This window comes from Phacochoerus africanus, chromosome 1 (assembly GCF_016906955.1).
Source record: "Phacochoerus africanus isolate WHEZ1 chromosome 1, ROS_Pafr_v1, whole genome shotgun sequence".
Lineage (NCBI taxonomy): Eukaryota > Metazoa > Chordata > Mammalia > Artiodactyla > Suidae > Phacochoerus > Phacochoerus africanus.
This window is the reverse complement of record NC_062544.1, coordinates 199604488-199748666: the sequence shown is the minus strand read 5'-3', so window position 1 is coordinate 199748666 and position 144179 is coordinate 199604488.

Sequence of the window (144179 nt, the reverse complement as noted above, 5' to 3'; positions counted from 1 at the left end):
AACTCCAAGCCTAGCCATTTTTAAGGCAAATAAGCAAGCAAACAAAAATGTCATTTTGAATGTTCTATGTCTCAGTCCATTTGGACCAGAAAAGAAATTTTAATTGAAAAAAATAAAAAATAGAATATTAGTTGTTCCTGTTGTGGGGTAGCAGAAATGAATCTGACCAGGAACCATGAGGTTATGGGTTCGATTCCTGGCCTCCGTCAGTGGGTTAAAGATCTGGTGTTGCTGTGAGTTGTGGTGTAGGTTGCAGATGCGGCTCAGATCCCGCATTGCTGTGGCTGTGGCGTAGGGTGGCAGCTGTAGCTCCGATTAGACCCCTAGTCTGGGAACCTCCATATGCCATGAGTGTAGCCTTAAAAAGAAAAGAAACAGAAAAAAAGAGAAAGAAAGAAAGAAAGAAGAAAGAAAGAAAGAAAGAAAGAAAGAAAGAAAGAAAGAAAGAAGAAGGAAGGAAGGAAGGAAGGAAGGAAGGAAGGAAGGAAGGAAGGAAGGAAGGAAGGAAGGAAGGAAGGAAGGAAGGAAGGAAAGAAGGAAGAAAGGAAGGAAGGAAGGAAGGAAGGAAGGAAAAATAGAGAAAAAAAGAAAACTTAAACTCCCCAAGAGAAATAATGATGTTCCCTCCCACAAGGGAGTTTATCAGCATAAATATATTGATGAGGCCTAAGTCACAACTTGTAAGATTTTTCCACTTTGTTATGCAGGTATCATCAGTAACTGGCAATATTTACTATCTAGAGTTGTGATCCTGTTGACATACAGAGTCAAATTATACATCTATCAAACCTCTAATCACCAGTGCATTCCCAGCATATATAATCCAAATGATTAAAGAAGGTAATGATTTCTCTAAAATAACCACAAGAGGCCCATAGGATGTAATTCACTCTATCTCAGTACCTCTTGCTATTCTAATTATTACCGCTTTTGGAGTTAAGTTTCCTATAATTTTCTTTTAGAATTACAAATGGTATACTTTGCTTTCTTATCATGTCATAGAACTCTGTTATTTATCACATTTTGGAAAAAACCTGCAGAAGATTTAATAAGAAATTTTAAAGCCTCAGTGGGTTTTCCACCACTACAAACTCCCTGCATCACTTAAATAAGGCAGGCCATAATTGATTAATAAGAAGCTAAGTAATTTTGGTATTAATATGATCCCCTGGGAGGCCCCCATAATCACAACTAGTAGGCCAGTCACAGTATTGCTCAGTTACATATCCAGGTAAATAATCTGGAAATCCACAAACCCTATAAGGGGATTTTCAGCATTGCCAATTTGTTAATCCATGATAAATGCCTCTCAGAGGTTGGACAAAGCCCAGGCCCTTTTATATTTTGAGACTCCTAGTTTGTTAAAATTCTTTAGAGAGAGTTACCAAAAGTGTTCTATACTTAAAACATAGCATTTGAAATGCTATATTTATAACACTAGCACCTAACAAATGACTGCTATAAGCAAACACACACGCAAAATATGATGCTATATGACCGTCTATATAAAAAGTCTATTTATAAAACTATCAATTTGCAGTGCACCCCAGGTGGCATGATCTCATACCAGGGCACTATGGCTCCCTTCTCTCTGACCTGTCTGGATAGCTCTGTGATGAAACATGTTAGTCCACAGGAGGCCTTTGGTCAGCATGAGGCCTGGCCCAAGGGCTCACTAGCCTTCCTCAACCCAATTGGGCTCAGGCATAGCCAGCCACTTCTGGCATAAAATAAAAGACCCTGTCTCTCTTCCCTGTTCTAGTTGCTTTTGCTAAAAAAATTTCCAAGAACAGATGCGGTATAATTACTTAGAGGAACCCAACTCAGTGCTTAAATCATTCATCCTCTTCAAAAGTGTTCTTTTCTAAACCACATTTTTCTTCCTGCTCAACCTGACCTTGATTCTGCCTTGTTGCATTTTGAAAGTGTATTGTCACCCTCCCAACCCCCCTTTTTTTTTTCTGTTAAGTAGCTCTAATTCTAAATTCTTCTATTAGACTTAGGCTATTTTTATCCACTGAAACATTGAAATTATCACATTCAGTTCTTGAAGCGAAAGACAGTAAAGAGAAATAATGTGATTAGCACATTATTTTAACCTAAGGAATACATGTGATTGATTCACTCACAGGCATAATACAAAGTTCTCCTGTAAAGAAATATCACCATTTGCCTGTCTCTTTATTAGATTATTGTAGAAGATACAAATAGAATAGGCCTTCATATAGTATTCTTTACTAAAAAAATTGAAGTATAACTGACATATAACATTATATTAGTTTCAGGTTTATAACATAGTTCTTCCATGTTCCCATGAAATGATCACAGGTAGGTTACTCTCTGTCACTGCACAAAATTACAAAATAAGCAATATAATATTATAGACTATATAATGTCTATAGACTATAGTCGCCATGCTATATATAATATCCCCATGATTTTTTAATTTTATGAATGAAAGATAGTACCTCTTGACCTCTGTTACCTACGTTTCCCACCCTCCTGTCCCCAACTGTCTTCTCTTCTGGCAACCACCATTTTGTTCCATCAAGTTTTCTTTTATTTTCATTTTCCATATGTAAGTAATATCACACTATTTGCCTTACTCTGCCTGATTTATTTCACTAAGCATAACACACTCAAGGTCCAATCATATTGTCACAAATGCAAGATCTCATTCTTTTTTTATGGCTGAGTGGTATTTCATTGTGTGTGTGTGTGTGTGTGTGTGTGTGTGTGTGTGTACACATCTTTGGGACACAAGTTGTTTTCATACCTTGGTTATTGTGAATAATGCTGCAATGAACATAGGGGTGAAAATGTTTTTTTTTTTTTTTTCCCATAAGTATCAAGGGCTTAAGTCTGGTTCTTCTATTTGAAACTTAACTCAATGGTTAAAGCCAACGGCATCCTCTATTAGAAGAGGCCTAGAAAGGATACAAAGGAGCCCTTGTCCTGGCACCCCTCCCCACCAAAAAAATTCCCCAACCAGCCCCACTCGTCACACTGCTTGAAGCTGTGCAAAAAGGTAACATGTATACATAGCATAACAACCAGGGGTTTAAATGACCTCTACCAGAGTGTAGTCTTGAAATGAAGAGTTTCATTTCAAAACTCTTCTAAATGTGGCTTGTCAAAAGAGAGTGAAAATGCCTTTTTGAAATGGTTTTTGTACTCTTGGATAAATACCCAGAAATGAAATAGTTAGATTATACAGTAATTCAATTTTTAGTCTTTTGAGGAACTTCTAAAATGTTTTCCATAGAGCTATACCAATTTACAATCCCACCAACAGTGTACAATGGTCCTCTTTTTTCCATATCTTCACCAATACTTACTATTTCTTGTTTTTTTTAATAATGATTTTTATTTTTTCCATTATAGCTGGTTTACAGTGTTCTGTCAATTTTCTATTGTACAGCAAGGTGACCCAGTCACACACACGTGTACATTCTTTTTTCTCACATTATCATGCTCCATCATAAGTGGCTAGATATAGTTCCCAGTGCTATACAGCAGGATCTCATTGCTTATCCATTCCAAAGGCAATAATTTGTGTCTATTAATCCCAAATTCCCAATCCATCCCACTCCCTCCCCCTCCCCCTTGGAAACCACAAGTCTGTTCTCCAAGTCCATGATTTTCTTTTCTTTTCTTTCTGTTCATTTGTGCTGTATATTAGATTCCAGATATAAGTGATATCATATGGTATTTGTCTCTCTCTTTCTGACTTTACCACCCATGTTGCTGCAAATGGCATTCTTTTGTTCTTTTTTATGGCTGAGTAGTATTCCATTGTGTATATATACCACATATTCTTAATCCAGTCATCTGCCCATGGACATTTAGGTAATTTCCATGTCTTGGCTATTGTGAATAGTGCTGCAATGAACATGCGGTGCATGTGTCTTTTTCAAGGAAAGTTTTGTCTGGATATATGCCCAGGAGTGGGATTGCTGGATTATATGGTAGTTCTATGTTTAGTTTTCTGAGGTACCTCCATCCTGTTTTTCATCCCACGTTCACAAGGATGGTTCAATATACACAAATCAATCAATGTCATATACCACATTAACAAAAGAAAAGTCAAAAACCACATGATCATCTCAATGGATGCAGAAAAGGCATCTGACAAAGTCCAATATCTATTCATGATAGAAACTCTCACCAAAGTGGGTACAGAAGGAACATACCTTAACATAATCAAAGCCATTTATGACAAACCCACAGCAAATATAATACTCAAAGGAGAGAAGCTGAAAGTCTTCCTGCTAAAATCTGGAACAAGACAAGGATGGCCACTCTCACAACTTTTATTCAACATAGAGTTAATAGTCCTAGCCACAGCAATCAGACAAACAAAAGAAATAAAAGGTATCCAAATTGGAAGAGAATAGGTAAAACTGTCACTGTAGGCAGATGACACAATACTATATATAGAAAACCCTAAGGACTCCATCCAAAAACTACTTGAACTGATTAACAAATTCAGCAAACTAGCAGGATACAAGATTAACATTCAGAAATTGGTGGCATTTTTGTATACTAACAATGAAATATTAGAAAACGAATATAAAAATATAATACCTTTTAAAATCACTCACCCCCCAAAATTAAATACCTAGGAATAAACCTGACTAAGGAGATGAAAGACTTATATGCTGAGAATTATAAAACATTAATCAAGGAAATTAGAGGATTCACAGAAATGGAAAGATATTCCATGTTCCCGAGTTAGAAGAATTAATATTGTAAAAACGTCCATACTACCCAAAGCAATCTACAGATTCAATGCAATCCTTATCAAATTACACATGACATTTTTCACAGAACTACAACAATCCAAAAATTTATATGGAACCATAAAAGACCCAGAATTGCCAAAGCAACACTGAGGAACAAAAACCAAGCAGGAGGCATAACTCTCCCAGACTTCAGGCAATATTACAAAGCTACAGTCATCAAGACAGTGTGGTACTGGTACCAAAACAGACATATAAACCAATGGAACAGAACAGAGAATCCAGAAATAAACCCAGATACCTATGGCCAACTAACCTTCGACAAAGGAGGCAAGAATATAAAATGTGAAAAAGACAAGTCTTCTCTGCCCATTTTTAACTTGGATTATTTGGTTTGTTTTTTGTTGTTGTTACTCAGTTGTATGAGTTCTTTGTCTGTTTTGGATATTAACCCCTTATGGGATATATGATTTGCAAATATCCTCTTCTATCCTCTTCCATTCAGTAGGTTGCTGTTTCATTTGGTTGACAGTTTCCTTCCCACTGTAGAAGTTTTTTAGTTTGATATAGTCCTACTTGTTTATTTTATTGTCTGTTACCCTTTCTTGCAGAGTCAGATCCAAAAAATTATCACAAATACTGAAGTCAGAATTTAAGGTCAGTGTTTTCTTCTAAGAAAGTTATGGTTTCAGGACTTAAAGTCTTTACTCCATTTTGAGTTAGTTTTTGTGCTTAGTGTAAGACAGTAGTCTCTTCTTCTGTATGCAGCTGTCCAATTTACTAAAACCACTTATTGAAAAGATTGTCCTTTTCCCATTGTACATTATTGCTTCCTTTGTAGTAAATAATTGACCATATATGCGTGGCTCTATTTCTGGGCTATCAATTCTGTACCATTGAACTATGTGTTTTTTTAATGTCAATACCATACCACTTTGATTACCATAGCTTTGTAATATAGTTTGAAGTCAGGGAGCATGGAGTCTCTAGCTTCTTTCTCAAGATTGCCTTGGCTAGTCAAGATCTTTTGTGGTTCCATGAAAATTTTAGAATTATTTCTTTCAGTTCTGTGAAAAAAAGGCCAATTTGGATAGGGATTGCACTGAATATGTAGATTGCTTTGTGTAGTATGGACATTTTAACAAAATTAATTCTTAAATACATGAGTATAGAATATGTTTTCATCTTTTTGTATTATCTCCAATTTCTTCCACCATGTTTTACAGTTTTCAGAGTACAGCTCTTTCACCTCCTTGGCTAAATTTATTACCAGGAATTTCATTATTTTTGATGCAATTATAAATGAGATTGTTTTATTAATTTCTCTTTTGATAGTGCATTATGATACAGAAATTCAACAGATTTTTGTATATTAATTTTGTATTTTGCAAATCTACTTAATTCATTTATTAGTTCCAATAGTTTTTTGGCGGAATCTTTAGGGTTTCCTATATCATCATGTCATGTATCATGCCAACCTCAAATAGTGATGGCTTTACTTCTTCCTTTCTAATTTTAATGACTTTTATTTCTTTTTCTTATCTATGATTGCTATGGCTAGGACTTCTAATAATATCTTGAATAAAAGTGATAAGATGGGCATCCCTGTCTTGCTCCTGATCTTAGAGAAAATGCTTTCAGATTTTAATCATTAAATATGATGTTAGCTATGAATTCATCATAAATGGCATCTAGTATGTTGAGGTATTTTATGTATTTTCCTTCTAAACCCACTTTCTTGAAAGTTTTTTCTTTTATTACGAATAGATGTTGAACTTTATCATTTTTTTTGTCTTTCTAGGGCCACACTCATGACATGTGGAAGTTCCCAGGCTAGGAGTCGAATTGGAGCCACTGCCACCGGCCTACACCACAGCCAGAGCCATGCTAGATCTGAGCTGCATCTGTGACCTGCTTCACAGCTCGGGGCAATGCCTTACCCCACTGAGAGAGAGGCCAGGGATCAAACCTGCGTCCTCATGGATACTAGTCAGGTTTTTAACCCACTGAGCCACAACAAGAACAGCTATTAGATGTTTTTCTGCATCTATTGATATATTGTAATTTTTTTCCTTTGCTTTGTTAATGTTGTGTATCACAAAGATTTATTTGTGGATCGTGAACCATACTTGCACCCATGGAATAAATCCCACTTGATCATGATGTATGACTTTTTTTTTGTCATTTTTGTCCTTCTTTTAGGGCCTCACCCATGGCATATGGAGGTTCCCAGGCTAGGAGTCCAACTGGAGCTGGAGCTGTGATTATGTTTGAGATTTTTCTTATTTCTTGAGTTAGGTCTGTATCAATAAAAACTTTCCTCTTAGAACTGCTTTTGCTGTGTTCCAGGGATTTTGGAAAGCCGTGTTTCTATTTCATTTGTCTCAAGGTATTTTCTCATTTCCCCTTTTATTTTTTTCATTAATTCACTGTTTTTTGTTTTTTTCTGTAGCATGTTGTTTAGTCTCCACATGTGCACACATGTGTGTTTTTCCATTTTTTCTTCCTGTAATTGATTTCTAGTTTCACACCACTGTGGTGAGAAATGATGCTTGATATAATTCAATCTTCTTAAATTCATTGACTTGTTTGACTAGCATTTAATCTACACTAGATAAAGTTCCATGTGCATGTGAAAATGATATGTAATCTGCTGTTATTGGATGGAATGTTTTATAGATATCTTAAATCCATCAAGTTGAATGTGCCATATAAGACCACCATTTTCTTACTGATTTTCTGTCTTGATCTACTCATTGATTTAAGTGGAATATTATTATTGTATTACTGTCAATTTCTCCCTTATGTCTGTTAATATTTGCTTCATATATTGAGATGCTCTTACACTGCATGCATATGTTTCTCAAATGTTATCTCCTCTTCTTGGATTGATCCCTTCATCATTATATAATGACCTTTGTCTTTTGATATAGTCTTTATTTTAAATTCTATTTTGTCTGAAAAAAGTATTGCTATCCTAACTCTTTTTTCCACTTCATTTACACAAACTGTCTTTTTTCATCCCTCAGTCTGTGGGTGTTTTTAACTCTGAAATAAGTCTTGAGGTGGGCAGCATATAGACGAACTTTTTTTAAATCCATATAGCCATCATTTTTTTTCTTGATTTAGGCATTTTTTCCACTTATGTTTATAGGGCTTTTTGATAGGTATGTATTTAGTTCCATTTTTCTACTTGTTTTTTGTTTTTGTGTGTGTTGGGTGGGTTGTGGGTATTCTGCTCTTTTCTTCTTTTAGTCTTTTTCTTTGAAGTTTGATGTTTTCTTTAGTATTTTTCTTGATTTCTTTCTCTCTTTTCCTTCCTTTCTTTTTTTTTTTTCATCTTTTTATGGCTGCAACCGCAGCATGTGGCAGTTTCCAGGCTAGGGGCTGAATCAGAGCTGTAGCGACTGAGACCTACACCGCAGCTCATGCAATGCTAGATTCTTAACCCACTGAGCGAGGCCAGAGATTGAACCCATGTCCTCAAGGATACTAGTTGGGTTCATTAACCACTGAGCCATGATGGGAACTCCTCTTTTCTCTCTTTTCTTATCTATCTAGCATAGGCTATTGGTTTGTGGTTATCATGAGTTTCATATATATCAACCTATATATATATATATCTATTTGTTATAAAGTGATTGTCATTTAAGTTCAAATGCATAAAAGCTCTACTTTTTTACTCCTCCACATTTATGTTTTTGATGTCGTATTTCACATATTTTTGTGTATCCTCAACAACTTACTGTAGTTATGATTTTATGACTTTTGTCTCAACATTTGTACTAGTTTTTAAGTGGCTGATTTACTACTGAGTTTTTTTCTCATACATTTTATTATTTGTTGTTATTTATTTATTAAAAAGGCTCTTTAATATTTCTTGTAAGGCTGGCTTAGTGGTGATGAGTTCTTTTAGTTTTTATGTAGGAAACCCCCAATTTCTTCTACAATGTGAATAAAAGCTTTGCTGGGTAGAGTATCCTTGATTGTAAGCTTTTTCCTTTCAGCAGTTTAAATATATCATGCCATTCCCTTCTGGCCAGCAGCACTTCTGCAGAAAAAAAAATCATTTGATAACCTTATGAGGGTTTCATTATATGTGACCCTTTGTTTTTTTCTTGATGCCTTTAGCATTATCACTTTAACTTTTGGCACTCTAACTATGGTATGTCTTAGTGTGGATCTCTTTGGGTTCATCTTGTTTGGGACTCTCTTTCATTCCTGTACCTAGATATCTGTTTCCTTCTTCAGGTTAGGGAAGTTTTCAGCCATAATTTCATCAAGTATATTTTCTGGTCCTTTCTCTCTTCTCCTTCTGGGACCTCTTTAATTTCAATGTTAGTATGTGTGATGTTGCCCCAGAGGTCCCTTAAACTGTGCTCATTTTTTTAAACTGTTCTGATTGGGTGATTTCCAGTATTTTGTCTTACTTATGCAGTCTTCCATGTTACCTAATCTCCTGTTAATTACTTCTAGTATGTGTTTCACTTCAGTTATTATATGCTTCAGTTATGATTGGTTATCTTTAATATTTTCTAGTTTTTTGTTAAAGTTCTCACTGTGCTCCTGTATTCTCCCAGGGTGTGCTGGTGGCTGCAATTTTGATGGAGGAAAGGACAGGAGTCAAAGGGCTAGAACTGGAGCCTGGTGTAAGCCAGGGTTTCTCCCAGGCAAGATGATAGTTGCTACCCTGTTGAGAGTGAGTATTGAATGGAGGGGCTGGAGTAGAAGCCCTTAGGGAGTTGGGGTTCTTCCCAGAGCAATGGTGATCTTTATGTTGGTTGGGGGGTGGGGCCAGGTCCCAAGGGGCTGGAGCCACAGTTCTGAGCTAGATTTGTTTCTCCCTGGTATAGTATTCTCCACTATGACCAGGACTAGGGTAGAGCAAAAGAGGCTGTAGTAGGAGCCCAGTGAGGGCTGAGGGGGTGGATGCTGGGGTGGTCCTGGCAGCTGGCTAGGGCACCAGGCAGTTTTCAACCTGTTTTATTAAACATTTCAACACAATGTTTAATAACAATGTCAAGAGCGGGCATCCTGATTTATTCCTAATCTTAGAGGAAAAGGTTTCAGCTTTTCACAATTATATTATCTATGAGCCTGTCATATATGGCCTTTATTATGTTGAGGTATGTTCCCTGTATACCTACTTTGTTGAGAATTTTTATAATAAATGGATGCTGAATTTTGTCAAATGCTTTTCTGCATCTATTGAAATAATCATATAATTTTTATTCATTATGTTAATGTGGCATATTATGTTGATTGATTTGTGAATGTTGAACCATACTTTCATCCCTGAGCATGATATATGGTTCTTTTAATGTATTGAATTTGGTAAGCTAATATTTTTGTGAGGATTTTTGCATCTATGTTCATTAAGGATATTGGCCTAGTGGTCTCCTTGTAAAATAAGTTTGGCAGTGTTCCTTCCTCTCCAAACTTTTGGAACAGTTTTTGAAGGATAGGTAGTAAATCTTAGAATGTTTGGTAGAATTTACCAGTGAAACTGATCCTGGACTTTTGGTTGTTGAGAAGTTTTTGATTACTGATTCAATCTTTTTTTTTTTTTTATTAGTAATCAGTCTGTCCTGTTTATATTCTTATCTCATTTACTTTTATTTATTTACTATGGGTTTTTGCTTTGTGGTTACCACAAGGTTCACCTATAATTTCCTACATATGGGCTGCTTTTTTTTTTTTCTTTTTTTTCCCATCCCACAGCCTATGGGGTTTCTGGGCCAGGGATCAGATCCGAGCTGCAGCTGGGACCTATGCTGCAGCTGTGGCAATGCCAGATCCTTTAACCCACTGTGCCAGGCTAGGGATAAAACTTGTATCTTGGCACTGCAGAGCCATTGTCAATCCTTCTGCACCACAGTAAGAACTCCATGGTCTTTTTTTTTTAACTTTTTAATATATATATTTTTAGGGCCTTAGCCCCAGCATATGGAGGTTCCCTGGCTAGGGGTCGAATCAGAGCTGTAGCCACTGGCCTACACCACAGCAACAGCACCTCAGGATCTGAGCTGCTTTGACAACCTACACCACAGCTCACAGCAATGCCAGATACTTAACCTACTAGCATCCATGAGGACTGAATCTGAGTCCTGAACCATGATGGGAACTCCTCCATGGTCTGTTTTAAATGATAGAAACTTGTATCTAAATACAATATTAGATTTTTACCTCCCCCCCTTTATGGTTCTGATGTCTCATTTTATATCTTTTTATTTTATGCATCCCTTAACTACTATAATTTTAGTTCATTTTACTATTTTTATATTTTAATCTTCATACTGGCTTTATAAATGTTTAACCCACTGGTTTTATTATAGATTTATCTTTTCCTTTGTAATTTTTCTTTCACATTTCCTTGTTTAGCTTCATTTCTTTTTAGCTTAAAGAAGTCTCTTTAACATTTCTTATAAGGCTTGTTTAGTGACAGTTTTTGCTTATCTGGAGAATTCATCTCTACCTCAGTTCTGAATGAGAGCCTGCCAGGTAGAGTATTCTTCATTAGAATTTTTCCTCTTAGCTCTTGGAATATGTCGTACCACTCTCTTCTGGCCAGAAATGGTTCTGTTGAAAAACCTGCTGACAGCTTTATGTGGGTTCCCTTGTAGGAGAGAAGTTATTTTACTCTTGTTGCTTTTAAGAATTTCTTTTTATCTTTAACTTTTACGATCTTAATTATAATGTGTCTTGGTGGGGATCTCATTGGATTCATTTTATTTGGAATTATTTGATTTTCCTGGAGCTGGATATCCCTTTCCTTTCCCAGATCAGGAAGGTTTTCAGCCATTATTCATTAAATAAATTTTCTGGCCCTTTCTTTCTTTTCCTTTTGGGGCCACTAAAAAATAAATGTTATTCTGTTTGATGTTGTTCCAGAGATCCCTTAAGGAATATTCATCTAAAAAAATGTCAAGAAATATATCTTCAATTGTTTTAGTCCAGTGGGTCCCAAAACATAAGCCCCTGGCCACAGTGGCAGGCATTCAAGGGAAATCCCCTTTATGGACTCCATGCCCATCAACTTTGGCAGGCCCTGAGGGGAGATGTGCCTGGCCAAGGCAAGCCTGCCTGCCAGCTTGAGTTGGGCCATGGAGGGGGTCATAATATGTTTAATATAAAAAGAGTTCTTATAAATCAATGAGCAACAGACCAACTGTGGAAAAAAATGAACAAGTGCAAGAATAGGAAATTTCTAAAAGAATAATTATAAGTAAGTGCTCAATTATCATGTAAAAAAGATCATCTTAAAAAACTTCATTTTCTGTAGTAGTCAGTGAAATGTATATTCAAACAACAATGAGATACTAATTTTTCATCTATCAATTTGGCATTTAAAAATGACACTAGTGATTGCGAGGGTACTGGGAAATCAGTTCTCTGTACCACTAGTGGGAGTACAAATTGATAGTTCCTTTCTCGAGAGCAATTATACAATATGAATTAAAAGCCTTAAGATCTCATACTATTTTTTTTTCTTTTTAGGGCCACACCCAAGGCACATGGAGGTTCCCAGGCTAGGGATCCAATTGGAGCTGTAGCCGTCAGCCTACGCCACAGCAACAGTAGCACCAGATCCGAGCTGCATCTGCAACCTATACCACAGCTCATGGCAATGCCAGATCCTTAACCCCACTGAGCAAGGCCAGGGATCAAACCTGAGTCCTCATGAATACTAGTTTGGTTCGTTAACCACTGAGCCACAATGGGAACTCCAAGATATACTTTTAACATAGTAATTCCACTCCTTGAAATTAATTCTAAGGAAACAATCATAGATGCGTAGAAATACAGGGATTTTTACGACAACCCTGTTCTATAATAGTAGGAATAGGAGACAATTTCAATGTCTGAAAAAAAGATATTAAATATGGTATAAAATACTGAAAAGAAAGAAGTCATGTCTTAATTAAAAATGATGTAGGAGTTCCCGTCGTGGCTCAGTGGCTAACGAATCCGACTAGGAACCATGAGGTTGCGGGTTCGATCCCTGGCCTTGCTTAGTGGGTTAAGGATCCGGTGTTGCTGTGAGCTGTGATGTAGGTCGCAGATGCGGCTTGGATCTGGCGTTGCTGTGGCTGTGGCGTAGGCCGGTGGCTACAGCTCCAATTAGACCCCTAGCCTGGGAATCTCCATATGCCACAGATGTGGCCCTAGAAAAGGCAAAAAAAAAAAAAGATTAAAAAAAAATGATGTAAAGAATATTTAATGATGCAGGAATATTTTTTAAATGTGTTGTAAAGTTAAATTCAAATATAGGTTTAGATTATTTCTTAAGTAGTATATAAATGTGTATAGAAAAAAGTCTGAACAGATATATTCTGTAATATTTACAGTACTATATCTGGGTGGAGGGAATGCCAATAACTTATTTTTTAACCTATGTTTATCTATATTTCCTAAATTGCTTAAAGAAGCAGATACCACTTTTTATAATTAGAAAAATAAAATTTATAAAGAAATGTACTTTGATCTCAAGGAGTTTATAATTCCATAGCTTATGATAGCAAAAACTAATTTTAAATAATCATAAGTTTTTTTGGTGAAAGTGACAATTTTGAATTTAAAGGTATTCAATAAACATAGATCTAAATGTGATTTAACTTTTAATTTTTATAAGACTTTCCACTTAAGTTCACAGGGTTTTGAAGAAAAATCCTTTATTATTCCCCTTCTAATTCAAAATATTATGATTATACAGAATCCTATATAGTTAACCCGTACATGATTTAAGCACAGCTTGGGAGGTTATATGTTTCCAAGAGATAAGGACAAACACTCTTATCTGGCTAATGGACAATAATAATGGGTATAGGACTTTCACTGATGTTGATCAATAGAGTCATCATTGTACTTTTCTTTAAATCAGTATGCTTTTGACTCCAGGTGCCCATCTGAGGCTGCTATCCTTTGGTATGTGGGCTGGGTTTCCCAGGCTTCTTGTTATCTGCATGCTTTGGTGACCAGTACTTTCCTCTCAGGCCTGAGAGAGATCACCAAGTCCAATGGGGTACAGGACTGCTCTAATTCTTGCTTCTCCTACCTTATGCCTGATTCTCTTCCTTACTAAACACTAAACATGGCCTCAGCAATCTAAGGTGCTGATCAGCAATTAAATTTTTGTTTTATTAATATTTATGTTTGTATAGCATATTTGTTGATATTCACTGTAGAATATTTGTATATATGAAAGATACAAAAGACAGCAGAAATCATTCATTTTTTTGCACCTAAGGATACTTAAAAATTTTTTCTCTTCTGAACTGCCCAGAAATTTTGACATCAAAAAATTGAATCCATTTTTTAATCAACCAACCATTGAATGTGAATGGTTAATGTGGACTTGAAGCATTAAGAAATTTTAAGTTGAAGAGAAATTTAGATGTACAACCTTACTGAAGTAAAAATATTTTTTCATCTAGGATGATTGCTTAGAAAAACTGTACAGCTCTCAACAGTAAGCTAATTTCCTCTGTCAACATATCAAATGTTGGGGTTATTTGGACTAAATACCAGATGAAAAATTGATGTGCTACTTAAAGACCAAACATTAAGTACCTCTTGGTAATCTTGATACAAAGATAATAATTTTGATTACAATTCTATCAATGTAAATCCCAGGAAACCCAACTAACAGAAGGGAAGCAGAGGAGGAAAGCGGAGGTAGTCCAACTCAGAGTGGTTCTTTTTTACTTATGTAATAAAGAGAACACCCAATATGGATAGAAGACCTGTCTGAGTTTGAATTCCACATCCTCACATAATATTTGTGAGACTTTAGGTAAGTAACTTTAGTTTTCTGTGCCTCAGTTTCCTTTTTTGTAAAATAAGGATTAAAAAAAAAAAAAAACCTCTAGTAGAATTATTGAGATCAGAGTACTTTTAGTATTGGAAAGCTCTATACCAGCGGTTCTCAAGTGAAGGAATTTTGCCCCCAGAAGATATGTGGCAAAGTTTGGAGACAGTTTTCAGTTGTCACAATGGGGATAGGGTGGACTAGTATCTATTGGGTAGAGAGCAGGGATGCTGTGAACATCCCATAATGCACAGATCAGCCCCTCACAACCAAGAATTATACAAAAGAAGTCAATAGTCCTGAGGCTGATAAATCCTGCCCTACATTTTTCCATAATTATTACTTACTTTTATGTAGTGAGCTATCAGTGCCTCTGACTTCACTGCTGTATTCTCTGTCAACAGTTCAGGGTCTTACTAAGAGGTTTCTTCTTCAATCAAACTCCAAGTAATGTAATACAATAATTGCCTCTTTAAGTACATGGTTTTATCTAGTTTATCACTCTTCTCTAACCAACATGCGCCAATGACATGTCCATAGAGAAAGATTAGCAACCTATGACTTGAACATGCTAAACCTTAGATACCTGACTTCTTTATCGTTAAAAAGCTCTACTTCCCATGAAATGGTGAAGAACTGTGGGTACCAATAGAAAGACAGGAGCCTGGCATTCAAGCAATAACTTGCAAAAGTAACTGTTGGATTAGGTTGAATACCTGAGCAGCTAGCTCTGTGAGCAGTCATTAACCAGGTCAGAGAACACTTTAGAAACTCACAGAAGCTACTCAGCTAAGCTTTTTGACTTATTGGTATAGTTTTGAATTTTTCAATGTCTTAATTTCTCCCTCTGAAAAGTGAGACTTGGGAAGGGGGAATCACAATCATGAATGAAGATGGAAGCTCTTTGATAGCAGCTCTCATCAATGCTGTTGCTACTGAGGGGGCAGGACAGCATGTCATCCTTTCCTATCCAGGTGAAGAACCATGAAAAAAAATGAAAATACATGGTTCCTTCATATATTCTGGATATATGGTTTCATTGTACATGCTCATTAATAAAACAGAAAATATACCATCTCCAAATTACCACTGAAAAGTACAGTAAGTTTAGTCAACTCTGTTAAAAGAATGGAACAGTTAATTCAATGGTTTGAAAAAAAAATAAAACCTATTCACACTAGCTGTTTGACTCAGACTGTATCTGAACATATAAACTGATCTAACTGGTTAAATCAGTCAATGGTTCATGAAGCTGGTGAATAGAGATCATTTGAAGAGATGATGCTTTTTTAGTCTCACAGAGATATAACTTTAACCTGACTCAAAGTGAATCACAAAATTATGTATCTCTAAAATTACACAGGCAATTATGAATACCTAATTAATAAAAAGAGAAATGCCTTTATTTGCTCAGTGGACAGGGATATGAAAAACAAGGAAAAGTGCACATGCTTTTCAATAGACATATGATTAAATCTAAATGAATCAGTCAGAAATCCTATTCAAAGAAAAAGCTGTTTATCCTAACAAAATCATCCTTTGTGTTTGGTTGATGCAGAAGGTGCCTTAATTTCTCTGGCATATAAAGGAGGTAGATCTTGATGTCCAAGTATGCTATACAGGATGCAGGCATTTTTACATATTGTTGTCAGATAAGGAATTGGAGCACACTTTTAAAGACTCTTTGCAGGCCACTGAACTTGGATCATTCTTAGCTAACTTATCTAAAACACTTCAAATACTTTAAAATAAAACTAATCCCTGCACTGGTGGGTTGAAAACTTTTCCTATCCCCAGGGCACTAAAATAATACCCTTTTGAACAGTAGGTAAAGTATTTTTAGGCAGCAGCTCTCTAGTTATAACAAGGCAAGTCAATTTTTAGGAATTAGGGATGCTAATCACAGTGTCTCAAGATGTGCATTGCTGGGGAGTGAAATATAAGACCACAAACTGACATGACTGCAATGTGCTATGCTCCCTCGAAGGAGATGTAAATGGGAGGGAGACTCAGCTTCCTGGTCCCTCCACGGCTTGATCCATCATAAAGGTCAAGATAATTGGCCACATACAGCAAAATCAACACCACTCACTCTCCCTTAGCCTAGCAGATAAGCGTAGAAACTCAGCTTCCTGCAGGGCTAAGTGGTGGCTAGCCCAGGCAAAGGAGGAGAAGGTCTGAAAATATGCATGTAAGAACACGAGGCACTGTAATGATGCCATCAAATTTAGCATTAAATTTATTTTACAATCAATTGAGATACCGTAGGTTGCCCCCAAACACGCATGAAATACTTCCAGGGTTTTACCAGACTGAATATTCTTTCATGTTTACGCCTTTCTAGTGTTTTTGGACTTTAAAAGCTCTCAATACTATAAATGTACTTGTGTTAACAAGTGAAACTGCGATAAATGCAATTTCTGGTTTAATGCCATCATTAAAGTATGATTATTTGAAAATTCACTTCCCTGAAATGTCCCAATTAACCTTACAACCCAAAGCTAAAGTAGGCATTGACTAAAATAAAGGGTGTCAGAAACTTCACTTAAAAGTAAAATAACTGAGTTACTAAAAGTTGCCAAATAGATTAAGAGTTTCATATCTAATAGGAACCTATTACAGGGATTATCAAAGGCACATATTTATTTTAAGATGTGAAGTCCATGATTAAGAGGTAAAGTGAATAAGACCATCAATTTGTGTCACCATACAATGCTTGCATATAGGACCTCGTGGGTGTATGACCTGTGCAGTTACATAGGACACTGGTTCAGGAAGGTTCCACATTTGGTTTAATGTGATGCTGTTCTTGTCTTGAAATTCTGAATGACTTTTTTTATAAATAGAGATCCTTGCATTTTCATTTTTACTGGGACTCTTATATTATGGAGCTAGCTAGTCCTGACAATATGAATAATTTAATCCCCACAGACGTGGTCCCTATCTTACACTTTCTGGTAAAGATTCTCCATAAGAAATATCACCCTCAAAGGATAACCTAAGTGGAACAGGAGGTAGAGTCAATGAGAAAGGAAAGCATTTTGGGAAGCTGAAAATGTAAAGACAAAAAATAATTATGAATTTTGAAGAAATGATTGAATCTTTCTACTCCCAGGAAGCTGAGTTAAAATCACAATGTAGAAAAGCAGCTCTTTGATTGCTAACCAGAAGTCACTACGGGGAAAAAGAAACCCAACGTTTGAACCATAGGACATTGAGAAGCAAATTAATTTGAGTTCTTTTCTGAAGTTCATTTAAAAGGACTAACTGGAATGGTTTCAAAAAGAACAGTTAAAGGGCTGCTGACGTCTGCTCAAGTTGGTCTTAATTAGCACTGGGAGTAAGTTTGTCACAGTGTTCTGTAGAGTAAGTAGAAGCATAAAACTACACTTAAGTATTAGAAGCGATTAAAAGTATGCCAGTGGGTGGGAGTGGGTAAGATTATTTACTTTATAAAATGGAAGAACTATGGAGAAAGAGCTTGTAAGAGAAAAAAATGGGCACTTTTGAGGGAAGTGTATGGGGAAAATAACTGAAAACCGTATGAAAAGAGTATTATAGCATACAAAATGCTCAAAAGAGTCAGTGAGGACTTACTACGTGGGCACTAATGAGCACTAATAAGTTCTCCAGGATTTGAGGCCTAAGGCTATTAGTGTATTAAAAGTTCTCACACTTGTTCATAATAGGTTACATCCAGGCAATCCTCCCTCCAGGAAGATAAATTGTACTCAGATGCAGGATAATAACTAATGTATGTATAGTGCATCATAATTTACATACATGATCTTTCATATAAAAGATTTTTTTACACTTATAATATCCCTGTAAAGTGCATAGTATAATACCACTTGATAGATGAGATAATGAGGCTCAGAAAAGGAAAATGAATTTCCTAAGAAGACAGGTCAGAAGGTAATAGTCATCTTATTCCAAAACCTGTGCTTTTCCTACCATAAATGTAGTGAATGGCATAGAATATGTTCTAAAGTTAAAATAGTAACAACTACAGGGCCTCTTCAGAGGCCCTACCTTCCTTCTTTCCTTCCTTCCTTCTTCTTGCCATCCATCCACCCATTCTACACATAAACTCCTGTGTGAATCCTAGTTTTAAAAAGATGATCAGTGCACCTCAAAATTTTTTTCTAGATCAGCCATCATTACACAGTGTTTTTTGGGGTTGACCATTGTAATGTATCTATTCATTAGACTGATACTTTCAAAACTTATGTTGTTCAGATGAGGGTGATGGGTGTAACTGAGTATGTGAGAAAAACAGCTCTCATGTGACTCTCAATGAGTATGACAGGTATCGCAGAGAGGCTGGAAGGCAACCAACACTAAACAAAAATTGTGAGGCAAACAGAAGTCAGGTTTGGCAGCTATTTGCTTTTGCCCTTGCCCCTTTCCTCCTCATTCTCTATTCCATCTCACAATCACTCTAATGAAACTTAACTTTTTTTTTTTTTGTCTTTTTGCTACTTCTAGGGCCACTCTCGTGTGGCATATGGAGGTTCCCAGGCTAGGGGTCCAATCGGAGCTGTAGCTGCCGGCCTACGCCAGAGCCACAGCAACGCGGGATCCGAGCCGCGTCTGCAACCTACACCACAGCTCATGGCAACGCCGGATCATTAACCACTGAGCAAGGGCAGGGACCGAACCCACAACCTCAGGGTTCCTAGTTGGATTCGTTAACCACTGCGCCACGACGGGAACTCCGAAACTTAACTTTTTAAATTGAGTTGCTAAGAACTCTCAAAGACCTTGCATTTTAACAGGTTGTTTTGTAAAGGAAAAACAAATGGAGAGCAAAAAGGGGGAAGGAAGATATGTGAGAAGAGGGGGAATTTCCTGCTGATCAATTCTACTCTCCATTCCTAGTCTGGGATTTCCAAGAACCAAGATTACTCCCAATCTTTGCATCTCTCTACTTCCAGTTTGTGCATAAAAGAATGACTAAACAAAGGCTTGACACCTCTACCTCAGAGAGATTGCTAACATTGCTCTAGGCTGTTAGTACTTATTTGAAGTCAGGAATGTGACACTGCAAGTTGCTCTGCCATGTGCCTAAGAAACAATAGCCTCCTTTTCTAAACTGCATTGGTCATAAATTACAATGAGAAATTTAGGTAAAAAGCCATAGAATGCAACTTTCCTCACACCCTAATTTCTCATCAGCCCACCACACCTCTGAAATTGACCTCACCAAGGTCACCAAAAACCTCATAACTTCAGGAATACTTAGCCACTCCTTTGTTTTTGAAATACTATCCTTTTACTTTCTTGACCCTCTGTGTTCTTAATATCCACCTACCTATTTCAATACCCATTTCTTTTTTTTTAATTATTTTTTTTACTTTTTTTAATTACTCAAATGAATTTATCACATCTGTAGTTGTATAATGATCATACCCATTTCTTTTGCATAGTTTGTTTCCTCTGTCAGTCCCATTAAGGTTGGCATTCCATAGGGATTTATCCTGGCCTTTGATGTCTTCCTTCTCTATACAGTCTTTACATGTTTCAGTTGCTTTCTACAGGCTAATTCTGAGAATACCATCTCAGTCTGATTTTTCACGTGAGCTTTAAACCTGCAGCTATACCTGACAACTGAAAATTACTGTAGTCTATCCCAAAGATAACTTGATTTCACATGCCTAAATCTGAACTGCTATTCCTGAATCATTCAATCTTTTTTTTCCTTGACTCAGTGACTGGAAATACTATAAAGTCAGAAACTTGGGCATAGTTCTTGACCCTGCTGTTCAGTCCCTTCATTTATTAATGACTCTTGTACCCTCTACCTCAAAATTTCTCTCCAGTTCATTCACTTCTCTCCATCCCCACTGCAAAAGCTCAGGTTCAGGCTAGCCTCATCTCTTACTTACATTACCATGTGATGGTATCTAACTAAGCCCCTTGTCTTGTCTTGTTCACATCATCTTCCGCATCACAGCCAGAGTGATGGTTCTTAAATGTAAATTTGATCATGTTATTCTCCAATTCTCCATGTGCTCACAGGGCTCTGGATAACCTGACTACTGCTAACCTCCCCAGCCTAATCTCTCTGACTTACCCCTGGTCCTGTGATTTCAGTCACACTGATTTTCCTTGCCCATTCCTCTCTTTGCCTTTTCCCCAGGCCCTCCCACATTCTATTCCTTTTTTTTCCCCTGACATTTCTTCCCTGAATAATTCTTCATCATTCTTCCTCTTTCCAGTTCGACATCATTTCTTCCCCGTAGTCTTTTCTAACTCCTTCTCTCAATGCTTCAGGCTTAGTCCCCTCCCCTCTTTGCTCCTATAGTCCCTCTGCTGCTATTATTGCCAAGATGTGTTACTTTGAGATGCAGCTATCCATTTCCTAACCCATGATCTCACCAGATACTGCTATAGGAAGACATAGGCTTGTGTATTGCATTTCACTATTGTGTTTTCAGTACCTAACAGAGAGCCTGCAATGAAGTAGGTACTTACTAAGTAGTCACTGCAGGAAAATGTGAACTTCATGATAAATTTATTTTTTAAAGCTTTATACTGTAAATCAGATTTTTTTTTTTTAGTGAAACATAGACAATAAAAATAAATCAACAAATAAGCTATCTGATTCAGGGAACTTCAGTTCTGAGGAAGATATAACCTCAAAGCTAAATATTTATATTTATTGGCCACTGAAATAAAGAACTGTGCTGATATGGTTTGTGATACCTGCCTGAGAGTTCTAGCCATAGGTCAACAGGCCCATTAAAAACCAGAAAAGGTAGATAGTGCAGACAAGGACACAGAGGGTCCAAGACGTCTGCAGGGTCATGAACAACCAAAGTTTCTATATCTATGGTTATCCTTTGGGTCCCTTATCCCCCTAACCACCAACCCCATCATTGTTTTTTCTCTGTTACAGCAGCTTTGGAATGTCACATGGACTCAGCCTCTTTGTTCTTTTTGTCTTACCTTGCTCCCAACACTGGAACTAAAATAATAAATATTTTAAAAATAATCAGGATAATTGATTTGTTGCCCACAAAAATGCCAAGAAGTCTTAACTTTCCTGTGGTAGAAGTGGAATTCATTTTCTAGAGTCAATTCATCAGAAAAATATTTTACACTAACATGCATTGAGTATGCTGCTATGTATACCTTTGAATGTACTTTTATTCACTCATTCGTGTATTCTTCAGTTATTAAATGAGTGTCAACATTCCAAGAATTGGCTGTGAAATAGATACAAGAACGCACAGTGTAAAAAGAGAGTACGTACCTGGAGAAAATAGCACCAGAGTTAGTGTATATGGGGGTTTATATATGCCCAAACTCCCTGTGAATTATGGCTTTTAAAATTTGTATTTGTATGACCCAAAATATACGTTTTTAGGTGTCAATTGAAGGCATTTAAAAATTGGCATAACAGAAGATTCAAAACTTGATCTCAGCTGTTATAAAAACAGTGCAGCTGCTGAGGAAAACAGATGCCAGGAAGAACCATGCTGAGGATAAAGGAAGGACATTGTGGGAAGCACAACTTTATAATAACTTGAGGCATCCCATCTAATGACATTATAATTTGGCTCTCACTTATCGGGTAAGGCACAAGACAGCTTCAACTATCATTTGTCTAACATCCATTAAGTATTGTCTTCCTTATAATAGTTAGCTTTGTGTGTTGGACAATGAATGAGGTGGGGGAAACCATTGAAGGCATATAAGAAATAAACCTTAATGACAACAAACAATTTGTCAGACATTCTTCTTCTTCAGCTTTAACATTTGGGTGCCATATAGTGAATTAAATGATCTAACCCATCTCATTCATCATCCAAACCACTGTACAAATTGTTATAGTCAAGCTTCTCTAGAAGATTACCTGACAGGTGATATATGAATCCATGAAGGGATTTTATTATGAAGGAATATTAAAGATGACAAGTGATATGTCAGCCACCTAGGCCAGTTGCTTTCATTGCATGACAGGAACACACATTTCTGGCTAAAGAGTGGGGGCTGACAACTAAGTTGGATTTTACATAGTCTGTAGGCTTAAGGGAAGCTATAGGGGACCACAGCACCAATACATGGAAACTAAGTATTGCTGTCAGTTTTTGAGACATTTATTCATTCAACAAACATTTACTAAGCATTTTCGGTCAGCACTATTGAAGCTCCAGAGTTTTCTTTTGGGAGCTCAGGTAGGTCCTATTTAGGATCACCAAGCTAATAAGCAGAAGACCAAGGGTTGAAGCAGAAATCTTCTGACTGTAAATCCAGCAATCTGAATGGTGTCATGTGCTATCTCAGCACCTAGTTATAAATGGTTTGACTCCTGCTTCATTTAAGTTCCAGGGTCCTTCCAGTCACAGCAAGGTCTGTTCCATCACTACAGGACCTGGCTGAATTTTTCAACTAGACTAGAGAATTTGATATACATTAATCTACATCTGAGCTATAAACTTGACCTTTAATTCTCTTTTAATTTGAGAAAAGAACAGAGGAGGTGGACTAACTAAATGGATAAATTGTTTTAAGCATTTTCAGAAGTAACGATTCCAAACTTTAATTTTCAAGATTTGATGCTGCAGATCAAACTAGTTGGTTTTACTATTAGACTTGGATTGCTATTCTCTTTAAATACTTGCTTCCAAATTTTGGGATACACAAAGAACCTGTGTGGTACAAAGAAATTAATATCTTCTTAGAAAGAAGCAAAACTCAAGACCTAAGCGGACAAAGCAGACAAAGAAAAGATAGAAAAACATTTCCTGAATACTTACGATGTTTTAAATTCTGTGCTAGTCCCTTTTACATATATTATTTTATCTAAATAAAAATCCTACAGGGCATTATCTTCATCTTACTAAAGAAGCTGATATTTAATAACTTTATCTAATATGTCCCAAGTTGCTAGCTAGTTAGTGGTAGAGCTGAAGGTAAAGCCTATATCTATTTAATACCAAAGCTCTCTCCACATGGCATGCTGCCTCATGTCTACAATTTGTTTCTAAGTTTGCCGCTTCATCAATTACTTTGCTGGTGGATGGAAACAGAGCTTCTTATCTCATACTTAAATTCTTCTCTTGCTCAGTCTCTTTATCAGAATGAGACTGTGCCTACTGGTCTTTTAAGCTAACATTTTGGAATAATGCTTAACTCTTTACATCCTTCAATAGCTAAGATTTCACAGTCCTTCCCTTATGCTTCCCTTCATATGGAGAAAACGTCCCTTTCCCTAGATTGGTTTTAGGGTAAACAAATGGGATTAATTCTAATGTTTTAAAAGATTATTAATAAGCTGCTTTATAAATATATATTATCAATTTTCAAAGGACTACTACACACTAAAGTTTACTCAATTCCATAATTACACTGAGCACCATGTAATCTTTCATATCTTTATGTCAAACTATCAGCCTCTATTTAAGGCTACATTACCTGCCATCTCTTTTGAAAGGTTTTTTTTTTTTTTTCTCTAATTTTGTTATAGAACTTGAGCTCTTCCCCTCTTTTATGGCACATACCATTTTTGTTCATATTTGCAGAGCATGCACTATATGGCAGCCATACCATGGTGAATGTACAAATTTTGACCTTGCCCTCATGGGGCTTAAACTATAGATAGCAAAGCAACTCCATAGCCATATAACTAGTAAAGGCATAATTATATTTATCATAAGTACTGTGATAGAAAACTCTTTGATACTATATATTGTGTGGAGAAAAATAAAAATGCAATAACTGATGATCCCTACTTTTTTTCATTTCCACACAATTTTAGGTAATGAACTTTCCTCTCTAAACTAAAACAGGTCTCATACTTACTAGGATGTACAAAGAACCCAACTTGCAAAAAGAAACCTCATCTTTCTCAAAAAGCTTACAATGAACAAAATATATGCAAATCTACATGAGGAAAACCATACAACCCTGATGAATGAAATCAAAGGAGAACTAAATAAATGGAGAGATATTCCATGTTCATAGACAAGAAGACTCAATAGTATCAAAATGTCAGTTCTTCCCAAATTGATCTATAGATTCAATGCAATCTCAGTGAAAATCTCAGTAAGTTACCTTATGGATATTGACCAACTGACTCTAAAGTTTATATGGAGAGGCAAAAGAAACAGAATGCCCAATACAATATTGAAGGAGAAAAACAAAGTTGGAGGACTGATATTGCCCAACTTCAGAACTTACTATTAAGCTAAAGTAATTGAAACAGTGTAGTATAGGTGAAGGAAGAGACAGATCACTAGAACAGAACAGAGAGCCCTGGAATAGATCTCCAGAAAAAGAGTCAATTGATCTTTGACAAAAATGCAAAGGTGATACAAATGGAGCAAGTTAGTTTCTTTAGTAACTTGTACTGGAACAACTGGACATCTACATGTGAAAAAAAAAAAAGCATCTAAATACAGACCTTGCACTCCTCATAAAAATTTACTCAGAATGGTTCATAGACATAAATATGTAATGTAAAACTATAAAATTCCTAGCAAATAACAGCAGGAAATAGATGACTGGTTATTCTGATGCCTTTTTAGATATAACACCAATGGCATTATCCGTGAAGGAAATAATTGATAAATTGGACTTAATCAAAATCACGACAATGCCAGATCCTTAACCCACTGAGCAAGGCCAAGGACTGAATCTGCGTCCTCATGGATCCTAGTCAGATTTGTTTCCGCTGAGCCACGACAGGAACTCCTAGCATTTACAATTTTTAAGGAGAAAAATGGAGGGTTGCCAACCTTTTATTTTGCCAAGTAAAGAAGTCACATAAAATTTACCATCTATTTATCTGCGATCCCATAAATGAATAGGAATTTGGAAACAAAAGAAGAGCAGCATTATCTAAGTATAAAGGACAGACTCTCTAAGCAAGGACAAGTACAACTTTATAGCAATATAAAGAGAGATACAAATATATAGATTAAATTTTATAGTTACATAAAATTTTTCTTTATTTTTCTCATTTCATTTTAGAATGATCAAAACTGGAGTTTAGGAAACTCTGATTTCCTCCAAGCTCTTCAGAGGAGCAATGACTGATCAGTGTTGTAAGTTAGTGGCTACTGGGACTGGAACCAGTACTGATGACCCTGGAGCCCACTTCAGTGTTTCTTCTTCTTCTTCTTCTTTTTTTTTTTGCTTTTTAGGGCCACACCCAAGGCATATGGAGGTTCCCAGGCCAGGGGTCCAATTGGCGCTACATCTGTCAGCCTATACCACAGCCACAGCAACATCAGATCTGAGCCATGTCTATGACCTACACCACAGCTCATGGCAATGCCATATCCTTAACCCATGCAGCAAGGCCAGGGGTTGAACCAGCATCCTCATGGTTCCTAATCAGATTCGTTTCTGCTGTGCCACAATGGGAATTCCCAGTGTTTCTTCTAATCACCATTTGCTTGGACTTCAGGAGCAGAAAAAAGGGCCCAAGATGGAAGTTGAAGTGAATCCCTGCCCTACATACAGGTTTTGGGGCAACCCTGGGATCAGGAAGATATGTCAAGAAAAAAGAATAAAAGTGGGAGAAACATTTTTTTTTTTTGTCTTTTTGCTATTTCTTTGAGCCGCTCCTGTGGCATATGGAGGTTCCCAGGCTAGGGGTTGAATCGGAGCTGTAGCCACCTGCCTACACCAGAGCCACAGCAACGCGGGATCCGAGCCGCGTCTGCGACCTACACCACAGCTCACGGCAACGCCGGATCGTTAACCCACTGAGCAAGGGCAGGGACCGAACCCGCAACCTCATGGTTCCTAGTTGGATTCGTTAACCACTGCACCACGACGGGAACTCCAGGGAGAAACATTTTGAGAACAGGAAATGAATGTATTTTTAGTTCCTAAGAACATTCTCCTCTTTCCATAGTATTCCCCTCTTTATGGGGGTAGATTATTAAAACAGTTAAGTCCACAGTTAGGGTCATTTGTTAGGACCTAATATGTTCTCAAAACTGAATGAGGTGCTTTTAATCCTCATGCTTCCAAAGAAATAGCTCTTCCCAGATGAAGAGACTGAAGTTCAACGAGACGTAATCTGCCTAAAATCAGCAGCTGGAATTGACATCTAATAGATACCCATTAACTATATGCCATACTGTCTCATATACTGCTACCAGATGAGAGAAAGTAATATATTTGCTGAGCTTCTACAGTGTACCAGGCCCTGGGTTTAGTGTTTTTCATGTAATCCTGACCTCAATTCTATCTTCTTCATTTCACAGATAAGGAAACTGAGGCATGAAGATCACATAGCCAACAAGTGTATGAGCCAGAAATCAAAAGCAACAGAATGATTTCCTTTTTTTCTTTTTTTGGCCACACTAACACCATGTGGAAGTTCCCGGTCCAGAAGTCAAACCCACGCTGCAGCTGCCACCCACGCTACAGCTGCAGAAATACCGGATCCTTAACCCGCTGTACCACAAGGGAACTTTTAGCAACAGAATGATTTCTATTGTCCCCTGAAATGGACATGCATCAGGAAGCTAAAAATAGTATATTTTTGTATCAAATTCAAATATATATAATAGCAAATCAATAAGCCATACTCCAGTTACATTAGGATATTTTCATAAATTGATAGGTTGAATAATTCAAAATGGACATTGTTTAAATCAAAAGTGGTTGAATATTTTGATTGTATATGGTTTGATCTAATATATATCATTATTAAGTTTTACTAATCCAGAGTTCTCTGTCTCTACCTAACCTTTACAGTAAGTTAAGAACTAGCAAGCTACTAAGAATGCTGATAATGATAGTAAGAAAATGTTAATAGCAACATTATCAACTATTTCATTTTAAAAAACTACTACTATATATATTTTATTGTTGTAAAAATACATAACATAAAATTTACCTCTTAACCATTTTAAAGTGCACAGTTCAGTTGCTTTAACTGTATTTACAATGTTGTAAAACAGTTCTCCAGTACTTTTTCATTTTGCAAAACTGAAACTCTATACCCATTAAACGATGAGAGACCCCAGGAGAGATCACATGGCTGGTGGTGTCAGAATAAAGGACTTTTCCAAAAGAAGTTAACCTGGAACTTTGTGTGACATTTTTAAGTTAAAATGTTGGCTTAAAAAAAAAAGGGAGTTCCCATCGTGGCTTAACAGTAATGAACCTGACTAGTATCCATGAGGATGCAGGTTTGATCCTTGGCCTTGCTCAGTGGGTTAAGGATCTGGCATTGCCATGAGCTCTGCTGTAGGTAGCTGATGTGGCTGGGATCTGGTATCCCTGTACCTTTGGTGTAGGGTGCCAGCTATACCTCTGTTTTGACCCCTAGCCTGGGAACTTCCATATGCAGTGAGATTGGCCCTAAAAAGATTAAAAAAAAAAAAGTTGGCTTATATCTCAGCTTCGTTGAAATATAATTCAAATACCATAAATTTACCCACTTAAAGTGTGAAACATAATGGTTTTCAGTAGACTCCATATTGTGTAGCCATCATCTCTATCTTTTTCCAAAACATTTTCATTACCACCAAAGAAGATCTTGTATCTATTACTCAGCCACTTTCCATTTCCATTTTCCTCTCCCCAACTCCAGTAATCACCATTCTACTTCCTGTTTCTATGAATTTCACTATTTTGGACACCTCATTTTTGAGTGTATAAAGTCTGCAAGATGCCTCATATACTTCATTTATAGAGTAGGAAATTAAAAAGGCAAGGTGACTATAAAGTGATGCCTGAAACTAACCCATGATTACATGTGTTCAACTCTGTTATATCTAATTTAATAAGAATAATTTCTATCATAGAGAAGATTTCCATATTTTTTTACTATTCAGAGGTGGTAGTGGTAATGGTGTCATGAATTTCCCAATATCCAAATAATGGAGCTCAATAAATACTTGGTTAATGACTAAGTGAGTGATGTGCCAGAATCACTCCTTAATTAAAAACAATATGAAAGAGTGAGAAGAACTTTGAGGTTAAACAGGTAAAAGCTCATGGAACATTATCCATGTAGATAATGTTTTTGGCTGATTTTTCTAAAACAGCAAAAAACTATAGAGACCACATACTATGAGCTATCCCACACTAAAAAAAAAAAATGGATAGATTTCTTGTATAAACATAAGATATCTAAATAAAAATGGGGAAAAAGGACTTAATTGCAAGAATAAAACAATATTTTATTCTGGAATATCATCGACAAATTTAATTGAACTCTGGAAGGAATGGGATGTTTTAAAATGGGTTAAATGTTAAATCAAATATTATTTAGTGTGTTACTTAGAGTTAGTACATAAACAAGTGAGAGAAACTGAGTGTGGAAGAATAAATAAAGCCCTTATGTTTGTAGCACTTAAAAGAATGAACAATAGTCGGTTAGAAGGAAACAGAAACTTTGTGTTCACACTTCGTTTTTTTTCAACAGGAAGACAAAATTGGAGAAAACAGTTATATTAGAGACTGTCTTTCATAAAACAAATGAAACTGAATTGGAAGAGAAAGTGTCAAAATATCTGCATGAAGGAGCATCTTCATTTTTATATTATTGAAATGGGATTTACTTACAAACTGAGGTCACATTTTTAAGAAAGACTTTTTTAAAATTTTAAATATCAATTCCACAATAAATAATTCTCCATTAAATAAATTAATAAAATTAATGAATTTATTAAAATAGGTATATATTTCTACACAAGTTTATATTCCTAAACTAATAAAAATGACTTTAGATTTACAGAGAATATTAAAAATTACATGTATTTTCACCTTTATTTTGACTATTCTTATGAATAAACACCTTTGTGGCTAGTTTTTTTCCCATCAAAACTCTCTCGACAAAAACTTCTCTTTTAATGCATGAAACTTTTCAGAAACTTACTATCTCTACACCTCATATACTTAAAATTTTCTTCATATATTTCACTTAAACAATCAAAATTTTGCTCTGTAAATTCTGTGGAAATGCTAATGTCCAAATCTGATTTCAATGAGCTTTGACCCGAGATTTGTCAACTACCCAGATGTTAAATCTTTCTTTTTCCTTTTCAAGAAAGAAATTTATTCAACTCAATTCAATGCAAATCATTCTGTCATTATTCAAGGATAAGAGACTGAATGAATTATAGGTCTTAATTTTTACCTACAAGCCTCTAAAATAATGTTTAAGAAGATTTGATGAATTATAGAATTTCAGCACTGGGTAGATCTTTCAAGATAATCAAATCCATTCCCTTAATTTTACAGAGAAAAAAGCTGAAGTGGCTTCTCAGATATGAAAAAATTAGGGTTGTAGGCAAAAATCCAAACACAGTTTTCTAATAACCACCTAAGGCAAGGCCCAAACTGTTACCTTCTTCATGCTCTTGTCCAGATCCTAGATAATATAAGGTTCCATTTGAATAAATTAAATGCTACTATTTTTTGAGGAAGAAAACTCCAGTCTATTGAAGTGAAATAACAGTGATTCCTGTGCCCTAAGACATCACTATACGTAAAGGGGAACTGCCAGTGTCTCAGAGCTGGCACAGTGGCAAGAGCGCTGAAGTGTTCCATCCCAAACTTGCCGTGGGAAGCTGGCTGGATCACTTAATTGCTCTGCATCTCAGTCTGCAGAATGGGAATAATATTCCTTCCATATAGCACAGAGGATGGGATGTAAAAGGACTCTAAGGCTCCACACCACACAGCACAGGCCCAGCCATGATTTATGCACAGACCTGTTTCAGTAGGCATGTCCTACTTACAGCAACAATAAAGGGCCTTGAGATACAAATTAAGGGGCCATCTAACAAAAACCCAAGAAAACTCAGAAAAAATAAAAAAGACAAATCCACTATGAGGCATGGAATAAAAGGAAGAAACACACCCTGGTGTATTTGATGCTAGGAAGAAAAAAAATGTCATTTTGAAATTACAGGTAGATGTGTTCCCCTTTTCCCCACCCCCTCACACTCTTTTCTAGCACATTTTGGGGAGCTAAGGAAAATGAATAGAAGAGACAAAAAAGTACTTTGCCCGGCAGGAATACAAAATTGTAAAAGCACAGACAGCACTACAGAGGCGCGCTGCCATTCACTCACAAAGAATTTTGTGCATGTAGATGGCTGATTAATTGCCGGCCTGCCTAGACGAAGCTGCAACAAGCCAGATACTGTCAGCATGCCATCGGTTACCATGGAAATGCACAAGGTTCCTGTTTCTGACAAACCCTTGAATACTGGATAGATTGTGCCATATGTAAATAAGGCAAATTAGTTTTCCTATATCTTCCAGACAAGGTTAGACGAAAAGAAAATATATCTGTTTAAACATACTCTCTAACCTCTTAGATGTGATGAATGAGAAAGAGGGGCTTCTTTCTTAGGAAACTGAACTCAGATTGTTAAAACTGAAAGGCACTTGGGGAAAATGACCCCAAAATGAAAAATGCATTGCCCATTTATAAGGAAGGACTTCAAAGTCAGCCATGTCAAGGTATATTTATTAGACTTTGGTTTTGTAAGCAGAAGTTGTATTTTTTGTCATGTTCTTTACAAAATTATAAAATGTCAATAGTTATTTTGATGGTATAGATTAGAAATTTTATGATTTTGTCATAAAATTTTTACTTATTGCACAATCCCTAGATTGCATAGGCTGAATACTGAGTCACAAACTAGCATAATATTAAATATTTAATTCCACTAGTAGGAACAGTTACTTTTGCATTACATTGGTTGGGTTTTCTTCTTAAAACAAAAAGATAAAAAAACAACAGTTTTTGCCAGCACTATGAGACTCTATAACTTCTTTCCATGTTGTAATAATAATTTGTAATTACTTAAATCTGATGTGATTTCAAAAAATCTTATAATTATCATTAGGATTTTTAAAATACATAATGACTCAGATTCCTTGTATATTTCATGACACAGGACTACTCTGATAGCTATGTATAATTATATATTTTAAAATTTTAATCTGTTTACTTAAATAGTAAAATGCCAAAAGGTGCTAGGGTACTTTTCATAACATAGAATCTCTAAATAGTTTTAAAATGTGCATTTTTCAAAATAAAATGTTATATCACCTCTACTATTTTCTCAATTTAAAATACATACTTTTTTCTTTAAAAAATTTACATATTTAAACCCAAATATTCATATGCTATTCAAGTAAGCCACAAGATATGAACACCAAAGATATCTATAATTATCCAAATTAACACTTCCCTAAATTTGAATTAATGCTCTCTCCATTTTCTGGGTAAAGGTTAAAAAATTTATTTCCCATAAAGTGATTCATGTATTAGGTATTCCCAGAATTCCAATTTGATTATAATATACTATATGCTATTTCTATAATTGAATATTATCCAAGAAAAATAAAAAGGCATTATCTACATATTTTCATTTTTATATAAATATTATACTACATGAAACTATCAAAAATATTGAATTTTAGTATTGCCCTATTTAACATATTTTTTCCTTGCAAAGAATATTCTTTAAACTCTTTAGTAAAAATGCATGTACGGAGTGAATGGTTTTCATTAAAATTTCTAAACAAATTTTAATAGCGTGTTATGTTTTACAACAGTAAAGAAGAAATCAAAGAAAATTCTGAATAATTCTGGGTGGAACAACTGCCTATGCATGAAGATAACATGATTTTTCTTTCTGTTCTTTATTTTGTTTTACATATGGGGACCCAAACAGGTTGTAACATGTTTAGGTTGTTCCAGTCCTTACGCAATGAAATACATGACCTAGAGTTAACATTTTATTTTGTTCTTTTTTCCCTTTTTAAACCAGACAAATTATAATTAAAAGCATTAGGATTTCTTGCATAGTCATATGACAATGTCCACTTTTCTTACTGGTAATCTTCCCAAGTTCTTTAATTGTGAGCATGTGTATTTGAGGATTTAAATATCTATATCCTGGGAGCCAAAAATTTCACATGCAAAGTGGCCAAATTTCTCTTTTTCAAGTGTTACTGTATGAAAAAAAAAACCCCAACCATCTTCCTAGTTACAAGACACATGTATTGTATGTGATAGGAATTATGTTAGAAACAATGAGATCGGCTCTGTCCATGTTTTTAACTCCATACTTTAGAATTCATAATTTGCAAACTGTATACTTTAAGCTGAAAGATAATATGCGAATATTTGACTTTGTCACTTACATGTGGTAAAGTAGGAATGTTATACTCTAGCATATCACCAGAATAGTATTAAGCACAGGATAGTCTATCAGAATAGACCTTGTAATCATTGTGAGGAGGATAAATGCTTTCTAAGAGGAATATAAATGTCCACTACTTTTAGAAGGCAGCATTATAGTGTGGAAAGAACATTCAATTATTCATTCATTGAGTATTACATGCCAAAAACTTTATCAGTCATGGTAAAATCCCTGCCTTCATGGAGCTTATACTCTAGTAGAGGTAGAAATAAACCAGGAAAAAAGAATATCTGACTTCTAAACTTTGCTTTTTCTCTCAAATCCTGAGAGAAAAAGGATCCTTTTACTTGTATCACCCTTATAATATAAATCATATTCTCAGGAGTTCCCGTCGTGGCGCAGTGGTTAACGAATTCGACTAGGAACCATGAGGTTGCGGGTTCGGTCCCTGCCCTTGCTCAGTGGGTTAACGATCCGGCGTTGCCCTGAGCTGTGCTGTAGGTTGCAGACGCGGCCCGGATCCCGCGTTGCTGTGGCTCTGGCGTAGGCTGGCGGCTACAGCTCCGATTAGACCCCTAGCCTGGGAACCTCCATATGCCCCAGGAGCGGCCCAAGAAATAGCAACAGCAACAACAACAACAACTACAACAACAAAAAAGACAAAAAAAGACCAAAAAAAAAAAATTCATATTCTCAGAGTTCACATCATGGCTCAGTGGTAACGAATCCTACCAGCATCCATGAGGACGCGGGTTTGATCCCTGGCCTTGCTCAGTGGGTTAAAGGATCTGGCCTTGCTGTGAGCTGTGGTGTAGATTATAGACGCAGCTCAGATCCTGCTTTGCTGTGGTGCAGGCTGGCAGCTACAGGCCTGATTTGACCCCAAGCCTAGGAAACTTCATGTGCCACAGGTGTGGCCCTAAAAAGACAAAAGACAAAAAATATACGTAGGAGTTCCCATCGTGGCTTAGTGATTAATGAATCCGACTAGGAACCATGAGGTTGTGGGTTCAGTCCCTGGCCTCACTCAGTGGGTTAAGGATCTGGCGTTGCCCTGAGCTGTGGTGTACGTTGCAGACCCGGCTTGGATCCTGGATTGCTGTGGCTCTGGTGTAGGCCAGCGGCTATGGCTCTGATAGACCCCTAGCTGGGGAACCTCCATATGCCGTGGGTACAGCTCCAGAAAAGACAAAAAGACTATATATATATAGCCTCTTCACAGCTTGGTTATTTCTGCACGCCTTTCTATGCTACTAGCCTATAAATCTCTTACAAGTTATCAAATATGGTCTGGACATTTTTCTTCTTTGGATTTTCTTCTTCCCTGGATCTTCCACCATATTCAACATATAGTAGGTTCTCCATTGATATTTATTGATCAAGTGAATATATAACTCTCCTGGTCACTTGTAGTATAATTTTAGGCAAGGAACCTAACACTAGGAGTTTCAGGGTTTTTTTGCCTACAAATAGCGGTATTAAAATAAATCATCTTGGAGTTTCCATTGTGGCGCAGAGGAAATGAATGTGACTAGCATCCATGAGGATGCAGGTTCCATCGTGGTCTCGCTAAGTGGGTTGGGGATCTGGCATTGCCATGAGCTATGATGTAGGTTGCAGACATGGCTCAGATCCCCGGTTGCTGTTGCTGTGGCTGTGGCTGTGGCTTAGGCTGGCAGCTGTAGCTCTGATTTGACCCCTAGCCTGGGAACTTCCATATGCAGTGGATGTGGGCCTAAAAAGCCAAAAAAAAAAAAATCATCTTTAAGGTTAAACTTTGTAATTCTATAATATCACTTACTGCTATATGTCAGTAAACAAATTTACTATTTTACTGGCTTGGAACATTTTAATCCTCAAAATTTTATTAATCTAAAAACCGGTTTTTATTCTTTTGGCTATCACTTTTCAAGGAGGGCTTTTAAAATATAATCTTTTTTCATAGAAAATCATGCCCAGATCTGATATTAAATCCTAATTCAAGATGCTGCTTGTTATTTTGTTGATGTACAAAATAGGCAGGAAAATAATACACAGGAGGGAAAAAGTTAGTTTTTGAAGTGTTAAATCAAGTGAATGAAGTAAGATAGAAGCAATAGGTTCAGCAACAAAAGATAAGAACTTCCTTCCTCTAAATCCCACACACATATGTCTGTTCCAAGCTCATGGGTAATTTACGAACAGTGGGTGATGTGCTAAAAAGAAAATGACTCAATGGCCCCTCCGTAATTTAAATATCTGACAAAATGTTTAAATGTTTCAAACCATGGTAAACACTGGAGACTTAACAGTTTAAAAGCAAGACTGGAACTTTTTTTCCTAGTTTATTGGCTTCATTTTGCACCAGCCCAGACATCCAGCATTTGATTCTTCCTGAGACACAGTATGTAATCTTCTACTGGATATTTATTGGAAAATAAGGAGGAGGGTATCCGTTTTTGAGAATAGCCTGGCCAACGTCTATGGACCAAATGCTAATGTATATAATTGAAAAAATCATAAATTCAAGGTCTTACTCAAGATTTTCATCTACCATGGGAAATACTTCATTCATTTTCTTATCAGCACAATGACAGCCCCAATCTCCATACATCAACATTTTGAAATGAAACTTCATATTATTTTCATGTTGACATTTATGTAACCTATATCTTTGTAGACACAAAGCGAAGAGCTTTTAGTGCACAATGGTTATAAATAAGGCCCAATCTCCAGTTAAACACCTATAATTTGACTGATTCCTTCAAAACACAAGCAAAAAAGAACATACGAATGTTAGCTGCTTTTCTATTTGCTCAAAACAAAAACTGACAGGTGAAAAAATGCATTCAGTTAACTGTTGAGTTTATATAACCTCAACCAGGCAAGGCAGATTTTGGAGGGAGGCTGAGATTGATCACTAACTAACAGAATCTAAAGAAAACTATTTAATCAAAGTGAAAGAGAAAACAATAACTAAAACAAGGACCTAAGGTATAATAACAAGAAAATAAAATTCTACATAAAAATCAGTGCTATTTATTCTATTATAAAGAGAAACTCATTTCCAAATACACATGCTTACCTCAAATAAATGAAATGTTTGGTGGCTATGTTTAGTTGGATTTTGCAGACTGCTTCAGAGTGAAATGTATGTTGAAACCTAAAACTGATTTGTTCCATGTAAATCGCATTTAAAACTTTTTCAGCTAAAGATATTGCGAATAAGGCTATTAACTTGAGGATGAGCTCTTTCTTTAGACCTCTGAACCTGTTAAATCTCTGATAACATTAGGAGATTTTTTTCTTTCTCTTTATGTAAAATATAAACAGCAAGGAACCATTTTTTCCATTTGAAAGGGATGCAAACACAATTCAAAAATTTGTGATTATTATTATCAGTCTGAACTTAAATGAACTGTCTTCTCTTTCTCGGCTTGCCCTGGAGCCATGTTTCAGGAGCAGCTGACTGGACAGACTGATTTTATCCAAGAGTTCCTCAACTGGGCATGTTCTCTATATTCTAAATATATTTGGCGATATTTAATGGCAAAAGAACTTAGTGATGTGTCAAACACTTAGCCCTAAAAATATTTTGATAGTGCTAATTTCACATAAGAGCCAAATGGTTTGCCTCCTTTCTTTTATTACTATGTGGAATATATATAACACTGTATCCTAAAGTTAATCCACAAAGTTAGCTTGGTTTAGTTGATTACATAAATATTTTTACTTAATTACTGACATGACATTTGGACTAACAGAATCTGTAATCTGTATCATTATCCCCAACCCTCTTATATTTCTGGGAAATTTAAAACCCATTTCATTTAAAAAAAACCCTTTTTATTGGCAGGCCAATTGCCCTGAGTGTTCTCATCACTTTGAGCCCACTCACTCCAGCTGGGCTCTCCATTTAGCATATGATATTTGTTTGGAAACTTGAAAACCATACTGGAGAAAAATTCTTTTTTTGCTCAGAATATAATATAAATATATAATTAGTAGGACTTCTATTTTGATATATATTGAAAACACTTCAGCATTTCCACAATATTCACACTCTAGTGTTCTTTCCAAATTCTTCATCAGTGATGTCTGCAAAACCAAAAATAACATTTGGACATGATCAATTCTGTCAATAAGTGAAGTATGCAATATTTAAATATTCTGATTCAATGGAGAATAGTTTGCTTTACAAGCAAATTATAGTTATAAACACACTGGGGAGGAGGGGAATCCATTCAACCAAAATTCGTTGTAACGAAGGGAAATGGGTAGGCATTTCAATATTTTTCTTATCCATATCCAAAGATCTTTGATAAAGTCTCAATTTATGAACTCCGTCTGAAGACAGAGATATGCTGCCGGGTACATAGCTTGGGTCACTCCCTCATGGCAAGGGGCAAATTTGCAGAAGGCACTTCATAATCATTGATTTATTTACCTTCCAAGACATTTCTAAGAGGTAATTACAAATTACTCTAGCCCATGAAGACTCATTAAATCTATAAACATTATAAAATTTCACTATATGGAATCAGGAAATAACTGTACTCTCCATAGTTAAAGGTCCATGCAGACATTTCTATATACAGTATAGTACACAGGATATTTGTTATTCATGAGTTAGATAAAAAGAGGTTTTAAAGCAAAAAAAAAAATCACAATAAACCTTGCAGCCTCATTTTTAAGACCAATATATGTATTATTTCAACAGTTTTAATAGAAGCTTCCTAATATTTTCAAGGGCTATTATCCCCTATTCTAGTTTCGTTTCAACCTATGACATGCTTCCAAAGGCTATACTGGTGATGATGCTCTCCTGTAAACTGCTTAGTCCCCATTAGTTGAGACTGACTTGGATGACAATTTTCATTTTCTGTGATATAGTTTCTCTTTTTTGAACAAAGGTGTCGTGTAGTCTGGAAGGCATGCAAGTGAGTCACAAAACATAAAAACATCTTACAAGTCAATATTCACCAAATTGGTACTAAATGAACTGGACCCCTATATATATATTTTTAATTTTCTCTCTACTTTCTTCTCTCCCCCCACATCCCTCTGTTACTGAGCAAACTGCTCTATCACAAAGGCCATCAGCATGAGCATCTTTAACGACGAAGAGTAATCATAATAACCCTCCATCCTGCCCACACCTACACCCACACTCCACACTTTCTGGAGTCATCAGAAGATATTCAAATCCAGATTCTACAACTCTGCTGCTGTGTGACTTTAGACAAACTACATCCTTGAATCTTTTGGGTCTCAGTATTCTCATTCACAGGACAAACCTAATAATAATATTTGTCCCATCTACATCGCAGAATTGTTAAAGAAGTGTTGAGAGAAAAAATATATGAAAGCTTGTTTTGAAAAGTACAACTGCACAATTAGTTATGATATAGACATGATAAAACAAAAGTTACTCTGAAGTTGAAATATGCAGAATAACATTTAGGGCCATATTACATTTCAGAAAAATTACGTTTCATAAAATATTTTATTAATAAAAGTCCAACTATGTATGATTTCACTCCATCTTAATATATATAAGTATTTGTATGTATACTGATTTAATTGATATTTGTTTGTTGGTTAAATAATAACTTTACTTGATCATATAAAACATTTATAGTTTTTAATTGGATAAATTAGAAAACTGAATGAAATGTATCCAGAATCTGCTGAGTCATTATTATGGAATTCTTTATTTCTTCAGTATAAAATTATACCAATTGTATATGATTCTCAGGAAAGGAGATTCATTAACTGTACTCTCAGTTTTCCTATATTCTCTCAGAATATTAATTTGAGTGTTGATACAATTTATTAATAACCTAGTATTTAACCATATATTGAATATACCCACTAAAATGATACAGATGTTTTTTATTCATCCTAGCTGTATATTTGAGATTTTAAAATAGGTCTTTACTTCCATTTTCAAATTATTGGCCACTTCAGCCCATCTTGCCTATTAGGAGCAATCTAATATTAACTTAAATGATAACCTGAATGCTTCATCCATGATTTCACTTCTCTCCTTGACAATCTTGACTTCAGCTGACCCCATACTCAGACAACAGTGGTACCTTTATTTATTATTAGCAATTTCCTATCCATAACAGTCCACTTAATTACCAATCTGATACTCAGAACACTTCTACCTAACTACAATGAAGTGCTCTGAAACAACTAGAAGTAAAGGAATGAGTGCAGCTTTCAACAAACACAGGAAATTTTAGATAATTTCAGGTACTTGACCCTTTCCACACTACCTAGGTATCTGTGCATGTGTGTACATGTGTGTGCATATTACACGAAGTGTGCACTGCAAAATATAGATTCCAAGACCGTATATGGGAGAAGCACTACCATGATCCCCTCAAAGGAAAGCACAGAAGTTGACACATGGATCAATTACCAGATAAAGAAAACTCTACATTATCTAATAGAATGGCAACTACCTTTTAAAAATATGTAGATTCCTTTTTTTTTACATAACCATGTTGTATACTTATTGCAAGCCTTCATTTCTTTGTTAAAACTAATAATTAACTCATGAGAACACATCCCATCATTTAGCCACTATTCCTGTGAGCTCAAAATTTAAAAAATAGCCCATAATAAAAAACCTTACATTCCAAGCTTTAACTAAAAGAAAAATCTATCCAACCATTTTCTATCTTTTGCTTATATTCCACTATGCTCAATATTTTTCTTTTAAGAATCAATGATCTAGTCAAGTCTTGATTTCAACTTAAGGCCATCCATTAGAGAAAGTTAAGAGCCTGAAAAGGGTCAGCCTTTTCTGTCTCTATTAGTCTAGGTAGCTTTTGTCTCTAATGGAATCCTTTCAATAATTATTTCATACTTCTGGCAAATCTTGATGGACTCCATTCACCTCAATGCTACCTCTGCAGATCATTCAAAAGCTTCTATTAGGACATCTTAGAGAAATCTCCTTTTTGCTTTATACTCAAATAAAGGAAGTAAAAAACTAAACTTCAAGAGGGGCTATGCTTTTCAATATAATCACAATACTTTCCAGTCTGAACAAGAGGCATCAGCTATTTTTTTCTCTTGAAAGCATTTTGACCAGGTGGAAGGATTTTAAACATATACATGGTACACACATATCTTGATTTCATTCAAAACTATAGGAAATATTTTCATACTTATATGCATGTGGCTTTTTTCACTCAAAGTTTAGGGAATATGAGTTCTCTCGCTCTCAATGACAGCTCTTTTCTATGGGAAAAAAGAAATATCTGACCAATAACTGTAACAATATGTTACTGTTAACTGCTAAGATTGAACAAAAAAATTAGGTTACAATCTGGGACACTTACTTATTTTTGAAATGCATCATATACTTCCTTTAAAATACAGATTTCTGGGAGTTCCCATCATGGCTCAGCGGTCAGGAAACCTGACTAGCATCCATGAGGACACGGGTTCAATCCCTGGCCTTGCTCAGTGGGATAAGTAAGGATCTGGCATTGCCATGAGCTGTGGTTTAGGTCGCAGTTGCAGCTCAGATCCTGAGTTGCTGTGGCTCTGGTATAGGCTGTTGGTTATAGCTCGAATTGAACACCTAGCCTGGGAACCTCCATATGCTGTGGGTGCGGCCCTAAAAGGACAAAATATATATATATATATATATATATATATATATATATATATATATATATATACACACACACACACACACACAGATTTCCTTCCTGATTGTTATTTTGCTCAGTTACTTACAAACATCAACTTTAATTCTCTAAGCAGAAGACAGCTAGATGACAGGAGAAGGTGGTTGAGGATTAAGAATTTGTTGTGAGCTTTACATAGAGCCCCTAACAATCACTTGAGGAATCAAGTACTGAATGTATTAGGTGATTCTGGCTGCCACTTCTTTACTAGACCTACTCTAAATGGAACTCCAGGTCTACTTAGAGCAGGGTGGGCTCTCATAAGCCCAGGAAGACCTGTCTGCTGCAGAGGGACAGAAGGAGGGAGGGAGGGAGGGAGGGGCTTTTTTTGGTCTCTGATTGTGGCAGAGGGAAAAGGAACCAGCCAAATGTATTCAGTGCCTTCTACCTAACACCTTTCAGAAAGTAGTGAAGGTGGCTCCAAACAAAAATACAATGTGAGTGATACAACATTTACCAGGGAAAGGTAAAACAAAAGGAAAATGAAGATTGAACAACAGTAAGACCGAGGGTGAGATGAACCCACAGAAATGCATAACCCATTTTACTCAAGTCACCAGGGGTGCTGCCCCAGGCCACAAGAAAAGGGGGAAGCATGGTCAGGTACAAGAACCACAATATCCATAAAGGGAAAGAGGGTTACCCCTTTAATGAAGTGCAAACTCTGTACAAATACTTTTATATGGGCAGGTATTTTTATTTTTGTTTCACAGAAAAGGAAACAGGTGCTGTGCAGCTGAGTGACCTTTACTCAGGGAAATAAGGCTGGCTGGTAAGAGTCTGAGATACGATTCAAACCTGGTTCTGATACCAAACTCATGCTCATTTTGTTTCAGGAAGAGGGCAGGGGACAAGACACCCTTCGCAAAACTGTAATATATTCTTACTGGAAAAGGGTAGAAAAGGCATCTTTCTTAGTTCTGAGAAAATTCAGTGGATATGTTTTTAAGTCAATATAAAATATAGAATAGTTCAAATAAACATTTTACCTAATCTGCTATACATCATATTTAAATTGTATTATATTGTTTTGTTTCCTGCTTTTTATTACCATCATTTTCCTATGTTAATCTAGAGTTTAACATGAGATTTGGGTATTGAGAACATAAAATGGGAATGTTCTAGGGCTTTTTAAAATATTAATATTCTACTTATTAAAGTCACACTCTTATAAACCCAATTTTTCCTTAGGCTTTTAAGTGTGACTTCAAATCTTGATTTTTCATTGTTACATATTTATCACTTTAAAAAGCATTTAATGATTTAATTTAAACAAAATTTTCCTAAGCTTTATATCATTTATAAATTTATGTTATACATTGAAGGTGGAATTAATATTTTAAGTATTTCAACTGTTTAACAAATCATCCCTGGGAGTTCTCATCATAGCTCAGCGGTAACAAACTGACTAGTATACATGAAGTTGTGGGTTTGATTCCTTGCCTTGCTCATTGGGTTAAGGATCTAGCATTGCCATGAGCGGTGGTGTAGGTTGCAGATGTGGCTCGGATCTGGCGTTGCTGTGGCTGTGGCATAGGCTGGCAGCTGTAGCTCTGATTTGCCCCCTAGCCTGGGAACTTCCATATGCTGAGGTGCAGCCCTAAAAAGCAAAAATAAAATAAAATAAAATAAAATAAAACAAATAAATAAATAAAAATTTTCCTTAATGGTTAACTTTTATAAATCTGTTATATTAAACCTTTAAATATGATGAAACTTAAGTTTTCTTAAACTTCCAATAATATTTATAATCTTAATAAATTCTTTTACTTTCAACTCAAAACTAACATTTTAAATCATTTAATATATTTGAAATAGAAACACAAGTTAATCTGTTGGATACACTGAAGCAGTCAATAAACTTCTAATATTTAAAATAAACTACATATTATATAAAGGTGAACTATCAAATATTTATAGCTGATTTTCAAATTTATAGAAAAACACTAACACTGTGGGTTACATTTATGTTACATTAAAATTATCTTTATATTTAATAAAATTTAAATCTAAATCCTGATTAATTTTAGTCAAGTCTAAATCTAAATTAAAAGATGCTATGCCCCTGGCACACAACGGTATCCCAGATGATTTTGGTATTTCCTTGTTAACTTTTATGTTAATTAGCCATTATAATTAATACTTGAAATTTCATGTTGTAGATAGCAATTTTAAATTACATATGTGGTTGTATTATACATATTGTTTTGCAGACTTTTAAAATTTTGAAATAATTAAAATTTATAGGAAGTTGCAAAAACAGTACAAGAAATCTGGTGTATCCTTCATCCAGCTTCCCCCAATGTGTACATCTTACATAAATGTAGTATGATATCTAAAGCAGGAAACTGACATTTGTACAATATTGTTAACTATATTCTGCCTTGTTCATAATTCACAGTTTTACCTGAACATACACCCACACACTCGTGTGTACTTCCATGCAATCTGATCTCATGTATAGATTTGTGTAACCACCACCATATTAAAAAACTAATCTATTCACAAAACTCCCCTGTGGAAATCCTTTACAATCTACCCCTTCATTATTACCTTCCTCTTCCTTATCCCTTGGCAGCTACTAATTTGTTTCCTATCTATCTGCTATTGTGAAAATTATACACAGTTGATTTATGTTATTCATGGTAGTTATGTTTTAAAAAGTCACTGCAAACACTAAATTGGAGAATACTAAATCATTTCTCTTAAGGGGAGTTTAGGGTTTAAGTTCCTGTGAGCACCTGCTGGTATTTCATGAACCAACCAAAACACAGCCTTCTATAAATGGAATTATGCAGTATGTAACTGAGATGGGATTTTTTTTTTCATTCAGTATAACACCTTTGAGATCCATACAAGTTATCACATGTAACAAAATAGTTTTATTCTTTATTTTAAAATAATTATAGATTCATAGAATGTTACAAAAATAGTACACAGAGGTATTATGTATGTTTCATCTGGTTTTGCCCAATGGTAACATGTTGGATACAGTACAATATCAAAACCGGGAAATTAACATTGGTAAAATCCACAGGTGTTATTTGGATTTCACTAATCTTACATGTACTCATTTGTACTCTTGTGTTTGTACATGTGTGTGGTTCTAGGGAAATATAACACGTGTAGATTCATGTAATCAATACCACAATCAAGATTCAGAAATATCCCATCTCCGTAAAGATACCTGTGTTAACCCTTTCAGTAACATCCATTCTCCTTCCCTCTTCCACCTGTGCTCTGGAACCCCTGGAAGCCATTAATCTCTTCTTCATCTCTATAATTCTGTCATTTTGCAAATGTTAAATGGAATCATACACATGTAACATCTTGAGATTGGCTTTTATCATTCAGCATAATTCCCTTGAGATTCATCCAAATGGTTGCATGTATCAATACTTCATTTCTTTATATAGCTGAGTAGTATTCCAATATATATGTATCACAACTTGATTCAATATTCATCCCTTAAAGAATATTCGTGTTGTTTTCAGTGTTTGACTATTGTAAATAAAGCTGCTATGAACAATCATGTACAGGTTTTGGTGTGGACATAAGTTTTCACTTCTTTGTGATAAATGCCCAGAAATGTGATTACCGGGTTGTACAGTAAGTACATGTTTAGTTTTTATTTATTTTTTATTATTTTTTTTTTGAAGAAACTGCTGAACTAGATTTCAGAATGACTGTACCATTTCACATTCCAGCTAGCAATGTATAGGTGATTCAGTTTTGTCAGGTTCTCACCAGTCAGTTTTCATTTGTCCATTCTAATGGATATGAAATAACTGTGGTTTTCATTTGCATGTCTCTAAGGGTTAATGATGTTGCATAATTTTTCATGTGTTAACCTCCCATCTATATATCTTCTTTGATGAAATATTTATTCATGTCTTTTGCCCATTTTCTAGCTGGATTTTTGGTCTTTATTCTTTGTTTTATATTGAATTTTGAGAATTCTTTATCTATTTTGGATTTAAGTCTTTTGTTAGATATGTGCTTTGCAAACAGTACCTTCTCCTGGCCTTAGGTTGTCCTCTCATCCTTTTAATAGAGTCTTTTATGGAGCAAGTTTTTAATTTTGTCAAAGTCCAAACCATCACTTTTTTTCTTTTACAGATCATACTTTCAGTTTCAAATTTAAGAACTCTTCACCCATCTCTAAGTCCCAAAAACTTTCTTCTATGTTTTTTAGTTTTACATTTTACATTTAAATCTATGATCCATTATGAAATATTTTTTACAAAGTGTAAGGTTTATGTCAAGATTTATCTTTTTCAACTGTTCTAGCATCATTTGCTGAAAAGACTCTTCTTTTTCCATTGAGTTGTTTTTGTACCTTTGTCAAAAATCAGTTGGATATATTTGTGTGGGACTACTTTCAGGTTCTCCATTTTTTTCATACACATTTTATTCAGTTAAAAATATATCATGAACCAGTTTCCACAAATATTTTCAATATAATTTTACCTAAAGAATGCCATGGGTAAGACATACTATGATTTAATCACTACCATTTTGGACATTTAGTTTATCCTAGGCTTTTTGTCAACATAAACCACCTTGCAATGAACATCCCTGTATCATAATCTTTGCATGTATCCATGATAATTTCTTGGGACTTTGAGAAGTAAGCTATCACATCAAAGGGTACAGCTATTTGTCGAAAATGAACTCCTTTGGCTAATGGTTAGAGCTTAAGCTGTTTTTAAAATGTATGTTTAAAAATACATGTATATATATAAAATAAACTTCGGTAAAAAGAGAGAATAGGAGAATGGATTAGGATAGCCACGAACCTATTCTCTGCTACTCATGCAAGATTCACTGCTTTTCATGTCTGGAAAATCAATGACTGAGTCAGATTTCTCAGAGAGATCTGCTGCAGGGTGAAGGGGACCTTCCACCTCCTTCTCTAATGTACTATCACGTAATTGCTTAAATGCCAGATACTCCATAGAAAGCTGGATAAATGTACCTCAGGAAGTCATGTTTGAAAGTAGATTGAGTAGAATTCATTACTTATGGTCAATATGTTTACTCAAAGAACATTTAACTAGCCTTGTAAAGGGCACATGCAATATTAATACATGGTATCTCCATGAGAGAGCCACAAAGTTGAACAGAAAAAGAGGGGAGAGAAAGATGGATCTTAGCTTTATACATGTAAAAAGTCTCTTGAAAATGTAGTATTTGTGTGCGGCCTGAGTGGTCGGAGACAGATGGAATATGGGAAATAGCATTCTAGAGGGAGGTAAAGGCATGATGCCTGAAAATGAGCATACAGCTGGGTTACTCCCTGTGAGCATGTGCTGGAGGAGATGGTTGGAAATAATTTTGGAAAGGTAGGATCTAAGTGGACACTGGAATCTCAAGTAGAGGCAGGTGGATGACATTCACATGGGGAAGCTTTTGAAGATTTGACATAGGAAAAGGTGATCAGAGCTGCTCTTTAGAAAGATAATTCTGGCTACAGTATTTGAACAGTCTGGAGTGGGAGAAAGACCATAGGCAAATCAGCTGAGGAAGCTACTACCAAAGTCTAGGAAGGAGAAGTTCAACTCTGAACTCTGACAAAGGCAGTAGAGGAAGATTAAAGTTTGTGAACCTACACTCTTAGATTCCTTCTAAATGACTGCAAGGAAGTTTGGGGGCAAAATAATTTGTCAGGAGGGAAGAAGCAGATGCATCATTGCTTGGATCACATGTTTTAGTTCAACCATGACTTGAAGAAGAGGATGAAAAAAGCTGGAATCAGTGGTGGTTAAGAGCAAGGACTCTAGAGCCAAAATGCCCAGGTTATTATCCCAGAACCTGCACTTAATTGTATAAGTCCTAGTGAGTAAGTTTACCTTTGTGCCTTAGTTTCCCCAATTATAAAATGGGGATGATAATGGTACCCATTTCACAGTTGTCTTAGGTATTAAACAAATCAATACATGTTATAGTGCTTAGAACAGTGCTTATACATGTTGTTCACCATTACTTTTTGTTATTATTATTATTTTTGAGTTGCTTAAATAAGGTAAGTTTGTGGCTACATTTGCCTGACAAGGTCCTCTTGCATGGGGTAAAAAAGGGAAAGAATTAGAAGAGCAGAGGAAGAGGAGATATCATCTGACAACAATGCTTCTCCTCTTCCACTGTGCAAATGCATCATCTGGGGATCCCATTAAAATGCAGATTCTGATTTAGTAGGTATGGGGTGGGGCCTGGGATTCCCCATTTCTAACAAGACCTCAGCTGCTGTACAAGGATCTGACAGCTCCTTCACTGCTTTACCCACCTCTCTTGCCTTCTTACCTCCAGGCTCATTTTGAACTTTAGCTATTAGGGGTATTTCACTATAGTACTTAGAGTCACAATGGTGTTTTCAGGGAAATTTTCCTTCATACAACAATAATTATAAAATGATTACTACCATACACACCAAGTGCTTTACGTTCCTTATCTCAAATTCCCATAATCAAACTTGTAAGGATAAGGTCCTAAAAATCTCATTTTACTGATGAAGAAACAAAGAGGTTAAGTAACAAGCTTGAGGTGACTCAGTCCAAAGAGGCAGAGCTAGGATTCAAACCTAGGATGTGTGACACTCAATCCTGGGCTCTTCTCAGATGTTATGCTATTTTCCAGGGGATATACCTTCCATGGAGTCCAGAGAACAGACAAGGAAGCAGAAGTTGGAAAGGAGAGAGCAGGAAGGTGTTGGGGTGTTGCCCTATATCAGGGCGTGAAGTCACTTGAGTCTCCAGACTACCTGTTTCGTGGAGATCTCTTGAGGCTCTTGCAAATCCTGAGTTCCTAGGATTTATAGGAACCTGCCCCATATACAGACATAACCCTATTTAGCCAGACCTTGGTTATTCTTTTTTTTTTTTTTTGGCTGCATCCATAGCATGCGGAAGTTCCCAGGCTAGGGATGGAATCCAATGCCACAGCAGTGACAATGCCAGATCCTTAACCTGCTGAGCTTCCAGGGAACTCCACATCTAGGTTATTCTTAATCAGGATCTTTTTTGGTAGGGTATTTCTAAGACCTTTAGTTTAGGACACATTATAAAAATAATGAATGTACTTCAGTGACTAATTACGAGATACTAAGATTATAAATCCGGTGATAACTAAACTTACCATGGTGCTCATTTTGTAATGTATGGAAATTGAATCACTGTGCTGTCTACCTGGAACCAACACAGCATTGGAGGTCAAATATACTTTAAAAAAGGAGTATAAATCTGGGAAGTGGTTAATATGACAAGTATGAAATACACATACCTTTCTGTTTTATCTGCTGGATCCATGAAAAACAATACTCTTTTCTTAGATATTAGCTTTAGGAACAACAACTAACTCACAGCACTCACTACTGTGTGGAGGGATGATGATGCAGAGCAAATCCTTCCTTTTCAGGGCTGCCTTATATGGTTTCTAAGGAGATGAGATATACACCCAAACATAATCACATATGGAGGGTCACAAGGGTAGTAAACGACCTAATTTGGCTCTGACTTTGTCCCAGGAGCTGATAGCTCTGGTGGGATCTGATAGACGTATCTTCATAACATGATTACAGTCTCTATCAAGTCGCATTACTGTTTGTCTATTTTCAGGTCTGTTTTCCCTAAAACAACTTTCTAAATTTTAGTTTCACATATCCCCTTAACAATTTTCCTCATGGCTATAAATGCTCAGTACCTACTTCATGGCTTTTGGCTTTTTGTTTTTTCCCCTATATCTGCACATTGCCTGTGTTATAATTTAACTAAGCTTTTCATTAACTCTATTGCTTATTTTTCAGTTAAACACATTTATTTTTAAAAAACCTTTACAGTAGTGGTGTAATTAGACAATAAATGTACAAGTATACAAGTAATAACCCAAATGAAAAAAATTATCCAAAATCACTGCATATACACCTTGGGACATTTATTACTTTGAGAAAAGGTGTCCTGGAGGACATGACCCAAGGGCAAAACCGCAAGTTTATTTCTTATTTTCACCATTTTTCTAACTTCTGAGTCTTCATTTAATGATGAATTAGTGAAGGCATAAATACGCAGTGTGGGCTTTATTGTTGGTAGACAGTGCTTTGGGCTGGGGCAGTCTGGGATGCTTTTTATGGGGAACACATTTGAGCCAGACCTCTGATTTTGAGAAGCAATTAGACAAGGGACCTAGAGATGTAAGACTATTCCAAATATCTGCCTGGGTACAGAAGTGCAAAAATTTACGACTAGTCCAGAGATGTCTTAAATGTATCGATTTTACAGTGGCACATTTATTGGATCTTAACCAGTCACTTCTCCCAGGGACAAAGGTCTCCACCTCCAGAGTAGTGACTAATGGTGGGAATTCTCAGCCCACAGGGAAATCTGTGGATACCATATTCTTGGGTGGGGATTTGAGAGAGGACTTCAATACCTCTGAAATCATACTTCTAGAGAGCTGCCTCGGAAAGGAGCTTCTTGTGGCAGCTGTCAAATGAAATGGGCATAAACCAGTGAACTGGACACTCAGGAGGACATTACTGTATGCATTCTAAAATGCTAACATACAGTGTATTCCAGGATGTTCTCGGGAATACAATTTCTGATCAAACCCAAATGTCTACATTAACCATAAGAACACACTCTTCCTATAGGAGAAAAATAATTTAAAAACCTATGAAGTTGTCTCTAATTAGGCTCCATTTCTTGCCATGTGGTCAAGCTGCTGCTCAGGCCATGACTCCCTAGAAGGTTTATGATAATGAAATGTGCAGTAAATAGGCTTAGTAAATGTTCTTTTGTCATAGTTGTGGGCACATGTTCTTGCAAGACATTCACATAAGAACAAAGCCGTAATCCTTCTGATAGCCTTGGTTATCCCTTGAATGAATCAACTTTCTACCCCACTGCAGCATCACCACATGAACTTAGGGCTTATTCATACACAGCCCTTGACACAAACAATTACACAAGGACTCGTGTGCCTTCAGCACAATGTGGAACGGCTAATATCTGTTATTATAATGTTGCTTAATAATGGTGGGGAGGTAGGGATAGATATTTGGTTTAGATAAGAATTTCTCAGAAAAAAAAATTCGTAGGGCACAATTAAAAGAAAAAGAATGAAATATAGCTGGGAGAAATTGAACCAGAGAGATGTATTTGATTAAGACACAGGAGCTATTAACTGGAAAGATTGCAAAGAGGCTTTCCTGTGCTGTGAGGGGGCCTGAGGGTATGACACAGTGAGTGTGGGTTGCTTCTAATTCCTCTAATTCAGCGATAATGTCCCCTTCTGCACACACAACTGCAGAAAGAGCTTGGGTAACCAATGAGTCAAGTGTTTGCAGATGCATCAGAATTAGCCACCATTTAAGAAACTCACCATCTTTCAGAATGAATTCCCTACATGTCACAATGAGTTCAATTGGAAAGAAAAGAAAGAGATTTTCTGTTACTTTGCTACACACATTCTCCCACCTGTATGTTGGATGTTTCAAACTACCAAATGCTGTGAGAATTTACCCAGGCATATTATTAATGCTGGCCCACCACCGCATGAACACAAATAGGCAAGATTTGGAGCACTTCAAAATCGACTGCCTAATTTAAAATTGCTTGAGTGTAGTTAATCAATAGTTATTTGCTTTTTCTAAGAGATGAAGAAAGTATATTATGGTGCTGATTTCATCATTTATATGTTAAGAAAGAGTACAAAAGCAGTGTAGTGGTTCCAACGATAGGCTCTGGAGGCAGGAATATCTGGGTTATAAATACTCATGAACTGTAGCCTTGGACAAGTTACCTAACATATAAACCAAAATCTCCTCAGATGTAAAGTGGTAGTAAGACTAGTTCCTGATGCATAAAGTACACAATCAGGCTATATAAAATAGCATAGTCCATACACATGGCAAAAGCTAAGTATTGTTATTACTATTACCTTCTTAAAATTTCTCTCCTTTGATCTTTTTCTCTCTTTTAGTGTGGGATAGGGGCTGTGATACTGGATCCAAGCAAGGAATATAAGCAAGAAGTGTGAATGAGGATTTTAAAGGGTTTGATCATGACTGATGGATAAGAATTGACTATTGTCTATGTCAGTGACTATTACTGTGGCACATAAGATAGTATCTGCCTTATCAAAAGGGAATGGGAATATGAGCCCACTGCTGCTGAATTTTCCAAAAAAATCTGGATTCTTTTAAAATGTGGCATCTCCCAATTTTTATTTTAGTTTTTTATATAATGATTTTTATTTTTTTCCATTATAGCTGGTTTACAGTGTTCTGTTAATTTTCTACTGTACAACATGGTGACCCAGTTACACATACATGTATATATTCTTTTTATTTTTATTATTATTTTTGTCCTTTTAGAGCCACACCCACAGCATATGGAGATTCCCAGGCTAGGGGTCTAATCGGAGCTGCAGCTGCCAGCCTACACCACAGCCACAGCCATGCCAGATCTGAGCTGCGTCAGTGACCTAGACCAAAGTGCATGGCAATGCTGGATCCTTAACCCACTGGGCTAGGCCAGGAATCAAACCTGGGTCCTCACGGATGCTAGTCAGATTTGTTTCTGCTAAGCCATGACGGCATCTCCTGATTTTTAAACATTAGCAAAGCATTCAATATAATGTGAATTCTTTGTTTATGGAATATTGGGCCAATGCGGAAAGGACAAACAAAACAGGTGCTTAGGTTGAATTTAGCTCTGGGGCACTAATTGGTAATCTCTGGATTAAAAGATGCTAAAACATAATGAACTCAAGCTATCTCTGAGAAGTCCCTCTAAAATGTGCTTAAATTCTGGTAGTAAGTTGTCGTGCTTTTCTTCCTCACTCCCCCCTGGGTTTCTATCAGTGTTTATTCCCTTTTTTAATCTATTCATTTATTCATTATCATGAAGCCTCTATAATGTATTACGGGGTTTTAAGGAAGATTCAAAGATGTAGATGACAGAATTCCTCACCCTAAAGAACTCCTAATGTGTGATGGGTAAATAGTGGCATAAGGAATATATGAGTACCCTACAGAACTAGGCAGAGGGAAAGGAGGATGAAAACAGTTAATATGGTAACACAGGAGGAGTGGCATTAAAGAAGTGCAAACAAACCCTCTCAGCTTGAGGATGCCTGCCCCCACCCACTTTCCTCTCCCTACTCCAGTCTGCAGGTGTCTGAGCCCACTAGCTTGCTCTACATCAGTCATTATCCACACCTTCCTCTTTCTAAGAGGATTCAGGCTCAGAGCTACAGTGACTACTGTTCCATGCAGAAGAAAGACAATATTTAAGAGAGAAACAGGGCTAAATTCTATTTCTTCTAATGTCTTTAGGAAAACTTTCCACCAATTTCCTTAACTAGGTTACTAAGGCTTGGTTAATTTAAAACCAGTACCATTTAAATAGATACATTTTTTTTACACTTATGAGATCTTAATATGGGGAGTCAGCCAATAATGCTGGGAAGAAAAACCTCAAAAATTGTATACAGAATTCAGGTTCAGCTGTTGAATCTCTTTATGACCTTTGGTATGACTTTAGGTGATAGAGACATAGGGCATTAAAGCAAAAAATCTAAAATCTCAGAGTTCCCTAGTGGCCTAGTAGTTAAGGATCTAGCAATGTCACTGCTGTGGCTCGGGATCCCTGGTCTGGGAATTTTCATATTTGGCAGCAGGTATGGCCAAAAAAACAAAAAAAACATAACAAATAAAAAGTTACCAAAAAATTTTTTTTAATTAAAAAAGTCTCTTTAAACTGTAAAAGCATATAACAACTATGTTCAATAACTCTTTGGACTCATACACAAAAGTTTTGTTCAAATATTCAGTAGGTTGTAGAGTAGAAGATTGAGTATACTTATCCACACCAAGTGCAAGGTGCCAAGGGGAATAAGAGATAAATGAAAACCCTGGGAAGATGCTGCTGTTGTCACCTTACATTTCTATTGCCTGTCCAGTCTGCAAAGCATTTTCTTATCCATTGTTTCATTTGATCATTTTATTGGAAAGGAAACAAGATTCAGAAAGGTAAAGATAACTTGTGCAAGGCTCCATAGCTTGTACGCGGCAGGGCCTGTAGGTGACCCTTTTCTCCAGGCCCCAATTTCCCAACTCAGAGAATAAAGAAAGACCATGACCATCACTTCAGCAGGAGCTGCCACATCTGCCACCACTACTAACATATTTATGATGTGCTGGGAACACGCTAAATGCGTAATGTTACATTTATAATATCATTTAATCTTCCCTATGCCCTGTGGGAATGGGTAATATTATCACTTTTTACAGGCAAATATGGATGACGAGGCTTAAAGTTCCTTGTCCAACGTCATTGGAGACAGTGCTAAAATGAAGGATTAAAAATTACTCTGTCCGATTCTGACCTATCTCAGTACATGCACTTGGCATATGAAATGAGAGTAATACCAGGAGAGAGGAAAAGGGCTGGGAAAACCAGGAAAGATTTCCAGGAGAAGGGATATTAATGAGTGGACAAGAATTGCTAGGCAAAGATGGTCCAAAGAGGCAGAGGCTAAAAGGGCATTTTTGAGAATGGGATTTATTTGGCTGGTACAGAAGAGAACAGGGTTACAGAGCCATGTGCTGCACAACTCCAGGGGGTGCCATTCACACTGTGGTGTATGGTTACACCCTACTGGAAGTGTAGGGTCTGCATATGTATTCTGTGATGTAAACAGTGCCTTCAGAGTTGTGCAATGTGGCAGCCTGGAGACAAGGAAGCCAGGAAAGTAGATTGGCTCTGAATTACAAAGAACTTTGAATGCTGTAGCTGATTTAATCCAGTTGATAATAAGAAATGTACTGAAATTTTTTGAATGTCCTTGGGAGTTGCATGACTACTCTAGACATATTCATATAATAGTGGGATTGGATAGGGAAATGGAGGAAGAGAGACTAATTAGGAGACTTTTGAAATAGTGGTAAAACCTAAATAAGCATGGAGGCAGGGAAAAGCAAAGAGAAAAATGTTTTAATCTGAGAAGCAATATCAAAACTGACTGGCCTTATTAAATTCCTGCATATATAGGAAGGAGAGAGAGAAATTGTTAATTTTCTAATTGGGAAGTTTAAGTGACTTAGAAAGTGGGTACTGATGTGAGAATCATGGAAGTCAGGAAAAGAATTAGTTGAGGACATTTTACATATATTGAGTTTTGATCAAAACAGATCATGCCAGTAGAACTGTATCTGGAAGTTGATGATTGGACCTTGAAAGACCTAATGGCTGATATAGAGATTTTGGAGGTCTTCTCACCAGCAGGAAGAGTTGAAGTCACTGGGAACTTATCTTGAGTCTTGCTCCAGTGATTTTCTTTGGTAATGTGTCTGGTCCTGGGATGTCCCTTCCTAAAATGCAGCTCTTTAAATGGAATATTTATAACTGAATCACTTTGAATATGTACAACTGAATCAGCAGAAATTATCACACCTTGTAAATCAATTATACTTCAATAAAACTTTAAAAAATGAAAGAAAAAACAAAATAAATGGAATATGTATATCAGTCCTGGTGAAGAACTTCCCCTCAGCCATGAGGACTCCTTCTCAATATAAACCGATCCGTGCAAAATGCGCTAAATTTCAATAATTTTCACAAAATGCATGAGTACCACTATTGTTCACAAAATAACTTATTCTTAAAAATTTTATAAGGTACAATGACTCATAAAGCCCCTGCAAAGTATATTCATAAATATTGATTAAAGAGATGGCATAAACCAGATGGTAGAACACCATGATTCCTGGATTCTGTAAAGTAACATCAATTACTACAAGGGATCAGTCTCAGGTATAGAACGAAAGTAAAAGTCAACATCAAAATTATTTCTATAACACTATATTTTTATGGTATCATATAATTTATTTTGTATTTTAAAATTTATACTCAAATTATTAAAATAATAAAACTATAAAATTGGTTTAAAACGATCTATAATTCTCTGTAATAATTTTTACTTGTACATTTTTATATTGTTGTTATCTTTATATGCATACAATCATTATGCTTTCTTACTTTTCCTTTTAATATTTGCTCTTCTGTATTTTTCATGACAGACTTCATAGCTATTACATGGCCACATGACGTTTCACTGAAGGGATGCACCAAAAATGACTGAGCCAAGCTCCTGATGATAAGAATCTAACTTATTTATACTTTTCAAAACGAATAATGCTATACTCAATGTTCCTGTCCCTACTTTTCTATATTTTGGATTATTTCTATGAGTTAGGCTGTAGAAATGGAATTACTGGATCAAAGGAAACCTATATTTTTTATGGTTCTTAACACATGAACCAGAATTCACCTCTCAAATTTCACCCTAATTTTCCCTGGCACCTTCAATATATGAATGTTATTCTATGGCACCTTTGCTAGCTCTGGATATTATAACTTTAAAGTTGCTACCTAACTAGTTAAAGAACTTGTTTCATTTTGATTAAAGTTAAATCTCTTTTTGAGCTAAGAAATTTCTGTAGTAGCTTTGCATGTGAGTGTATGGTTGTGTATAAACCATTATATTCTTTCACAAAAGTAGCAACATGGATGCATTTCTATCTAAAATTCCAGTCAGAACAATGGTGAATTTAGTGTATATTTTTGGAGGTTTTGTGGCATATTCTTACATTTTAAGTGAACTTATTCAGATGTTATTGAACACTTAGTATATGCCAGCCTTCATTGCATTCACTGGAATACAAAGGGTAATAGACAAGGGGGAAGGGCATTATAAGAAACAGCATTTGCAAAGGAAGGTGTATGCGACACCCCCAAAAAATGTTTTCATAGAACTATGGTTCCCCACTATTTTGGAGATAAAAGGTATTGTATCAATTATCTACTTCTACGTAACAAACTACTCTGAAACATGGCTTTAAACAATGTTTAAAATTCTTCATGATTTTGAGGGTTGGCTGGATGGTTTTTTTGCTAGCTTTGGCTGGGTGCACTCATATAGCTGCATTCCTTACTCTGGAAGTTTGGCTTAGGCTAGGCTCAGCTGGAACATCCAGGATGGCTAAGCATCTCTAAGAAGTCATTTATTTATGAACCCGACTAATATCAATGAGGATGCAGGTTATATCCCTGGCCTTGCTCAGTGGGTTAAGGATCCAGTATTGCCACCAGCTATGGTGTAGGTCGCAGACACCGCTCAGATCCTATATTGCTATGGCTGTGGTGTAGGCCAGCAGTTGTAGCTCCAATTCAACCCCTAACCTGGGAACTTCCATTATGCTGTGGGTATGGCCCTAAAAAGAAAAAAAAAGAAAAAAAAAGTCATTTATTTTCAAGAGACTAGACCAGACTGTTTCTTCACATGTTGCCAGCAGAGTTTCAAGAGGGGAAGCCCTAGTACAAAAACACTAAACAAGCTTCTACTTGGATTACATGTGCTGATGTCCTAGTAGTCAAAGCAAGTCACACGGCCAAGTCCAATCTCAACAGGGGAGGGCACTATTACAGGGACCCTGGGAGATGTGATTTTTTGGGATTCCTTAGAGAAACAAACTCACAGTTTCCATTACAGAAACAATGGGTAATGAAAATGCATACAGATGCCAGACTACTACAGCACTCTTGTTCTAAACTTTTAAAGATCTTTTTCCTTAGGAATCCCTAAGAATGACTGGAAAGTTTCCAGAAATTTTAGAGATGTGGAAGGGGTCTAAGTGAAGATTCCATGCTCTTATCTCTAGTTTTAGAATGATGACTTAGGAGAGTCTGCATGACACTAGATATGAGATTATTAGGATCATCATCCTAATCACCAGAGTGGAAAGATCACGGAGGGGAGAAAAAATAATTGAGAAATATTTATTAGTAAGAATAGTAGTAAAATTTACTGAGCACCAACTTTGTGACTTTACAATCATATTCCATCCATGTAATACTCACTTTACACAGATGTACTTAACTCTATTTTACATGATGAGGAAACAGCCTAAATGGTTAACATTCTGAAGTTTTAAGGCAAGTTTGTAGGAGAACTAGGATTAGATCTTCCATTTGTTTGAAGTCAAAGTCATTTTCTCAATCTTGCTGAAGAATCGAAAGGTAGAAACTGGTTGTGTGGTAAAGAGGTCAAAGTAGCAGATAAACCAGGAGAGAAAAACTACCTGCTTGTCTCTTGTATTTAGTACCAATAGGGTCAAACATTAAGGGAAGAGTGGTGTCCTGGCTGGTGGATGGGGGTTGAGTGAGGAAAGAGAAATAGGAAGAAAAGAGAGAAGGGCTGAACATAGTGGCTTGGCATTTTTGGTACAAACACTGATGGTTCCTGACCACTGCTCTCCAGTAGCAGCAATCTTTGAGCAATGAAGATTTATCCTGGGGAGAGAGAGTAAGTCAAGAAAGTTATTGGTATGATGCAGAGAAGATGGATGATGAAATGCAATTTAAATTCTGCATTCGTTGGTAATTTTTTTTTTTAACACCAATTCCCTCCTCCTCTTCTTATTTCTCCCTTTCAACTGGCTCATTGTGGGTGGGTTACTCTTCTGAAATGCCTACTTCCTTCCTCTTTTGTGTTTCTGTCTTGGTCCCTGGGGAGAATGGAAATTAGCTAAGTGTGATGGGTGTTCAGGAGGCAGGCTTTGGTCCTTGGCCAAGAGAGAACTGATTTCCCCAAGAGTAGCCAAAAGTATCAGCTTCACAAACGCCCTTCTTAGAGCTGAAAGGATTTCTTTGTTTCTTCAATATTCCAAATCAGGGCAGTTGCAATCTGTTTTAAGAAATCCATGATCCACCCAAACAAATCTCTCAGATCGATTCAAATATCAATTAACATGTACTGAGTTGTAGGGAGGGGAGTCAAATTGGAGATACATAAATTAGGATTTAAAAAATCCTTTACTCACGATGAATGCATAGCTTTATGTGAGGTACTGAATCTCGTATCAGAAAGTTCTATCATGTAAGTGATAATCATTACGTAAAGCAGACTAAAATAAATGCTAAGTAGAGGTATGTACCTGATGCTATGGGGAGGTAGAGAAAGGAAAATTTCTTGAAAAGGGAGACCATCTAGCTGGTCTTGGAAAGATGGAGAGAGGCTAAGAAAAGTACTCAAGGTAGAGAGCACAGCTTGAACAAAAACACAAGCCTAGGAAATGCCTGATGGGGTTGGAAATGGCTAGACTGTAGGGGTTAAGAATTACAGAATTTTTTGGCCAGTGTAAAAAATCTCAGGGTTTTCTGAAATGAGTCCATTTTTTTCCCTCCAATAAATCATCCTCTGAAACAATGCCATTCATTCAAAAAAACTTTAAAACATCACTAAACTTAGATTATTTTTATCTTGATTAGTTATAGTAAAGCAGTGATTACTTCATGCTTTACTACTCATCTACTCCTCAGGAATTTAGTAAAGAGATGACAAAGAGTAATAAATCAACCCTCACTCAGCAATTATTTGTTGTCTCCATGTACCCTCCCTGGCACATAGTACATACTTAATAAATCTTTGTTGCCTGGATGAAAGAAGACATATGATCCATGATGATACCCTACTCTATACCATTTTCTATTATTCAGAGACCTAATGGAACTCTTTTTTTTAAAATTAATTAATTTATTTATTGTCTTTTTGCCTTTTCTAGGGCCGCTTCCCACGGCATATGGAGGTTCCCAGGCTAGGGGTCAAATGGGAGCTGTAGTCTCCAGCCTACACCAGAGCCACAGCAACGTGGGATCCGAGCAGCGTCTGCAACCTACACCACAGCTCATGGCAACCCAGATCCTGAGCAAGGCCAGGGATCGAACCCGCAACCTCATGGTTCCTAGTCGGATTTGTTAACCACTGCACCACGACGGGAACTCCCGAATGGAACTCTTAAGTTACTCAGTGTCACTGGATGTATCTGTCTGGATACGCTGGGTTATGGTGTGGTAACAAAGAGCTCCAAAAATCTAAGTGGCTTAACATAATGCAGGTTTATTTCTTACTCATTCTACATGACCAGTGAAGGTCAGCAGGAGGGTCTCCTAATAATGACTCAAGGACTGAAGGAGGCTCCATCTTGACTCATGCTTCCAGAGTCATCAAGACATAGGAACCAGGATGTGGAAAATTCTCTACTAGCTCTTAAAGCTCCCATTCAGATGTGATGCAGGTTACTTTGCTTCACTTTTCATTGTCCAAAGAAAATCATATGGGTATGCTTCAGGGAAGGCCTAACTTCAGGGAAGAGGAAGAGAATCACAATATTTGTGAAGAGTTCTAATGACCCCTATGCTGGGTCACTCATATGGTTAGTCCCTGTAATCAAGCTTTCACTGTAGAAAGAAACTTAATAAATGCAGTTTTGTGAATAAATATTGTGAAAATACTGTTGCTTTTGTGTGCATAAGAAGATAAGCGCTTTACCAGATTTTGTGCATAAATAAAATTATTCACAAATTTTCTTAACAGAATTCTTCTGCTAGTTGAGCAAATCATAGTATTTTGCCTTAAATCATTTTAAATTTCAGTATTGTTTCCATGTCAATGGCAGCCCACTTGGTACTTCTTGCCTCTTATGAGATGGTAGCATTTACTCCAAAAACCTTGTTCAGTCATTGAACATCTTGCAGAAATTTAGCTAGTGTAGATATATGCCTAGCGCTTGTACTAACATTTTCTATCTTCTATTCTGACACTTATTAGATGATTGCTTTAAAGCTATTTTTGAAGAGAGGGCTTGAAAGAGGAGAATGGATCAATCACTGTTTAGCCTGCTAGACCCTCTTTGATGTACGGTAACCAAAAGTCATTCTCATCACATCACAGAAGGTTTAGGTGAGGCAAGCTTGTGATCTCAGCTGAATTCTTAATACACGATAGGCTGTCTAGTGTCCCCACACAGGGGATGTAATTCAGTTCATAATAAAAGCTCAGTGCCCTTATTGCTGTTACTATACACAGCCGACTTACTATATACCATCTATTGTATTTTTTTGGATGAAAGAAAAAGTATTAGATTATTTCCTGACTGCCTTTCAAAGTCTACTTAACCAATTCACTGCTGCTAATTAGCATCTGGGTGCCCTCACAGAGCAACACTCTTGGCAATTCCTAGTCTTCCTCACAAATCAGACCTCCATAAGACTACTGTCCCCTTGTGGTGATGAACAGATTATGCCTAGTCCATGGTAAACCTGAGGCTGTTTTCAAAAGGCTTGGAACATGCCCGCCATCTCATTGTATTTTCCATCAACTGAAATTACAGAATAAGGTAAAATAAGGTCCAAAGATAGCTTTGTATATTGACCCTTGCAGGAAGAAATGCTCAATGGCTGAGAGAGTTCATAGATAACCTAGTTTCTTATCCTCTTGGCCTCTTGCAACAATAATGTAGTTGCCACCTCAGCAGACATATTATATAATCAATACTTAGATGGCCATTATTGCTGTTGGGCATAAAAAAATGCTTTTAAAAGGCAAAGGGATCTTCTGGAGACACTCATGCTGTCAACCAGAGCAGTCTTTAGGGAGGTTTCCCTCCAAAAGCAGCCAGCCAGAGGAAATGTTGACAATGTCAAATGTCAGGTAGAGTTTCTAGGGTGAGGCAACGTACCAGGGGTCTCTTCCCTCCCTCAGCAGATTCTGAGACATAGGACGACTCTTGCTGGTGAAAATCAAAGAAGCCATTTAGGGGGCTGAAATATTTCCTATACTTTTTTGTTTCAGAATTTGTCCTCAACCTCCTAATGTTATGAAGAGCAGGGATTGAGACTTTCTGTCATTGTCACCATAGTAATGAATACTAACTGTACACAAGGAAGTTGAAAACACCGAATCCAAAATAAACAAACTTCTGGCATTGATTGTGAAGGAATATTTTAATTATAAATATGAGTAAAATAATTTGATATTGCTCAGCTAATCTCACTCGAGGTCTATAAACTACATGCCAAACGGGATGGAGTGAGAAAAACATTTCACTAAAAGATTTTACGGTTTGAGTCTCAATAAGACATTTTCTGAATTTGACTTTTTTATTTGAGAAAGTAGAGATAGAACTGATTTTTTTCCAAAGTTGATATTTATTTTCTAGAGATTGAGTAATTTTGTACAAAGCCAGAATTAGGTCAAGCTTTTCATGATCAATAGAGATCTATATTAAAACTTTATAAATATATATTGATAGAATGTATCTCATTTATTTTGTGAAAACCACAACCACAAGGGGATATGGAATGAGAATAGGCATGTTAAAATGCTAACAAAGAAACCTCCACTCAACCCCCCCCCAACAAAAAAAAATATTAAAGCAAGCATGTGGGATTTGCAATCATGCTGCAGCGGGGGTGTCAGAGATCAAAAATAAATGGTGGGCCATAACATGCAGAGCTTTTAAAAAATAATGTCACATTCTTTCATTCTCAGCATAAGAAATGGGCAACTTGTTCAGGGCAAATAATTGTTTGAACTGAGGATTTTATTATTAATCTCTGAAGACTGCTGAATTTAGGGTCACAGTAAGGGTTGATTAGGTACAAGGTGCATAAAGCTCTCCTCTGTCGATGCTATTGAAAGAAGCAAGTAATTTAGATTCAGAATTGGTCTTGGATTGAAGCTCACTCCATTACCGACCATTTTCAATTTCAGCTATACAATAAACATCAAGCTCGGCAAGGAAATTAGTACATTTGGTAATGTATTGGAAGAGATGGGTGGGTCTTTGACAAGATGACACTTATCACCAAAGCTTCAGTTAATGAAACCCTTGAGTGGTATCTGCGTTTGACATATTTTGACATTTTTTGAAATCACATCCAGCGTTTTTTCCCCCACAATGTTCTTCTTTATGAGAGGAAAAAAATCCATCTATCTTTAAAATGAGTATTGGAGTACTGCAATATTATTGCAAAAAAAAAAAAAAAATTAAAGAGATGCTGCCTGCCACTGACAGGAAGAACAGGGTACTTTCTCAAAATCCGTAAGAAGCAACAGATTCAAAGGATAAATTTTATTCAAATGAAGCCAAAAATGTATTTCCAGGAGAAGCTTCAGATTTAAATGGAGCATGTTTTATTATGCCTTCCCTAAAAGTACCTTTCACTATAAAATGTGATCTCATTAATGTGACTACAATTTACATTTCTGCAAGAAAAAAAATTGCCAATTTTGAGTAATTATCTCCTGAACAAAATAGTTTTCTTTTCCCTTTTTTTTTTTTCTGCAAGGAGACTTCTTGTACCTTGGTAAAGGTGGGATTTTTTTAAAAGAGAAAATAATAAAAAGGAACAGAAAATGAAGACCACATACCACCCCCCCTGCCAAAAAAAAAAAGTCTAGAAAGAAAACTGCAGGGGAAAATTAAGGTACAAAATAAATAGGGGAAAAGCAGATAAGAATGAAGGCACCAAGAATGAACAATTTCTGGCCCCAAACTAGTTCTGACTAGATCACAATCCATATTCTCTAACCAGAGTTCTCACGTTTATGTATAATTAAATGCTGTTTTATTGCCAACTGGCCCAGATAATGAAAAACCAGAAAAAGAAGAAAATGCTTCCAAAGTGACTGAAAATTTAGGCTCACACATTCTGAGGAGTGGTTTTTGTTATTTACTTTTTAGTTTTTTTCTGAAAGCTGGGTAAAATTATTATGTATTCAGATATTTAAAATCTCACACAGCTCTATTGTTCATGCCATGTTTTTTATCCAGTGCTAGGAGAACAATGCAACAAAAAATACAAAGCGTTCTAAATGGGGGGGCCTTCCTGAACCCTACCGGACTGGGGTGACACTTGCAGTGTGGTAGGCCCAGCTGGGTGGTCTCCCTCATACATCATTTACCCACCACAGGAAGGAGGTCACCTTGAAGTTTGGAAGGGGGGATAGGAGAGAGAAAGAGTGTGAGGGAGGCAGAAGGAGCAAAGTAAGGAAAGAAAAAAGGCTGCTTTGTACAAGATAGATGCTCTCGAAGAATTCAAAACACATCAAGAGGACTCCTTTTTAACCTCCACTCTGTAGGTGATTTCTTAAACCCTTTAGACTCTCACCCTTTCTGACTTCCATAATCCAAATTTAAGACCCCGGATCCTGTAGTTAAGGGAAGGGAAAAAAAAAAAAAAAAACTAACCTCTGTATGAGCTCCAGGTCTTAATATTGTCATCTCAGAAAGCTGCATTTGACATTTCCCTGACTGTCAACTCTCATTTCCTAAAATATTAGGGACTAATATTCCCTAGAATATTAATTTTAACATGTAAAAATACAACAGGAACAACTAATATTCCTTAAAATATTAGGGAACAACTAATATTCCCTAAAATATTAATTTTAACATGTAAAAATACAATGAACACTGTACAGTTGTTTGATCATCTCATAATCCAGGGTTTAATGATTATTTTTACTGTTCCTCATTTGTCCTACAAGTACAAATGAGGAAAATCAGGTAATTGTATTTAAACAGAACAACACATCACTTGACCTCAAGAAGGGCATTACAGTTCAACTGTTTTTAATATCATAGATATGACCTTTAAGCAAGTATAATCCATAAGAGCTTTCCTTTCATTTTTCCAATTTTAATAATAAATATGGAATAACTAAACTTTGAGTGAGAGGCTATTACTTCCTATATTTAGTGATGCTATTTAGTTGAGAGGCACTGGAAATGTTTACCACTGATGCTAGTCTTATTAGTTGATATCCGTGCCATAGGAGTTTTTTAAGTACAAAATATTTACCAGAAAAGTTGCTGTCACCAATGAAGCACTCACTATAAGTGTAATTGGTTAATAATTTGTGTAAGTATCAGTTTGTCTTGTCGTCCCCTTTAACACTCACCTCTTGAGAGAGCTCAGGAGAATTTCTTTTATCTTTTATTTAGGGCAGTTCTTGCCACATAGTGGCTATTCAAGAAATATTTTTTTTTTGAATGACTAAATTGAGGATATCCCACATATCCACATTTTAGGAGCTGTAACAGCCCTAGAAGAATGATCACTTTAATCTCTTTGTAGCATTAACTACTTATTCTTTCAGAGCAATTCTGGCATTTAATACTGTAAAAACCAGAGGAACATTTTCACTGTGGATTCTTATTTGATCTCCCTGGTTTTTAGAATGATGTTTTTGTGATCAGCTTTGCCTGATGTCCTGGAATTCCACATCTTTAGAATTAAACCTCTAGTCTTCTGCACCATAGAGAATGAGCAGTAGCTCAGCTGCGTGTGATGGAAGAGCGGGTCTGCGGGTCCAACTGCGAACTGTAGTATTTTAAGGTAACTCTCCTGTTTTCACATTAACCCTTCTTTACAGGGACATTATGCCTACAGTTTCTGAACTTTTCTGGAGTAATCTGATTTGAATCATCTTGAGTTTAGGCTTCTCAAGACACTAGTCTAGGCTTCAGCTTTCTCTGGTCTGCTAAGTCAAATTTTTATTGCTATTTGTCCTCTCCCATCTTCCTGTCTTTGTGCTGTTATGATCTTTCTACTGTCATTTTAATATGGTTTTGTGAAGAAGTACAGGTCAAAGCATATATGTGGTTTATTATTTCATAGGTCTGAATATACTTTCACCATGTTATAGCTATGAAATGTTCGCTACAAACAATAGAATATATATAAAAATATACTTGTATAAAGAGTATGCTATGTACATATGCATGTATATATATGCACATATATACCATATAATATGCTCTGTAAATTGATCATATTTGCAAGGCAAACGAATGAAAAAGGAACACCCATATACACACCACCTAAATACCCATGTGCTTCGGTCCTCCCTGTATTCTCTTGCCTCCCTACTAAAGGTAACCATTATCTCAAATTCTGTGTTTAAAATCCACTCGTTTTTCCTTCCATTTTTTCATATATATATAGTCCCATATTAATCTGCTTTGCTAAGTTATGCTGTAGTGCTGACTTACACAAAGAAATGCTGATTTTTTTTTTTTTTTTTTGCTCAAGTACACATTTGGTACAGGTAGACTATGTGTCTGTGAGTCAGCTTTGACTTTGTTCTGTGTTATCTTCATTCCAGGACTCAGGCCCACCTTAGCCTCACTGCAAAAGGAAAAGAGCAGTAGCAAAAGCATGTGATGGCTCTTAAAACTTCTGCTGGAAATGGAACAAATCAGTTCCATCTCATTTCACTGACTGAACCTGTTATAAGAAGGAGGATATATCGCAGGGAAGGATGCTACAAGAAACATGGCCAAAGACAGGAATGTATAATCCCCTGTAGTAAATGATAGTGACTAGTGGGAAACAACAATAAAATTGGCCAGTTTTTTCTCTTCATCATAAATATTCATTTCTCACTCTTTCATGTAATAATATACTCTCCCCATCCCTGAGGGAAACAGCTTAAATGATGTAGCCCCTCATAGCATCAGATTCTAGGTTCAAGATTCTGTGATCACTTTAACATCAGGTCCAGATACAGTTCCTCTTCATTTGTAGCCCCATGAACTAAAACTAAAACTGTCTGCTGAACATAGCAGTTCTGAAATCCCCTGGGCAAATGTTGTGAGGGCCCTCCACCATGGGTGGAAGAAATGCCTTCTGATGAGGTTCAGTCTACTCTCTGTATCTAGCTCCCCAGTCCATAGCTACAGAGAGCCTTTGACTTCACCCTCTAGGCAGTTCTTTTTCTTTACTCTCATTGGACCATATCTGCAAAGGGCATTGGAGAATATGCTCCCTTGGGAGCTAAGATTTTCTTGCTTCTTGCTCTTAGACAACAGATATAGACTCTTTTAATCTAGGCTGATGGCTAATTTGGCAGTGAAATTCTCTCAATAACTTCATCAGCTTTTTGTGCCAAGAGCCACACTAACAATACTTTTCAAGACATGAGTCTCTTTCTCCAAACTGACACAGAAGGTTTTGTTTTGTTTTGTTTCATTTTAGCTTATCAGAATTCTGTGAGGGATCTAGACTCATAGGCTCTTTTAAGTCATTTTTGTACCTGAAAAGATTTACCAGCTATCATCACAATTAATTCAACCTAAGGCACTTCTAACATCTTTGATTCACTCTATGACTCTGCAAAGCTGAGTTTTAATCAGATTTTGTCACTCAGGGGCATTCCTAGTTTTATTTTGGGATATGAGAATAAATTGCATCTTCCAACCCTCTAAATCCTCAGCTTTCTGGCTTTCTTTCATTTCTTTCTTTACAAACTGGCCAAACCCTTTGTGAGAGGTCCCTTTCTTTTTCTGTACTGCCATGTCAAATGCAGCCAGTAGCAACCGGCACATGCTAGTAATGTTCTGTTTCCTAAATCTCTTTGCCTAAGATCACAAAATCACTCGGTACAGTATCTTCTCTTTATGTTATTGTAGCTATAGTTTCATTATATGCTTCACCACTGCATAGTGGGTTGTCATCCTTCCAGCCTCTAGTAATAGGTTCCTTGCTACCCACCACTCTGCCACAAAGTCAGTGGGACATATTTTAGGGGTTTTGTTATGGCAGTATCTGCTTTGAGGTAACAATTTCTAAATCTCTATAGCTGACAAAAAATTATTTTCTGTTCATGTTACATAGTTCTACACTGGCTGTGTGTTGGCTGAAGCTTTATTCCCTTGTCCTTTTCCAGAATGAGGAGAGTAGCCTCTATATAGGACACACCACGCTCTGGCAGATGGAGAAGGGTGGTGGCAGAACCACATGATGATTCTTCAAGTTTCTCCTCAAAAGTGACCAACATCACTTCTGCTCACATTCATTTGGCTAAAGTTAGGTCATATGTCTGAAACTGACAGTGGCATTGTAGGAAGTATAATCCACAAAAAAGATTGAAAGGATAATGAGCATTTTGAACAAAAAACCCCTGAATATATATTGCTTTGTTTTCCATGCTTTTGAACTTTATATAAAGAATATCATTAAATATGTATTCTTTTGTGACTTCCATTTTTTTTGAGTTTCAGATTTTTATTAGCGGATTTTATCCATGTTAATGTACATAGTGTTTTTCACTCATTAATGCTATATAATGTTCCATTGTATAAATATACCAAAACTTATCTATTTATTACAGCTATTTCCAAAACTTATCTATTTATTATAGCTGTTTTTTGTTTGTGTTTTGTTTTTGGTATTTTATACAATGCTGCCAAAAACTTATAAAGTCTTCCAAAGTCCACATGAAATTTTTTTTTTTTGGCATATATCCAAGAGTAAAATTTGAGAGTCATAGAGTTACACATCTTCAAATGTATTAATATGTTTTCTAAAATTATTATATTAATTTATATTTCAGTGAGGAATACTTGAATTCTCATTGTTCCACCCATTGGAACATTTGGTTTTGTCAGACTTATTTTAACAAAATTGCCAATCAGATGGGTATCTCAGTGAGGTTTGTATTTGTATTTCTCTGTTTATATATTGCATGTGTCTGTGGGCCATTCATTCATCCTCTTCTGTAAAATATCTATATATATCCTTGGAACCTTTTTCTATTGCATTATTTATAATTTTTGTATTGATTTTTAGGAAGCACTTAAAAATATTTATATATTTTCAATATTAGTCCATATTGGTTACATGTGTTTCAAATATATTCTCCTGTGGCCTGTCTTTTCACTTCTGAAATGGCGTCTTTAATAAACAAAAGTTTTGAATTTTAATATAGACAAGTCTTTCAATATTTCCTAAAGGAAATATTGGGTAGTGCTTTTTCTATCTTGCATGAATAATACGTTTTTATACAAAGATCACGAATATATTATTAAATTTTCTCATGAGAGTTTTAAAGTTTTCCTTTTGTAATAAAGTCTTTAATCTACCTGGAGTTTATTTCTGTGTATGGTGTGATATGTGAATTAAATTTTATTTTTTCTAACTTGAAAATCAATTGTTCAAATATCATTTATTGATTCTTACCATATTTGTATTGTTATATTTACAGTAATATTTTAAAATCACAATTTCAAATTCTACTAAAATGTAATTGATTTTTATATATTGATCTTTAATCCAGTAACTTTGCCAAACTGTTACTAATTCAAAAACTTTGTTTTTATTTATTTTTTTTTTATTTATTTATTTTTTGGTCTTTTTTTTTTGCTATTTCTTTGGGCCGCTTCTGCGGCATATGGAGGTTCCCAGGCTAGGGGTCGAATTGGAGCTGTAGCCGCCGGCCTACACCAGAGCCACAGCAACGCTCGATCCGAGCCGCGTCTGCAACCTACACCACAGCTCACGGCAACACCGTATCGTTAACCCACTGAGCAAGGGCAGGGACGGAACCCTCAACCTCATGGTTCCTAGTCGGATTCGTTAACCACTGCGCCACCACGGGAACTCCAACTTTGTTTTTAGAGTCATTTTTATAGAGAAATGACCCCTATAAATAAGGAAAATACTATTTTTTGCCTTTCAAACCTCATACCTTTTATTTTACTAATTTTTAAAGAAATTCCACTGCTAGAAGTTTAATAGAAGTGTTGGCAGTGAGTATTATGGTCTTATTTCTGATTTTATTATTTTTTTCTTTTACCGCCAAAGTTGCAGCATATGGAATTTCCTGAGTTAGGGGTCAAATTGGAGCTGTAACTGTGACCTGTGGCACAGCCATGGCAATACCAGATCCTTAACCCCTGAAAAGGTCAGGGATTGACCCTACATCTTCACAAAGACAATGTTGTATCCTTAATCTGATGAGCCACAGTGAGAACAAAGGAATGTTTTTTTTTTTTTTTTAACATTTCACCATTTACTATGATGATTACTGTAGGATTTTATTTTTCTTCTGTACTTAATAAGCACACAAATTATATAACCAGATTTTCTAGTATTATAATAGTCTTAGATTTCTGGATATATCTAATTGGTACTGTTTCTTTTTTTTTTCTTTTTCTTTTTATGGCTGCACATGTGTAAGTTCCTAGGCCAGGGGTTGAATCAGAGCCACAGCTGGGGCCTATGCCACAGCAACACAGGATTCAAGCCACATCTGTGACCTATACTGTGGCTTAGGGTAATATCAGATCCTTAACCGACTAAGCAAGGACAGGGAATGACCTACATCCTCACAGAGACAATGTCAGGTACTTAATCTGCTGAGTGACAATAGGAACTCTGGAAATGTTTCTTTTAAAAAGTCTTCCAACTTTATATATGGTTGGAAATAGTTTGCTAATATTCTGTTTAGGGTTTCAGCATAATTGACTGAGATTAACCTATAATTTATCCTCCTTGTACCGTTCTTCTCACTATTTTTTATATCAAATCTATATAAGATTCATAAAATTTATTAAGGAATGTTTCCTATTTTTCTATTCTCTGGAAAACTTTCTGTAAAATTGGAATTGTCTATTTCTTTCTCACTAGAAAGTCTGCTTTTTTAATTTTTATTTTAAAAAAGTCTTTATTGTTGATTTAATGTCATATAATCATATAATTACTTAGTTCCTCTAGTTCTTTTGAGTTAGTTTTGATTAAAAATACTATTTTTTTTCTGATTTTAAGTTTTCAAATTTAGTGGAATAAAGTCATTCATGATATTCTCTTATTTACTTTTAAATTTCTTTTCCACCCATGGTTATATCATCTTTCAATCCTAATATTTTATTTATTATCTTCCCATTTTGTTTTTTCTTAATCAGTCTTCCTAGAAATATATATGTTTTTAATCTTTTCAAGTAATCAATGTTTGGCTTTGCTGGTTATCTGTCTTTGTATTCTCTTTGTTATTTCCTATGATACAACTTCTATAGATCTTTAATATTAAAATTATTCATAGGCCACTGGGATGGGCAAAGCTTTGATGCAACAATTTCCAAAGGTGTTAATGATAGTAATGAACAAGGTAACAGGATGTACACTTAGAAAAACAACTTGGTTGCATCAAAACAAAGAATATCATTTAGGAGCAGAGAATTTTTACCACTGCTTTTCAAACAATTTGAACCTCTTTGGAACTTTTCTTATTGACTCCTCTTTTTAATCCTGTGTTTGATACAGAAATTTATTATGAATCCTATGTAGATCTCTAATTCAAGATTAAAGAATAGGTCTCTTTGTCTAAATTTTCTAACATTAAGATTTTTAGGAGAGAGTGGCCAAGAACTTACCTCCTCTCACAAGCACACCCAAATCACAAGTATGTGCAGAACAACCATCGATTAAAAAAAAAAAAAAAAGGAAACTACCAGAAAAGATCTTCTACAACTAAAGGCATAAAGAAGGAACCACAATGAGATGGGTAGGAAGGTAGATTTGTGATATAATCAAATCCCGTATCCCCTAGTGGGTGACTGACAAATTGGACAATAATTAAATTGTGGCAGTTCTCCCACAGGAGTGAGTTATCAGCCCTGTCAGGTTCCCCAGCCCAGGGGTCCACCACTGGGAAGATGAGCCCCCAGAGCATTTGTCTTCGAAGGCCAGTGGGGCTTAATTGCAGGAGCCTCACAGGACAGGGGGGAATAGAGACTTCATCCTTAAAAGGCACACGCAAAATCTCACATGTACCAGGACCCAGGACAAAGGCAGTAATTTGATAGGAGTCTGGGCCACATCTACCTGCTGGTCTTGGAGAGTCTCCCAGAGAGGTGAGAGGCAGCTGAGGCTCAGAGTCCTAGGCACTGATGGCAGACATATTAGGAGACATTCAACTGCATGAACACTCCTGGTAGTTGACATATTGGCTCACTATTGCCAAGACCTGGCCCCACTCAACACCCTGTACCCCAGGGATGGGATGCCTCAGGCAAAACAACTAACTGGGTGGGGACACAGCCACACTCATCAGCAGACAGGCTGTATAAAGTCTTCCTGAGCCCATAGCTGCCTTTAAACACAGCCCTGATCACTAGAGAGCCAAGACCTAACTCCATTCACCAGTGGGCAGGCAACAGCCTCATCCACCAGGAAGCTGCATAAACCTCTAGACTAACATCATCCACAGAGGGCAGATACCAGAAGCAAAAAAACTATGATCCCACAACGCACACCAGGTCTTACCCCAGGAACAGCTGGGCCCTAGCCCTGGTCAGTACCAGGTCTTACCCCAGGAACAGCTGGGCCCTAGCCCTGGTCAGTAGGCCAATGCAATCTTCAGGACATATAACTGTCTCAGGAAATGCTCCTTCCATAACAATTTTAAAAGAGCTCTGAGATCCCAGGCCCTGCAGCCAGACTATAGGAATCTGCTCTGTGTAACAGTAGCCCAGCAATAACCCCAGGATCTGGCTTCATCTACCAGTGGGTAGGCGACAATCCCAGTCTTCAGGACCCCAACTCCACTCACCAGAAAGCACGTAGTAGCCCTGGGGCCACCCAGGGTTCCATAACCATCACTAAACAGCAGCCAGCAGCACCTAGACTAGACAGGGCCTGGCAACCAACCAGACTGGAGGCCAACCAAGCCTAGCAGACCACCCACATAATCAGCCCACCACAACAGAAGGACACATAGCTCTCTTAGGTGAGACCCCAAGATCATATAGCTTTTGTGACAAGAGGGGAATTCACTCCCAGAGAGCCACTTCTTCAAGGTTGAGAAATGTAACTAACTTACCACAGATATAAAAATACAAAGAGCAACTTAGACAAAATGTAGTGACAGAGGAATATGTTACAGATAAAGGAAGAAGATAAAATCCCAGGAGAACTAAGTTAAGGGGAAATAGGCAATCTACCTGTGAAGAGTTCAGAGTAATGATTGTACAGATGATCAAAGAACTTGAGAGGAGAATGGATGTACAGAGCAAGAAGTTAGAAGTTTTTAACAGAGAAAACATAGAGAACAACCAAACAGAGATGAAGAATAAAATAACTGAAATGAAAAACATACTAGAAGGAATTGATAACAGTCTAAATGATACAGAAGAATGTGTCATGTGCTTGAAGACAGATTAGTGGAAATAACTGCCACTGAACAGAAAAAAAGGAAAAAAAATGAAAAAAAATAAGGACAGTTTAAGACACCTCTGGGACAACATCAAGTGCAACAGTATTCAAATTATAGGAGTCCCAGAAGAAGAAGAGAGAGAGGGCCTGAGAAAATATTTGAAGAGATAATAGCTGAAAATGTACTTAACATAGGAAAGGAAAGAGTCACCCAAACCAGGAAATGCAGAGTCCCATATAGGATTAACTCAAAGAGGAACACACCAAGATACACTGTAATCAAAATGAAAAAAACTAAAAATAAAAATGAACACTAAAAGCAGCAAGGGAAAAGCAACAAATAAAATAAATGGGAATTCCCATAAGGTCATCAGCTGATTTTCCAGCAGAAACTCTGTAGGCAAGAAGGGAATAGCATGACAGATAGATTTCAAATGATGAAAGAGAAAAATCTATAACCAAGAATACTCTATCTACCATTCTGGTTTGATGTAGAAATCAAAAGCTTTACAGACAAGCAAAAGGTAAAAGAATTCACCACCACCCAACCAGCTTTACAACAAATGTTAAAAGAACTTCTCCAGGAGAAAAAGAAAAAAATCACAATTAGAAACTAGAAAATTATGAAATGAAGAAGCTTACTGGTAAAGGCAAGCATACAGTAAAGATAAGAAATCCACACCCAAAACTGGTAGAGAGGTTAAAAGACAAAAGCAGTAAAATCACCTGTATCTACAATAAGCAGTTAAGGGATATACAAAACAATTAGATGTAAAATATGATATCAAAAACAATAATCATGAAGGGAGGCAAGTACAAATGTAAGGTATTTAAAATGCATTTGAAATTAGGAGATTAGCAGCTTTAAACAATCATGTTTAACATATAGACTATCATACAAAAATCCTCATGGCAACTTCAAATCAAAATCTATAACAGATACACACACACACACACACACACACACACAAGGAATCTTAACATAATACTAAAGACAGTCATCAAATTACAAGGAAAGAGAACAAAAGAAGGGGAAAAGGACCTATAAAACAAAACAACAAAGTGGCAATGAAAACAGACATTGATAATTAACCTTAAATGTAAATGGATTAAATGCTCCAACCAAAAGACACAAACTGGCCAAATGGATACAAAAACAAGATACACACACACATGCACATATGTATACATACATATATATATATGCTGCCTAAATAATCGCTTCAGATCTAGAGACTCATACAGCATGAAAATGATGGAATGGAGAAGGTTATTCCATGCAAATGGAAATGCAAAGAAAGCTGGAGAAGCAATACTTTTATCAAACAAAATAGACTCTGAAATAAAGACTATTACAAGAGACGAAGAAGGAAACTACATAATGATCAAGGGAGCAATCCAAGAAGAAAATATAGCAATTGTAAAGAAATACATGCACCCAATATAGGAGCAATTCAACACATAAAGCAAATATTAAGATATGTAAAAGGAGAAATCAACAGTAACACAATAATAGTAGGGGACTTTAACACCCCACTTACAACAATGGACAGATCATCCAGATAGAAAATCAATAAGGAAACATAGTCCTTAAATAACACCTTAGACCAAAAGGACTAAATTGATATTTATAGAACATTCCATCTGAAAGCAGGAGAACACACATTCTTTTCATGTGCTCATGGAACATTCTCCAGGATAAGCTATATGCTAGGTCACAAAATGAGCCTCAGTAAATTTAAGAAAAATGAAATTGTATCAAGCATTTTTCTGACAACAATGCTATGAAACCAGTAATCAACTATGAGGAAAAAACTGCAAAAAACACAAACACATGGAGGCTAAACAATATGCTACTAAATAACTAATAGGTCATTGAAGAAATCAAAGAAGAAATAAAAAAATACCTAGAGATTAATGAAAACAGAAACAGACTTACAGACTTTGAAAACAAACTTAGGGTTTACCAAAGGGGAAAGGTGGCAGGGAGGGATGGATGTTTGAGATTGCCATATGCACACTATTTTATATGGAATAGATGGTCAGTGGGGACCTACTGTATAGCATATGGAACTCTACTTAATATTCTGTGTAATCTTTCTGGGAAAAGAATCTGAAAAAGAATGGAGATATATACATACATACATATATATATACACACACATATATATGAATCACTTTGTTGTATAGCAGAAATTATCACAGCATTGTAAATTAACTATACTTCAATAAAACCTTAAAAAATGAAAAAAAAGAATAAAAAACAAACAACCCAATTTAAAAAGGGGCAGAAGAACTGAATAGACATTTTTCCAAAGAGAACACAGAGATGGCCAACATGCACATGAAAAGATGCTCAATATTGCTAACCACTAGGGAAATGCTAATCAAAACCATAATGAGAAATACTTTCACACTTGTCAGAATGGCTATCACCAAAAAGAACACAGATAACAAATGTTAGCAAAGATGTGGAGAAAAAGGAATCCTTGTACACTGTGGTGGGAATGTAAATTTGTTTAGCCACTGTGGAAAGCAGTATGGAGGTTTCTCAAAAAACAAAATAGAAATACATATGATTCAGCAATTCCACTCCTGAGTATATATCTGAAAAAACCAAAACCACTAATTTGAAAAGGTACATGTACCCAATGTTCACAGCAACATTATTTACAATTGTCAGGATAAGAAAGCAAACTAAGCGTCCATCAACAGATAAATGGATAAAGAAGATGTGGTATATACATATGCAACGGAATACTACTCAGCCATAAAAAGAACACAATTTTTCCATTTGCAACAACATGGATGGACTTGTAGAGTATTACACTAAGTGAAATAAGTCAGAGAAAGAAAAATACTGTATGATATCACCTATATGTGGAATCTAAAAAATATGACAAACTAATAAATATAAAAAAAAGGAAACAGACTCACAAATATAGAAAATAAACTAGTGGTTACCAGTAGAGAGAGGGATGGGGGGAAGGGCAACAAAGGGGTAGGAGATTAAGAAATACAAAGTATTAAGTATAAAATAAACTACAGGATATATTGTATAATAAAGGAAGCATAGCCAAACATTTTATAATAACTAAAATGGAGTATAACCCTTAAAAATTGTGAATCACTATACTGTACACCTGAAACATATAACAGCATACATAAAACATATTTCAATTAAAAAAGAAAATTAAAAAAGATAAGAACAAGGATATACAATATAGCACAGGGAATTATAGCCATTATCTTGTGATAACCTATAATGAAATATGATATGAAAAAATACTGAATCACTATGTTATACAATTGAAACTAATTTGATATGGTAAATAAACTATACTTCAGTTTTAAAAATGCATTTCTTTATGTCAACAATAAACATTTAAAAAACAAAACAAACTTTACATATAAATTGTATATATCTCACATGTAAATATATTTATATATCATCAAAAATACCAAACTCCTGGTAATAAATTCAACTAAAGAATATTAGAAAGATCTCTATGAAAAATAATAGAAAAAAGAAAGAAATTATAAAGTATTACTGAGAAGAATTACAGAAGAACTAAATAAATGGAGAATACGTCATGGGATGGATAACTCTGTATTATTAATATGTCATTTTTCTCAGATAGATGTTTAGATTCAAGGCAACCCAAACCAAAATAATTATAGTGGTATTTGTGGTGTCTTGAAACCAACCATAAATATTTGGGTAGTATTTAACCCATGGAAATTGGCAAGCCCTACAAATCAGACATGTTTTGCCCTAAAAGCTGGTTAGCCAGCATACCACCGAGCTTATGCTAATTGATATAGAAGGGGGAAGAAAAAGAACCAACCAAATAGTTAAGACAATCTTGAATAAAAATAAAGAGGAAACACATGCTTTACCAGGTACCATGATTTCTTATAAAGCAACAAGAATTAAGACAGTGTAGTATTGGCAAGGGATAGACAAATAGAGCAATGGAAGAGAATAGAGATTTTAGGCACAGATCCCTACATATTAGGTTATGATTTATGAAAAGATGGCACTACAGAGCTCTGGAGAAAGAATAGTGCTTTCCATAAATGATGATAGAAAGTAGTAGAAACTTCTATCCTATCTAATAGTTTACTCAAAAATTGTTCCATATGAATTATAGATTTAAATATGCCAGGCTAAACAATAAAGTTGCTGGAAAATAATACAGGAGTGCATTTTCATGACCTTAAGATATGAAATATTTCTTAGAAGGCAAAAAGCACTAATTTTAAACAACTGAAATACTATATTAAAATTAAGAACTTCTCCTTATTAAGGGACACCAGTACCAACAAAAGAATAGTATTCAGAATATATAAAGAAATCAATATTAAAAAGAAAAATGACCAAGTAGAAAAAAAATGGGCAAGAAATTTGAACACTTTATAAAAGAGGATATCCAAATGTTCAAAACTATGTGAAAAGGCATTTATTTTCATTAAGAATCAGAACCATACAAATTAAAACTATAATGAGATATCACTATATATAATAATATAATGAGACAACACTACACATATCACTACATAGAATGGCTTAAATTTAAAAAGACTGACAAGTATTGATTAGGATGTGAAGCAATCATATTTTGCTAATAGTAACAGAAATTGTGTAACTACTTTGAAAGCAGGTTTTATCATCACCATTAAGAGTTTCTTCTTCCTCATCATCTTGTAAAGTTGAATTAATACATATCTTATGATTCATTAAGTCTATTCTTTTACTATATAGTCAACAGAAATCTGTGCATATACATCCCAAGAAACATGTATGAGAATGTTCAAAGCTAAAAGTTGAAAACTAGAAGTAGAATAAATATCTACAAACAATAGAATGAATAAATAAATTATGGCATATTCAGCAGTTACAATACAACAGAGCAATGAAAATGAAGACACTAGAGCTACAAGCAACATTAAAGATGAATTTCATAAGCAAACAAAACAAAACAAAAACAAAAAACCCCCGCCAGGCACAAATAATACATAATGCATAGTTCCATTTACAAAGAATTAAAATCATCATGAAAAGTAACTTGCTGATGTTGAGAAGTGTATTTTAACAAAGTAAGGAAGAGCATAGAACCCAGTACAATGACAGTCAAGATAATGATTCTTTATGAGGCAGCAGAGGGTAGTGATTAGAAGGGAATACAGAGTTTCCATGACAACGACAATATTCTTTTTCTTGACTTGGTGGTAGTTACACAGGTATTTATTTTCTGATAAATAAACTCCATGTCTTTCTTTATGCACATTTGTGTTTATAGGTTTTATTTCTCAGTTTTAAAAATGTTGATAAATATTCCTCCCTACAGTACCTAAAATCATGTTATATGTCTCTATTATTCGAAAGCAGCCAATATTTTTTAGTTAATTCACTCTTAATAATTTCTTTATTTTCTACAACTAGAATTACTTATAATGTGCAGAAGTTACCTAATAAATACTGAAATAAGCATACAACTTTTAAAATGAAATACTACTCATTTATGAATGACTTAAAATTAACTCATATACTCCCAATGGTAATTTGGGAAGCCCTACACCATGGTTGGATTACCTCTGTTTCAATTTGTCTGTTCTCCCAACTTTATTCTTATCAAGGACCATGTAGTGCTGCAATCAAAAATGAGCCTGTCCCTATTGGGCCAGGGCTGTTACCCCCTTGACTTAAGATCTACAGGAAAAGACCATTCCCATTACTTCTAAAGCCTGGATCTAACTCTGGTCTAAAGATCTCAGCCAGGTATATAACCTGTTCCCACAACGAGAGAGGGTAGACCACAAAGATAAACCCATTAGGCAGGAAGAAATGATTTAAGACATTTTCTGTGAAAATTGATTAGTATTACTTTCAGTTTATTTTCCATAACAAAGAGCCACATTTCTAGTTTTTGGTTATTTCCAGATGTACTGCATAAGGGTCCTTTGGAAATTCCAAGTTATTTGGAGAAAACTTTGAAAAATTTACTGAGGTCACATTATTGTAAGAGCACAAATGTTTATACTCAACCTCTATCCCACTGGCCTTTGTTTGCTTGCTTTCTTGGAATAACCATCTAAATCAATTTGCTCAAATTTCAAGGTTGAGCCTTGATTTAGTTGCTTTGAACTCATTCTTGAAACGGATTAACACTTAGTAGATTTATTCTGCATGCTACCATTCATCTCCCACCTCTATAGAATCTTCTTGTCACTAAAGATACAATTTTTGGGTAAAGATAAATAGCCATTCTTGGACCGATTTTCTCTCTGTCTCTGTTTTCCCCCCTTCCCCATTTCTCCCTCTTTCTCTCTATTTCACATACACACATACAATCATTTACAACTATGAAACTAATATACTATTTTATTTAGCATAAAAATCAGGTGCCTAGAAAACATATCTACAAGTAACTTGAAATGAAAAGTGAGCACCCAGTTGTGTCACTTCTCCAGACAACAATTGTATATTTTTTGCTAATATATAATTTATTAATTGACTCATATATACCCAGTACTGTTACGTATTTCTGAGGATTAGAAAAATATAAAATATATTCCATGGCTTCAATGCATTTACAACCTTCACAAGAGGGAGAAACCAACACCAGATAATGTTCTATGGTTATATAATATACTTTATAGTTTAGACCACATGTGTTATACTCTCATGGTTAATTAAATATTGGCAATATTTTTCCCCTTCCTCAGAAAGAGGCGTTATTATTATTTTGCTTATTCTATAGGCCAGGTTTAGGGAATTTAAGCAATTTTACAGGTACTAGACAGTGTACAGAAAAGCCAAGACTGAAACCTGATCTTCTGAGGGCAAACTTCATGATTTTTTTTCATTGTGCTCTCTCACAAGTCTAGGTATAGTGTTGAACACATAATAGGTACACAGTAACTGGCTGAAAATTTTAAAAGAGTTAAAATATTCACTTTGAAATAAGAGCAAACTAACCTACCTAGGCAGGCTGATTTATTTAACTGACTAGATATAGAGAGTATGTTACTATCTTAGTTTAGGTCCCCCATATGCAGAGACTGAGACAAGGACTTGGGTGAAGGAGATGAGTCTAGGAAGCAACAGGGAGGGAACAGAGAAGGAAAAGACCAATATAAAGACCAAAACCAGGAGTTCCCTTCGTGGCTCAGTGGTTAATGATCCTGACTAGGATCCATGAGGACATGGGTTCGCTCCCCGGCCTCACTCAGTGGGTTAAGGATACAGTGTTGCCATGTACTGTGGTGTAGGTCACAGATGTGGCTCGGATCCCACGTTGCTATGCCTGTGGTGTAGGCCAGCAGCTACAGCTCTTAATTCAACCCCTAGCCTGGGAACTTCCACATGCCATGGGTGCAGCCCTAAAAAAAAAAAAAAAAAAAAAAAAAACCCAAAAAACCAATACCAAATACACAGATGTGGAAAATAGGGACTCAATTTTCCACACCACCTGAAAGTTGTTCAGAATGTCTTAAAGATGGGTGGCTGATGCATTCACAGACTCTTCATCCTCTGGCTGAGTGGTCCCCTAGGGACAGTAAAGGCCTGCACTTCCTAGCTTGCAGCCTAGCTAGAGGGCTCCCAGAGGCAGAAGGTAGAGGGCAAATACCAGACTGGAGTTCCTTTTTTTTTTTTTTTTTTTTGTCTTTTGAGGGCCACGCCCACAGCATATGGAAGTTCCCAAGCTATGGGTCAAACTGGAGCTGCAGCAGCCAGCCTACACCACAGCTACAGCAATGTCAGATCCAAGCCGCATGTGTGACCTGTACCACAGCTCACTGCAACACTGGATCCTTAACCCACTGAGCAAAGCCAGAGATCAAACCTGCGTCCTCATGGATGCTAGTCAGATTAGTTACCACTGAGCCACGACAGGAACTCCTTGAACAGTCCTTTCTAATTGCAGCAGAAATCAGATATGAACTGGTGAAATGGGATACGATGTATGAGAGGTGTGTGCTACACTTATCCATGCTGAACTACCAAAGGTTTTAAGAATATCTTGCAAGGATATGGAAGAACAATGGTTTTACTTCTTGATACCCAACATAGCATTGCCTTATTTTGCTGTGTTCGTGAAAACAGTAGACTGATTTTGATGAAATTTACTAAAAGACACTCTACCTTAAGTTTAATATGTGTCTTAATTTGAAACAAAATGGAAGCCCGTACACTTAACAGGTGGGATTCTTTCTCAAATTTGAATAAACTTGAATAAATTTTAATGAAATCTGCTACAAGTGTACATTTATTCATTTACTGTTTATAGAACACCTGTTCTAAGACAGAGGGTATCTCACATCAACCCTACCCTCAATTATTTGAGTATCATTTGCTTTTTTTTTTTTTTTAGGGCCACACCTGTGGCATATGGAGGTTCCCAGGACAGGGGTCTAATAGGAGCTACAGTGGCTGGCCTATGCCACAGCCACAGCAGTGCCAGATCCAAGCCACGTCTGTGACCTACACCACAGTTCATGGCAACGCCAGATCCTTAACCCACTGAGTGAGGCCAGAGATCGAGCCTTCAACCTCATGGTTCCTAGTCAGATTCATTTCTACTGCACCATGATGGGAACTTCCTTGAGTATCATTTGGATCATCACATCGTGAGACACTGTTGGGCATTACTGATTCCACAGAAACTGGCAAAGGTAAAACGTGGGATTGAGCCAGATGCTTAGAGTTCAGATCCAGCTGTAGGGTTTGGGGAGTCCAGGATATTAGAGAAGAGAAACTCTGGAAAGAATAGTAATAAGTACTAGATGACGGATGAGCTAGATAAGTACACTATAAAACAACAAGGATGACATGAGGAGTTAGAATCCTTGCATCTAATTATACAGAACAACATGCTAAAAATGGCAGACAGATAGCTTTTAGGTATCATCAGGTAGCAAGTCTGGAGGCTGGGCCATTACCAAGAATATGACTCAGGCACAAGAATTAAGAACACTTTTAAACCCACAAGAACATTTCAAGTTGTTGGAAGCTGAACCACAGGAACAAAAGTCTCAGTGCATTTCTCTTTCAATCTACATGTCCATGATGGGTTGGATAGGATTTTCACTCCATGTGGTCCTTACTCCAGGATCAGGCTGAAAGAACAGTCACCATCTAGGGAATTAGCAAAAGCCATAAGAGGAAGGAAGAGAAGTGGGATGAATTATACACCAGGCCTTAAACTTTCAACCTGGAAGTAACACTACCTCTGCCACATTCAGTGGGCCAACATGAGTCATAGAGCCAAACCTAACTTCAAAGAGACTGGGGAAACAGTACATCTTTGTGAGATGTTTATGAAAAGAGGGAAGACTATTCCACAAGTTTTACCCCTGGAAAACAATGGGTGAATGGATATACATACATACACAGTAAATACAAATTTCAATCTACAGAAACATAATGTTGAGAGAGGTTCTGAATGTGTTCCAAACTAAAATGTGTTTTAAAAAAATGTGTACATATATGGAGTTCCCGTCGTGGCTCAGAGGAAATGAATCTGACTAGCATCCATGAGGATGCAGGCTCGATTACTGGCCTTGCTCTGCTCAGTGGGTCAAAGAGCAAAAAAAGTCTCCAAGTATAGACCCACAAGGGGCTTTTCTGTGTGTTAAAGTACTGACATATTGGTCTCTTCCCAGTCCCTACAGAAATGGGACATCAACTGGGTTTATGTCTATCAATGTCTGTGTCTCTCTGTGATCCCTGTACTCATTGTGTTTTCTGGACCTACAAACTTAGAGCCTCAAAAGTTCTTTTCTGTTTATATCCTTTGTAATCCCTACCCCCCCCAAATTTTAGTATGATCAAACACATACTTGCTTCTTAAAATTTTATTTGGCTCCTATGGCAATGTGTAATCAGATTTGTCTTCTTCTCTGTCTTCATCAGTGGCTTCTTTTCTTATCCTGATTATCTAAAACAGTAAACATTCTTTGAGGTTTTGTTCTAAGTGATCTCTTCTTTCTCTACATTTTCTCTCTGGACCACATCTCTCCCAAAGCTTCAAGTATGACCTCCATGTGGCCACTGTTCTTAAAATCCCAATTCCCTTTCTTACTCTCTTCACCTGTGTTTCTGTTAGTTCCTCTACTCACCATGCTCATCTCACTTACACACACTTCTCATGCTTTAATGGGGAGGTTTTATAAAATGATTCACAAATTTTAAAACTAAGCAAAATGCAAAAGTTATGTTTGCATATCTTGATAAAGAAAGATAAGTTTGAAAGGAAGTTACCTACAGTGGTCAGAACTGTATCTCACTCTGTTTATATAAGTTCAGAGCATTGGCAAAATATCAAGCCTGTTCATAGCAAAACTTTTCCCTCCTTGACATGCAAATCTCTTGCATTCTACTTGCTTTTCTAGAGAAGTAATTTTCCTTCTTCATTTTGAAATTCCCTCATACAATCACCTCTTGCTCAGCCTTTCTATACTATTTACAAGAAAATAATCAACCTCTCTTTCTCTCTCTTTCTGAAGGGTGGTAGGAAGCTGTTGATTCTGTTCCTCTTCTTGCGAGAGAGTTTCTTTTCCTGCTCTCCTCTCTGCTGCTCCCTCCTCTCCAATCTCATTCAACATTTGATTCAATGCAGAAAACACTGTCACACATCAGCAGCCATCTGTAACAACCACTTTCTATTTTATTTTCCTTGTTTTTCTCTAGCCTATTTTTAAACAAATACATTGACACAGCACTCAGATTAGCTATCAGGGGCACCATCTCATATAATGTACATATGTACACAAATACACACATTTTCTCTTTAGAAATTTTTAGTTACTAGCTACTTGTAGACTCACATTTTTTACTTGTGATCTCTTCTCCCCAGATGAGCTAATTCATGACCTGTGAAACTACTCTGAACAAGGCTGACAGAGGAAGTCATCTTGATCTCATCATTGTGCCTCCAGACAAAAATCAGAGCATTTGTTGATAGGGCCAAAAGGTCTGGGATATAGAAAAGGATTCACTGTAGCAATGTCTCCAAAGGAGAGAACAGGGTAATAATGTCACCTCAATTTTTTATTCTTTTGTTGATTTCCTTTTGGACCTGTCAAATGAGTTGCTGAGATGAGGCCTCTACTTACTAGAGCTCAACAATCGAAGTAAAGATGTCACAAACACCCCTAGGATAAAGGAGATAAAGCTCAATGGAAAGTAAGTAATGGAAAGTAAGTAAGGAGGAAAGTACTGCAGTGCTTATGAAATCTGTTACTAGATATGGCCCAACTTAGACAATGAACTGCAACTTGATCGCTACAAGAGCAGCCTCCTTTTAATAACCTCTGAGTGATGAGAGGCTTCAAGCCTAGATTTCTGCAAAATGACTAAACAAGGCTGACTGCACTCATGTTTACTCATTTTACACCTGTGTTTATGAGTTAGAATAGGTGTGCAACAAACTATGAATCCAGGGCTCTAATTATAATAAAATGTTATCATCCACATCTGCACCAAGTAGAGGAGGGGGTTGATAATACATTAGTGTGAGGAATTGGGCAGTTCTAGAGTCAGAAAATTCTAGATTTTTAAACTTACACATGCCACCTAAGAGTTTAATAACCCTAGACAAGTTACTTTAACATCTCTGAGCTTCCATTTCCACATTTAGCAAATCTAAAGGTAAGAATACATACTTCATATGATAACCATGAGGGTGAAGTGAGGCGACATAAATGCAAGTGACTGGTGCAGCGCAAGGAACATTGTGTTGCTCAAAAGATGTTCCCCCTCCCTCTATACTTTCCCTCCAATGTCCTCCACATTGTATCATTTCTGCCTGCTTCCACATTTACCCTGTTGGGAGCAGGGTAGGTAGCCATCCTCCTCACAAGTATCTGGGGAGGATTAAAGAGATAACACAAGTATCCAGCGTAGGGCTTGGCTCTGATCACTCAGTAAATATTTGTTCTTATTATCCTTCAAGCTGTGAGCTCATTTTGGCCAAGATCCTCTAGGCAAATATATGATAAAGGCTTTTAGAATTTGTCTATACACCCAATTTCTTCTGTCAGAAAGCAGTACATCACCTTGGAGGCCACTCTCATTCATCCGCCTCATCTAATACCTAATAATTACCACCCCCTCAATTAGAGAACTTAAAGCTGGTTATGATCATCTGGTCACAAACCATCAAAGTATGGTTTGCGAGACCATAGCATTAGCATAATTTGGGAAGTTGTTAGAAATGCAGATTATTGGCCCCACCCCAAACCTGCTGAAGTAAAATCTGCATTTTAACAATATCCTTGAGGATATACACATTAAAGTTTGAGATGCATCACTCTGCCCAAAACTCTGTAACACTATAAAATTTTTTTTAAAAGTCACCTATTTCTTATCTAACTATAAAAGGAAAAAAGTTCATATATTAGAACTGAGTAGACAAAACCTATTTTTTTTTTTTGCTTTAATGTCTTCTTTGTATCAAAGGTGAACACTTCTGACACTAATGGATTGTAAAAGTGTTGGAACATTTAGGAGAGGAAGTGATGTGGGATAGTGGTGGTTGCAATCACGGGTTTGGCTGTTATGCAAATAGGAATTTAAATCCTCATTCCACTATTGATTAGCTGTGTGAATTGGGGCAGTTCCTCATCTACAATATGTAACTTACAATAATACCTAGAAGTCTTTGTGGGAATTAAATAAAATTATGATTATGAAGTACCTAGCATACAGTAAGCACTCGGGGCAAAGGCAGTATTTATGAAATGATGTGAAGGGAAGGGCTTCTGAATATTCAGACTTCAGAAATGAATCTAATTTAACTACTGCGTTGGTCTACTTCTGATGTACAGAGGAAGTCCATTTAAGGAGAAAATGATCAAGACCCTCAGTCTGCATATGAGAATGAAATCTTTGCATAGGAGTCTCTCCTACTCAATGGGAGAGATCACCTATGATCAAAGTTCTGCTCTCAGACATTGTTAAAGGAGGAGCTGAAAAGAGCTTCTGAAAATTCATTCAGACTCTGTTGAATGGCCAAGTTATTTGCTAATAGAGGAGAAAGTTGGAGATACATTGTTTCATTTATTCTTCAAAGTATTCTAAATTCTATTCTTGATTTAAAATTTATCTTCAGAATATTGTATAAGGCCTGATTATCTCACCTTCCTGCTTGTACTCTCCTATATACATAATTATTCTTTCATATTGATTCCCCCCAAGGCTTGATTTAGGAGAGAACCACATGACTAGGATCTACTAAGTTGATCAATGCCAAAGTTGAACCAATAAATTAGTTAAGAAATTATAAGAAAAATATGTCTCCCCATAAAATACATATATTTCTTTTTGTCAGATAATAATCATTACATAACTAATCATACCTGCCCTCTTGAAACGGTTGCAAAGGTTGTTCTGAAGTTAAGTAAGCTGATTCACAGTAGCATTATCAACTCAGATGGATTGTATTTCCTATAAAATTCTGACGAAGTAGATTTGAATAAAAAGAGATAATAGATTACTGGAAACTAGACTCAATAATGTAAAAATATCTATTATCTCCAAATTCTTCTGAAAGTTTAATGAAATATGATTAAATTTCTGGGGGATTATTTCAAAAGTTCATTTAAAAGTAAAGAGTGTCCATGGAGTTCCTATCGTGGTTCAGTGGTTAACAAATCCAACTAGGAACCATGAGGTTGCGGGTTCAGTCCCTGCCCTTGCTCAGTGGGTTAAGGATCCAGTGTTGCCTTGAGCTGTGGTGTGGGTCACAGATGCAGCTAGAATCCTGCGTTGCTGTGGCTCTGGCGTAGGCTGGTGGCTACACCTCTGATTGGACCCCTAGCCTGGGAACCTCCATATGCCTCGGAGTGGCTTAAGAAAAGGCAAAAAGACAAAAAATAAAATAAAATAAAATAAAATAAAATAAAATAAAATAAAAATAGAAGTAAAGAATGTCCAAGAGAAAAACGTTTTTAAAATGAATGGAGGGGTTTCCTTTTGTAAAATGATATATTATATATTGATAATACTTGAAAGAGTATGATAGTCATGTCAGAATTGGCTCAATAAAATTCAAGAAACAGATTTGAATATATTTAATGAATTAGATAGTAATAAGGCACAGTTCCTAATTGATAGATAAGATCACTCAATAAATGGTATTGAAATAACCAACTCTTAAATGGAGAAAAAAAAATAAAATTAGATCTCTATCCCACAGCTTACATAAAAGTAACTCCTAAGTAGATTAAAAAATATGAAAATATGATAGTACTTTAAAATGTATATTACTTCTTATTTATAATCTTGAGATGTGGAAAGATATTCTAACCATGATACCAGTGGTGAAAAATGAAAAATAGTGACATGCCTTACTACATTAAAATTAAAAACTTCTAAGAAAATGTACGGTGAAAACAATTAAAAGGCAAATGTCAAATTAAGAAAAAAATATTAAAAAACCCACATAGGCAAAAGATTACTAGCCATATAAAAATAGTTTAGAAAAAAGGTGAACTACTTGATGTAAAAATATCTAATGAATATTAATAGGCAATTCACAAAATAATATAAAATGCCTAATATACAAATTTTAAGTTTCTCACTAATAATCAAAGAAATATAGCTAAAACAAGACCTTTAAAAAAACCTTTTCAAACTATCGCTATGAATTTGATAAAGAAAAATAGAATAAAGAAGAAAATGAAAGATATTAAAGAATGAATCCTACTACTAAAAATGCATACTCATGAATATAGATTTAAAAATCATAAATAAAAATGACATATTCAGTCTTCTTTAGACAATTTAAATAGTTTGTAATTTCATGGACATTATCTTTTCATTAAATATTTAAAATATTGAAGGTGTACATAATGATTGGATATACATATACATAGTGAAATGATGATTAGAGTCAAGCTGTAGTGTATCACCTCCTTACATGGTCACAATTTTTGTGTGTAATGCATACACTTGAAATCTACTATCTTAGCAAAGTTCAATACAGTATTACTACTATGGACATCATGGCTTCACATAAGATTTCTAGACTTACTCACTTATTTATCCTACATAACTGTGAATTTAAACCCTTTGCAATCATCTCCCATTTCCTTTATCTCCTTCACCCCTAGCCCCTGGTAACTACCATTCTACTCTTTGCCTCTATGAGTTTAACCTTTTCCCCCAAGACTCCATATGTGAGATCATATCATTTATGTTGTTGCAAATGGCAGGATTTCCTTCTTTTTCATGGCTGAATAACATTTCAGTGTGTGTGTGTGTGTATCTGTATAGCAATTTTCTTTATCAATGGACACCTTGGATATTGTGAGTAATGCTGCAAAGAACTCATGAGTGCAGATATCTCTTCAAGATAGTGGTTTTATTAAGGGTTCCCCTTTCCCCACATTCTCACCAATACTTGTTAACCTTTGTGTTTATGATAATAGTAATTCTAACAGGAGTGAGCTGATGTCTCATTGTGGTTTCATAACCTGATGATTGGTTATGTTGAACACCTTCTCTTGTACCTGTTGACCATTTGTATGTCATCTTTTAAGAAGTATCTATTCAGATCCTTGGCCTATGTTTTTTTTTTTTTAATTATTTGTTTTCTTGCTATTGAGTTGAATTCCTCATATATTTTGGATATTAACCACTTGTCAGATATATAGTTTGAGAATATTTTACCATTCTGTAGGTTGTCTCTTCACTCTACTGATTAGTATCCCTTGTTGTGCAGAAGCTTTTTAGTTTGATGCAATCCCTTCTATTTTTCTTTTGTTGCCTGTGCTTTTGGAGTCAAATCCAAAAAAAAAAAAAATCACTGCTCAGACCAACATCAAGAAGATTTTTTCCTTTGTTTTCTTCTAATAGTTTTATGGTTTCAGGTCTTACATTTGAATCTTTAATTCATTTTCAATTGATTTTTAAGTGTTGAGTGAGATAAGCATCTGCTTTCATTCTTCTGTGTGTGGAAAACCAGTTTTTCCTACACCATTTATTGAAGAGACTGTCCTTTCTCCATTGTATATTCTTGGCACCTTTGTCAAGGATCAATTGACCAAAAATGCATGAATTTATATCTGGGCTTTCTATTCTGTTCCATTGATCAGCATGTCTGTTTTTATGCCAGTGCTATTCTCCTTTGGTTACTTGTAGCATATTTTGAAATCAGGTAATGTGTCGCCTCCAACTTTGTTTTGTTTTTGTTTGTGTTTGCTCAAGACTGGTTTGGCTGTTTTGTCTTTTGTGGTCCCATGTGAATTTTAGGATGGTTTTTTCTTTTCAATGACAAATGTATTTGAATACAATTGGGATTTCGATAGAGATTGCATTGACTATGTAGACAACTTTGAGTAAAATTTTCATTTTTATTAATATAGAATTGAAGACTAACTTTAATTTATAAATTTTTATAATTATTATCCCTTTTCCACTTATATATACATATATATATTTGCATTTATCAATTATTTTTCCTTAATCAATATGGACTTAAATTTGTTTATTTTATGGGCCCTTTCAAAAAATGTATTCCAAAATCTTAAACTCAACCATTTTCTCCATTCTACTTCAATAATTTCTGTTTTATTTTCATTAATATATGTTCTTTTTCTTGCTTCTTTGGTTGCTTTCAAAATTCTTCATTCAAATGTTTAGTTCATTTATTAATCTTTCCTTCTTTAATAAAAGCACATAAATTTATGAATTTTCTTTGTATGAATTTGTAGCTGCATCTCATAAATTTTTATATGTATTGATTTCATTAATCCTGGAAATGTTTAATTCTTCTTTGACAAACATTTTAAAAAAAAATAGACTGATTAGTCTTCTTGTGGTTTGAAATTGCTTACATTTTTTTACATTTGGATTTACTGCATCATTGTCAAAGAATAAATATTCATACTCTTTCAGTATTTATTTAAGCTTTGTTTGCATCCTAGGATATAAGCAACTTTGTAACTTTCTCTTGATGTTTGAAAAACAGGTATTTCTCTGTTAGTAGACTATTAAGTTTCATGCATATTTTATCTTACTATTTTTATTTATTTTATTTTTCCATTATAGCTGTTTTATAGTGTTCTGTCAATTTTCTACCGTACAGCAAGGTGACTCAGTCATATATATATATATATATATGCATATTTATATATATATATCCATGCACATATATATATATCCATGCATATTTTAAAAAGGTTATCAATGATAGTGTCATCTCTTTATCAGTCAAAATCTCAAAAAGGCATACTAATGACTTTTTAAAATACGGAATTTCTAAGTTTACTGATTTATGTATTTTAGTATGATGTTAGTGAGTGCACAAGGGTATCACTGCTACAACTTCTCTGTAGATCACACATTTCATCAACATAAAATATATGTCTTTTTCATTTCTACTTTGTCTGATATTACTACTCTTGTTCTTCCATTTTCCAAATTTTTCTTTGCCTTTCCTTTTATTTCTAACCTTTCTGTATCTTTATACTTTCTGTATGTCTTTTAAACATTGAGTAGTTTTACTATATTTTGAGACCTAACTGAAAATATTTGTTGTTTAATGGTGGAGTTTAATCCAAACTGATTGTAGTAACTAGTAACATTTGGTCTGGCTTCTGTCATCTTATTTTGTATTTTTTGTGATGATCTTTTATATAGCATTACCATATTGCTCAGATTTGGGTGAAATTATCTGTAGATTATGATAATTATTATTTTTGATATCTGTGTTACATTTCAAAACGATATTAGTAACAAATCATTAAGTCACTCAAGTATTAATTGAGCACCTATTATGTATCACATAGGTACAGCAAATTCTGCACTAAACAAAACATGGTCCTTATTTTCCAGGGATTTTTCTTAGAAGGTTAAAAGAAACAATAAGCAAACAAATATTCAGGAAAAGATTCGGCTAATGGTAATTACTACACAGAGAATAAGAGTTACATACTTCAAATTGGGAGGGTAGGCAAGTTCCCTCTAAAAAGCTGAGACCAATTTGATGAGAAAGAGCCAGCATGTAAAGCTAAGTAATGATTCTCCTGAGATTGGGGAAAGGAAATCTCTAATGCAAAGACACTGAGGTAGGAAAGAGTTGGTAAGTTTTAAAAACCAAAAAAGGAGGTGCACATTAAGTAAGTGGGAAAGTCATAAAAGGTGGCAGTTACCACATAAAGTAGGACTGCATAAACCACAAGGAGGGTGGATTTTATTTTAAGTGTAATAAAATGGCAAAACCATTGGAGCATTTTAAATTGTGGGCCTTGTTCCTGTTTCTGTTTTTGTTTTTGCTGTGGAAAAGGAGCAACATTCACATAATCTAATTTTTTACAGTAAAAAGGAAACTCTGCTGCTATGTGAGGATCAATTCTCGGAGAAACAAGCACATAAGCAAGCCAGGTGATGGAGATGGAGAGAAGTCACCAGATTCAGGGCATGTTATGGATATTGAGACCACAGGCTGATGGATTGAATTTGGGGTGGGTGAGTGGTGAGGGCAAGAGCGGAATGAAATGTAATACTGAGATTTTTATTTTCACAATTGAGTGGATTGTGGTGTGTTTAATGGAATGGAAGTGCTTGCAAAGGGGGCAGGTTTGATGGTGGAAGAATTACGAGTTCTGTTTTGAGTACTTTAAGTTTGACATTCCCATTGAGTATCCATAGATGATGTCCAGTAATCAATTGTGTAAACAAGTTTAAAGTTATGGAGAAAATTCAAAGCAGCAATAGAGATAGGGTTCACTGTGTATAACCAAAGAGAGGAGGTACTGAGGGGCACCCTGGGGACACTCCAATAGCAGTAGGTTATGCAATACTCTTTGCGGGATATAAAATAAACTCCAAGTTTCTGGTCTATTGGTCAATCATTTCTACCTTTCTAGGCCAGAAAGAGTTTTTTTCTTCTAATTTACATTTCTTTCTTTATTTCAATAGGAATTTGGAAAGGAGGAGCATTAAATACTTAGGTCGAAACAATCATTTTGAACTGGAAGTCAATCATAGAATAATTATTTCTTCAGACTCAGGAAGTCATCTGAATGAGGGTTATACATATGATTACTAATAAATTGAAAGTTTCTTGAAGAAAAGAGGGGTTTTTGTCCTTTATCCACGTAAGTCCCTCCCATAGGCTTTGCATCTAAGAAGAGGCTCAGGGTAACTCTGATGATTATATGAATAAAGAATTCACTAGATGAATCTTCAAGCTTCTTGGTACCAAGTTTTTCTACAATTGAATCTTTCAACAAAACATCCAAGGACAAGGAGGTCTTTAGAGCATAGTGGTCTGGTTCCAACAATTATTAGATGAGTGACTATGAGTTACTTATCTAATTTCTTCTCTTCTTTAATAAGGCAGTAATAATGGTCTAATACTACTACTAATATTAGTAATATTTAACATACAACTAATATGAACAATAGGAGCAGTAATAAGCATCTTCCTTTTGTGATGTAAAGCTTGAATACAATGATGTCTTAAAGCGTTTAGCACAATGCCTAGCATAGAGTGAGAGTTAACAGTTAATGATTATCAGAGCTCCACCCTGGGCCCTAGCTATTCTGGCACAGTCCTGAGGCCCTGAATGACCATAGCAGAGTGAGTAGAAAGGGAGAGGGCAGGTGATGTGGTCAAAGAGAGCAGGGCCCAGATTATAAAGTGCCTTATACCAAAGTCAGGAATGTGGATCTAAGTCTGTGTGAGAGAAGTTATTAGAGATTTTTAAGAAGAGAAGTGAAATAATCTGGTTTACAGTGAGAAATGAGTTTTGTTCACATTTATGGCCACAACTTATTAAGCAGTACACTACCCAGAGGGTTTAGTAAACATATATAAATACATGTAGGAATATGCAATGTTAACTTATGTCAGTTTCATTTCTCCTTAAGTTCTTGACCATTTTTCATGTAAGTTCCAATGGTGCATGGTTAAACGTGGTATAAGTGAGGTATTTTCCCATTTCAAATCACTCCTTCAGAGTATCTCTACTCTTCTCTACTACTGCACAAAATATACTACTTAATTGGAGCTTAAAATTTCCCCAAATGTTATACTTCCCAACAGGAATGGCCATCTTTTAGATAATTATCAGTATTTTGGCATTACCTAATTTGCTATTTAGCAAAAGTTCTTCTTTAATATTTCTTCAATAAGTGATCTGATCATTTCTTAGTGAAAATCATCCTTTGGCATAAAAAAGGGAAAAGAGTACATCCATGAATCCACTTGGGTGTCACCAAAGCTCACACGGGAAGTAATTATCCCATTACTCACCAAACTCCTATAGCTCTGTCTAGAAAAATGCGGCAATTTTGAATTATTTTTATGTTAAAAAAAAAGATTGCTAATTTGGACAGAATCCCAAGGGTAGTGATAATGGCAAAAGGCTTGGAAAACACACCATTGAAATAGTCTAAGAGAATGGAGCATGAATTACCAAAGGATCAGATAACTGATGAAGGCAGAAAAGATTTTAAAATACTACGTGGGAAAGAAATATCCTAAGAGGAAAAGAGATTATTTTTCCTCACGCTGGACACTTATATTAGTAATTTAAAAAGAATTAAATTACGAACCATACAAAACATATTCTGCCTCCCAATATGTTCAATCAGAAAATGTAGTGGAAGTGGGGAAAATGGTAAGTTAACATTAGAGGACTCAGGACTCACCATGATCCTTGTAAATGTCTCAGGCAATGGTTTTTGAATCCCAAAGAAATCTTTTAAGTCTAAATGTTGAGAAGGTGCCGCTGCACATGTGTTGACACAAATGAACACAATGCCAATCCATTTAGTTTAAAAACTTTACAGTTATTCTTCCATGTCCAAATATAGGAGAAAGAACAAATATAAGAAGGAACTGTTTTTATCCAATGAAGAGCTATAGTTTTGGGGAGGAGTTAGTATGTATACAAATACAGAATAAAGAAGTTGGGAGAGGAAGGATTTACTAAATATGGAAGAAGCCACTCTCAAGGTTCTGAAAATGAATCCTAGATATGGTATTGCTTTAAAATTCATCCCATGGGTCTGAATGGGACAAGGAGCAGGCCAGTTAGAATTACCTCTTTAAAAAAAACTAAATACAGGAGTTCCCATTGTGGCTCAATGGTTAACGAATCCGACTAGGAACGATGAGGTTGCAGGATCGATCTCTGGCCTTGCTCAGTGGGTTAAGGATCCGGCATTGCCGTGAGCTGTGGTGTAGGTTGCAGACACGGCTTGGATCCTGTGTTGCTGTGGCTCTGGTGTAGGCCGGTGGCTACAGCTCCAATTAGAGCCCTAGCCTGGAAACTTCCATAATGCTGTGGGAGCGGCCCAAGAAATGGCAAAAAGACAAAACAAAAAACAAAAAAACCCCCCAAAAACAAAAAACAAAAACCTAAACTAAATACAGAATTATCATATGATCCAACAATCCCACTCCTGGGCATGTATTCAGAGAAAACCATAATTAGAAAAGATACATGCCCCAATGTTCCTTGCAGCACTATTTATTTATGACAGCCAAGACATGGAAGCAACCTAAATGTCCACTGATAGAGGAATAAATAAAGATGTGGTACATATACACAGTGGAATATTACTCAGCCATAAAAAGAATGAAATAATGCCATTTGCAGCAACATGGATGGACCTAGAAATTATTATACTAACTGAAGTTAGAGAAAGACAAATATCATATGACATCACTTATATGTGAAGTCTAATAAAATTAAACAAAAGAATTTATTTATAAAATAGAAACAAAATCACAAATTTCATAATTAAACTTATGGTTGCCGAAGGGGAAACTGCGGTGTGGGAGGGATAAATTAGGACGATGAGTTAACATATACACACTACTGTATATTAGACTGGTAACTATCAAGAACTTACTGTATAGCACAAGGAAATCTAATCGACATTCTCTAATAACCTACATGGGGGAAAAGAACGGATATATGTATATGTATCTATATAACTGATCCATTTTGCTGTACACATGAAACTAATACAACATTCTAAGTCAACTATATTCCAATAAATTTTTTAAATAATAAAAAAAAATAAAATCCTGCCTCAGGAGACACAATCAATGGAATCCACATGTCCTATGGTGTGTCTCCAATATCATAAAACATTTGAATGAAGAGTAAACATGTAGTCAACCACCTTGCTATCAAACATTTGGGTGACTATGTGTCTTTTCTTCTTAGCTTTTCTGTCTTTGTGGTTAAGTGTCAGGAAGCTAGTGTGGATGAAAGTGATTTACCAGCTGAGCCTTTGGGGCCCTTCACCATAAACCTTCAGCTTCTTTTCCAACTCTTTATTCTCCCTCCATCTCAGCCTCTTGTGATTCTCCCTCAACTCTAACTGGGAATGTTCACTGTTCTCTAAACATGCCCTTGTCTCTTCCTTCTATGCTAGTACCAGTGGCATCTCTACCCACACTTGCTCTCATCCTCCCCAATCTCTTTGTTCACATTCTAGTCATCCATAAAGCCTTGCTGAGATACTACCTCTTCTATGAGTCATATAATCTCATTTTCCCTAGTCTTTACACCTCAAACCAGTTTAAAATGTTTGTTTTTATTTCCTGACTACTAGCTTATAAATTTCCAGAAGTCAATTACTATATTTCATTCCCTGTTATAGTTTTCTCATTGCCTAACAAAGTGTCTGGAACAAAGTAGCTGTCCAATAAATGTTACTAAATTAAGTTAGAAGTCAGAGGAGACATTCATTAATTGGGAAACAGCAACAGTGAATAAATTTGCCCAGTTAGAAGATCTTCTTAAAACTATAGTATAACTTCCCAAAGTTATTCTTAAGACTATAGTATAACTTCCCAAAGGAGAATTATAGAAAGTAATGTGTGTACATTTTATAAAGTTGGAAAAGGAAAAATTGAAAAAAAGGAAATCGCCATTACTCCATCATTCAAGGACAACTACTGATAACAATTTAATTTGTAAATTCCCTTCTAGTTTTTTAAATAGAATTGTTACTTAGTTATTATATTCTATATATGTATCTATTTTATGCCAAAGGTTATTAAAAGCTTTTCATGAGTACTTTTAATTACAGTATCTAATTCTATTGTTAAACCATATTTTAGTTAACCATCCCTAATTGTTGGGCTTTTAAGATGGTTTTCACATTTTTTCTAATTAAAATAATTCAGTGCTGAATACCTCTGAATAAAAAGAGTTGTCTATCCATCTTTTTAGAAAATAGTATTTAAGGGTCATTTAAGCTATTTTTTGCTGTAAATAATCTAGCTTGGTCTTTTAATGAGTCCCAGCATTTTTTGTTTTCCTCAGCCCTGCTGAGATAATTTCCTGTCCGTTGAATTTCTGCTGCCCTGTTGACATCAGTTATGTTCTTGGCTTTTTATACTGTCCAGGTCATTTACTCAATCTCTTTCTCTGGCTGCCTGGATACGTTCTGACAGATGCTTTCTAATGAAGCTGGACCTATTCCATGTTTTCTAGTCACTAGTTCTTAATTGATAGGGATTTGGGGAAGATTTTTAAATGATTAAGTCTTATATTGGCAGAGGCTCTCAGTTACTGTAAAATTTAGAAATAGTTTTACTTATTTTACAAAAAACCTTAAAGTTTTGGGCATTTTAAAGCAATTTAGCATGCATTAACTCATAAAAATAATAAGCAACTATTATTAGTTCTTTATAGAAATCTAAGGCACTGAGAAGCCAAAAAAAAAAAAACTTTATTAATTTCCTATTGCTGATGTAACAGATTACCACAAGCCTAGAGGCTTTAAACACCACAAATTTATTATAATTCTAGAGGTCTCAGAGGGCTAAAATCAAGGTGTGACAAGGCAATATTCCTTTCTAGAGATTCTGGGAAGACTGTGCCTCCCTTTTCAAGCTTCTGATGCTGCCCACATTCCTTGGCTCATAGCCTCCTCTTTACCTTCAAAGAAATGGCAGGCTGAGTGATTCTTACTCCACATCAATCTGACGCTGACTCTGCAACTCCCTCTTTCACTTAGAAGGACCCTTGGGAATTACTTTACTAAAATAATCCAGGATGAACTCCTCATCTTAAAATTCTTCACTAAATCACATCTATAAAGTAATTTTTGTTGGCATTTGTTTTTTGCCATATAAGGCTAGATATTTGGGGGATTAGAATACAGCCATCTCCAAGGGGCCAATATTCTGCCTAATGCAACTACTCACATCAGAAATAAAAGCTATAGAAGTAATGTGAGGTTGCAACATTGCATTAAGCAAAGTGAATACAATATCCCTATAATTAAATGACCACAAAAGCTACAATCCATACATCTACTCAGAAAACCACTCCTTATGCAAATGTGTATTTGTAACGCAAGTGCAGGTTTCATTTGCCATATATTAATTTATTTGACCAACTTGAAATTTACATTTATTCTATTTGGATAACTCCTTTTCCTATTGTATGGTAAATCTGAAACTGCTGTGTCTCTAAATGTACCCAATGAAGGATATTTTAAAATTACATCCTAATTGTAAAAACATGCTTACTGTTCACACGTTGGTGTGGATTAATTAGTGTAATTAGTCTTGTGTATATAACTATTGCCCAAAATGTCTCCGACAGCTAAATGCAACCAGCTACATAACGCCTTGTGGACAACTTTTCATGTAAGGGCCAGGCAACTGGTGATTTACTTTTTTTCACATGGTTGTCAGAAAAACAACCAAAAATCTGGCACTTCAGATTTCACTTTCTGAAAAAGAAGACAAATTATAATACATTTCTACATTAACTTGGCTTTCACCTACAAACTTGCTTCATTTGGATAAGAAGTTACAGGGTTACTTCTTATCTGAGTGAATACCGCTGTGGCTAATGTTAAATGGAAACCACTGCATGGCTTGTTGTATATCAAGTTCTCTTCTCTGGATGTTTTTTAAAAATCTGTGTAGGCTTCTCTTTTTTTAAATATGAGTTCTTGCAAATGGGGACCTTTTCTCTCATATATTAGAATAGAGGGTCATTCTTGGTGAGGGCTCCAAGAAGTAAGGTTTTACAATTGTTACATAACTTCACTTTGAAAGGCACAACCACCCAGCTCAGATTATGGAAAAGAGAAAAGTAAGTATGATCGATAAAATCTTAAATATAAAGTGACATGAACGATAATTATAAAAAATAATTATTCATGTTAAATCTATTGATTTAAGTGTTTTAACATACCAAGCTTTAATGAAAAATCATCTAAGAGCTCCTATATCTTTTCCTTTATAAAATAGTACCTACTGGAGTTCCTGTCATGGTGTAGGGGAAACAAATCCGACTAGGAACCATGAGGTCGTGGGTTTGATCCCTGGCATTGCTTAGTGGGTCAAGGATCTGGCGTTGCCATGAGCTGTGGTGTAGAGTGCAGACATGGCTCGGATCTGTCATTGCTGTGGCTTTGGCATAGGCCAGCAGCAACAGCTCTGATTAGACTGCTAGCCTGGGAACATCCATATGCCACAAGTGCGGCTCTAAAAAAAAAAATATATATATATATATATATATCTACTGAAACTAACTTTAGATTTACACAATCTGTGTTGTATTTATGAAGATGTCAAATCTTTAATAAAAGGCACAGTCATAAATAACAGAACATTTCTAAAGTGTCTTCCCTAAACCAATTTGTAGTGATTTCCCCTAAAAAGTTTCAGACAAATTTTTAAAGAGAATTTCTCTCTCAGTGAACATAGACAACTCTGTTTTTTAAGAATGCTTATAATTGAATATCTAAAAATGAAAATATTTATTATTTTACTTAATGGAATATCAGTAGAATTATTATCAAATATATACATACCTAGCATAAAGAATATATAGTGATAAAAGGATGTACATGCAACTAAATATGATATTTTGATATTTGGAACAGGTGGACCTTTCAAAAAAAAGGTTCCTAATTATTCCTATACTGTTGAAATTATTTTAATTTTGCATCTCAGCAGATATATTTGTATGCTGGAAACAGGTGTTCATCAAAAGACGGTGATAAAGAGACATTGCAGTTGGGCCTTGGAGCCTAGCCCGCATGGTGTGATGACAGATAAATTAGAAAAACCCTGCTAAACATCTCTACACTTCAGAAAGAGATTACACCTTTTTAAAAAGGCAAAACATGTGGTTCAATTACTTATTGTCTTGGCATGTGGTTATGATGAAAGACGGAGTCTTAAACATCAATAGAGCTAAACTAACATCCCAGATGGGCTTCGGAAGAGGGGACTCCTGCAGCAATCCACCTGCACAAAAAGCAACTGGGAAAAAAAAAATTAAAGAAATGCTTTTCTTCTCCTCCCCTGTTTAATTTGTTTCTTTATATTAAATAGCCATTTAATGAATAACATGAGCTTTGGGAAAAAATAAGAGCAAAGAACTTTTATTTAAATGTATTTTCTTGGAGATCCAGTATAAGATGAAGCAGGTTTTCTGCAACTCTCAGCAGAATGTTGTGCAGGTCTCACATGGGTCCTGAGATATGTAATAGGTGATCACAAAGCCCAGGGGAGAAATGGCAATATAGCTCTGCACAATGCATAGGACTATGGAGACAACAAGCTATGTGATCTTAGGTAAATAACAGAACCTCTCTGGGTCTCATTTTTCACATATGCAAACTATTGAATTTGTGGTTCCATTCGGTTTCATGAGCTACAGTCTGAATATAATCTTCACTTCAGTCATAATGCATACAAAGTAAATGCCACTGGAGACAAACAATGTAGAAACTTAGAGGGGGACTAGCATTTCTCCATAAACCAGGCATGACTACAGTATACTCAGGTATGACTACAGTACCCAACAGTTCTTCAGGTGTTCAGTACTCTAACATAAGCTGGCCAAAAGTTAGTAGTGGAGCAATGGGTGGTAAGGGGAGAGAAATAAGGAAGGATAAGAGGAAAATTATGATCTATTAACTATATGCATTATACTAATTTTACAATAAACCCAACCAAAAACTCTTTCAAGTAGGTATTACTAATCCATTGCACATGAAACTAAAATAATGACTACTAGCACCTATTTAGCCAGAATCAAACTAAGCACATTTCATTTAACATTTATAGGAACTCTATAAAGTAGGTTCAGAAATAATGTCATTTCTTTGCCACTCTTGTACTCTCAAATACCAAAATAATTGTTATCTTTTAGGCAAGCCTTGATCACATGCTCTGAACTATGCTAGGGGCTTTCCCAAGCTTTATTTAATTTAATCCTTTTGACAACCCTATGAATTGGTACTGTCGTCTCTATGAAACAAATGATGAAACTGAGGCTTAGAGAGGTAGAATAATTTGCTCAAGGACAAATAGTAAATGATAGAGCCAAGAAGATGGAGTAAGATCTTATAATCACTGCAGTAAACTGCCATAAAAGACTCAAAGAGATACACTAATGTCAGGTTACAAAGTTAAATAGTAATCAACAGAGGTGGGAATCCCAGTAAGCCAGACTTCCAAGCTCTCTTTTTTCAACTTTCTGACAAGTGTAAAAACTGAACAGCATCTGGCCATTTTCAATAAATATATGTTTGGTGCCTGTTATGTCCAACATCCAACATACTGTGCCAGGCTTGATAAGATATAAAGAAGTAAGCATCATTCTCCCCAAACCCACGAAATTTACGAGCACCCTGGGGAAATCAAGACAAACACTTATGAAAGATTTCAGAAAAACAGTAAGACTATATGGGTCAGAGTCAAAAAGAATCAGTAGGGGCAACAGGTGCTGCAGGACATGAGAGAGAACTCACTTGAAGTGAGACAGTCAGGCAAAGCATGAGGGAGTATGAGGATGGGCAGGATTTTTCAAGAACAGGGAATGGGAGTTCCCGTCGTGGCGCAGTGGTTAACGAATCCGACTAGGAACCATGAGGTTGTGGGTTCGATCCCTGGCCTTGATGAGTGGGTTAACGATCTGGCGTTGCTGTGAGCTGTGGTATAGGTTGCAGACACGGCTCAGATCCTATGTTGCTGTGGCTCTGGCGTAGGCCGGTGGCTACAGCTCCGATTAGACCCCTAGCCTGGGAACCTCCATAGGAGCACCCCTAGAAAAGGCAAAAAGACAAAAAAAAAAAGAAAAGAAAAAAAAACAGGGAATGAACGGTTAGGATATTTTCTAACATGAAAGAGTTGGAGATTTTAGAAAGGTATTAGGACCAGATTTTAGACTCAACCCAAAATTTGGCTTGCAGCAAACATTCAAGACTTCTAAGCAACAGGGTGATAAGAATTACTTCAGATGATGCAGACTACACCACAGTTACCCCCTCTTGTGAAAAGAAATCTTGAGGGAAGGAAAGAATGATTTCCCCTTAGTATAAAGATTGGTAATAGGGGAATTCCTGGCCCAGTTTTTAAAACATTTTTTAAAATCATTCTAAATATAATAAATGCACATAGTAAAAACTTTTTAAAATGCAGTATAAAGAGAGCAAAGGACACCTATAGTCCAACCAGCTAGAGAACATCATTATTAAAACTTGGTTGAATTTCCATTCAATCATACAAGAAATCTTTAGTGAGCACCTGCTATACCATAGATACCACTCTAGATGCTGAGTCTATAGCAGTGAAGACAAAAACCCAAATTCCTGCCTTATTAAGCTTCCACATAGATATTTCTGTGGATATGTGCACTTTGTGTGTGCTTTATTCAACTGTCAAATATATAGAGAGTTTTTGCTGATTTTGTTATGCTTATTATTAAAATTATTTGGTAGCATTGAAAACTGAAAACAATATATTATGATGTTATTAAAATTATTTGGAAACATTTTAGTGACTGTATAATTCATAGCCTAAAGAAGCTCAAACTTTTATTTTTATTTCTTGCTTTTTAGTGTCACTCTCCTGGCATATAGAGGTTTCTAGGCTAGGGGGTCTAATCGAAACTACAGCTGCTAGCCTATGCCAGAGCCATAGTAATGCCAGATTTGAGCCACGTCTGACCTACACAATAGCTCATGGCAACGCTGGATCCGTAACCCACTGAGCAAGGCCAGGGATCGAACCTACAACCTCATGGTTCCTAGTCGGATTTGTTTCTGCTGCATCATGACGGCAACTCCCCCAATTTTTATTTTTATTCACACTATTAGGAAGACATGAAGCACTCTGTGAAGCTAATAAAAGTTACAAATAGGCACACCAAATTTAGTATACAATTTCAGGTGTTCATTAATGAAAATTATTTGATCATTTCCTAATTATTAGAAACTGAATAATTTTTCACTATAATAACTAATGTTTAATGAATATTCTTACACATAAAGCTTTGTGTATATTTCCAATTATATCATAAGGATATATTCCTAGAAGTGAATATTCAAGGTGCAAAAATAGGGTTTCAAGGTATCTTTTTTGCTATTAGTGTGTAAAGTCTTCTATCCTTCAATTTATGGTTTTTTTATATCTACTTTTTTGTTTAATGAAAACTTCAGTGGTGATACTTGCACAAAATGATTAACTATTTTATCCCCACTGTGGATTTTTTATTAATATAAACTGATCTCCTTTGTCCTACTTGATGCTTCTTGCCTTGAATTTTATATTTTTATAATATTAATATCACCATTCCTGTTACTTTTTTTCTTCTCTCATGGTCTTATTTTTTATATACTTTCATATCTATCAATGTGAGGTTTGTTGTTGTTGTTGTTATCCCTGAAAGTCGCTTTTGAAATGTCCATTAGTGGGTTTATTTTTGGCTTTAAAACTTATATTCAGTGAATAAAGGCACAATTTTTTAAAATTTACCTTTTCCTTTTTTTAAGTTGAACTTAAGAGATTTAAAATCCTATTTATTTGGAAGAGAAGAGGTAAAACTGTCACTGTACGCAGATGACATGACACTATACATAGAAAACCCTAAGGACTCCACCCAAAAACTACTTGAACTGATCAACAAATTCAGAAAAGTAGCAGGATATAAGATTAACATTAAGAAATCACTCGCATTTCTGTATACTAACAATGAAATGGCAGAAAAGGAATAAAAAAATACAATACCTTTTAAAATTGCACTCCCAAAAATCAAATATCTGGGAGTACACCTGACCAAGGAGGTAAAGGACTTATATGCTGAGAACTATAAAACATTAATCAAGGAAATTAAAAAAGATGTAAAGAAATGGAAAGATATTCCATGCTCGTAGGTTGGAAAAATTAGTGTTGTAAAAATGGCCATACTACCCAAAGCAATCTACAGACTCAGTGCAATTCCTATAAAATTACCCATGACATTTTTCACAGAACTAGAACAAACAATCCAAACATTTATATGGAACCACAAAAGACCCAGAATTGCCAAAGCAATTCTGAGGAACAAAAACCAAGCAGGAGGCATAACTCTCCCAGACTTCAAAAAATATTACAAAGCCACAGTCATCAAGACAGTGTGGTACTGGTACCAAAACAGACAGACAGACCAATGGAACAGAACAGAGAACCCAGAAATAAACCCAGACACCTATATTTGACAAAGAAGGCAAAAAAAAAAAAAGGGAAAAAGACAGTATTTTCAGCAAGTACTGTTGGGAAATCTGGACAGCTGCATGAAAATCAAGGAGACTAGAACACACCTTCACACCATACACAAAAATAAACTCAAAATGGCTGAAAGACTTAAATATAAGACAAGACACCATCAAACTCCTGGAAGAGAACATGGGCAAAACATTCTCTGACGTCAACCTTACAAATGTTTTCTCAGGTATGTCTCCCAAAGCAACAGAAATAAAAGCAAAAATAAACCAATGGGACCTAATAAAACCGACAAACTTTTGCACAGCAAAGGAAATCAAAAAGACAACCTACAGAATGGGAGAAAAGAGTTTCAAATGATGCAACTGAGAAGGGCTTAATCTCCAAAATATACAAGCAACTTATACAACTCAATAGCAAAAAAGCCAACAACCCAATGGAAAAATGGGCAAGAGACCTGAATAGACATTTTTCCAAGGAAGATAAACAGATGGCCAACAAGCACGTGAAAAAATGCTCAGCATCACTGATCGTTATTGAAATGCAAATCAAAACTACCACAAGACAACACCTCACACCAGCCAGAATGGCCATCATGAATAAGCCCACAAATAACAAATGCTGGAGAGGGTGTGAAGTAAAGGGAACCCTCCTGCACTGTTTGTGGGAATGTAAGCTGGCACAATCACTATTGGAGATCAGTATGGAGGTACCTTAGAAAACTATACACAGAACTACCATATGACCCAGAAATCCCACTCTTGGGCATATATCCGTATAAAACTTCCCTTGAAAAACACACATGCACCTGTATGTTCATTGCAGCACTATTCACAATAGCCAAGACAAGGAAACAACCTAAATGTCCAATGACAGATGACTGGATTAGGAAGATGTGGTATATATACACAATGGAATACTACTCAGCCATAAAAAGAACAATAGAATGCCATTTGCAGCAACATGGATGGAACTAGAGACTCTCATACTGAGTGAAGTAAGTCAGAAAGAGAAAGACAAATACCATATGATATCACATATCTAGAATCTAATATAAGGCACAAATGAACCTTCCCACAGAAAAGAAAATCATGGACTTGGAGAATAGATTTGTGGTTGCCAAAGGGGAGGGGGAGGGATGGGGTGCTTGGGGTTAATAGATGCAGACTATTGCCTTTGGAATGGATTAGCAATGAGATCCTGCTGTGTAGCACTGGGAACCATGTCTGGTCACTTATGATGGAGCATGATAATGTGAGAAAAAAGAATGTATTAATGTATGTGTAACTGGGTCACTTTGGTATATAGTAGAAAATTGACAGAACACTGTAAACCAGCTATAATGGAAAAAAGACATTATACATAAAAAACAAAATCCTATTTATAAATTTGGCAGATTTCAGTTATCATTTCTAAGGGAATTTGGTAATGCTCAATCACATTTACAGATAATTAGATACTTTTAAACATTTAAAACTGTACTTATACATTTAGTATATAAATACATTTTTTGGGTGGTTCAGTTACTTGAATTAACAAACCTAACCTTTGTAGGTGCATAAATAAAGAGTCAATATTTATATTTACAGATATAATTATTATTTTAATGGCCCATACCTTAAAACTTAGATTTCACCTTAAAATGCAAATTTAAATCACTTACTCAATTTAACATATCAAATCAACAATTTGACACATTTAAATTGGAGTTATAAAGTTAAAACATGACAAAATCAATCAGTTTTGAAAAAATAGACATTAATAGAGCAAATTAATTTCAACACTTCAAATATACATGATACTAAATATGTACATTTATCTTCTTAACAAAATGTTTACATATTATGGTTTTTATTCTCTTTACCCTTCATACTTTTACATTTTCCTGGGGTTGAAACATGTATAACAACTAAAGGATAACAATTTCTGTGGCAATTAACTGGGGTTACTTAATTCTAAATCTTTCTAGACTGAAAGTATGAATCACGTATTCTGTGTATTTGGGATTTACTTATATCCAGGGTTCCTGGCCAGAAGTGAGAGCCATGCTGTGACTGTGGACATCCAGAATGAGTCCTGTCATGGCTGTGGTTGCCAGACTGCATCCCCTTTTATAACCACCATTTAAAATTTAAAAATCGTTATAAAATTTAACTTACAGTTAAATAGTCTTATAGTTCATGTAGCTCACATCAATGAATTCAAGTTTTAAATGTTATTTTCTGCTTTATTATTTTCTCTAACATTATTTTATTGATCATTTTTCATTAATTTTTTTTTTGCATCTTGGACCATGCTGTTATGTCCTATGTTTGCTTCTCTGGGAATCTGGAAAACATTTATTTTGTTTTCGTTTTTTTAGTGATTACTTTTAACAGACACACATATACACACACCCAATTTTCCCCATAATGTAGTAGGATCTAATGACTCTTGAATTAGATGAGAAATAGCACCTTTTACTTCTTCCTTGTCATTGTCTTACCCATTTCCCTTTTGTTGTTATCTGGGATTTTGTGTTCAAATTATTATTAGAAGTAGTGGTAATAATAGTAGTTATATGAATAGCACAGTCTAGACACTTGTCTATTTCTTTATTTCATTGGTGATATAATGGGAACTTACAGAGAGGGGAGGCTGGATGCATGTACTCCATTAAACATTTTGCCAAGAAGGCCATTTTAAGGTTAATATGTTTTGCCAAATTACTTTCCAAGAAAGTTGTACTGATGTACAACTTTACCAACCATTCAATGAGGTCACCATCTCATTACATTCTGAGGAATTGGCCACTGTTTTTGGAACCTTTTCCTATCTGATAGATGGAAGTGGTATTTGGTCATTATTTTCATTTGTTTACCTGGAGGAGAAACTGTAGTTAGGAACTACAATTCCAATGATCTTCCTCTGATGAAGTTGCAATTACTCATGAAAGAACCCTCATAAATTGAATAGATTTGATTCAGGATCTGAATGTTATTAATGTAAATGTTATTAATTAATTTCCTAAGTGGTTATTTTACAATCTTTCCCACTAGACATTTTCTGGGCACGTAGAGTCAGAATAAAGAAGTACAATGAGTGGTAGTTGTTTTTAACACCAAGAATCCACGTACTCACTCTTGGTCATGGACCACTGACGTTGTGATGTATGAATTCCCATAAGGTAAATAAATTAGTTAATCAGTAAATTCATGTTCATAGAAACCTACAGTCACAATAACTAATTTGTAAAGCCTATGGTACTGGCAAATATTATGATAAGATATATTGACCCAATAGTGTTCTACAAACAGGTTCTGATTTGCAAAACTAAACAGCACGATAGCAATCATTTCACATGAAATATCCCTATCAGAAATGTTGACTGGAGTAATTGAAAATCATTCACTTAAAACTAATAAATAAACACACTGTCTTCCTTATAATATTGGATAGTTGTATCCAATTTAGTAGTGTTCCTTTACATTATTCTTGTTCATCAACAGAATTGACTTAAAATATAAATTAGCTACCAATTTTGCTGACAAATAGAGGAATGTATATCTTTCTACATGAATAGTAATGGCCAGAACAGCACTGCAAACAGAAGAAACAGTACAAGCAAACACATAAATGCAATGGTGATTGAGGTGGAGGAAGCTAGCCAATACTCACTGTAAAACTAATGAAGTATACATGAGACCCTCTACCAGAGGTAACTTCATTCTGACAACTACTACTACAATACCAGTTTTTTATCTTTAGACCTGGTTTGGATAAGGGTTCCAAAGAGAGGAATGATATCAGGAAGTAACTTCACCTAGAAACTATTCAGATGTGGTTTAATGATGGCTACAACGTATTTCAGCACATGTAAGAAAGTTTTACAGATGTCCATTCACTTACTTTAAATCGGGCTGAGTAGAGCACAATTCAGATAATATGCTGCATATATTCTCTGGTAATTAATAAAGCTAGTAATAAGAACTGACATTGACGGAGTTTATGCCAGGCACATGTATTATCTCATTTTATCCTTAAAACAACCTGTGAAGTCATTTCTCTCATTGTCTTTATTTTATAGATGAGGGCTTCACTAAGGTCATGCAGCTAAGAAGAAAAAGACTCAAGATTTGAACCCAAGACTTGAATTCCTAAGTCCATGATTTAAAACCATTACTCTGAAGATAACAGTGATTGCTACAGGACATTGCAAATACATTTTAATTTGACATAAAGCCCATACATGTCTAAAACATGTCTCTGTATTTACTTTGTCATCAACATGGAGCTGAACATAAAGTTACTTGTGCTCAGGAGTTCCCGTCGTGGCTCAGTGGTTAACGAATCTGACTAGGAACCATGATGTTGCAGGTTCGATCCCTGGCCTTGCTCAGTGGGTTAAGGATCAGGCATTGCCGTGAGCTGTGGTGTAGGTTGCAGACACAGCTCAGATCCTATGTTGCTGTGGCTCTGGTGTAGGCCAGTGGCTACAGCTCTGATTAGACCCCTACCCTGGAAACCTCCATATTCCATGGATGCGACCCTAGAAAAGACAAAAAAACAACAAAAAAAAGTTACTTGTGCTTAAATAAGAGCTGTCAGTGTTGCTGTTCTTGCTCTCCCTTCTCCGTTTCATCTAGGATCAAGGTCACTGTGCTGAATTTGTGGCCCTACAATCACTTCATTTTTATGACCACAAACTGTGATGTCCAAAACACAGAAATATGACTTTATGGTCAAAGCATCTAGAAAGAGAATTCTTATTCTAATACAAATACCTGTAATAATGGCAAAAGAAAGGAGAAAATTATGGGTAAAATAAATTGCTTTTTTTGTATAAACATTATTTTTTTCAAGGTCTTGTCAGTATAAAAGCCCCTTTTTCAAATCACTAAAGTCACTTCACCCTCTTTTTAAACTTGCCCTTTCAGTCCATCTCCTCCTACTTCATCAAAACTCAAAATTAGAAAACCACCTAAATTAACCCCTTTCCCATGATGTTATCATTTCTAGTTTCCACGAGTTATTAAGTAACCCTAAATCCAGACTGCCAATGATAAAAGAAGAGGAATAGAAGGCATGGTAAATGAGAGACGACAGATATGAGGGGAAATGCCACTGAAATGACAAATGCTGCACGTTGGCAGACAGACGGCTGATTTCCTTATTCCATAAAGAGCTCTTCAACCCCACAAGAATAACACTGATGGCCCAATAGAGAGACTGGCAAAGGACATGAACAGGCTGTTCACATCAAAAGAAAATGAAGTGGTTTTTAATCATTTGAAAAGATACTCAACCTCAGTCATAATTAAAGAAATGCAAATTAAAATAATAAGATGCAATACTTAACTTACAGGTTGGGGGGAGAAAAGCAAACCCAGTTATGGGGAAGAAGTCACACTCATACACCATTTTTGGAGCACAGCTTAATATTCATAAAAATTCAAAATGCATGCAATCTATGACCCAGTAATTTTACTTCTAGAAATATACACTATGGGTACATTTGCACCATTGGCCCAGAGACACATGTTCAGGGATGTTTCGGCAACATTTCTAGAGGCAAATCCCTGGAAACAACCCAAATGTCCTCTAGTTTTTACCAAGTACCATTAAAATATCTCTGGAGGGCCACACAAAGAACTGGTCAATGAGGGAATTGAAGAGAGGATCAGGGTGGGGAGTTAGAGCAGTGAATTATTTTTCACCAGAAGGATTTTTGTACTTTTTATTTTTAAAAAAGAATATGTATTAAAAACAGATCCACTAAAACAAACATTTTAAAGATGCTTTGGAGTTTGGGAAGAGAAAACCAAGGAAAAGCAGCCATGAAATTTTCAATTTCTTCCACAGAACAGATAGTTCCAAGGATTATGAGTTCACAGCCAGAAAGGACAATCTGGAAATAAGCCCTAGGATTATATGCTAAATTTGCATGCTTGCTCTGTTTTCGTATTCTGTGTGATATCTTCCTTAAAAAAGGACTCAGTTTTCCCACCATAATGTTAATAGTGCTTCACTAATACAATGTCAGAATTTAACACATAATGGTATTAGAAATAGTTCAAATCATTTAATTTACTGAATCATTAGCATTCTTTAAGCTGTCTTCCATAAGAACAAGAATTTTTTCTATTGGTAAACCACTAACTTTTCAAAACCTTGGTGAAAGCTGCCCACTGTAAGGCCATGACATCAAAGACATCATATTTGTATCCCCATTACTATGCAACATCAGACTAGCGGTCTTATAAATTCCTCATGTTTGCCAAACACATTACATGGAAGATCATAGTGTTAATTTGGAAAGGGAAACAGTTTTATGGCATCTAAAGGACTGAAAAAATTACCTCTAATCCTTTTGGGAATCAAAGAGGCAATAAAGTGAAATTGAGTGCAGAAAGACTGACATTGTAAATCCATTTACTACCAAGCCTTGTTTACTCAAGGATTTATTCGTGCCAGTAACTAGTCACCAAAGCTTAATAGCATGACTTTACCAGAATTTCATTTAAAGAAGTGTCTGATATTTTTCACAAATAGTGTTCAGCTGATTAAAGCCTAATTACACATATTGAATTAAAGGTGTGAGTACATAATAAAATGTTCTAGCTAAAAGGAATCTGTGCTGGTGTTTGATTTCCAGCTAGTAATTTGGCTGGAATAAAATGGAAACAAGAAAGCAGAATTGTTTAAAAGGTGCAGCTTTATGACAACATGCCTTTCTAAAACTGGAGGAAAAAATAGACAAATATACTCTGCACTTTATAAATGGCACGTGCTGAAATCTAAAAGTCTTTTTGATTACCCAACATTTATAATAATAATAATACAAACCACACTCACAGAGGCCAACAGCCAGAAAAAACATATTTCCATTTTAACGCCTTCAGATGATCAAAGCATCAGCTTAATATAATCAGCTGAAATCCATTTACCCGCAAGCTTGCCACTGTGCTCAGGGACTGCTTTCCCTTCCAGCCCTATCTATTCTGGAACAGGTGCTATACTAGTAAATTAATTAGTCTGTGGAGAAGCACCTTGTTCTCCATCTCTGCAGGCCTCTTGTGGGTCAGGGCCTTGAGGACTTCGCCATCTGGGCAGAGTTTCCCCCAGAGAAACAATCAAAGCCCACAGATTGCAGCCTACAGAGGAAGGTTCAGATGACAATTAACCTTATTAGGCCTCATTTTTTACAGTTTATAGTGTGTCAACATGTTGGCTCCATAAATAAAGTTACATCAAATAGGTGGAAAGAAATAGTTTCTCCTCTTATTGAAAGTTATAAAACCTTCCAGAAATGAAATATAATATTTAAGAGAAGTGGTATCATTTATAAAGGTCCAAATGTTAGGATTATTGGGTAGGAAGCTAGATTTCAAATAAAGTCATGAAAAAAACTATCACCCAGTTCTTCTAGATGTAAATTCTGAAGGAGAGAAACTTCCTTTTTTTTCTTTTCAGGTCTTTAAAATTTTTCTCTCGGGCTTCATGTTTCCTATACATGTGGTTTTGTAACATTTAGCTAACTTAAGAAATACATGTTTCTTTCAAAAAATTGTATTTTTGCTCCTTTTCCCCAACCACGGTTATGCATATATGATTCTGTTGTCCCGGGAATACAAAATAAAACCAATCAAGACAATTAACATCTACAGCTTGTCACAAAATTAACAGATATTTAAGCCTACATTTTTAATCAGAGTAAGCTTAATTAAACACTTCACAAATGACTTTGCAGCCTGGCACAAAAAATGCCCACTTTTTTTTTTTTAGTCTTTAAGCATAATTTAAAAGAGAATCTACTAACAGATTATCACAGATTCTTGTGAGAAGACTCCAAGAGTTCTTGTTTATTTTTGTCCTTTAATATGTGACAGGGTTCTGGGCCTCAGCATCTTCAATTCTATGACATGATTCTGAGTTAAGGTTTTAAACTTGGGAAAGATAACTTCCCTGTTGGCTTCTCCCTCTTTTGCAGCTTCCTTAGACAGTTCCAGTGGGGCCTCGCGAGTCACCACTGGGTTAATGATGTGTTTGGAAGCTCACTGACAGTGCAAGCAGCTTTGTCTTCTCACGTATCCCCTGTGTTGATTCACATGTAAGTTGAAAATATTTGCAAACTTGAGCTGTTTGACATTAAAGCCCAGGAAACTCATTTGATTCTGTCTAAAGATAGTCCTGTGGGATTAGAAGTGATGGAATAAAAGAAAAAAAAAAACTTCATAAGATGTAGATTTTTTTAAATAGCTTTAAAAAAATAGAAGCAGACTTGATATTGCCATTCCATTCAAAACAAATTTCCACTGAAGCTACCTCTGGAACTTGGATATAATGTGTTTGGCTTGGAATTTATCCAATTATGGTATAATGCTTTTGTTATGTAAGGGCATAAATGAAATTGGAGACAGTGAAAACTTTACTTGTCCTTCTAGTTTTGGTCAGAAGAAAATCTGAAAAATTAAGAATAGAGGAATAACCTTAATGTACATGAGCACTCTTATTTAGTATATGTCTTTCTGTTATTAAATACATAGTCATCATACTGATCAGAAATATTAGTTTACATCTAACCTTATTTCAATTGCTTTTTAGGCATGATTTGTTATCTTGACTCTATTTTTGCAAGCATAATTGTGATGGAAAGCTTAGAGTCATTTATTAACAACTCGAAGCTGGGCGGGACCATGAAGTTAAGGTATCCACCTTGGTAAGGAAGAAAGGCTGGAACAGCCTCTGACAAAACAGTGCCCTCTAGTGGACATACAAACACCTGGAGTCAAAGCAATTCTCTCCATGGAGTTGGGTCAGGAGTTGGGAATCTGGGCACATAAAGGTGTCTTACTATTACTGGACATTCAGAAAAAGAAGAGCAACATCTAGGGTAATCCCAAAAACTAGGGGCGCATGCTTCACTCACACAGTAAGCATTGTTGAAGGCCCACCATGAGCCAGCACTGGTGCTATATGAGTGAGATATAAAGACGAATAAAGAGAATCCCTGCCCTCGAGCAGCTCATGGAGTAACATAATCATATTTGGGATTCCCACTGTAGTGCAACAGGATTGGAGGCATCTTGGGAGCACTAGGACACAGGTTTGATCCCCATCCCAGTGCAGTATTGTAAGGATCTGGCATTGCTGTAGCTGTAGCTTAGGTCGCAATTTTGGCTCCTGATCTCTGGCCTGGGAACTCCATATGCCTTGGGGCCTCCAGAAATGAAAAAGGAAAAAAAAATCATATTTGGGAATAGCAAGTATAGAAAGGAGAGAAAATAGATAGGAAGTGAGGCTAGGTCTCCAATGGAGAAAAATGTGGACATTTTTACATAGGCTCTTTAAAAAAAAAATGTTAAACCCAACCAGGCTACCAATCATTGAAGTAGTTCTTGAGTATCTATGATAGGTCCATCCCCCAAATCATCTTCTTAAGCTAGCAAAAGACAAAACTAGATAAACTCTGCTCTCTATATCCCAGGACCTATTTGCACTATTATCATGCAGAAAGAGCTGGAGATTTTTGTACCAGAAAGATCAGGGATTGTGCAGTTGTTTGAGTCATCAGGAATGGGGGTCTGGAGGGACACATTTCAGAGCCCACTATGCTCCCTAAAAGACACCCTCCCATGAAGTCATCCCATGGACTTCCTGGTAGGAGTACGTAAGAGTCCCAGGGTGGGCAGGCATGAAAGGATCAACCTCAAACTTGAGATGTGCATGATCACTAACTGGGCATTCAAATAAATAAATAAAGCATGGGTGACTATGTCCCCTTCAGCATTAATCACATCCTATTTTTACCTTAAACCCAAAAAAGTCCATTATAGTAATATGTACCTTGATGCTATGTTGTACACATGTATGTTGTTATGTATCACTGAGTCATAAAAGCTGGCGATAGTACCAGGCAAATGGAAGCAAAGCAGTTGCTCTGGTAAATAAATGAAAGAGACACAGATAGAAGCGAATAAGAAAGAAAACAAATGGCAAATGTAATTGGTAAAAGTCTGCCTATGATCCTCCCTGATGAAAACTTTCTTTGGTGTTCCCATTGTGGCTCAGTGGAAACAAATCTAACTAGCATCCATGAGGACACAGGTTCGATTCCTGGCCTCACTCAGTGGGTTAAGGATCCGGCATTGCCATGAGCTGTGGTGTGGGTCACAAATGCGGCTCAGATCTGGTGTTTCTGTGGCTGTGGTGTAGACCACCAGCTACAGCTCTGATTCGACATCTAGCCTGGGAAGCCTGGGAACCATATACTGCATGTGCAGCCCTAAAAAGACACACACAAACCAAAAAAACAAAAAAGTTTCTTTAATCCCTGGTTTAATCATTCCAACTTCTATGTGACACAAATGAACCCTATACATATTTCCATCACAATACCTGTTACACTCCGATGCACTTTGTTTATATACTTGTCACATTTTACTAGATACATTTTTCAGACCTCCTGGAAGCCAAAGACCATGTCATTTACTATTGTATCCCCAGTTCTCTATTGTGCCTAGAATAATGCCTATCACAAAATAGTCACTGATTGGGTTACTACTCAAAATATGTACTATTTTGAAAGGAATATATTATATCATTATCCAGATTTCACTAGATAAGTATAAGAAGATAGTTTATAAAAATTTATATATGAAATTATCGAATAGAAAAATTGTAACTTTGCCAACAAAAAATCTTTTGAAAGTGCCATTAAAAGCTTATTAAAAATGCAAAATAAATGAAAAATAAGAAAACCTAATGTTGGCAGGACTGTGGAGAATGTGACATATACAAGAGTGTACATTATTGTGAAAATGTGGTTTAACTTTAGAGAAAAGCAATCTAGACAAGCATTGTTCATGTTCTTGATCTAGGCATTTTATTTGGGAATATAAATCTCACAATGAAGACTCCAAAAAGACACAGAAAAACAGAGAAGGTGTTCTTAATATCTCTTGGAATAACAAAAAAATTAAGAAAGAAAGGTGGAGAAAGAAAAGGAAATTTTAAATGAAGAGAGAGAGTGGAAGAAAGGAAGAAGGCAAGGAAAGGAGGGAGAGGGAGATATGGAAATAAGTCACCAAGAAAAAAGAAATAGAAAAGGAAACTAACATTACAACATAGGAGAAAACACTACATAATCAATTAAAAAATAAACATGCATACTAGACAGATATATGAGGATATATATATACACATATATATCTATATATGTATCCATATATATCCAATATATATCCATATTTATAAGTTAATATTTAATATTTATTGCTGTATTTAAGACTTAGAACAAGCCTGCTTGGCAGATTACTTTGTACAATATCTCACAGCTTAAATTTGCAAAAATAAACATTTCAAAAATTCAAAAGAAAAAAGTCCTCTAAATACCATTGTAAAAATACACTTTATATGTCAAAAGACAATTTTTAGTGATAAAAGCATTTAGAATTCAAAACTCATTTTTTAATTCCATCCACCAGAAATCATAAACATTAATAAGAGCTTCTGATTTGGCTGGCATTTTACCAGAGTTAGGGTGAAAATGGAGCATGGGATGACTATATAAAAAGGACTTTAACAAGGAAAAATATTTCTACTCTCTTAAACGAATATATGGGCTTGGGGGCAGGTCGGGGGGAAGGTGTTGACAAGATCTTAGCCTTCTTTTCTGAAAGTCTTCTGGTCTATACCAACAGAGAGAAGCCCCAAACTGTCTCCATTAACCTCTGATCATAGCATGAGGTGAAGGGAATCATACAAACTGAGAATATTTAAATATTCTCTCTGCATAAAAGCTGTTTAGCTGCTGGAATCATTTCCTCTCACTGTCCCTGAGCTAAAGAAGTGGGTCGATCAGCAGGGGAGGTGAACAGATGCAGCTGGAGAGGAAGAGAGGCTCGGGGGAATCATATTTGAGCAACCGTAGGGGATGAGATGCCACAGAGGAGAGTTTACAGAAGCAGCTGGAAGAATGGAGAAACAGAGGGAAGGGGCTCAGTGAGGCAAAAGCAAGGGACATGATGCGCTCAGAGAAACTCACAGCTTGCAATACTCCCTAAATATCTGCACAGAGTGAGGAAGACACTTACTCCCAAGGGGAACGTAGGTAATTTCCCCCTTTCCATTACAGCCTGCAGAAAAATTTAACACACATTTCAATCTTCCATTTGCCCCTTTTGGGCCTTCATGTCCTCTGGGATCAAGGCCCACCAAAGATACCTATCCCTGCTGGCAATTCTTCTATTGTATCCTCATTTCCCAAAGGGTAAAGCCATTCATCTATATTAGGCCTTGACCATGAAAAATGCTGGAGATGCTCAGTGCTATTATTCTCTTAACGGCAGCAGGGATTCACGCTCCCCACCGTCCACAGGTGAATGCTACCTCCTGCTTCCTGCCATTCAGGAAAATCCAAATGACCAAGAATCAAGATTACTGAAAGTCGAGAATTCTTGGGCAATAGAGAGATTAGAACACATTTTGTAAATGAGAGTGAATAACATATTAACACTCTTCAGAAGACCTTTCAAAAAAAATAGTCCTTTGCATTAATATATGGCCTTATTTACTGTCAATTAATACATACTTTATATTTATTATCTTTAATTTTTAAAGCTGGAATTTTAGGAAGTGTTTTAATATACTATTCCCAAATTCCCTTGTCAGAGGTATAGTACATCCTTTAGAACAATTGTTATCTGTACACATATATAAAAATTCCTGCTCTTTGTCTTGTGAGTCTTTAGCTCTTCTAATTTCTGACAGTGCCTTCAGCACCTAGGACAGTGCTGCATTTCACCTCAACCCAGGTATTTGAAAGAATAAATGGTACCATATTGAGGGGCAGAGCTCCACTGCAGAACTCTATGTATTTCAGAACTCTAAAAGGCTAGTCTTCAGGATAAAGGTAAAAGGCAAAATCACTCCTTTAAAAATTTTTAAGTAGCAACTATTTTGCCTGTCTCTTATTTTAATTATAGGATTTTGGAGGGTAGCCTAATCTCAAGTAATCACAAAAAGCACAATAACCAAACATAAACACATGTTAATTTTCAAGGAACCTTTCTCCAAAGAGCTTTATATGAATATACCATTATGCTCCTTTCACTTCCCTGTGAACCAAGGTTACTAACATTTTTTCCTTTTACAAATAGCAAATGAAAAACTCGAGAGGAGAACAGAGATAGGTAATAATATTTGTTGAACATTAAAAATATGCCTGATTAATTACTGATTCTTTTTTCTCACATTATCTTAATGTTTACAATAATCCTAAAAAAATAAGTATTTTTGTTTAGACAAGGGAACCGAAGCTCAGAAAACCTTAACCAACTGATCCAAGAGGCCCAGACAATCTAAGAGGCTCTACTAACCAGGACTACTAATTTTGAGTGACTTTGTATGTTTATTGTTACCAAGTCTCTGCCACACACACCACACACACACACGCACAAAGGCAAAGACTCACGATCAGTTAACATAAGAACAACAACCAAACGATGAATGCTAAGAGCAAAACACAATGTTCTCTGGATGGCAGAAATAAGTATAAAATTATAGAAATAGTGCATCACCTCATGAAAATCAGGCTCAGAAACTATCAAATGGGAAGTCTTGAAGGTCATTTTAGATGGAGCAATTAAAACACAGCTCTTAAGCATGAGACCCTACAGGTAGATTTCAGTCTAATTGTTTAAGGCATAGAACTCTAAGATTCATTTTTCTGACTTCTCCAACAGTTACCAAATCTTCCCTTTGTACTATCCTAGATTTTTTTTTAAATGCCTACTGTAGGTTTTACATTCTTTAATTACATGGCAGCCTCTCCTAGAAGTTCACAACCAAATACCACCCTGCTTCCCACACACCCTCCCCAAAAGGAAAGACTGATAAATGTATGCAAAATTATGCATTTGTTTATTCTTCTGGGATGATATTTCATAACTTTCTCCAGACTTTCAAAAAGATATGCAACTATAAAAGTTAAGAACTTCTGCTCTGGGCTCTGAGACCCATCTCCACATGTCCTCTGGCCCTCAATAAATATCTGACCAATACATGAGTGGAATGCATTCAATGGGAGTCTAGAAGAAAACCTAAAGTCCTATCTATGCTCTTTGACCTCTGAGAACTTCATAGACATTAAATAGTTCTCTTTTAGAGATAGTTCAGCATTATGTTGAGAGGATGAGCTTTAGAGCTTTCTGCCCAGGTCCTAATTTAAACTCTAACACTTAACAATTGTGTGACCTTGGTCAATCCACATAGCTCTTTAAGCCTCAGTTTCCTTATCTCTGAAATGGAAAGTAATAATAATAGGAGCTACTTAATATAGCTGATCTAGTTGGGTAATGAAAGAATGTGTTTAAAGTGCTTGGCATGTAGCAGCACACAGTGACTGTTAGTGACAGGGGTGGCATTGGTGGTGGTGGTGATCATAGCACCAGAATTCCCCTGTAACTCTCCTTTATACCTGGAACATAAATCCAGATAATATTAGTGTTGTAGTACAGCAAAGCCTATATTTGTTTACTCAACACATTATTTATTGAATATCTACAATTGCTTTGTCTGATAAGTGGCATAGGATGAAATTCTCACACACACAAAACTTAAAAGTAAAAATGTCATATTTGAACTTTTGGAGGTTTGTGGCTGGGAATTTTTCTCTTAGTGTTGGGTTTCTTCTTAGCTTTTCCCTTAATGCTTCTAAGCAAATAATATCAGCTTTACTGAGATGTCTCTGACAAGGATGAGAAGGAGGGAAATATCCTCCTAGGTGGTTCAGGCCAGTACATTTCCTTTCCAGTGGCGTTCTTACTGGGAAAAATGACTTGGATCTGTCCTTGAAAATTTAAACTGGTTTCCTTTTGAAAAGGCAATGTTTCTAGCTCATTGGGCTTTGTAATGTTTTTACTGCTGTATGATTTTTTAAAATTATTCTGTATACTTTTTTATAATGATTTTTATTTTTTCCATTATAGCTGGTTTACAGTGTTCTGTCAGTTTTCTACTGTACAGCATGGTGATCCAGTCACACATACATGTATACATTCTTTTTTCTCACATTATCATGCTCCACCATAAGTGACTAGACATAGTTTCCACTGTTATACAGCAGTATCTCAAATTATTCTACATAATTTTAATTCTAAAACACTGAGGAGCAGTTGTGCTGGCAAACTGTATAAACACTAAATAAATAAACATTCTGACAAGTTTAAAAAACTTGATGGCTGCTAATAAGTGTTGTGAGAGATACACAGAAAATCTGGCAGCTGAATTTTACATTTTATTAAGTAATTCTGGTAAAGAATTTTAACCTGGTGATACATATCTGTCTGCTTATTTATATATAATTACAGATGCACAGTAAGTTACATTAATTTATAAAACCCATACTGAAGATGGCATGCTTTGGGCCTAAAAAATCAAAAGCCCATTTACAAACAATAAATTCAAAGGCAAAAAAATATGCATATATTAAAAAGAAACTCTTGTATAAAAGAATCAGAAAAAAAGAGAAAAAAAAAGAATCAGAAAACCTCAGATTCATAATAACTAACAAGATTTGAATGAAGTGGATTCAGTTGCTGCATTTCTCATTCTAACTCTGAGCCTTCCCTCATGGAGTTTTAGCTAGTGTATCAGACCTTTCTGCAGTGGGGTAATAATTGACGGCAGGCTGACACACAGCCCAAGGAGAGCTCTGTCAGGAGATCTCCTGGGCCTGGGGATCAGTGTGCTTAAAATTAGGATTTGATAGAGTTAACATTTGCCCTTGAGCAGATGGTTTTGAACACTCTGTCAACACTGCCAGTGATTACTGCAAACAGATTCTTCGTCCCAGAGGGATAGAAGTGAAGTGCTTTCTAGCTCCCAAGTCTCATCTAAGAGGTGTAAACCGTATCATTTCCAGGGTTTTCTCTCAGCTGTGAGAAGCACAAATGATTCCCACACCATGCAGCCAGAGTCGTGACTTAATCAAGAGCCTTTACTGGCCTGGGGAGGGAAGTACAGACTGGCTGAACTTAAATTTAACCTAACTTCTTCTATCTACTATTCCTGAAATATTTTAGGTTTTATGAAATTTCTTTTTATAAGTTATCAGAGTGAGGGATTAACCACAGTTAGGCCAACACAAAAGTGCAGAAGGAGGGGTGGGAGAATTGGGAAGATCTGTGAGTACTTTGGAATACTCAGAAGTTCAAAGTTTTCAGAGTAAAACCCACCTACCAGTAATTTATTTTCAATCTGAGCAAATTCGTTTTGGGGAGGAAGTGACTCTTCAAAAGAAAAGCATTACCCATTGCTATTGAGTGAACTAGTTTAAAGAATTAGGAAATGAAATCATCAATGATGAGAGATCATGGAAAGCATCTTGCAAGATTCTTATCCTTACAGTGGAAGGAACCAGTAGGATCAGAGGATGGCATGGCAACTGCAACATCACTCAGGAAGTATTTCCAAGGCTTGCTCTCTGCCTAGCATGGCATTGTAGGAATACCAGTTGCTAAATGGCCTCTGCTCCAAGTAAGAGGGACCACAGAATTCAAAAACAGAATCTCTACTCATAGAACCTCTGCTATGGAAGTAGATGATACAGGACCTCGTATCTACAATTATTACAACTTCATTATGAGAAAGTCAAGTACAAAGGGAATACTTCGATTCCCACCCTCTGGAAAAGGCTGCTTAAGGTGCCTGGTCCTGCCTGTCAGTTGATCTTTTCGTGGCTGCTTCTTACTCTTACTTCGAGGAACAATGCCTCCCAGAACAACTGAGACTGCCAACACCAACAAGCAAAGAGGCTTTTTTTTTTTTTTTTTTTAAGTAGAAGGAAGTGTGTGAGAAGCAAAGCTTAAAGATCCACAAATCTAGACCCTGGCTTTCATGCTAAAGGTTTATAACCTCCCCTGTCATTATATCATCTTGCCTTGATGTTCTGAACACCTGCACTATTAAATTCTTTTCTTGGGTTTTTTTTAATAAGAAAAAATTAACAAAGTAAAATTTGTTGACAGTGTTCACAGTCAACGCAGTGGGTGTTCCACCTATGCGCTGTCACATTTTTCATGTTCATTTCTGCAGGTGCTAAATACATGCTGACAACAACATATGTTACCAATCTTAAATGTTTTTTTTTTTAACTCGTAATTAAGGAGTGCTCACAGCTTGAAGAAAAAAATAATACAGGTGAAAGCTGCCTCTGCCCAAAGACTTCTCTTATTTATTTTTCTTCTACCATTTACATAGTTCTTGAATGCAGTATAAAGGAAAAAGCTCCTAAAATTATTATCTATATAAGCAGTAGCCATAAAACAAATTTGTAACAATGCTGAAAACATATGAGCTCAGTTCCTCTCTGACAAAATCCCACTTATTCCTTCCTTGTTTTTTTTTTAACTTTTTTCTCGGCTTTTCACTGCTCTTGCTCCTTTTAATAAGACAGTTAGGGGTCCTGGGAAATCATATAAACCCTCCTAAAGTATTTAGTTGTAGAAACATTCTCTAAGTGGAATATAAATTCTTTGATCCTTTTGCTACTGTGTAGATGATCACTTCTGCATCGTTAAATAATGAGTGGGAAATGATTATAATTTTATCCTATGAATTTTGGAGATAATTTCTTTTTATTGGCCATTCAGGGACTTTATAACAGCTTCCATATTCCTCTTCCAGGGATCAGTGATGGCAGTGATTGATGATGTTTTTATCAACAAGTATTATTACACTATTCTCTGGCAGCTGCTAAGAGTTTAGATGTGTTTTCCAAAGGCAAGGAAGTAAAAATCATAGGGGGCACGCAATTGCTCTACTTGCGGCCCCCATCTCCTCTATATTCCTGGCAATCAGCCAAGCTCAGTACCCCCCCTAAGAGCCTCTTCTCCTTTCCCACCACCTTTAGGAAACTGAGTGTAATCAGGATGTCTCCTCCTTAGAAGGCCTTTCTTGAAGAGCTTCACCACAGAACTTGGACACACGGCCCTGCTTTGTGTGCTCTGAGACAGTGGTCACTATCATAAGTTACCTTTATAAAAGTGCTTGTTTATTGTTTATTTCTCTGAATAAAATGTAAGTCCCAGGAGATCATGAACTAGGCATCTGCCTTGTCTGCATCTAGCACAGATCCCAGCACAGAGTAAATTCTCAATAAGTATTTTTTAATAAATTAATAAGTTGCTTAACAAAGATATATGATATCAAGACTCCTTCCCCTGGATATACTGATTCAATAGGACTAAGGTGAAGCCAAAAACCTAGAGAAAAGCATCTCAGGTGATTGGGATGATCAGACAAATATGAGAATCACTTTTTTAGTGCCTTGCTACTCACCAAGTCCTTGGACGAGCAGCATCAGCATCACCAGGGAGCTTGTCAGAGACGCAGATTCTTAGGCCTGTCCCTGACCCACTGAGTCAGAACCTGCATTAACAAGATCCCTCATGATCTGTGCACTGAAGTTTCAGAAGCCCTGCCCAGGTGCACATATTTCTGGACTAAGTCTCCCCTGCCTTTGAAGTATAGACATGACACATCACGAAGATACTTGGGCAAGGACTCTTACCTATACCTGGGGGCAGGAATGAGTGCGCTCTATCCAGAAATTACAGCTCAATTCATCCAATTGCCCCAAGTGAACATATCATTTCTAGACTAGCAATTTTCATAGTGTGGGTCCCAGACCAGGAGCATTAGTATCACCTGGAAACATTAGGAATAAAAATTCTCTGGCTCCATCTCAGATCTATCGAATTAGAAACTCTGAGGGAGAGGCCCCAGCAATCTGCCTTTTAACCAGCTCTCCAGGTGGAATTCTGATTCATACTAGAGTTTGAGAACCATGGTTCTAGACCAGAAGTTCCCAGCCTTTGCTGTGCATGAAAATCACCTGGGGAAGTTTTAGAAATCCCAGAGCCTACACCATACCCAGGCCAACTAAAGAGGAATTTATGAAAACAGCACCTAGGTTTCAGTAACCTTTACACCTTCTCAGTTGCTACTGATGGCAGTCAAAGCTGGAAAGCAAGTTGTAGCCACAATCAGATCCACCTGGTGTCTTGGCAATAGTCACCAATAGAAGCATGGATAACTGGAAGCAAGGTAGATTAAGACAGTAGTTCTTGGACTTCAGATACATGAGCATCTCACCTGGAGGGCTTGTTAAAACACAGATTCCTAGGTTCCATTCTCAGAGTTTGTGAGTCAGCAGGTCTGGGAAGGGCAGAGACTGTAGTTCTACCAAGTTCCCCACTGTTACCAATACAGCTAGACCATAAAATATACTCTGTATTCTTCCAACTCAGTCAGGCTATGGAGATCATAGATCACTAAACCTAGCCGCTTTAAGCCAATATGTTCAGTATTTTTGAACCCTATAAACTGTTCCCCCTTCAAAATCTCATAGTCAGTAACTGCAGAGGACATGGTGAACAGATATATTGAGAATCAGATAGGTATGGGTTCAGATCTTGGCTCCGCCTCTTTAATCAACCTGTTTAATCTTCCTGCATCTCCAGCTAGTGATCTATGAAACAGGAAGAGGACTCACAAGCTGTGGTTCTAATCCGTATCTGGCCTTTACTATCTGTTTTTCAGGTGGTGGGGCTGGGGGAGTTACTCACTCACTTCTTTGCATCTCAGCTGTGTCCTAATAACTTTATGACTCCTCAGGGTTGTTTGGAGGAGTAAATGAGTTAGGCCTAGATAAAGTAACTTCCCTTAAGAATACACAGTTCTCCAATAATTGGGGAACTAGGATTTAAATTTAAGCAGATCTGACTTTCCAGCCTACTAATGAACTGCCAATGGTCAAACCCAGTGGCCTTTTTCTAGGTTCTCATTTCCCTTGGTCTCCCTGAGAGAGTAGTCATTAATAGTACTTGACTACTCTCTCCTTGAAAGTTTCCTCTCTCTGGGTTTATTTCACAGCATTACCCTGTTCTTTTTCTTACCACTTTGATTCTTTCTTATATCTCCGAACAGGCATTCTAAACATTGACCCCTCTCCTAAATGCTACTCTTCTTCCAATTGCCTAATGGGCATCTCTGCCTTGATTTGGCCAGACACTCAAAAGCAGTATGCCTCACCCTAGCTCATTCCTCTCCCTCATTTACTTTTATTAGTGGCACCACTAGCTCCCCTGACACTCAGGTTCAAAGCTTCAGAGGCATTTAGTTAGTTTGGAGTTCCTACTTATGGTCACCCTTCTCATAAATCACACTCCTTTTCTAAAAGGTCCTTAATGTAATGCCACTTCTCATCAGCAATGTGGCCAATAAAAATTATAGACAAAACATCTGTAATTTTTTTTCTCAGAATTACATGAAAAATTATTCATCACCTCTCTTTAATTTAGACCTTTGGATATATAATGCCCTGTGCTCTATTTGTTGTTTTTAAGAGGAACCATATAGGAAACTATCTTCTCACATATGATGATGCTTGTCTTACCAGAAAAAGCCACTCACACAGTCACCAAAACACATATACTTAAACTGATGTAAGTGTTGAGTGCTCAGAAACACTAGCTGGCCATAGTAGTTGGGAGACTTAAACTCATAACCCAGTTGCACCATGATAGGACGTATCGTGCATATTCACCCACTATTCTTTAAAATAATTATTTCCAAATTGTTCAAAATTTCTGAAAAAATCCATTCAATGATGAATGAAATACATTATCTTTAAGGTCTAAGAACATCAAGATACACCTTTAAATTATGAGAATTTAAACTGTTTTAATGATACAGTTTAGCTAAATAAATTATTTTTAAACTCTGTAAGTCCAAAGTTAGGGCCCAGGGTCTAACCTCCCTTCCCTTAACTGATACTTAAAATTACAGAGCTCTCTGGACAAGCTATTTATTATGCGTGAGCTTCTAATTATTTAGCAATAATCGTAATGTACTGTCAGAGAGTTCAGTGAAGTCTTAAGAGAAATTGATTTCTAAAAACATTCCCATGTTCAGATTGACACTCTGAAATTTTTGGCCAAAAAAACCAGTTTTTATCACTAACTTGTTCTGGGGCTAGTCCCAGATTTGAGGAAGCCAACCGTACAATTAAACTGACTCTGCTGGCCTATAATATAGTATTTTACTGGGAGATAAGGATACACACTAAACATGAAGTATAATTCACCAATGGTATACAACTGGTTTTTAGGAGCCCAAACTAAATCACTTGGAATTTTGCCAAATTCAAAAAAAAGGAAAAAAAAAAGCCATAACAATCTTCTTTCTGCTAAGAATAATTATGTGAAATGTTCCCAGTGGGGTTGCCACCTTATTAAGTACCCAATTGTGATCCACGGCTGCTAGGGACTGGCTTAAAATGTGATGAATGCTTTGTACAAGATCTATAGAAAGGACAAGGAAAGTTAAAGGGATATGTTATTTGAAAACATAAATGCAGCTGAAGTTCAGGACCTCTGTATGAGAGTACATCTTTAATGTAATTATTAGGAATTACCATACTTCCATAATGCTGAAGAATGGCTATCACCATCTACTTTTATTACTTCTATATATTTATGTCTAGATCTACTCTAAAAGGCAATACCAAGAAATGATGCTGCAAATTTAATTATTTTACTATTATTTAAGAAACCAAATGTCAATCACTATGAACATCTTTTACAAGGCTCAACCTTTAAAAAAATTAATTCATGACATTCTGCAGGAATAAGCTAGTATTTTAGTCACTACAAAGGGTTAAAATACAGATGCTGTGAATGAAATGCATAATCCTTAAGGCCTTAGAGCATTAAGACATATCTGCTCCTTAGGGTCCATCTTTGTCCATAATCAATTTCTTCCCTTGGAGAACATTAATTGTCTCTAATGATAGCTTTCCATCAATACATCCTTGATCTTAAAAGGCCTGTACAGCTTTTTCCTTTATTCAATCAAATCATCTCTACAATTGCCCCCCTTTAGTAAGATAATACCTTTTAAGCCTTGTATTTTAATATAAAAAATAAGAGGTAGCTGCAAATTCTAATGGAAGTGCTAACATTTGAGAACCAGGATGATGGCTTCCATTATCCTAAATAATGTTTGAAGATTATAGAAAGCACTGTGTTTCAAAAGGTGGAAACTAATCCACCACTTTCAAATTATTCCTTGTATAAAAATCTGTTCTCATATTAGGATTTTTTTTTTGCCCCAGTGATGGCTCTGTATATTTAAATATCTGAATATGAAAGATAATTTTTCAGCACTAAAAAAGGCAAATAATTGCTATTTATAAGGACAACATGCTGAATAATTCAAGGAATTGACAACTTTAAACACCAAAGCCTTTTATTTTGTTATTCCTCTGATAAGCCATTCCCACACTCTTCACTAAAACCACAACTCTAATCAGTAGTTAAGAAAATTATTTAATTTCATGACAGAAAAAAAAAGGACCTCAGGAGCTTTGTGGCCCACCAACAATATCTTGCTTTCCCCACCCATTTGCCTTCTTCAAACATGCTTTTCTAAAGGTGTGGAAATTCAATATATATTCTAAAGGTGTGTCATTCTATTGATTTGATTTGTTTCCATTCAAATAGAGGATTGCTCTTGTACTGCTTTATCTAGGTTACCCAGGACAAATCTGTGTTTCTGTCCATGGCCTAACAACAGCTTCTGCAGAGACTGCCCTAATATTTATAATAGGTAAGGAACCTTGAGAAGAGACACTGATAGGACAAAAGCTGTCTACCCTACAGAATTCTTCTTCGGATAATTTCTATATTCAGTGGGAACATAGCAAAATTTCCATGCTGCATATAAAGTATCATTCTTATCACTGCAAGGTTAGGAAGCCCTTCTCGCCAGTCCTGGCTTACATGTGCGCTTTCTCTCTTACAAAAAAATCTGCCAGTATTCTAGGAAATAGATGAAGTGACTCTGGAATGTAATTAACTGCAAAGCCTGAGTGATTAAAAAAACCGATTAAAAGAAAATCACAGACACAATGCAGAAAAGAACTTATTCACTGAAAAAAAAAAGGTGAGAGGGAGGTAAACAGAAAAATTGCTAAGGAAATTCTTAAGGTTTCTCTAGCAATATGTAAAATTCTAGGTGCTAAATTTACTTCGTGAATTAAAATACAAGCAATATTTCATAAATACATTAGCTGCAAAAAGAACAGCAAAAGAAATATTAGAATTCTATATGGGGGGGAAATGTGTATATGTAGGTAGATAATATCACCTTAACAAATATCAAACCTAAACAAAACACACACAAAAGTGAGACCAGTTAACAACCAAGATAAGAGATGAAAATTGCCACTGAAGCAGATCAACTTTATTCAATGCCCTGATAAGCACCTATTTGCTCTTCCCCATTATGCTTTCTTAGTATTTATAAATTATCATTTAATTATGCTGGCAAGTGGTAATTGTCAAATAAAGCTCAGATAGGCATAAGCCCTCAGGCTGCACATGACAGAAAAATATCTGTTAAAGCTGGGCTGATTCACACGCTTAGGAAATAATTTCCTTTCTTCTTTTTATCCTTGCCAACAAATTATATGAACTGGCACTTTATGCTTTGTAGGCATTTTGAAGTCTATGCAGATTACAGAAAAGAAAAATTAGTTGTTTCAATATCTACCGTTCCTAAATTATTCTGCTGATTTAAGACATCACGTATGGAGAGAACAAAAGAGTGCAAAGATCAAGAAATTCAAACCTTCATCTACTTATATTTTATGCTCAGGGTCATTTTCAATTGAGGAAATCAAGATTTGGAGAATTATTTTACATACTGTATAATGGATTTTACATAAAGTAGGAATTGGAACATGACATTCATCCCATTAGGAGAGATACAGAAATCTCTTTTTCCTTAAGTCTCTTACTACTTAGGTTTAATTAGTACCCATCCACCCCACCTCTTTTGTATTGAGTATTATAATTTTTTTTCCCCAGCTAGTTGCAGCATTCCAGCTGTGGAGCATAAACACAAATAGAGGATTATAATGCATACAAAAAGATAAGTTGAACACCAAGAGGCAATTTAATTTACATCTAATATTTAGATAGAATGTTGCATTTTGGTTACATGTGTAGAGTCATGTGTGAATTATTTTTATTTGCAAGGTTGAGCAGAGAAGGCACAGAGAACTATTCATCTCGGCATCTTTTGCTAGGAGAGGGCTGGGGCTGGGCAAGAGAAAGCAAAACTATTAAAAAAAAAAAAAAACCTAAGCAAATTCAAGTTCCTGCTGTGAGCAAAGTCAGTACCACCTCTTCTCTTGTCATTCCTCTTCTTCCCTGTGTGCCAGACACCCTGGGCTATGTCTGGGGTCTTAAAAGTGGCACATTCCCTCCTGCCTTGGTGTTTGCACATGTTCTTTTCACCGCTTGGGAAGTTTTTTTTACTTCAACCCCTCTTCATCTCCAATTTGCTCAATCTACTTAAGTCCTACCCATTCAAACATCCTTTCCCTAGGAGAGCTTTCTCTGACCCCTACTCCCAGCTCCAGATAAGATCATATGGTGTTATAATATATCCTCATATCCCTTATTACAGTTTAAGAAAAGAAGAATGCAAATATAAAGCACTTATTATGTTCTAACAAAAACTTCACGGCAGCCTTGTAGAGGAAGATGATGAGGCACAGAAACATTAAATCTCTTGCCCAAGATTCCATAGTTAGTAAATGGTGGAGCCAGGACCCAACTCAAGTCTGGGTCCAGAGTGTGTGCTCTCAGCCACTGCTTCTTACTGCCATATTGAATCTCACAGTTATCTAGCTACTATACGTCAACTTCCCTCATCCTCATCCCCAGACATTATCTGGGAAGTGCCATGAAGCCAGTAATCATGTTTATTTTGCTCAAGCCTGATCCATAATAGGAATTTAATAAATAATTATTGAATCAATGACTGAACATTTAGCTCAAAATAAAGACATAGTTTGGAAGCTGAAGATTGCTGCATGTCTCAGTTATTTTAGCTGCCAACACAGTTCCTCCCTATTTATAACCTGTCTACTTTCTTAATCCTGTGAGGTGACTTGGCCTAGCAGACAGAACCATATGTATCTTTGCTTCAGTGAGTAAGATGCTTTTGTTTTTGTTTTTGTTTGTTAATGGCTTACTTCCTTTTATTGTAAGGCTGTAAGTAAAAGTTGAAAAGTCATTGATACTTTAAAGCATATAAATCTACAAAAAATGTAATTTCCATAGATGTTTTACTTTGAGACTGAGTAGATATCGAAGTTAGTAGCATGTATTTTAATATCAACTCAAAAATACTCTGAATGCACAGAAACATCGGTACATTTGGCATATTATGCAGCCAGAACACAGAGTGCACCCCAGGTACAATCTGTATATCATTAATGTTTATTCAGAGTCAACAAGAATGCTAACAACGTTTCGCCAAAATGTGTAACTCATATTTGAGTATGCAGTTTAGCCTTGAATAATTCAATTCTTTATATCTGAAAATGAACACTACTCATTTGAAAACTTAGCCATTTTCCTGGGTTTGCTTTGCTTGTGCATACTTTTAGAGCATTTTAGTCCATGATGTGGACTATTCAGTAAGCGATGCAAATTTTCTTTTTAAAAAGGAAATAAAATCCTTTTTAGTAATCAAAATATAAAAACACATCCAGACTGGCATTTGGGAAACTGAACAGCACCTCAATTCAGGCAGCCCTTTTTAAATGAGATTTTCCCACACAGGCTTTTAATTGAGAATTGCAAAGCTAAACTGCATTCGTATCTTCGTATTCAATGGTTTTCAGCTACTTATTTATTTCCATCAGCATTACTCTAACCCAGTCAAAAACTTGTCTAAATCGAAGTCGCCATTTTCAAAGAATATTTTGCATCTTCTGTATTACATTGTTTCTGCCACTTTAATCTATTCAGAACATTGTTGTAGCATTGAAGTACTTTCCATTATAATTAGAAACTTAGCTTTTTAAAAAATAAAGCATTTACTTCTCATTTCCATAAAAACAAAACACAACAAAATAAAAATCTCTTCTATTTGAAAGGTGAAGGAACCAAGGCATGGAAAATTAAATGCCTTGCCTCAAAAAGTAAAAATGAAGAAACTGGCCAACGACAAGTCATTTTGCTTTAAAAAAGAGTTGTTTCTGTACAATCACAGATATTCACATGGTTTATCTAGAAGGGCAGTGCAAATACACTATCAGTAGGGCCATCAATAAAAAGTAAATTCTTTTTATCTAAAATTCTGATATTAATGCATTTCAAATCATCTCTTTCCCTCTTCTCCTCCCTCTCCTTTTTCTCCTCCTTCTTCTGTACCATGGCTAGCAGGTAATACTCTGGATGACCCCAAGGCCTATGACACTGGTGAGTATATTCTGATTCTTCAGAAAAAGAATAAGATGAGTATCATTTGAGAATTAATCATAGCATAATTAAGCATAAGATTATCTTCCAGGATTCTGCATTCTTGCCACCATATGTAGATATGCACTAATTCTTTTTCACTAGACTGAGGGTTCTGGGAACTAACAAATCAAATTTCTAAATTTTGTAACTAATAGAATAGTGTGTCCTTACAAATCACCAAATAGGATATTGGGGAGAAAGTGTAAGAAAATAAAACTAATATTTAGAGGAAGAGACAGAGCAAATCCACAGATATTTCAATCTACTTTTCTAATCAATGTTCTGTTTATTGATTGAAATATTATCAAATTCTAAAAATACATAATTTATGCAACTGCAACTCCCCCTTGGCCAACTTCAAAGCTTTTAGTACATGGCATAACCATCAATACACTAGAAGCTAAATAAATATCTGTTGAGCTAAATAATATCTATGGCTGTTTTCTGAATGCAAAAAAACATTCTAGCACCATCCAATAAAAATATAATGTGGGAAGTTCCCATTGCGGCACAGCAGAAATGAATCTGACTAGTATCCATTGAGATGTGGGTTCGCTCCCTAGCCTCACTCAGTGGGTTAAGGATCCAGCATTGCTCTGAACTGTGGTGTAGGCTGCAGACACAGCTCAGATCCCAAGTTGCTACGGCTGTGGTATAGGTTGGCAGCTGTAGCTACGATTTGACCCCTAGCCTGGGAACTTCCATATGCTGCAGGTATGGCCCTAAAAAGCAAAATAATAATAATGATGATGATGATGATGATAATAATAATAATGATAATGTGAACCTTGTATGTAATTCTAAATGTTCTAGGAGCCACATTAAAAAAGTAAAGAGAAATAGGTGGAATTGATTTTGATAATACACTTCATATAACCATGGTCCCTTAATCACTCAATTTTGAAATATTGTAATTATCGTTTATCTCTCTTCCTTTAATCCTACACTATATAATTCCAAAATTTTTCCAATTCTGCCTCCAAAATGAATCTCATCTTTATTTCCATCTCTGTACTCTCATAGACTTAGAGCATTATTCATCTGACCATTCTGGGACTGTGGCCATCCATAAGTGTCCAATCTTCTGTTACTATAAGAGTAATGCTAATTAAAGACCAGTATTCTGAAAACTACAAGGCATTGATGAAGGATATTGAAGATGATACAAACAGATGGAAAGATATACTATGCTCTTGGATTGGAAGAACCAACACTGTCAAAATGACTATACTACCCAAGATAATCTATAGACTCAATGCAAGCCCTATCAAACTGCCAATGGCATTTTTCACAGAATTAGAACAAAAATTTTTTAAATTTGTATGGAAACACAAAAGACCCTGAATAGCCAAAGACTATTGAGAAAGAAAAACAGGGCTGGAGGAATCAGGCTCCCTTACTTCAGACTTTACTATAAAGCTAAAGTCATCAAGAAAGTATGGTATTGGCATAAAAACAGAAATATATATCAGTGGAACAGGATAGAAAGCTCAGAAGTAAACCCAAGAACCTATGGCCAACTAATCTACGACAAAGGCTGCAAGAATATACAATGGAGAAAAGACATCCTCTTCAATAAATGGTACTGGGAAACTGCACAGCTACATGTAAAAGAATGAAATTAGAACACTTTCTAACACCATACACAAAAATAAACTCAAAATGTATTAAAGACCTAAACATAAGACTGGATACTATAAAACCCTTAGAGGAAAACATAGGCAGAACACTCTTTGACATAAAATGTAACTATATCTTTCTTGATCCACCTCCTAGAGTAACGAAAAATAAAAACAAAATAAACAAATTAGACCTAGTTAAACCTAAAAGCTTTTTCACAGCAAAGGAAATCATAAAAAAACAAAAAGATAACCCATAGAATGGGAGAAAACCTTTGCAAATGAAGCAACTAGTAAGGGATGAAGCTTCAAAATTTGCCAATAATTCATGCAACTCAATATACAAAAATAATCAAATAACGGGCAGAAAACCTAAATAGACACTTCTCCAAAGAAGACATACAGATGGCCAGACACATGAAAAGCTGCTGAATACTGCTAATTATTAGAGAAATGCAAATCAAAACTACAATGAGGTAGTTAGTATGGCCATGATCAAAAAATCTACAAACAATAAATGCTGGGGAAGGTGTGGAGAAAAGAGAACCCTCCTACACTTTTGGTGGGAATGTAAGCAGGTGCAACCACTACGGAGAACTTATGGAGCTCCCTCAGAAAAAATAAATGTAGAACTACCATACGATCCAGAAATCTTACTCCCAGGCATCTATCCAGAGAAAATCATAATTTAAAAAGATTGCATGCACCCCAGTGTACATCACAGCATTATTTACAATAGCCAAGACATGGAAGCAACCTAAATGTCCATTTTTTATCCAGTAGAGGACTGGATAAAGAAGATGTGGTAAATATATACAATGGAATGTTACTCAGCCATAAAAAGAATGAAATAATGCCATTTGCAGCAATATGGATGGACTTAGAAATTATCATACTAAGTGAAATAAGTCAAAGATAAATATCATATAAGGTCACTACTATGTGGAATATAACAAAGATGATACAAAAGAACTTACCAAACAGAAAAAGACTCAAAGATTTTGAAACCAAATTTATGCTTACCAAAGGGAAAACATGGGACAGGAGGGATAAATTAGGGGGTTGGAATCGACATATACACACTACTATATACAAAATAGATAAGTAACAAAGACCTACTTATAGCACCAGGTAATCTACTCAATACTGTGTAATAACCTATATGGGAAAAGAATCTGAAAAGGAATTGATATATACACACACACACACACACACACACACACACACACACACATATATACACACACACACACGTATAGCCAATTTACTTTGCTGTACACCTGAAACTAATATAACTTTCTAAGTCAACTATACTTCAATAAAATCTACTTTTTTAAAAAAGACTCATTTAGAGTCTTTAATTAGGATACTAATTAGATAGGTGACCTACTGAAATGTAGTTTGGAAAACTTTACCCCTTGTTCATGATCCTTTGATGTGAGGATTTTCAACAAACATAGGATATAATCCTAACCATAACTCTGTGGTTATCAGAGCCCTCAACAATATGAGCCTAACTTACTATTAGCTTACTAACTTATATTAAACTACTATATCTTACTTAGACTTAAACTTAGACTCACTGTTCCATATCAATGACTTTTCCTGTTCTTGGCACGTCTAGTCTTTCATCCTGGAATAGTCTTCAAAATGAAACTTGGACCCCATTCTGTGAAACTTTTTTAGACCCATCTAATTATCAATTCAATAAATGTTTTATGATAGCCTTTTCCGTGTACCAAACATTAAGCCACACATTTGAGATTTTAAAAAAATCTTTCCTGAAAGATTGGCAAGTGATGTTTATAGTATAATATGATAAATGCCATAAACAACACGTGAACAAGGTGGTTTTCAAAGGCTAGGGGGGACAAAAATTCTGCTGGTATAGAGGAAAAATACAAAAGATATTATAGAGGAGGTGATATTTGAGAAGGTGTCTTGAAGGATTAATATTAATTGGCCAGGTAGAGAAGAAGGGAATAATGTTCCTGATAGATGAAACTCACTATTCAAAGGGCACAAAAGTAAATGACAGGGGAAGGGAAAACAGATTAGGATTACTAAAGAAAGGATGATACTTAAAATATTTAATAACCAGTGGGGCAAGTGTAGTGACCAATCACAATTGACAGTGGTCTTACCTGTGTGTACCAGCTAACTATCAATCCAGAAAAAAAAAAAGCCTATGAAGGTGCTTAGCAGGAAGGACTAGGTCAATAACATATTATTAGGGCTATAAAAATGATTTGAACTTATTTCAGTAGATATGAGGGAACCATTGAAAGGTTTTAGACAAGTGAAAGTCATGTTATCAACTAGATTTTAGAAAGATCAATCAGCCAACTTACAGCAGCTAGCTTTGAAGGACAAGAAATAAAAGGCTGAGACAACAGTTAGATGATTGTAGTAGTCTGGATAAGAGATGAAACATAGTGAACTGAAACCAAAGCTGTGAAGACAGAGATAAAAGATCAAAATAAATGCATATTTAGGAGATCAAAAATCACAGGATTTGATGAGCAATTGAACATGAGGAATGGGAGGCTGATGGAAAGATAAATGATGCATTTGAGGTTCTTAGTGTGGAAAACTGATGCATGGTGATGCCATCAAACCAAACAGAATATAAAAAGGAGGAAAAGTTCCATTTTGTACATACAGTGTTTAAAATATCTGAGGAACACAGTGGAGTATGTCTAGAAGATAGCTATAAATAGGAGACTAGAATTCAGGAAAGAGAAACATCTGAGTGTTAGAGCTCATTTTGTGACGGTTGAAATAAAGAAAATAAATGAGTTTTCCTAGGGTAAGAAGAGAAAGAAAGGGAATGACAGAAGGTGAAGTCAGTTTAAGGGATGGGAAGAAAAAAAGTGTTCTGCCTTGGATTTATAGACATAAGTTTTCTTCAGTAGATCTTAAGACTCTGAGGGGGATAAATTGTATCTGTTTTATCTTTGGGTACCTTTAATGTTCACTAAGAGTGTTTGGCACCTAGTAAGTTTGCATGCACACACACAAAATGTTGAGTTAAGTTTCATCTTAAAACTCTTGGTAATAATACATATTTTATAGGACATTTTATTAGAGCACACTGCCTCACTGTATCATTGCATGTGAAAATAGGCTCCTCGGAATTCCTTCGAAATTCAACCACAACCTTTGAATACTTTTCCTCTGAACTAATGGTCATGAAGACAGTGGTTCATCATTCAACAATACATTCATAGAGGAGCTTCTGAAGGGTTCATAAATGAAATGATTATTCCACCTCTCTCATCTCTGATGAGAGAGAATGTGATGTAATGAAAAGGTTCAGATACACCTGCTTTGCCATTTCTTGGTGTACGGCACATACTCGGCAAGTTATTTCACCCCCTTGAGTCTGTTTGCTCATCTGTAAAACAGATAATGTGACCTACTCCTTAGGGTCAGTGATGATAACTAAGTGCAATCATGCAGGTAAAAGCACCAAACTCACTTCATTTAGTAAGGTGGTCATCTTTAGTAAAAAATAAAACATTATTTTTTCTTTGGATAAATTATTAGGAAAAAGAAAAGATATTTCCCAGAAAAGTAATAGGAAGATATTAGTTACTTCATAAGTAAAATTCACACTAAGAAGGGATATTTGCAATGGGATTCATAAAAACATAGCATAAAGTTTTCAAATATGACAGAAGGAGGCATGAGCTTCTATCTTACCAATTTCAGAAAATCACTGAAATAGTTCTCTTTCAAATGATTACTTTGACTGATCTGAGCACAACAGTGTCTCTTACAGTAGCAGAAGAACAGGCTAGAACCAGATAATATAAGGGCTTAGGTAAAAATAAAGGAAATCAATTGAATTCCAAATTTGTGCAAACCAATGTGTTAGATGCCAAGACAAAAATGCAAGACCCTCTGCCTTCACCTGAAAAAGTCCTGGGCCCCAGAAGTACCATGATCACTGTTTAGTTTGGGGGGCAGGATTTGTGGTGGAGCGTTTTTTTTTTGTTTTTTTTTTTGTTGTTGTTGTTGTTGTTTTTTTTGATTTCCTTGTTTTCCAAGCACCAATGGAAAAGTCAACTTCCCTTCCCTGTTACTATAAGGAAAAACATAAGAAGCCATGGTAAAGTATATACACAGTCAGGATCATCAAAACCCATGGACATTTATTTGGTAACCTCTAAAGTGTCTTGGTCACATTTAATTATTTCAGTAGGAAAGAGGTCAAAACCTCTAAAATTGAATAAAGGTGAAAATTAAGACCAAAGTAATAGCAATCTTATATAAGTGACTTGCTCACAAAGTAAAAAGTACTAGATGGAGGTCTGCAAATAGAGAGAAAGATATTATAGTACTAAGACAATCATGGGCTTTTGCAGTAGGCAATGTGGGTTCCAGTCCCAGCTCTAGCCTTTACCAGCTGATTGATTCTAGGTTTCTTCAACTGAAAAAAATCTCTTAACACAATTAGCATTTTTCTATTAGTATACTATTTCTGTTAGCACACTATTATGTATGAAAGTGCTTTGTAAACTGTAAAGAATTATGCCAGTGTGAGCTTAGGTCAGTGAGAGCAGCACCATAAGGATTCTGACTCACTAGCAGCTGTCCTGTCCATTTGTACCTTTGTTTGATTAGTAGAAACTTGAAATTGTCTAGTCATCAGAATAGACTGCTCAAAAACAAAGAAACTTCTTCAAAAGTTCTAGTTTTCTTAGGTTTTCTTAACAGTCCTGCAACCAAACCTACAACCCCAGCCAAGAGAAATACTTATAGATTTTTGGTCCCCAATTTAAAGTTGAGACTAACCATGGGAAGTGTTAGGATTATGAGGGAATGAAACAGGTTCCTTATAATGTTTAAACATCCCCCTAGGATGTGAATGTCCAGTGTAAAACATTTCTGACATAAGGTTATGGTAATATTAAAATACCTTCTATGCACCAATGTATTTCTTTATGTGTGTGGGTTTCCTTACAGTCTTTTTGGGAAAAGTTTATTATGAAATATTTCTGATATCAGTTAGTCAAAAAATCCCCAATATATAAAAACTACCATATATTTATCCCTAGCTTAGGAAATAAAATGTCACCACTAAAATTGAAGGTCCCTATTAATCCCTCCTCCATTTCATCATCTGCTCACATCTTCTAAAGGTCGAAATTATACTGAATTTGTTATTTACATATTTAAAATAGCATATATTTCTTTCTAAGGTAAAATTTTTTTCCAAAGTATCTTTTAAATTTGTATATTACTTGTTCCCAAACTGTCTGAAATCATAGAAGCATCCTTAAATCTTTTCTAGTCATTTTATTAATTAAACTGAATAGACAAGTTAGATAACTGACCTAAGAGCACAGACCATTACCACTAAGGGAACTAGGATAAGAGGAAACAGATGGGTGTTAGCACACAGAAGACCTTGGTTTGAGTCCCAACTCTGCTACACACTAGCTGAGTGATCTTAGTTATATCATTTAAATTATTAGCTTCAGTTTCCTCATCCATAAAATGGATTAATACCTGTTATAGAACCAGAGAGGAGGGAGACCTGACCCTACCTCTAGGCTTTTCTTCTTGGTGAGACCTAAGCTGAATCTTAAAATGTGCACAAGTGTCAGTCAGACAGGGCTAGGAAGAAGACATCCCAGGCCAAAAGAAATACCCATTATGTACAATGAACGAATAGCAGTTTGATCTTACTAAAATACCAAACACAGGATGAGTAGTTCCCCCAAGATGAAGTTTATAGAGTTAGGAGAGGTCCCTGAGAACAAACTGAATCTGAAATAAGATATGAACATGAGGAGATCTACTGAGGGATGTGTACCAAAAATTTTAGTCCTTAAAGTACTGACATTTGTGAATTACTTACATTTCAAAACAAAGCCATTTCAACCTTGACCTATAGTAAAGTCATTCTAAGGCATTTGCATTTTAATGCTTCCTTGAATGGGAGAAAAAAAAATGCTTGGGTCAAAGAGATGGGGCAGCTACAGCTACAACTTGATTCTTTTTGGTATAGTGGATCTAAGTTTGGGAACTCTACTCTGAACTGCCCTTTTTGAACAGATTGAATCTTCCAGTGCAGAGCAAACTATGACTGCGATCCCAATAATAATCTTATAATAATCCTGGCTTGGGACACTTAAGCTTTCTAAGAGTAAATTGGCATGGGGAGGGACAAAGGAGGGAAGCATCTGCCTCTATGGGCAACTTGCCACAGTACAGTGCTGCCAATGACCAGGAAATATTTCAATTGAAACAATTCCATTAAGTTGCATAATAAATTGCCTGCTGGAGTCTAAGACATAGGTTCAGTGTTTAACAGAAAATAATGTTAACCCAAAGGGAATGTCATTCATCCAGCATTTATTGATGTATTGCATCTATGACATGCAATTCTGTGAAAGTGTCCATCAGTATTAAAAAAAATACTGAAGTCCCTATAGTCCAGAAATTTACCATTCTTCCTGGGTCTAAGATAAGCCCACAAGCAGCTCCACCTCAAGGCAGAATGTAAGAACAATAACAGAAGTTCTAGTAAATTGCTATGAAGGTTCAGAGACAGGAGAGATTAAACAGATTTAGAAAATTGCTCCAATTTCCACATGAATAATAAATATGATCAGAAACAGAAAAAAAAATCAAGGTTCACAGTTTTCTCCTTGATTAGACTGCCCACTCTATTCCAAGAAAATTCAGATTAGAAAGCCAGGCTTTACTACACACCCCAGAATGTGTATGAAATTTTAAGTTTGTTAAAACAGCTGGAATATACATTTCTAAAGACTAGATCCCTTCAGCTCCTATTATTTGAAACTAGGGATGGCAAACAGAAATATCTCAGCTGAGCTCAACCACCGTGAGGACCCACAGAGCAAAAGAGAGGATCGCTAAGGTAACCAGACCGCAGAATGTAATTACCCAAATTGGAATTCAGCCAGGCTGTGCAGGCAATACCCACACTCTTTAGAAAATGTCATAGACTCTTTTAATAACCATGGCAATTTTATTCCATAAACATGTATTAGTAGGACATATCAGAACAAGAATAAATATTCTTGTTTTCTATACCCATGAGTAGATACACAGAGCAAAGAAGGGAGGCTATAAATCTCAGAAATAGGATGATGAACTTGCTTGGTTACAATACTCACTCTTTTTCTAAATGTAATGTTGTTTTTTTAATGTAGGAAAGGAGGTGTAGTGCTATGTGTGCAAAAGAATTCAAATGAAGTATCTTCTATAATAGGCGAAGAGTAATGCTACAATTGCTTATGTTGATAGTTTAGTGTAAACATGAAAATACATTATTTATATTGAAAAGCCTAATGGTAAGTTATGGGATGTGTTATCACAGCCTCTGGACAAAAAAATAAAAATTCCCTATATTTCTTAAGTCTTTCTTCAAAATTTTTAATTGTAATATACTAAAGTACAGAAGTCTGTCTGTGGAACTAAACTTTTTATTGCCCCCTGCTGCCCAAAGTAAATGATTCAGTTTTTGGATTAAATGATTTGATCCAATAAACATTTTAAGATTGCCTACCACATACCAGAACAGTCCCTTCCTTTCACAGAGCTGGTAGGCTGGCAAATACATAAAAGGGACATCAGCGGGTTTCCAAGAAGATAGAACTATATAGCAGTGAGATGTCTGAAAGGCAGAGGAAAACTGCCAAAATTCAAAAAGAAGTAAAAATCAAGAGTGAATGCCAAGACCCAATATGGGCCATGTTGGTATTTAACAAGCAATGTGTTACTTAAATAGAAAATAATCACAATATTTAGTGAATATTTAATTTGCACTCAGCACTGTGCTAAGCTTACATTTTTTCCTTTATTTTAATGAAATGATATTTCAACATAGATAGGAGAGGGGACCACATCTCATTCCAGACGAGAGCATTGGGTCAGTGCAGCCAGCTCAGGGCTCAAGTTTCAGAGCCACCAGTTAACAGCTCTGCTCCCTTGGACAAAATACTTAATTTTTACATAACTTCTGTTTCTTTTTCTGGAAAATGGGGGCAACTATATCCTCCTCTTAAGATTAATAGGGTTAAATGAGATAATGATTATAAGGGGACTAACACAGTGCCTGGGAGGTAGGAAGTACACAACACAAAGCTGCACTGGTTATGATTTCATAAATAATATCTTTTTAATGGTATAATATTAAAAAATTTTAATCATTCTTGAGCTACAAAGGCCCTGTTTATAAAGCTGGCCAGTGGCTTCCCACCTTTCTTCCTTGCTGCCCCCTGTTCCTTTGCCTAAATCAGGTGGCTCTCAAGCTATACTATCACCCAGAGTAATAGTAACAGGGAGCCCTTAAACACCAAGCCTCTGCCCCATTCCCTTCTTTCTCTCCCTGCAGGCAAGGAAGTGATAGGTTAGATAATTTTTCCTTGTACTTCAACCTTGAAATCATCATAAATTCTATCCTGGTAAATCTTTTTCATATATACACTTATATCTCTTTAACTCTCTTTTCTCTTTCCAACACTTTTAATCCTTGCTCATTTCTTCAAAAACGTGTTTATCCCTTATGCTCTCAAGCCTTCTGTTTATGCACCATTGTGAGCCCAAAGAACAATACTAATCATTATCGATAAGCATTAGAGCATGGTTAACAATGCATTTGTATCAAGGAAAGGTGAACCATCCCCATCATTAGGCTTGACATCATTAAGGTCTTCATCCTTTTAAAGTCCTTCAAGTACTGAGAAGTCCCCATTTTCTGCCACATCTTTCTCTAATTAAAGCTTCTTTTCCTTAGACACAAGTGACCAAGATAAAAATAAAACTAATTCTAATCGTGCTTTATTCTATCCTAGTTTCGTTTACTAGTGAAAAAGACAGTTTAAGCCTTGCAATATTTTGGCAATATTAGCTCTAATAAGCACTAGTGTTTATTGGCATATTTTAACCATGTTTTAAAGTAAAACTTATGCTCTGAATTCTGAACCGATTTGCAAATAAATGTCTGAAACCAAACTTTTGAAAAGTTAGGGAATATTTATTATTTCAAGAACATTGCATGACACTAAAAAACATAAAGAGATGCTGATTTAGAACTCACAGTGGTGAACTGCATGATTTGCTGAATTGGGAATTTGCTTTATACTCTTCATGTAGGGTGAATTATAGCATTTTGTCCTGATACTGTGGTCAGTCTCCCTCACAAGCAGCTTAGATTATGCAAACCTAATGTGATCTGTGGCAGTAAGTCCAAGACTGTAAAATACCCCTGCCTTTGAAAAGGGGTTAGGAATGACAATTCAGAACTATTCCTGCAAGGCTGCCAGCTCCTAGCATATGCAAGAAGATGGACCTCTTTTTAGTTCTTTGCATAGCAGTTGACTTCTGTCATTCATTGTCCAACCCTAGGTTTCAAGGTGATAGGTCATATGTGCTCCAATACTTACATAAATAAACAATATTGGGCTCAAAGCCAATCTAACCAATGACCTTTTACAAACAATAGGCTTTTCTACTAGAAGAGTATGCCAGGATTCTGAGAGCCAATGAGGTAATCAAATATGCATTTTGATTACTGTTACTAGCTTACACACTAGCCTAGAAGGATTATCTTCAGAGAGAAGCAGTTTGCAGATTCTATCACCAGAAAATGGTCAATGATAGATAGTCTCTATTTACATTTACACATAATTGTCTTCATTTTAAAAATTTGCCAGTTACTGACACAACAGATCATTCAGAGTAAGTTTTGCTTTCACGTGAAGTATTATTTTTCTAGACTGTAAGTAAAACAAATAATGTTCTCTTCTCCACTTCCTAATTAGACAATTGTCTGATCATTTTTTAAAGGCTTCAACCACTTATGTTCTCAAAGAATGCCATACAGAAAATGTTTATTATGACAGGCAGTAAGCATATAGATTTAACCTGTGGAGTTCTTTTTTTTTTTACTTTTAAAACTAAATAAATTTTCATGTTTTATTCCACTCAAATCTCTTGAGAATACAAAATATGGGTCCTTCAGAGAAGTTTCAGTATTGTTACCACGGCAGGCATAAGAATAGAAATATGACATCAATTTCATTGGCAAATGCCTTGGAATCAAGGGAAATGACAATGGATTCCAAATATGAACGCTTATAGTTTTTTTAGAAACAATTTCATGCCTTCCCAGTGACTTTTTTTTTTTTTTTCCCACTGTACAGCAAGGGGGTCAGGTTATCCTTACATGTATACATTACAATTACATTTTTCCCCCAGCCTTTCTTCTGTTGCAACATGAGTATCTAGACAAAGTTCTCAATGCTATTCAGCAGGATCTCCTTGTAAATCTATTCTAAGTTGTGTCTGATAAGCCCAAGCTCCCGATCCCTCCCACTCCCTCCCCCTCCCATCAGGCAGCCACAAGTCTCTTCTCCAAGTCCATGATTTTCTTTTCTGAGGAGATGTTCATTTGTGCTGGATATTAGATTCCAGTTATAAGTGATATCATATGGTATTTGTCTTTGTCTTTCTGGCTCATTTCACTCAGTATGAGAGTCTCTAGCTCCATCCATGTTGCTGCAAATGGCATGATGTCATTCTTTTTTATGGCTGAGTAGTATTCCACTGTGTATATATACCACTTCTTCCGAATCCAATCATCTGTCGATGGACATTTGGGTTGTTTCCATGTCTTGGCTATTGAGAATAGTGCTGCAATGAACATGCGGGTGCACGTGTCTCTTTTAAGTAGAGTTTTGTCCGGATAGATGCCCAAGAGTGGGATTGCGGGGTCCTATCGAAGTTCTATGTATAGATTTCTAAGGTATCTCCAAACTGTTCTCCATAGCGGCTGTACCAGTTGACATTCCCACCAACAGTGTAGGAGGGTTCCCTTTTCTCCACACCCCCTCCAACACTTGTTATTTGTGGATTTATTAATGATGGCCATTCTGACTGGTGTGAGGTGGTATCTCATGGTTGTTTTGATTTGCATTTCTTTTATAACCAGCGATGTTGAGCATTTTTTCATGTGTTTGTTGGCCATCTGTATATCTTCCTTGGAGAACAGTCTATTCAGGTCTTTTGCCCATTTTTCCATTGGTTGATTGGCTTTTTTGCTGTTGGGTTGTATAAGTTGTTTATATATTCTAGAGATTAAGCCCTTGTCCATTGCATCATTTGAAACTGTTTTCTCCCATTCTGTAAGGTGTTTTTTTGTTTTCTTTTGGGTTTCCTTTACTGTGCAAAAGCTTTTCAGTTTGATGGGGTCCCACGGGTTTATTTTTGCTCTTATTTCTATTGCTTTGGGAGACTGACCTGAGAAAATATTCATGATGTTGATGTCAGAGAGTGTTTTGCCTATGTTCTCTTCTAGGAGTTTGATGGTGTCCTGTCTTATATTTAAGTCTTTCAGCCATTTTGAGTTTATTTTGGTGCATGGTGTGAGGGTGTGTTCTAGTTTCATTGCTTTGCATGCAGCTGTCCAGGTTTCCCAGCAATGCTTGCTGAATAGACTTTCTTTTTCCCATTTTATGTTCTTGCCTCCCTTGTCAAAGATTAATTGACCATAGGTGTCAGGGTTTATTTCCGGGTTCTCTATTCTGTTCCATTGGTCTGTCTGTCTGTTTTGATACCAGTACCACACTGTTTTGATGACTGTGGCTTTGTAGTATTTCTTGAAGTCTGGGAGAGTGATGCCTCGTGCTTGGTTTTTGTTTCTCAGGATTGCTTTGGCGATTCTGGGTCTTTTGTGGTTCCATATAAATGTTTGGATTGTTTGTTCCAGTTCTGTGGAAAATGTCATGGGTCATTTGATAGGGATTGCATTGAATCTGTAGATTGCTTTGGGTAGTATGGCCATTTTTACAATATTGATTTTCCCAATCCAGGAACATGGAATATCTTTCCATTTCTTTACATCTTCTTTGATTTCTTTGATTAAAGTTTTATAGTTCTCGGCATATAGGTCCTTTACTTCCTTGGTCAGGTGTATTCCGAGGTATTTGATTTTGTGAGGTGCAATTTTAAAAGGTATTGTATTTTTGTATTCCTTTTCTAGTATTTCACTGCTGGTATACAGAAATGCAACTGACTTCTGAATGTTAATCTTATATCCTGCTACTCTGCTGAATTTATGAATCAGTTCAAGTAGTTTTGGGGTTGAGTCCTTAGGGTTTTCTATGTATAGTATCATGTCATCTGCATACAGTGACAGTTTTCTCTCTTCTCTTCCTATATGGATGCCTTTTATTTCTTTTGTTTGTCTAATTGCTGTGGCTAGGACTTCCAAAACTATGTTGAAGAGCAGTGGTGAGAGTGGGCATCCCTGTCTTGTTCCAGATTGGAGTGAGAAGGCTTTCAGTTTTTCCCCATTGAGTATTATATTTGCTGTGGGTTTATCATAAATGGCTTTGATTATATTCAGGAATGTTCCCTCTATACCCACTTTGGCGAGGGTCTTGATCATGAATGGATGTTGGACTCTGTCAAATGCTTTTTCTGCGTCTATTGAGATGATCACATGATTTTTGACTTTTCTTTTGTTAATGTGGTGTATGATGCTGATTGATTTGCATATGTTGAACCATCCTTGTGAACCTGGGATGAACCCAACCTGGTCATTGTGTATAATTTTTTTGATATGTTGTTGGACCCAGTGACTTCTTATGTAAAATAGCAGTAAAAGGTTTCCTCCCAATGATACCACTGCAAAATGAGCCCTTAATTGATGATGGTTACACCACACCATCCTAAAACTTGTTAGGGATATAGTTTGTCTTGTCTCGGCAGTTTGCTCAGGTTCATGGGAACCAAGATAATTTTGAAACAGTAATATTGACAGATCTAGAATTCTTTAAGTTATGCAAAAAGTGCATGATTTTTTTCATGCTACTGTGAGATATTTGAGTTTTTTCTTTAAGGACTTTATAACTCAAATTTTAAAGTGTTCAGTGCAAAAGGGTGGGGAACTAAGCAGCCATGGAATCTGTTTGCATCACATACAGTTTAGAAACCATTTACCTCTTTTTTCAAGAATAGTAATTATGTTGCAAGATGCAATGTGTGCCTTAATTGACTGTTACTCTTCTAGAATTGGAAAATAAAATTTAGAAGCTGTTTTGATCTATTTACCCAATAAAGCTATAGACTTGGTTACCACAAGGAGATAGTCCCACACCTCCTGATAGTTTCTGGAATTTAAAGATAAAAGAAGCATTTATCTGCCTCTCATGGAAAATAATCTTAAGCCACAGAATCATGGTTTTATACTCTCTTAAGCAAGGTCTCTCTCTTTCTTAATCTCTTTCTCCCTCTTTAATTCCCTTAACCCCCTCTCAGAATCTTAATGAATTCATTTGCTCAGGCTGCCATAACAAAGTACCACAGACTACGTGGCTTAAACAAAAGAAGTTTATTTTCCTATCATTCTGGAGGCTAGAGAAGTAGGAGATCAAGGTGTCAGTAGTGTTGGCTTCTTCTGAGGCCTCCCTCCCTACCTTGTAGAAGGCTATCTTCTTCTCATGTCTTCCCTCTGTGTACACATTTCCCCTTCTTACAAGGATAGCAGTCAGACTGAATTAGGACTCACCCCAGTTAACTCATTTTAACTTAATCACCTTTTTAAAGGCTATCTCCAAATATATCGATATTCTGAAGTACTGGAGGTTAGAGCTTCAAAATATGAATTTGGACAGGAGGAGGTAGGGCACATAATTCAACCCATAACACCCCTACCATCTTCACCGCCTCTGGTCCCCCACCAAGCTACCTCTCACGAGGATGCCTAGGGAAACTATGCAAGAGTTCATGTTTCCCAAATATTAGTGGATATTTGCCATGCATAGCACTGTGTCACATAGTGTGTGGAATAACTGCAAAAGTAAATAAGATAAGCCTTTCATCCAAATAGCTTATCTCAAACCACACTGTCGTGTATTAACTGAGTGACAGCTAGGAATTCTAAATACACTAGATCTTCACCTTCATCAGAGAGGTAGCCAGGACTATGGAAGGATCCCAGGAAGTCCAGGCTTGAAGTGAAGAGACCCAGGTGTGAGCACAGCTTTCTTTACCTGCCCAAAAGGGGAATGCAAGGCTCAATGAGATAATGAAGATTAAGGAGTTCTGTAAATTGAAAAGTGCTCTAAAAGCGTGAGGTATTATTATATTAAAAATCACAAAACCAGCTTTCAAAATGCAGCATTGTTTCCTCCTCATTCTCCACCTGCACATTCCACAGGCTAATTGCCTGTATTATTAGAAGTCACCTTACTTAATCAAATTTAAATGTTCAGCCTCTATTTAATTGAAGGCTCTGTAGCTTCAACCAAATGTGATCGGTTATTACTCATTTGATAATTTTGGGGTTAGATTAATCAAGACTGAGATGGATTTTTTTTCTTTCTAAAATAATCCCTTTGCTTTCAGTCTACCCCATTTTGAAGTTTTAAGTTACTAAATAATTTAGTTTTTGCACACGGACAGGATATTCTTCCATTTAATCCACTCCATAA